General features: G+C 35.4%; 1 protein-coding gene across 1 annotated transcript; it reads right to left on the reverse strand.

The window, feature by feature from the left end:
- Positions 1-24,647: 24,647 nt before the first annotated feature.
- On the reverse strand, positions 24,648-84,971 carry LOC136033421 (zinc finger protein 264-like). Its single transcript, XM_065714176.1, has 11 exons — positions 84,707-84,971; positions 64,021-64,221; positions 61,122-61,452; positions 59,551-59,742; positions 58,416-58,664; positions 55,799-55,959; positions 49,909-50,093; positions 42,990-43,208; positions 38,879-39,080; positions 30,246-30,476; positions 24,648-26,932 (listed from the first exon to the last, which is right to left on the reverse strand). Exons 1-11 carry the CDS (start codon positions 84,854-84,856, stop codon positions 26,801-26,803), a joined length of 2,253 nt encoding a protein of 750 aa, XP_065570248.1. The 5' UTR covers positions 84,857-84,971; the 3' UTR covers positions 24,648-26,800.
- Between the last annotated feature and the right edge of the window lie 25,705 nt (positions 84,972-110,676).

Below are 110,676 nucleotides of genomic sequence, written 5' to 3' on the forward strand. Positions count from 1 at the left end.
ATGGGATGTTACGTAATGTCGGTACACACATTGGTGTTACCCAATACTTTAAGAGCTTTTCTTTTTCTTCAGGATTTTTTTTCTTTCAAGTCGTTTTTCCTTCTTCCAAGGTATTCTTATTCTTTCAAGGCGTTTTTTCTTCAAGATTTCTTTTTTGTTCGAGGCTTTTTTTCTTTATGAGATTTCGTTTTTCTTCAAGACGTTTAAAAACATCCCAAGACATTTTAAAAATATTTCTCTTCAAGACGTTTTGAGAAAATTTAAGACGTTTTTACGACATTTTTCATTTTTTCAAGACGTTTCAAGAAATCCCAAGGTAATTTAAAACACAATTTTTCTTAAAGGCGTTTCAATATTTCTTTAGTTCTTACGTAATAAGGGAATGTTTACTTATGTTGAAGATGATGCATTCACACGTGACTTGTTACTTCAAGCACCTGTGGGGGACCCCCGCTTGTAACTGAGGAGTACACACACGTGAGTGTTAGGTAAAAACGATGTACATGGGATGTTACATAATACTTTAAGAGATTTCATTTTCTTTCAGTGTATTTTTTCAGGGGAACCTTTACATTGGAAAAATTTTATGTCCACATTCAGATTCGAAAGGGCTATTTCCATCTAATGGAACTGCACTCTAGACAAATTGACTATGACAACCTTTCCAATATTTTGATTCAGGAAATAGATTCTGCGAAATAACCAACTCTACACGCAGACAATTCATATGTCCCGCTTACTAGTATGATTGAGCAATTGACTATGTATTCCAGTAAGGCTACAATAACTGACATACAGGGGGAAAATTGATTACTAGAAACTGTTTATTTTTGATGTGCACCTGCTTGTTAAGTAATGCTATAAAAGGTATTATGAGATAATATTACTAATAGGGTTGAAATAAAAGCGAGAGTACCATTATGGTTAGAATATGCTACAACCTAATACATGACCAAAACTTTTTCCCTTTCCTCTTTACCAAACAGAATTCAACACTTACACTAAGGGCATCCTTGAATAAGCATACCTATTTGCATAGGCTAAAAGATGCTTAAATTGTATTAAATAAAATATATTGAAATTTGATCCTGGATCAATAAATGATACAAGATTTTGGGCATAAAAATTTTAATAATTAAGGCAAATTTACAGAGCATTATTAAAACACAGAAAAGGCAGTTAAAATTCAACAAACGAAAAAAAAACGTGAAAAAGCCTGATATAGGATAAAATATAAGCAAAAAAGTGCGAATTAAAGAAAGACGAGAGGTCCTAGCAACAAATTCCAGAGGATGATTGTTATTAGAGGTATTAACAACCCTAATAAGAGCTATTTCCTAGAACCTTTAATGAAAATGCTGTGATTCTTTCAACGAAGACTATGCATATTAACACCACCGTGACAATATGTGACTAGCCCACCTTAAAATGCAATTATAGATGGGAGGGGGAGGCTTCTTATTAAAAGTAAATTTAAGCAATATCATGAGGTATTTTTTAGATGTTCTAATGAAATAACCTCATTTCTTTGACTGAGACTTAGACTTCATTCCCCCTCAGTCGAAAAGTTGGTTTGACACCTCTCAGCTTAACTATAAGTTCTAGAAAGTGTTAGTCCAAGCAATTCATGCCCCACGGTAATGTTTTGTTGGTCCATGGTATCCCTATGATACAGGTTATCCTCCCTAAGGCACTTTTACCAAACATTTTCATGATAAAGTCATGCATTAAGCCCAATGATTCATGTTTTCGCAAGACAACCCTCCGTGATCCACCATCTCAATGGCTTCCACTTTGTCTCACTATGACTGACCATCTGGCCCCTCTTACACCCCCTCATAATTCCTAAGACATTTTCCAGACATTTTATTGTTAAAAATCATGCATTAAATCCAATGGTTCATGTTTTTGCAATCCATCCCCAAACATGATACCCTCATGGAATTTTATGCCACTGTGGCAAACAAAAAATGGCACACAACACAATCTGACACACATTATCACTCATGTTTCATCTTCCAGGCATTTTCCTACAAAAATTTTTGTTTCCACTAGAAGTGATCGTTTATACTTAATTAAAGATCCCTAATAGCGTTTCTTATGATGACTACTAGTAATTGAGGTATCCATGACAATAATTGGCTAGCAGATCCTAGCAAGACATTTCGAGAGAAGGGAGGCTTGTTAATAGGATTAGGTCTTAGCAATATTAAGAGGTATTTCTGAGAGGTTCTAATGAAAATACCCCGATTCATTGACTGAACGTTATACATCATTTCAGAGACATTTTTACTGGATATTTTTGTGAAAAAATTACGCATTAAACCAAATGGTTCCTGTTTTCGCAAACCAGCCCTCTGTGATACACGATCCCAATTCCCACTAACATGTCACACTCCATGTGGCACCCACGGAAACCCCTCTTATTATTCTTATGACATTTTCCATGTATTTTCTCGTAAAAAATAATACATTAAATCAAATGGTTCATGTTTTCGCAAGCAATCACTTCGTGAAACACCAAGTCATTTTTCACCACCACGCCCCAATAGTGCTGCCCCCTTTAGCACCCTTTAACAATTCCTTATCATTCTGAAGACACTTTCCAGAAACTTTCCCTTCGAAAATAAAATTTAAATCCACTGGTTCATGCTTTTGCAAGCCACATCTCTGTGAAACACTGTCTTAATTCATGCCACTGTGCCAAACTATGACTAACCCTTCATGTACCTTCTAGCACCCCTCATTATTCCTAACGCAAATTCCAGATGTTTTCTTGTTAAATATCACATATTGAATTCAATGGTTAATCTTAATTGCGTTTCTTCTTATGACTCCTATCAATTGAAGTCAGCGTGACACAATGTACCAGCCCCGATGGCACCCTCTGGGGGGCAAATTATCACATATAAAGGATTTTCAACCTTTTTCTCTCAAAAGTTAATTTATAAACTAAAAATTACAATTTTTTTGGAACAGCGGAAACTTGCCATTTCATTACTAGATTGTGACGTTCCATTCAATTCTCAGTCTGTGACACTAAATGGCTGACAAGGTAGAATTTAAAAGCAATTTCTTGAATAAGCCTTTTCCATACTATCACAACATATAGAAACTCAGTCCAAACTATAGGCATCAACACAAAGCTGGAAAAATCCAAGTAAACTCATAGAAAGCATGTCCAAACTGTAGAAAGCGATGGCAATCTTTAAACTCAAGACCAATACATAGAAATCATAACCAATGCATAGAAAATCCACATGAATTCATAAAAGTCAGAGTCAGCTGTAGTACTCCAGACCAATCCATTAGTACTGGAAGTACCGATTCTGTAGTACTTCAGACCAAAACATCAAGACCAATGCAAAGCAATCAAGACCAATCAATATTCAATGCCTGAACACGCAAAAATTCAGAACAATCCTTAGAAATCAAAACCAATACACAGAAATCAAGACCAAACTGTAGAAATCATAACTAGTGCATAAAAACCCATATCAAACCGCTCAAACCAAAAGCGGGCTCTACAATTAGTGTTGACCTCTAAAATCAAAACCAGTCCGAAGAAACAAAAACATTATCTGAAAATCAAGATCAATGCACACAAATCATGGTCGGACCCTAGAAATCTAGATGAATTCATAAAACCAAGACAAAACCGAAGAAATCAAGATCAACCACTTTAAATCAAGACAAAACCAAAGAAATCAAGTGATCAATATTCAGAAATACAGAGCTAGTCCATAGCAATCCTGACAGAATCATAGGAATCCAGACGAACTCACAAAAATAAGAAGATCAACATGTGCAAATTTGTAACGATCCTCAAAAATCAATAACAATACATAAATCAAGGCCAAACTCTAAAACCCAAGACTGAGTTCAAGAAATCGAGACTAACACATGGAAATCAAAATCAGATCAGAGAAATCAAGACAAAATCCTAGAAATCATCACCAACCTCTAAAAATCATAGCCAATACGTAGAAATCCCGACGAATTCATGCGCATCCAGACAGACGGGAAGAAATCAAGAGGTCAATATGTACAAATCTAGAGCAACCCCATGGAAATCATAGGAACTTGTTGCGTGCTGAGATTTGCTCATGGAATTTGTTTTGTGATGATTTTTGTTCGTGAAACTTGAATATTGATTTTTCTCTTCGTGAAACTTTTAAATTCATTTTTTCCTCGTGAAACTGATTTAGTTCATGGAGCTATTTGCGTACTGATTTTTGGTTGTGTAATAAGTTGCGTTCTGATTTTTGTTCGTGAAACTTGTTGCATGCTGATTTTGCTCTTCGTAAAAATTGTATAATGATTTTCTCCTTGTGAAAATGATTTTGTTCTATGAGCTTGTTATGAGCTGATCTCTGTTCATAGAACCTGCTGCGTCCTGATTTTTGTTTGTGAAACTTTTTGCACGTAGATTTTTCTCTTCGTGAAACTTGTAAATGATGTTTCTCCTCTTAAAACAGATTTTGTTCGTGAAACTCGCTGAGTGCTTATTTTTTCGCTCGTGGAACTGGCTGTGACCTGATTTTTTTGTGAGACTTGTTGCACATTGATTTTTATCTTCTTGAAACTTGTACATGGATTTTTATCCTGATGAAACTGATTTTCTCCTCGTGATGACGCTTTATTTAACCTAACTTCACCTAACCTACAATTTATAGGTTATGTGTAGGTTCTGCCACACTTTGTAGAGCTCGCCGAAACTAGCCTACAACGCGTTTAGTGAATAAAATCAATTTCACGAGAAAAATCAATATTCAAGTTTCACGAAGAGAAAAATCAACATATAGCACGTTCCACGAGCAAAATCATCATGCAAAACGTTCCAAAAAATAAAATTAGTTCCACAAGGAGAAAAAAATCAATGTACAACGTTCATGAAAAGAGAAATCAACATGAAACAAGTTTCACGAACAAAAAATCAGCACGCAGTATGTTCCAAAACAAAGAAATCGGTACGCAACAAGTTCCAGGAACTAAATCAGTTTCACGACAAGAAAATCAATAAAAAATTTTCGAGAAGAGAAAAATCAACATGCAACAAATTTAACAAGCAAAAATTAGCACGTGACATGTTCCACGAACAAAAAAACAAGCAAGCAATATGTTCCAGGAACAAAATCAGTTTCACAGGAAGGAAATCCCTCGTACAAGTTTCACGAAGGAAAAATCAAGATAAAATAAGTTTCAAGAACAAAAATAAGAATGCGACAAGACCCATGATGAAAATCGGTTTCACGATGAGAAAATCAATGTGCAAGTCTCATGAAAAGAAACATCAACATGCAACAAGCTTCACGAACAAAAATCCGTAAAAACAAGTTGCACGAACAACAATCAGCAGCATGCAAGTTCAATGAAGAAAATCAGTTTCACGAGGATAGAAATTGATGTACAAGTTTAACGAAGAGTAAAAGCAATTGGTAACAAGTTTTGGGAACAAAAATCAGCAAAAAAATTTCTACGAACAAAATTCAGCATGCAACAAGTCCCAGAAGCAAAATTGGTTTTACGAGGAGATAAATCAATGCATAAGTTTTACGAAGATAAAAAAAATCAATATACAAGAAGTTTCACGAACATAAATCCGCATGCAACAAGTTCCATGAACAAAATCAATTTCACGAGGATATAATCAATGTAGAAATTACACGAAAAGTAATATCAAATGCAACAAGTTTCGCAAAAAAATCAACACGCAAACAAGTTCCATGAACAGAATCAGCACACAACAAGCTCCAAGAACAAAAATCAGGACACAACAAGTTCCATGAATAAAATCAGTTTCACAAGGATAAAAATCAATGTTTAAGTTTCAAAAAGAAAAAAACAACATCCAGCCAGTTTCACGAACAAAAATCAGCACGCAACTATTTTCTTGAGCCAAATCATTACCCAACAAATTTCAAGAGCAAAAATAGTTTCATGACAAGAAAAATTAATGTATTAATTTCAAAAAGAGAAAAAATAAACAAGCAACATGTTCCAGAGACAAAAATCAGCAAGAGGCAGGTTTCCTGAATAATAATCAGCACGCTTGAAGTTCCATGAAAAAAAAAGTCAGTTTCACAAGCAGAGGAAATCACCGCACAAGTTTCTTAAATAGAAAAATGAACATGTTACAAGTCTTACGAAGAAAAATCACAACACAACACGTTTCACGAAGAAAAATCAGCACGCAACAAGTTGTATGGATAAAATCAGTTTCACAGGGAGAAAAAATCAATATTCAAGTTTCACGAAGAGAAAAACCAACATGCAAGAAGTTTCATCAACTAAAATCACCATGCAGCAAGTTTCAGGAAAAAAAAACACCACGCAACGAGATCCATGAACAAAATCAGTTTCACGAGAAGAAACATCAATTTACAAGTTTCACCAGCAAAATCATCAACATAAAACAAGTTTCCAGACCAAAAATCAGCGCGCAGCAAGCTCAACGAACAAATATTCCACGCAACAAGTTTTTTGAACAAGATCAGTTTTACAAGGAGAATAAAATCAATGGAAAACTTTTCACGAATCTAACAAGTTACAAGAGGAAAAAAATCAGCATGCAATAGGTTCCACAAAGAAAAAAAATCAGTACGCAACAAGTTCCAGTAACAAAATCAGTTTCATGACAAGGAAAATCAATGTACAAGTTTCAAGAAGAGAAAAATCAACATGCAACAAGTTTCACAAGCAAAAATTAGCATGCAACAATTTCCACGAGCAAAAATCAGCACGCTATAAGTTTCACGATCATAATCAGTTTCACGAGGAGAAAATTGCATATACAAGTTTCACAAAGAGAAAAATCAAGATGCAACAAGTTTCAAGAACAAAACTCAGGATGCGACAAAACATATGAACGAAATCAGTTTCACGATGAGAAAATCAATATACAAGTATCATGAAAAGAAACATGAACATGCAACAACTTTCACTAAAAAATCCGAACGAAAAAAGTTCCACAAACAACAATCAGCATGCAACAAGTTCAATGAAAAAATCAGTTTCACGAGGACGATTTCAGGACAGTTCATGGATGGACGATTTTCACGAAGAGTAAAAGCAACATGCAACAAGTGTTGCAAATAAAAATAAGCGCAAAAAAAGTTCAACGAACTAAAATCAGCGCGCAACAAGTTCCATGAATAAAATTGGTTTCATGAGGAGAAAAATATAAGTATAAGTTTCACAAAGAAAAAAAAAGACATCCAAGAAGTTTCACGAACACAAATCTGCATGCAACAAGTGCCATGAACAAAATCAACTTCCCTAGGATTAAAATCAATGTAGAAATGTCACAAAAAGTTTAATCAAATGCAACAAGTTTTGGAAAAAAAAATGAGTGCGAAGCAAGTTCCAGGAGCAAAAATCAGTACGCAACAAGTTCCATGAACAAAATCGGTTTCACGAGGTGAAAAATCAATGTATGTAGGTTTCACGAATAAAACAAAAATCTACATTCAAGAAGTTTCACGAACAAATATCAGCAGGCAACAAGTATCATGAACGAAATCAATACGCAACGAATTCCATGAACAAAAACAGTTTCATGAGGAGAAAAATCAATGTACTAGTCTCAAGAAAAGAAAAAACAAACAAGCAATATGTTTCACGAACAAAATTAAGCTCGAGACAGGTTTCACCAGCAAAAATCAGCATGCAACAAGTTCCATAGACAGAATCAGTTTTACAAGGAGAATATATACGATTTTCAGGAAGAGAAAATTCAACAAGCAACAAATTCAACGAATAAAACCAGCACACAACAGGTTACACGAACAAAAATTAGCACGCAATATGTTCCAGGAACAAAATCAGTTTCACGAGAAGGAAATTCCATGCACAAGTTTCAAGAACAAAAACAAATCAAGATACAATGAGTTTCAAGAACAAAAAACAGGATGCGACAAGACCCTTGAACAAAATAAGTTTCACGATGAGAAAATCAATGTCCAAGTCTAATGAAAAGAAACATCAACATGCAACAAGTTTCACGAGCAAAAATTAACACAAAACAAGTTCCACGAACAACGATCAGAATGCAACAAGTTCAACGAAGAAAATCAGATTCATAAGGATAAAAAATCGAGGTACAAGTTTAACGAGGAATAAAAGCAACTTGCAAAAAGTTTCGGGAACAAAAATCAGCACAAAAAAAGTTCCACGAACAAAGTTCAGCACGCAACAAGTTCCATAAACAAAATGGTTTCACGAGGAGAAAAATCAATTTCAAAAAAGTGTGTTTTGTTAAAAATTGGTGAAAAGTTTTCATAGAGTTAGTTGTTGTGGTTTTGAAATTATGAATACAAGTGCAAATGATGAAAATCCTGTTCCAGGCGATTCCAGCGCAGCTCATTCAGTGAGCCAAAAAGAAGGTCGAATTTTTAAAAAAAATAGTTTTTAAGCAAAATGTCAGCTAACAAGACAAAGAAGACTAAGAATACAGAATGAAACAGACAACAGATGGAAGGACACAGGAAACAGAAAACAGAAACCCGACAAAAAATTTTTTACTCATATTCTCACAAAAAAAATTTAGCAGTGACAAAATACAAAATTGGGAAAAGTGGATATTTACAAAGGAGAAAAAAGGATAATTACAAAGGAGATAGTGAAAAAAGTGATGGAAGATGAGTTATTAGTGAAGATAGACACTGAAAAAACTCCTTTTCAGAACCCACTAGGAAGAAAACAAAATTAAAACCTTCACAACAAAAACTTTTAAATTTTTGCATGCTGGCAAGAACTATATCAGTTAGTTTACCAGGACTGTTTGGGTCGTACTGAAAATCGCCACAAAGTCCGTAGCACCTATTATGTTCAATATGTGTTCAAGCACCTTGCAGTATATGGCTTAGATACCTTATTGTATGTTATAAGCTAAAATTCAGAAATAAAAGACATGCTTAGCGAGTCAGAAGATATGGATTGCAATATAATAACTGTGTTACAGAGCAACACTACTGCTTTTACCACTGTTTCCTTTTTTTCTGGTCATCAACAGTCCGTAGCTTCAAAAAGGTAAGGAAAGCAAACTCTGCCCCAAACTACAACGGTAAGAAATAGTTATGAATATGGAAGAATGACTGAAGGAATTTATAGGCTCAGTTTAATACAATCCAGCCACAAAATGATAATACGCCCCAACACAGAGCACTGGAACAACAGCACATAAAGTTACCCCAATAAATCATTCGGTTTATAGTTCCCATTTTTGTCGTTTTATCGACAAGCCCAGAAAACCGTCTAGAATTTTTAGCTTTTCCCTCAAATTTTTTCCCCAAAATAAACTTGTAAAGGTGTGAAATGATCTCTTTTTGAGTTTGCCACTTTAAATAAATGGCTCCTATTTTTTCCAGGTGATCCTTCAAAGTAGCATCATCAGTTTCAATCCAAAATCCTTTTAAGGATATGAAGTTGCCGTCTCACTTTTGAATAGTTTTGCTAATTTATAGAGCTTTAAAGTTTTTGTATCCACAAAACGCTGATCTTTTTCTAACAAGGATTAGCTATAGATACTACCTACTTCAAAATTCCTCACTTTAACTTTGCTTTGCCCTTCCAACGTCATTTAATTTGATAAACTAGATGCTTGTTTTGCTAATTTTCCATAACACAGGCTTTTCTTTACTTGTCTATTAAACGAAAAACACTCAAGAATTACATCGTTTAACATCTGACTGAAACCAATTTGCATCTCTACGATCGCTTACTTTTATTGAGAAAAACTACGAAGTATTTAAATTTTAATTCAATAATCAATATACGGAGGTGGTTAGGGGTTAGGTATTTAACATAATTCGTTCTACTTTCCGTAATCATTTGTCGTAGTTTCCTTAATTTGTTTCTACATCATTGTATTATCATTATCTTTTTGTATATTCCATTAGAATTAACCTTACTTCACTTTCTGGGTGTGTTTTGTTTAATAGAAAAGCACTGGTTTTTCTTTCGAACAACAATGCAGAAAAAGAAAGACAAACTTGGGCGGGTTAGTAGCTCCAGAGAATCATGAGACCCATCATAGTAAATCCCATCGTATTGTTTTTTTAATGACTTTAATAAACAAGGATGGATTAATTAAAAAAAAAAGATCTGATCAAAGTAAAGAACGAAGTTGAAGCTTAAAACGAGCAACGGTTTTATAGCTAACCTACTTAATAATTTTTTCTCCAAATTATTGGGGGGGGGGGTATGTTGCAAACTAATTTCTCTTTATTTCAATAAAGCGTCCAAATACGAAAAATCCTTTCTTTATTCTCAAGCAGATAAACTGCAACTAACAAAATTAATCAAATTAAAGTAGTCAAATAGAAATAAGGTAATCACAAATGAACAAACAATCAAAATACTTGTTGAAACATAAATGGTCGACAATAAACCTCACTCACATACAAATTGTCGACTTATTTGTTGTTTTTATGCTCTCAAGAGGAAACAATTTTACCTATGTACCTGGTAATATAAAAACGTCTCAGGAGAAGATTTAAAAAACCCAGACTTTGAACTTGAATCCAATCTCTAACAATTTAAAGCTGCTACGAATATGAAATAAACCTTATGCCAGAGTCACATCATAGTCATATTTGTCTCAAAAAGCAAAAATTTTTTATGACAGGGTTTTTTCCTTGATTTTACTGCCACTCTTGTATTTCAGAAGCGGGCAATTAAAATTGCACGAATTTGGTTTTAAAAGTTTGCGTCAGCACTAATTTGTTTCCAAGAGTTCCCTACTAATATTTCATCTTCTCAACATTGTCAGATTTCTATTACATGAAAATTGAGCAATGTTCAACACGAGATACTTCGAACATAATTTTGATTTTATCAAAAAATGACTGTAACGTGGCTTGGGCATTAAGGAAACAGAACTTGCAATCAGGGATGATCTAGACATAGAAGAAAATGAAAATATTTTTTATATTGATTGTACCTCTCTTAGTTCTAATTTTTGTTCTTTCTCATTCTTGTGAAGCTGGTGCTCAACTATGCCTATTTGGAGGTTATTTGGGAAAGAGATTATTTTTGTGTTCCTTTTATGTGGCTCAAATGTATTTTCAAAGTTGATAAAGTATGTAAACAAGATTTATTATTTTAAATATTGTATGATGTTTTGTTAATGGTAATATATATGCGATTTCAAGTTTAACTGTTTTTTTTTTTCACAATTCAATTGTTAGGTGAAGAACAAAGCGAAGAACTTCGAAGATTTCAACCTTCAATTGCATAGTCTTTTTTCAATGAAAATGTTTTATGGATTCGTTCGCAGATGACAGTGTCACATATCGTAAGTAAATGCAAGCAAAATTTCATATGGAATGAGTTTTTTTTTAATAAAAGAACCAATGATAATATTAAAAAACATTACGCCAAGGACATATCTAAATGAACTTAGAACTATCCTCAATACCAAGGATGTATTATTATTCTACGCGATTTATTATTTTAAAAACTGTATTATGTTTTGTTAATGGCAATATATATGATCTCAAGTTTAAATTTTTTTTTCACAATTCAATTGTTAGGTAACAATATCTGTCATTACGACAGAAACATAATTGTTGGGTAACACACATTGTTAGCTACCAATTCACAGCAATCCAATATTTGAGTGGGTCATTCAAAAACAAATGCTTGGAAACAAGACTTAGAAGTATGGGCTAGCATACAGGAAGCAACTTTGCCTCTCAAATGGCATTTTCAAGTGCAATCGCAAGCTGCACAAAATGCTAAATATTCTATTGTTTATACAGCATTTGAGATAATTATTTTAGCAAAGGATTGTTTGTGGTTTTGTGAAGCCCCTAAGGCACCAAGAAGATTGGTGGATCCGTTGGTTGAGTGGGAATACCCGAACAAATTTGTTTCCAACTTGCTCCAAATGTTTTGTAAAATATAGTGGTTCTTAATTTGTTATTGAAATTGTAAATCTAGCAACTAGCCCATCTGTTTTGGTGCATTAACTGGTTTCTGAATATTATATTTTAAAATTCTCTAACAATTTTAGGTAGCAATTTGTTTTTGGACAGCGGAAACAGGGTTGTTTCAAAAATTTCAAAAACTCTTAGCGAACAGTTTTTTAATAGTTAATTTTCAAACCTATTCTTGCACGCTGAACTCGCCAAACCTCTAAAAGTTCATTCATTTTGCTAACACTTTCATCTAGAATGCTTAAGTTATTAGCTTATTTTAAGTCATGTAGAGTTTTACTTCTCAATTTGATTTGCTTTTCTCCCATTACTATTCCTACCCTCCTTAAGATAAAGTCCATCAAAATGATCAATATAAATGGGAAAAGAACGCAGCCCTATTTGACTACTGAATCAATACGAAACTCTGCAAAAACTCTTAGCTAACAGTTTTTGTTTGGACAACAGAAAAAGTTCTTAAGCTGAGTGCAAAAAGGGGTTGATTAAAAAAAAAGAAAAAATTTATCAAAGCTGAAAAACTGAAAACAAGCAAAAGAACAGTCTATTTTTGGTTACTTCCTTGTAGAGTATTTGATAATTACTTGCATTTGGATTTTTACCTTTTTTATATTCCCTAGCTGTTTCTTTCTTTCATTTCACTTGGTAAATTTCACATTCATTTTATTCATTCATACATGATAAATTTTTGATTCATTTGACATGATAAATTTTCATGCAGTAGTAGGTAATCGTGCCCCAACTTGAAAAAATATCCGCTGACTTTTTCAGATGTCTCAGTCATTGGATTGTCAGAAATTTGTCTGACGAATTTCTGGGGGAGGGTTTTCATGTTATTGGTGGAAAAGTTTCCCGGCAAGAAATGGGGCTAAGTACCTTTTTTGGTTTAACTGTCTTGAGAGTAAGGAATCCTGAGTGAATGCTTTTTATGTGCTGACGTCGATTATGGAAACAAGTGAAAGTTCATTACTATTATTGGTCCTTCAGATAAATCTATTTCGCATATGAAAAATCAGGTCAGACAGCAGATTCAAATAGTTATTGAACTTTCAACCATAGAAGATGCTGGAACTTCATACATATCAATTGATTCAGTGTGAAAAGTTCCGCAAAAAGCCAGTCTTAATTCATAATCGAGAAAAGGACAATGTTGCCACTACTAGCAATTTATCAATATTTCTAGTGATTTTCTTACATTGTCTAACCAAACAAATTGCAAAATTTTCACATTAAATCATTAGACTATTGAAGAAAATCGCTAAATCAACAAGAAATAACCAAAATCTAACGTTTTTTTCACCGGGTCGCAGGATATGCGCTGTTTTGGGACTAAACAGCCGAATTAAGGTAGCTTTAGCGAGTCAAAGTTTTTTTCGTTAATGCTATTCTTATTAAATGGGAAAATTGCCAATGACTAAACGTCTTTGTGCTAAAACAATGGAAAACAAAGTTTGTATGAACTACAGAATGATAATGTAAGCCTAAACAGCTTGATTTTCTATTTCTTTTCAATTTAAAGTCATTTGCATCAGTATTACAGAAGCTTTTGCTATTCTGACTAGTAGCACTAAAAAAACAAAACAAAAAAAACTGTAGATTCCGAATGACGTTTCTGGCCCTTGTATATAACAGCGATTTTGACGTAAATGATTTCAAATTTTTTTTTTAAAATAAAATTTTAAAAGAAAAGCAGAGCCCTGGTGGTTTCGGCTATTTCACGTTTCACATGATTACTTATTTTAATTTCTGTTCATTTTGATTTCATTTAGTCATGGCTAGTAATGTCTGTTCATTTTAAGTTTAAACGGGAATTTATTTCTCTTCGCTTTAGGTTTTAATGTGGTTTGGGTCCATATGGCTCTTTTTTTTTCTCTGAAAAATTCTTATAAAGATAATATTTCTTCAATGATTCGTCGTTTTTATCTGAAAGTTTGGTGGTTTAATATCAGGAATGTTTGTAGGGTTGTTACAGTTTTCCTGCTTAGGAACAGCGGTGTTAATCCAACAACAAAAATACAGAGGATAGGGCATGATATGACTTTAAAAATTTAGAAGGACTATTGACCCCACTAATTACGAATCCAAATTTTGGGTTGCAATTTACATTTTGATTAAAACTTAAATTTTGATTAAACGATCAACAGTGTAATGCATTTTTAAATTCTTTATATAGGCCTACCGAATATTCCAGAGCTTTTCTGCTAAAGCCCATGTGTAAACAATGGCTAATTTACATATTTAGGGCAATCGGAGGCATACTTATTAGATCTTTCAACATTTCTGAGCACAATGAACAACTTTTAACTTGAATTCCCTATCATTGATCTTTTTCCTTCCCTGTCATTGATCTTACAAAGAGGAGGGTCGTATACCTTCCAATTTAGAATCAAATTTTTTATTTCTATAGATTTTACGGCTTCATTACAGCTAATGTTATGATGGTAGTTGTGGTAAATATCTCATCTTCCACTTTTGAGGTATTTATTATACCTTATTTTGAATACCTTAGGAGAAGGATTCATCCGGGATTGCCTCTGCTTTGAGGCCATTTCATGTGACAACAGAGAGTCGGACGAAACTCGTCTTCAAGTATTCCTGACGGTGTGTTCCCCGGACAAGGTAGTCTTGCAGAGCAGTACTTTGACGAGTTTGTGGTATAGGCTTGATTTTGTTTGGAACGAGGCTCAATGTCTCCTCAGATGGAGGGAAAAGCAGGTATTTGTAGAACACCAATATTGACCCCACTTGAAAACAATCCTGGATGGACTGTGGTGGTTTGGCATGAAAGTTACTAGAAATTGCTGCAGGAACTGCTCAATTTTTGGCACATTGGGGAAAAGCAATGTGTCTAATTGAGTACTAGCAAAGAGAGGAACGCGTATTTCATGATTGATCAGAAACATGACGTGAAGTGTCAAAATTGAGTCGTCAGGGAGGAGGCTTTTGTATCTTAAGATGCCTCTTAGCTTCCGGTAGCAGCTGGATCAAACTCTGCTGAGATGATCATCCCACGTGAGATCCAATAACAAATGACCTCAAAGAAGGCGTAGAATAACCGCTCTTGTTATTGCCTCTCCTTTGAAAATTTAAAAAGGGTGATCCTCCAAATTCTGCGTTTTCGAAAACAAGCAACTCATCTGCCCAAAGATCATTTTTTTTATCTGTCCGAAGGTCCTTATAGGGGTTACTGGGATCTTTGCCTATCGCAGTGAGATCTTTATCGTCGTATCATCAGCAAGTGGATTTTCAGCCACTGACAATGGTGGGTGTTAGTCTCTTTGGATGATCGTCCCTGAAATTTGTTCTTGAAAAATTCTGAGCGATCTTACAAATTTACGTTGGTTTTCGTCTTTGGCGGGCTATACACAGTACCAATAATAAAAATTTTTTTTGTACGTTTACCCTTCAAAAAGAACTTAAATAGTCCCTTCCAAGTTTCTAAAATCACCTTTACATGAGAAGTGAAAAAAATCCTAGTTGCTACTCAGCCTGTTAGGGAGAGAATCATGTCCTGGGACTTCGTATACTAGGTCGGTTTTGACCCCAGAATTTAGGGCTGAGTGTTTAAAACCACCACTGAGATAGGAATATTACATACAATTTTCTCCAGTGGTTCTAAGCCAGTTCGCTATATCAGGATTTGTACTCCGTAACATCACTGTCCTGATGACACCAAAGCGGTTGTTTTTCGGCCAGAATGGCAAAATTCGGTACACTACTAGAAAAAGGCGCTAGATTTTTCATTCTTCTGAATGAAAATCAACGAGCTCCAGCTCAATGTGGTCACCACAAAAAAAACTCATACTTAAATTTTCTTCCAGCATGACAATATGCTCGAGTTTTCTTCTTCAAGCAATATCACATTTAGATGGTAGCTCTAAGGCCCCAAGTCATGTTGAATTTAACTTTCATTAAACTCGCTCCCTTGTTTGAGTGTATTTCATGTACGTACACAAGGGGAAGAGTCTTGCCCCTCCCCCTAACAAAAAATCCTTAATCTTTCCAGTTATCCGGACATTTATTTGTATCGTCTTTCCTTTGATAAGACTTGAAAATCTGTCTTTCATGAATGAACTGTTTCACATCTCACATCAGCAAGCTCGAGTCTTTGCTTTATAAAAAGGCGGACATCTGAGTGATCCAGCTAATTACCGAATGAGTCTTTAGCTGCTCTTAAATTTTCCACATTCGACGCTTGATTCTCCTTTGACTCCTGCCAATATATTTTTTGATGCACGAAAGCTTTGATTCATTGGCCCAAGAAATTCTACTCTTCTAATTATCTAAACTATATAAAACGAATGGTCGGTCTGCCCTCTATGCATTACTAAGCTGTTCATCCGATCACTGAGAAACTTTAACAAGTTATATTATGATCGTTTTAGGTCTAAAACTCCCCCACCCCGCAAGACCCTTCTACTACAAAATTTCGGGGGGGGGGTCAAACCCCGCACCTTCCCCCTGGATATGGCATTGATTTAGCCTCTCTTTTAATTTTTTTTACATCCCTTACGACTATGGTACATACGAAAAACTTCAATAAAATATAATTGTTCACTTTTATTACGAAATAAATTGTGTAAAAACATCTTCGAAAGTCAGTTAGTAATATATTTCGTAACTATGAGTTAAAATACTGAAAAAATATAAAACCATCAACCAGAAAAAACAAATTCAGTACATAACACAAAACTTCTCAAAATTTAAAAAACACTTTGTCACCTGTTTTATCACTACCTTTGGCACCTCCATTAAGGACTACTTCCATCAACTGACCTGCACCAACACTCTATTATAATCAATTGGGCATACACACCAATTAGTCATTAGCAACCAGTTGGACATATTGCAGCAATCGGGCATTTACAAGAACTATTACAACCTATTGGGCATTAACAACTGAAGAAAAATTAATCGTCTGGTTTATAGATTTTTTAAAGCAATTTGTTTTTGAATTTTTATATCTAAAGAACTAAAAAAAAAGAGAAAATCGAAAGACATATTTCCAATTAAGTAGTGAACCAATTGTCACCAATTTGTCTTTTCACTGGCACCAACTTATCTACCACAAGCGTGTAAGCACTATGTGCTGCGAAGCGCTGGGGTAGCACTGGGGGTAGCTGCGAAGCGCTACCCCCAGTCCTAGCATGCTGCATTTTTCCGAAAAAATGCAAGTACACGTGCGAGAGAACGTAGTCAAAAATAAAGTGAATAGCTAATTATTGAACATGGACTGCATTGAAAAACTAACATTTGCGATTTTCACATACAGTGTGATGAGAATGAAATGTCAAAACTATGAAATGTCAAAAATGTAAAAACTATGTCTAATAATTTGTTCATTGGAATGACAACTCTGACAAGCCATTTTCTACTACTATTACTAATATAACAGGATCAAAGGCACCTGAGGCCGATTTCCTTGTTTATATTTCCTGCTTTTTTCTATTTCTTAATGGTTTTGTCAAAACATGAATATTTTTCGAAGTTTATATAATTAAAGCAATGTGTGCTTGGTTAAATTCTTCATTTATTTTTAGATTAAAGAAATGACGTGTCGTCAACTCGAAAATTTCCGACAGTCACTAAAAACTCCTGAGTCAGAATTGTATGTTTTACTACTACTATTTACATCACAGGATCAAAGCCAACTGAGGCCAAAACTGCACAAAATGCTACTTTTATCTCGCTTTGTTCAGTTTCACTATTACTCATTCCCATCAAGTTTTGGTTCTTTTAAATCTTTTCTTGTGTCCAGCCCATTCGAGGATGTTTTGCCGTTTGTTTGGCTCCAAATGAGCTGTGAAAAAGCTAAATTGTTGGCAATCCTATTTACCTCCTCCAGAGTAATTGCGAGTTACTTGATAAATTGGGTATTTAAAAAAAAGGAAAATGAAAAAATAAGAATACAAAATTGATATTTGATTAATTTGAAAGCACGGAAGGGGCACGGACATGAGCAACGATGACTATGGAAAGGTAAAAAAAGAACAAATTAATTTATATAGTTAGTAATTACTAATCATTTCAGTAGATGACAGATAGATTAAAGGAGGGAGAAAGAGAGAGGAAAAGAGAAGAGGCACTCCCAGGTATTTGTAAACGTTACATCTTCTCTAAACAGGCAAAAAGAAAGAAAATGGGAGAATGAAATAAAGTAGACATTAAACGTAGCATCTTCTAGAAAACAGGGATGGCGAAAATAAAGAAAATGGGAAAATGAAATAAATTAGACAATAAACGTCGCATCGTCCAAAAAAAAAGGATGGCAAAAATAAATGAATGGGAGAATGAAACAAAGTAGACTATAAACGTTACATTTTATAGAAAACAGGAATGGTAAAAGAAAGAACATGGGAGAATGAAATAAAGTAGATTAGAAACGTTGCATCTTCTAGAAAACAGGCATGGCAAATAGAAAGAACACGGGAGAATGAAATAAAGTAGACTATTAACGTTGCATCTTCTAGAAAACAAGAATCACGAAAAGAAAGAAAATTGGAGAACGAAATAAATTAGACCAAAAACGTCGCATCGTCTAAAAAAAGGATGGTAAAAATAAATGAATGGGAGAATGAAACAAAGTAGACTACAAACGTTGTATCTTATAGAAAACAGGAATGGCAAAAAGAAAGAACATGGGAGAATGAAATAAAGTAGATTAGATAGATAGTAGAATAGAAAGTACAAACGTTGCATCTTCTAGAAAGCAGGAATGGCAAAAAGAAAGAAAATGGGAGAATGAAATAAAGTAGACTATAAACGTTGCATCTTCTGGAAAACAGGATTGGAAAAAACAAAAGAACATATGAGAATGGAATAAATGGACAATAAACGTTTCATCTTCTAGAAAACAGGAATGACGAAAAGAAAGAAAATGAGAGGATGAAATAGAGTAGACAATAAACGTTGCATAGTCGAAATATATATATATATAAAGATGGCAAAAGAAAGAAAACGGGAAAAATGAAATAAAGTAGACAATAAACATTGCATCTTCTAGAAAACAGGAATGGCAAAAAGAAAGAACATATACTAATGAAATAAAATAGAGTAGACAATAAACGTTGCATTTTCTAGAAAAAAGGAAAAACAAAAAGAAAGAAAATGAGAGAATAAAATAGAGTAGAAAATAAACGTTACATAGTCTAAAAAATGATGGCAAAAGAAAGAAAATGGGAGAATGAAACAACGTAGACAATAAACGTTGCATTTTCTAGAAAACAGGAATGGCAAAACGAAAGAACATAGGAGAATGAAATAAAGAAGACAATAAACGTTGCATCTTCTAGAAAACAGGAAGGACAAAAAGAAAGAAAATGAAAGAGTGAAATAGAGTAGACAATAAATGTTGCATAGTCTAAAAAAAGATGGCAAATGAAAGAAAACGGGAGAATAAAATAAAGTAGACAATAAACGTTGCATCTTCTAGAAAACAGGAATGGCAAAAAGATTGAACGCGGAGGAATGAAATAAAGTAGACAATAAACGTCGCATCGTCTAAAAAAAGGATGGCAAAAAGAAAGAAAACAGGAGAATGAAACAAGTTAGACTACACAAGAAATAAGATTTAAGAATTAATGAGAGCTCAAGCACAGAAATGAATAGCTACTGCTCTCGCCAAGAGAGATGCAAGTCAGCACATATTGGGGTACTTCCAATTAAAATGCAGGACAAAAGTAAATAAAAAGAGGTGGCTTGATGTAAATTTTGCATATCTTACCCCCCCCCCCCCCCAAGATCCTGGTAGAAAATGCAGACAATTCAATTTTGATTAAAGCAAACTTGTTCAAATTATTTGTTGTAGTTTTTTGCTTCTCAATAAGTGTGTATTCATGTCTGAATAGCCAAAAAATCAGTTGCTTTGGTTCTTTAAAAATAAAAAATAAGAATAGTTTCTTTAGTCAAAGATGTCGAACTAAATAAGTGGTGACGATGTTTAAAGTTTAGCATTATTTTTATACGTCCCTTATAATCTTCATGTGACAGAATTGCACTTTTTAATGTGGGAAAGTTTAAAATATATGGGAAGTAAAACCGACACTTAATGTCCAATTTTACAAAAACTTGACTTGATCTGTTAGGTTTTCTCGCCTCAGTCAGTCAAAGATCTTTTTGTAAGGTTTAAGGTATATCTAGAAAACCGGAAAAAAATTATTTGTTTGTTCTGAGGGGCAAAATTGTACCACAACTCAAAAACTACAAGGAAGGACAAATCCTAGAAATATAAAAGGCAAGAAATGGAAGGGCAACGGTTAGAGTGACGTCGCATGGGAAAGACACGACCAAAAAATTCAAAATTACAGTTCACTAGAAAGCCCCCACCCAAATTTGTAGACCGAAAATACAAACTAAAACACATTCAATAGTAGGTTTGTCCAGATCTCTGACGAAATACCCCTCTGAGTTGTGGAGTAACAAAATAAAGACACATACACAAAAAATGAATAAGTAAAAACGAAGGTTATAAAAATATAAAAACTAACAAAATATATACACAGATTATGAATAAATGAAATACAACAATACGAACTGGTAGTATAGTAAATTTTAATTAAGAACAACGAAAATCAATAAAGAAACTGTTATGACTGAGCAAATAAAGCAAAGAAAATAATTCAGTAATTGAGCGAAATTAACCAAGTTATACAAGACACAATCTAACCTTAATATTGGTTTTAAATACAAATAGTAACTGATAAGCAACACATGTATTGAGGCAAATCATCCTTTTCGGTTAGCCATCTAGGGCTGAAAAAAAAAACAGGCCATCCCCGGATCGGATGGGACGAAGTCGTAAGGAAAAAATTGGTATTTCTTCGTAGTGTGTAAAGGAGGGGGCGTGTGTGCTTTAAATGAGCTGGGATGGAGGAGGGGCTTGCGTAGCTGCATTGGCTTCTGGCATCTGGGTGCTGCAGTAAGTTGTTCGTAGAAGTAGCATTAACACAAATATATTAAACTGAACCCTCTGCAGGAGAGAGGAATAAGAAATGATTACAAAAAGGATACGTCGAAACCAGACCCCCATCCCCCCGGCATTTTTCCCGTTGCTTCGCAGACGGATCTTACGTTGCACATATTTTGTTTTAGAGCCACCTCTCCACACCAATAAATTTACCTGTCAGCGTACGCATGATACATCCAAATAGAAAATTATGTGAACACACAGTTTTGTCAGGCCTGAAAAAGATAAGGGTTCCAGACCCCACCTCTCCCTTTCCTTCCCACAATTATGCACTTACGTCTGTTTTGGGTTTTCGACACTCCATCCACCCAAAGAAAGTCAAATATGTGACAGAATAAAACACAAAGGCAAGGCGAGCTTTGAAAGAAGGTGCATAAACCGCTGGATAAACGTTCCAGATAACTACACAATTCCCCCCCCCCACAACTTCAAACAACCGTTACACCCAACCTTCTCTCAGGTCTTAAGTAAGGATAAATTTAGCGTCTAATGTCTTTAGCTTCATAAGCATCTCAGTCACTGAACGGCTCATTTTGTGGTTTTACAATTTAATGCAGGAACCAACCCACAGACGAATCCGGCTAAAGGCCGTGATTCGGCTATGGTTTGTGCCGTTTGGTCCACATGATGATTGAATCAGAATAAGGTTTGATCTATCAAGACAGCTTTACCGTAATTCAAGCTAGAATAAACAATAATTTATCCGCCTAACCATTCGCACTGAGAGAGAATTATACCTTACACAAGAAAAATGTTTTTGAGCTAGGCGGGAAAAGAGGCAACTAACTTCTAAAAAAAGATGAGAAGATAAAAATATCATCAAAATAAGAAAAAGACTAAAGTAAACGTCATTAGGGAATATTCTGGTGAATATACAAAACTAGCATAGTCAAGTGGTTTGACACTTTAAGAACCCAAACTAAAAAGTAGATAAATGAGAAAAAATAAAGTGCTTTAACACACACACACACGCACACGCACACACACACACACCACACACACCACACACACCACACACACACACACAAAAAAGAAGAAGCAAGATTAACACCCGGTACGCTAGCATATCATTCAACCTAAATCATAAAATATTATTTTTTCAAGGGTGCGAAGAAATAGAATTCTTGGTGAGAAAACAACAAAAAACGAGATGTGTTTTTATTCTTTCATTGCCAAGACAAAAGGAAAAACAATCCCACGTCTTTCTTATTACCTTAAGCTTGTTGTATAAATAACAAGACACAAATAAGGGTCAACTCCCTACAACAGAACTCATAAGGGGGAGGGGGTCAACTTCCCTGCTCCAGATAATCGTAAGACAATAGGGAACTGAACAAAAGTTAACATTCAGATTTTAAGATGGATGATAATAATAATGATAAAAACTTAAATATAACCACAAACTCCAGAAGTCACAGGCTCATTAACGTTATGGACAAAAAGGGTATAATAATGAAACTAAAAATTATGTTCCGGTACTTGGCCTAGATCTTTTTTCCCCCTTAAGAACGAAAAAACTCATAGCAGCATGAAACCAACTAAACTTACAATCAAGGTCATATCCAGCAGGGAGTTTGACCCCCCCACCCCCGAAACGTTTGTCTTAAATGAGCTCTTTTGAGATTTTTATTATTTTTGATATTTTAGATTCTTTAGATCTTTTATGCGTTCTTTTTTAGTTTTTCTGTTTACAGGCATCTTTAAGACAACTTTTATAAAATTAAATCTTCTTTCATATGGAACATGCAGTTTTAATAACCTGGTATATATATCTTACCTTGATTAAAAATTTTGCACCATACAAGAAAAATGACGAGTGCAATCCACAAGGGTGGATTTAGTGGTGGACCTAGTATTTTTTTTCGGGGAGGGGGGCTTCAAAAACATTAAAGAAACGCATGATAATTTGTTTAAATGCATTTTTGCTTGTTTTTACGAGTCTGACAAAATGTCCAAGGGAGGGGGAAGGGTTCAAACCTTGAATTCCCCTCCCTGGGTAAAGCTTTGGCCATTCAACGTCACTAAGATTTTATTACATTTAAAAGTTCAATTGGAAACAGTAACAATCCTGTTATTATGGAATTTATTGTTACGGCCATTAAAGCCACAAACATTTTCCTAAGAATTTTTATTTTCACAAAGAAAATGTATATCGTCATTTATTTATTTAAATTTTATTTATTTGTACCTTTGCCATACGAAAAACAGTTTTAACACTTAAAAAAGCAATCAAACGTTTTTTTCCTTTAATATTCTGCTAGCGTTACGACGAAATTGAAAAACAAACAAACAAAAAACACATGAGCATCTTTAACTTTCAAAAACGAGAAGAATGGCAAAAGTATAGACCTTGGACGGCAAACTAAATATAATTCTTATTAAAACTAGGGTATTATTTACATATGGTGAATGGGGGAAAGAAATTTGAGGAACTATAGTCTACGAGGGACATATATTTAAGACTCTAAAATTCCTTAGGTATGTTCTAAAATGAAACAATTTCTTCAGCTTGGCATAAAAACCGGGTTCTTCAAGAGTCGTAGCCTCTTACCCCCAACCCCCATCGAAGTCCCCTATCCTCAACGATGTATCGTTAAAAGAAAACAGGGAAAACTTCTATGCCACCTTTCTTACGACGATTTTCCCAGACAGGAAGAACTAAACTGAAGGCACATAGCAGAAATAAAGTACTACTAAGAAAGTAAATCATTAGAGGAAATAAGGTACATAAAGAGGAATAATAAGAGGAAATAAGGAAATAATAAGAGAAAATAAAGTATATATTTAGAGGATTCAAATTCAGCAAATTGAAACCAATGAGTATTTTCTAATAAGACTGAATCATATGCAAAATTTCCTGTTTCACCCCTAGCTTCCATTAATTTCCGAGTATTTTTGATCAAAAAACTAATTAAGTATCTATTTGAACAATTTAAAAGTGTTTCTCAGTTTCGATTTAATTCTTCTTAAGATAAGTACATATCTATAATCAATTGACAAAAATTTAAGAAGAGACTGTTAAAATAAAACTTTGTGGTCCATTTATATTATCTCTAATTATCTCTAGACACTACTCGGGCTGCTTTTGAGAAATCTTGTATCAAGGATACAAGATTTATACAGGCAAAAAAAGAGGCGAGAAGAAATCTTCAAATACATAACGATAAAAAAAGTAGAATTTCAATATAATATTACAATAAAAGAAAAATTTGATAAGCAAGTTGTAGTATCAGATACACTGTACAATATTTAAACATCCAAATTATAATTATTAACAACTATTTGACGATTTACGTTTTTTCAGTCTGTCTCAGCAGATTATGCATTAACATAAATAGGGGCCAATAATATAGTAAAGAAAGTCAGGATTGAATACAGCAAATTTAAGCAAGTTGCTATATATGCAACACGGTGTTGACTGTTAAAATTCAACATTTTTCTTTGGACGATGAGTGGTAGAGTTAAACAAACAGAAAAGATAAAAGAAAAGAAAAAATAAAAGAAGAAAGATAAAAGAAAAGAAAAGAGAAAAAATAAAGCATAAGAAGATACAGCATGGAATTATAATCCTTGCCGGCGATACTAATCTCCGTTTCATGGCTCTTCAGCCAGAAAGTGCAATGGGGGGGGGGGCAGACCTCCTTTGCTTTCACATATCCTCCCTCTGAACCTTTGCCAGATTTCTCCAAGTATTAGCTTTGGTATTGACAAACTTATTGATTTGGGTGTGAAATTTTTATTTATTGTTTTCAAAAGACAATACCAAGAAAGAGAGCAGGCCAAATATCCTAATATAATTCAAGCGAAAAAAAAAAACAAGTTTATAGATTTATAGTTATGGTTAGTTAGATAATTTTAGAACGGAGTCTCAATCCAAGCATAAACAGTACGAGCAATGAGAATTACATTGGTCTAAAAAAATATGAGCAATGCCATCTTTTTCTACCACAAGAGATTTTGGCCAATTTTTTATCAGAGGTTCAAGCGAAATTTTCGGAACGGTATCTTTCTAAAGAAAATGGTCAGAGAGGAGCTTGAATAGAAACCGAAAAGGGAGCTAATCAATCTAGGAGTAAGATAATATGTAGTATTTAAAGAGTCTGCAAAAGAATCAAAAGAACAATAAGTTAATACTTGGGGTTGATGATTAACTTCCAAAATACAAGCCGAGGAAAGTCTTGATTATATTCAAACACATGGAAGTACAGGTTAGGTAGAAAAAAAGCTAGCAGTCCAATACCTTTATGAACAATTTATACCTTCTCGTGAAATACTAGCATATATCCCGAGAGCGATGAAAAAAAACTGAGTACTATTCAAAAGAGGAAGAAGAAAATTGGGGAAAAGTTGATTCGGAGTAAGTCAGAGAAGAAAGAGGCAGTGGGTTGATGGTACAAAATGACTCAGAACTCCTTGGAGGGTTCCATCGGCTCTGGAAAATAGGTTGGCTCTACCGCGACAAAGCCGTCGCATATGACCGGATCTCAGGGAAGACTTCTCTAGGCGAAATTTTGGATGCTGGGCGAGGTAGAGCAGCGTCTAGTTTCCGTCAAAAGTAAGTAAGTCATTACATCCTCTAAAGAAATGGAGGATGAATCCATAAAAATGACGAGCAAACAACGCACTGAAAATAATTATGAGCGATGGGAGATTGAAGTTGAAAAAAGAATCGAAACTAATTACATGCCCCTTTATGAAGAAGAAAATACTGAAAGTGCAAAATTTTTAAGAGCCTCATTCCAAGACATGAGGTTCCAGTCAAAAATACCTGTGACTGGTCTTAAAACAAGGACTAGTATACATCAGAACATAGAAACACAACAAAGTGTAGAGTGATGTCTGCTGGGCATGCATGCGATGAAACTCCACGAAGACTATGGGTTTCAGAGAAGTGTTGCTATCAAGTACATATCACGGTGTTTTTATTTTCGGAAGAGTAATTATTACATAAGTAACTTTGAAACGCATCAAAATATGTTTATATGTATTATTTTACGTTTTTATAAGTCAGACAATAATTGGGGAGGATGTTAAAACCCATATCCCCCCCCCCCTAGAAAGGGACATGGTTACAAATAATCTCAATATTTGTGATTAGACTCTTATAATTCGATGCAAGAAAGCACTGTTCAATGGAAAGGAAAAGGGAATGCATTGCTCACTATGCTTGAAACTTCAATTTGAAGGAAATTACGAGGAAGGTTCTTTTTTGACAAAATTCTTCCAAAACAAAAACCCACAAAATCAACTGAAAAATGGGATGGGTTTGGGGGCTAAATTTATGTCTAAAACTTGTTTGTATTAGCTTACAAGCATGCTAAAAAGAATGAATAAGTGCTTATTTCAAAAAAAAATTATATTGTTTGACAAAAACTCAAAACTAAAAAAACGTCTGTTTGATACATCTGTCTTTAGATGAAGTTAAATCGCTAAGCCCCTTGAGCGAAAATCCCCCCTCCCTTCCCATGAATGTTGAAAATAGACTGAGCCTCCTATTCCCAAAGATTGTCTGAGAATGATAAATGATAAGGGCTGGACATTGATCTCTAGCTATAAACACTTGTGGACAGATTTCACTGTGAATAGAATCATTACGATTTACACAGTACAAGTAAAAGCATAGAAATGCCTAATACTTCTAATCATCGGCATTTGAGAAGTAAGATCTGAAGCAAATCATAATCAATTAATAAAAATTAGAACTTCATATTGTACTTCACGATCCTCTAGCCTACTTACAATTGAAATATACTTCGCAACAATCTAATCTTCTAGCAGTTACAATTCACAAAGGGGGTGTAATCATCGAACAGAAATTAGAACTCCTTGCTGTTCTCGACAAAGACAGAAACAATATTGATTGTATCATTTAGACTTTAGGATCACTTACAAAACAAAATCACTGTTCTAGATCGTAAGTCCAGGGGGAATGAGAAACCTGATTTGTTCTAAGGCTCAAATCACTTGCTGCAGGCGATTCAGTAAACTCAGATCCTGGCGAGAGCTCAATCCTTCCGTCTGTACTAAAATTCTGTGAACAAGACAAACGTATAAATACCATATTACTGTAGGTGCAAATATTTAAGCACTACTACTACTAGTACTACTAATAAGTCACCGCAAAACCAAGCCACCTGAGGCTAACACCGCTAGGCACGTTTTTTTTTCATCTCGATCTATTCAAAGCCTCCGTCTTTACAGCCTCCCAGAAAGTTTCCATTTCTCTTAGATCTTTCTTTATGACATGCTCCGAGCCCAACTGCGGACAACCTGCTTTCTATTTAACCCTAGATGGTCGGGCAATCTTTTGCAATGTGTCACCTTTCATCCACAGAACGTGGCCTAGCCATCTAAACCTTTATCTCATTATAGCCTTAGAAAGCAGGATCGAACCGCACTTTTCATACAGCCCAGAGTTTGAAATACGGTTTGTCAGCCGAGAACCCAGAACATTTAATCACACATTGATTTAATTATTCAATTCAATACTACATGCCTATTGGCAAACGGAAACAACTAAAAGAACTTCAGGTCGCAGTGGATGCTAAACAACTAGTCATATGTACAATAATTAAGCTACAAGGGTAGCTTAATTATAATTAGAGAAAGAAAAACAGGTTCTTTTCTTTGCCTATATGAGTTTGATCAACACTAAAGAGAGCATTTCCAAAGAAGTGACTGTACAACCTATTACTATAAATATATGCCTAACACACATACCCCCCCCCCAAAAAAAAGAAATATATTATTAAGCATATTTACTTCCCATACTGGAAAAATGGATGCGGCGGCTCCCTTGCTTATCGGGTTGTTCATTAACTCTTTTTTTCAGGGGATTATGAGGTCAAGTGGGGGAGCTGCGAACATACTTTTTTACTGCTAAGTTATTATAGCTGTTCCAGATGAGATGTATTATGCACCACCCCTGCTGCGCGGTAGCCCTTTAAATATTAACCATGTCACCCTTTTCAATGGTAACTTATAAACTATAATAGTTTCTCTAATAAATTTTATTTCTCTTACTTTTTTTTACTTTCTTGTGCCAAGCAAAATTTTTCTATTTCTTACTTTCTTTCATAAAAATAAAGTAAAAAGAGGTAACAAATGACTAAAAAGAAAAAAAAGGCGAAAAGGGAAGTAATTTTCTCCAAAAACAAGGAAAAAAAGAGGCAAAGATGACAACTGTAGTAGCAGTAAGCGTGAAAAGAAACTTTAAATTTCGATTTTTCGTACTAATAAAACTGCAAGGCTGATAGAATTGATGAAAAAATCCAAAATCCAGAAAAAAATATATTCATATGAAATTCATAGCTTAACCTATACTAAAAATATATTTTAGTAAGAAAGTAGAATCGATATAGCGTAGTAAATATCGTCTCTTGGGGAGCCCCGAGAGTAAAAATTTTGCTTCTCAACTAAGATTCTGGCCAGACCCAAATTCTTCAAGCGGAAAACGGCCGATTACAATCCATTACGAACTCATTTTAGGCCAACTTTTAGATTAGAAATTGCTCAAACACTCCACTGAGCTAACTCGCGCTGACTTATTTATGTTTTGACACAATAAAACTAAATATTTTCAACGCCTAGATATGCTTACTGTAAAAGTTTAGTTCCGTCAGATATTAATGATATTAAAAATCTTATTTGTGAATTACTAGCTTATGGTCCACACATCTGAACACATTGAACATCTGACTCTTAAAACAGTAGGAGTGGGAACTAGCACTAACGTCGACAAAAGAGGACTATCAACACCATCTAACGTTTAGCAAAACTTGGCATTTTCCAAGCTTTGTAATTGCATTTCTGTCAGAAACTGAAATCAGACTCTGATTATTAGCATAATTTTACGAACTAAACTAGCGCAATGGTGATAATAGTTTTTTTTTAATGATACTTGCGAACGTTTTCACTCTCATTAAGTTACTCATACTCTTAGCTGGGAATGTTTGGGAATTTGTGAATTTGGGAATGGGAATTTGTTTTTCAAGCCACAGCTTAAACTGTCAAAACAATAAGAAACATTCTTTGGTTTTCAACTTGTACAACAACAAAATGAAGACAACAAAAAATATTACAGCATTGAGATGCAATACAACTTAATACAAAGTCGACAGCAGAGACGATCGAACAGTTTTTTTGGGGGTCTATAAATCAAATAATGAATTTTCTGGGACCAAAATACTCTTTTTTTCCTCTCTTAAAACTATACTACTTTCTCTAATAAATTTTAATTTTATTACTTTCTTTACTTTCTTAGGCCAAGCACAATTTTTCCCTTTCTTTCGTAAAAATAAAGTAAAAAGAGGTAACAAATGACTAAGAAGAAAAAAACTTAAGAATAAAGGGTGAAAAAGGAAACAAAATCTCTTCAACTCTTTGTCTTTCCCATTAAAACATAATTCCTTTTGAAGGATTTGTCTTTGATTGAGGGGGGAGGGGTCAACTGTACGAAATAATTGATCTTTAATAATTGAAAAAGCCCTTAGTTTGCATTTCAATTGCCCCTATTAAATCAAATTTTAATTTAGGATCTATATGAGGAAGTGTCCACCCCCCCCCATGCACCCTCAAAACAAAAACAAGCAGAATAAACAACAGAAACTGACGGGATTAGGCAAAGACAAAAAAGAATAAAAAAAAATGACAATTATATTTTCGGAAAAACAAATTTTCCAATTATTGCATGTAGTCCTCTATCTTTTCTTGAATTTTGACAAATAATGCCCTCATTTATTCACTCGGGGCACTTTCTTTGTCAGCACACGAAACTGTCGAAACTGGAGCACTTTAGCCTCTGAAAAACGAACTATAGTTATTGGTCTGAAATATCTTCAAGGTTATTCGTTTTACGTTTAACATACCCGTCAACCATTTTTTTGCATATGCTTCGTCAGCGAAATCTCTCTAAAAAAAAGAACGATAAAGAAGAAAGAAGAAACGACAAAACTTGGTAGTGACATCTACAAAACCCCTTTTGTAGTTGCACTAGACACATTATCTGCATAACCATCTTTAAAAATTGTAAAGATGAAAAGGTTTATTAATATTAACAGACCAAATTCGATGTTTTCTTTATTTACTAGAAGATGAAATTATTTATACTTAATTGCACAAAAACTGAAAATGAAAGCATGAACATTTCATACAACAAAAAAGGGTTAAGGACAATAACGGCGGAAAAGTATTCGCTATTAAGAACCCCGTTTTTAAACAAAAAATCGTCCATCGCAATAAACTAGTAGCTTAAGACTCTAAGAGCCCAAAAATAAGTTGGTGTTTAGAAAAGAAAAAATGTTGTCATTTCGGTGAGTAGACCTACAATTTAAATACTTATCTACCTCTAGTCTTTTTTGGATTACTATATCCGGAGCCTTGTGTTGATAGGTCGCTTCTGGAGACGACTTCCTAATTCCTCCTCCTCCTCCAAAATGGGACATAGATGGAGGTATTTCTTCACCACGTTTACGGTGCACTTTCAGATGGGTATAGAAATTAGACTGCGCTCGAATTTCTTTAGGGCATATTGGACACTTGTAGGGCTTTTCACCAGTATGAAGTGTCTCGTGTCCCTGCAATGAAAAAAGGGAGTTAAAAAAAAACAACAAAAGAAATAAAAAAATCTAAGTTGCTTAATTTCTGACATACAGGATAACAAAATAAACATTAAATACATATAGATTTTAAATATAGATAAAATTAGATGACAAATTTAGCATTCATAGAATTTGTCGTTGTTATAAAAACACTAACTTTCTAGGAGGCATATTGAATACCTTTTAGACTTGTCGACAGTGTGCTATAAAAAAAAGGAAAGAAAAGAAGAGGAAAAAGAGAAAAACACACAAAAAAAGTAAAACAAGAGAAAAAAGAGAAAAAGGGAAAAAAGGAAAAAAAGAGAAAAATATACAAAAAAACCCTCTATCTTTGAAACTGCATGACGGGCCTGAGTTATGTACAAATTATACCGACGATGCGCGCTGTTTAACATTCTGATAAAAACTTAGCCTAGTTTAAATCTCTAAAAATTTCATTGAAAATTATGACAAAAAAAGAAGATATTTGTGGAACAAATATTATAATTTAGCATTTGTAGCATCTGTTCTTGTTATAAAAATACCTAAATCTCTAGGAGGTATATTGGACACTTGTTGGTTTCCAGACAGCATCTCGTTTTCCTAAAACTATTAAAAAAAAAAAAAAATCTAAGTTGCCTAATTTCTGACATACAGGATGACAAAATAAACATTAAATGCACATAGATTTTAAATATTTAGTATTTCAAATTAGTCGCTGTTTTAAAAGCCTAACTTTCTAGGAGGCATATTGAATACCTATTAGACTTGTCGACAGTTTGCTGTAAAAAAAAAAAGAAAAGAAGAGAAAAGAACCCAAAAAAGAGAAAAAAGAAAAAGTAAAAACAGGAAAAAAGAAAACAAGAGGAAAAAAAGAAAATAAGAGAAAAAAAGAGAAAAATAAGTTATGCACAAATTATACCGACGATGCGCACTGTCTAACATTCTGATAAATACTTAGCCTAGTTTAAATCTCTAAAAATTTCAATGAAAATTATGACAAAAAAAGAAGATATTTGTGGAACAAATATTATAATTTAGCATTTGTAGCATCTGTTCTTGTTATAAAAATACCTAAATTTCTAGGAGGTATATTGGACACTTGTTGGTTTCTAGACAGCATCTCGTTTTCCTACAATAAAACAAACACTATACCTTTTCATGTATGATGAATAGAAAATTGTGTACAAATTATATGTATGATGAACACTGTTAATGTTAAATTAAAACCTGGTCAATTCCATTTTTCGTTTCTTGGAATTTTCAACACTACCTATGTTCTATTAATCTGTTAAAGTGGAATTAATTGCATCTATAAAACGGGAGTTTGATTCTATAAAATGGAACCCAAAAGCTAAATTTGTAATTCCTTTTCCTGACAAATTTAGATATTTTGGGTGATGTTACATATGAATGATTAATCTCCTCAAGCTATGTAATCAATTGATTCTTTAATATATCTCATCAAACATTTCAGGGCAACTAGCTTTAAATGAGGAGCGACACGGGCTAATAGCTACGAAAACTCTAAAATAAGAGTTTAAGATTGCCTTTTTATGCTGTTTCCAAATATATGAAATATATAAAGTTTGGTTTCACCCGTCGAAAGCTACGAACCTGAGAGAATTTGCCCGATATTCGAGAAAGGAGGGAAACACTCCCAAAAAGGCAAGTGATCTTGATGAAAATCGCACCAATGAACTCAACGTAGCAGAAGATCCTTATGCAGAAGTTCAAGCTGATATCTACAAAAATGTGGAATTCCACATATCTTCCCAGAAGAAGTACCATGGATAGATAAGATAACACCGGCTGGATACGTATTTACTTATATTTTTCCAGGGGAGGATCGTATCGTACCAATGGCACTAGAAGATCGGGAGAGGGCTCTCTCAAACAAAAATTATAAGTTCTAGTGTTTTTCAGCAGCCAAAACGATTGTGCCCTGTAAGGTGCGGTTTTCTGCCATTAGTGGCACCAAAATACGATTTAGTCCCAAAGAAAACCATGTTGCTATCGACTTAAATTTTGAGATATACGATCGATTCAAAAGTATCGACAAACTATAAAGTAAGCTTAGCAGTACTATAAATCAAGCTTAACAGCTGCAAAGGAAGTAAGAAACGAAACACTGGTATGACTTGTGCTTTGGGCACATTAAAGTAAACAAAGCATGAGAGTTGCCACCTCGTTATATTATAAACTCGTAGATGTTGAAGATCTCAGACCTGAATTTACGACATTCCTTAGTGAATCATTGTTTGCGAAGGAGCATGTATGTTCTAACTTAATGGACTGGGATGAGTAAATGCGATTCGTGGACTCAACTCCTGGGTGCACCTTGAATTCAGCAACATCAATAGACAAGGGGATGCCTTTCACAATTCTAAGATGATATCTATTCAAAGTTGTAGTGCCAGCACCACCAGCAAGCAACTTCAGATTCACAGGAATCAGAAGCTACAATCTTAGCAAAGTTCACGTATAGTTTTTTCCGAAATACTAGCAACTGATTTATGACTATTACGCATCTATGATTTATGACTATCGACGCAAGGTCGATAAGGACCTTGTCGCTTTCGGCATCTTTAATGTTCTGTACTTATTTGGAAACGATGACAGTAGAGTGGGTGTTGGCTGCTTTCGAGGTCTTAGCTAAGTTATGTGATAGGGATGGGAATTGAGTTGAATAAGCCTCAAACTGGTTGTTAGTCGAAAATGCAGCGCATTAACCATCAAATATAGAGCTGAATAATTTTTAAAAGATTCGTTAATATGATATTGCATCTAATTTGGTGTTCCTCCAACTGGCACCTTTGCTGGTAGGTGGCCGAAAGCGTCGGTTCAAAAAAACTAGGGAGGGGAAAATACATTTCATAATCTATGGTGGAGGCATTTCTTTATGAGAACACCAAAATACATTTTTCAAAGAAAATGTAACCAAAGAAAATTGTAGAAAATTTACAATTATAATATAACGCAACATTTAGTTTTAGAAAACAGTTAAAAATTCATTCAAAGAAACTTTGAAATATAAAATACTATAGAAATTCAAGAATTTTTTTAGGCAACCCTTTTCTGGAGAATGAGGATCACTAGGTCCGGCACTTATGGAGGTAAAAAAGGAGCGATGGTAATATCGTAAACGTCTTTGAACCATTTATAAAATTTAATAATTGTTTAAGTTCGACTAGTGTACAAGCTAGAATGTTTGTTGTTTTTTTTTCAGTATACTGTAGCACCAGTCTGAAGGTAGTTCTATTATGGTAAAAAGCGATGCAGTACAGGTAGTACAATCTCTAGAATCCACCCTGCGCAAGTTATGCACCATATAAATAAGAAACTGGTTTATATATTAAAGGGTTACCATATAGAAAAATAAGAGGTTGATTCCCGGCGAGAATAATTTAAGTGCTGCACGCCGAAATAGAACGTCGATCCTGATCCTGACTCCAATGTAAACATTTTAAGCTAATGGAAATTTAAGCTATTCTGTGACACCAAAAAGTGAAGAAGATAAAAAATAGTCATATTTTAAAGAAAATTGCTAACAGTAAGCAGCTCCTGTAATGAGAAATATTCGCTCCAATTCCAGCGACTCCAATTACACCTATTTTAAAATAGCTGTAACCTATAAATAGGCAACCTTATCTATCTTAAAATTAGCTGCCTTAAATTGTTAAATATCAACCTTAAAATCTACTTTAGACATGTGAAAAAATCTTAAAATCTACCTTAAGTTGAAAAATAGTATGCTTTAAAAAAGACTACCTTAAAATTTTGACCTGAAGAATGATACATCCTAAAACCATTGTGTAACCTAATCTATAAAAAATAATCATATTTTAACTAAGCTTGCTAACAGTGAGCAACCCTTGTAATGAGAAATATACGCTTGCCTTCAGGCAACTCCAACCATTACGAAAAACACATTGCCATATAGCAGATTAGGTAGCAGCCTCTTTGAAATTGCAGCGAAATGGTGCAGTTTTTAACACTGTACTGCCTTTACTATGGGTCATTTTCAAACAAATCATGAGAAGAATCGGAATGAAGGTTTCAGTTTAACAACAACGTTACTATTCGCTTTCTGATCGGTTGCTACAGAGTCTGCCTTGCAGTTGACAACGAAGAGAGAACTTCACTCACCACTTTACTTGCTACTGGAGATGCCGTTCTGGCACCTGGCAGAGAGAAAACTTTACAGCTGAAGGAAGTAACCAACCTGACATCGATTTCCTTCGTCTATATCCGCAAAAAAAAGAACAAACAACAAAAAAACGTACGGGCCTTCATCGAAAGACCTCAAACTCCCTAATCTAAGCACCGATCAGCATGCCATAACATATACCACTAGACTAGCCATTCTACGGTTTGAAGTGTACACATTTTTTTTTAACATAATGTAAAAAAAAATATAATCTGGAGCATACCAAAGAAAATATAGCGGGGAATGTCCCAAAATCACATTTAAAGGCGATGGTTATAGCCCAAAACTAAAAATAAAGTTATTGGCTTTGAACGAGGTTTTCAGGGTTCTTACTATGCATTCAGACCTGCTAACGACGCCTATCAGCTTTTAAACTATTTTAGATTCAATTTCACAAAACAAAACACTTAACAGTCAAATTTCAGAGAAAAAAAATATCCCGAAAATTCACTTCTTTTTTTTAAACGTGATTTTATACCTTACATTACGGGCTGAATTGCAAACAATTTAGGCATGAAAGACTTTACGAGCTCAAATGTGCGTAGCCCAAACTTCCAAGGCAACCCAAAATCAAGCCAAGTCCAAAAACATATTTCCTATCGAAAAAATAATAACCATAGGAGAATCTTTTCCTTCTAAACTGGAAAAAAAATATGAGCTTTCAATTTCAGATCGAATAAGCCTATCCTGGTGTTCCGACGACCATTCTTCCTATTTTACATAGTCACACTTCCACCTAAAACTTATATCCAACATTTTCGAATTTTTGAAATAATCACCGAAAAACCGTTTGTAGGGTTGCCCTCCAAGGGAGAATCAGCAAGATAAAATTTATTCAATAAACTTCCAATCCTCCTGATTTACATTACTCTTCTGACAAACACTCCTCCTTTGAGAATGGCTTAAAAAATTGTTTTTAGCAAATACCTCAGAAGTGTAAAAATGTTAGATACGATCTTTAGGCGTAGAGCGACACAATAGAGAGGCATAAGAGAAAAAAAATACAAGGAGGATCAAAGGCTGTTATTAGTGTATGCAAACACGTTGACAATAATAGGGTCTACAACTATTCATGTAATACATATATTCTCAATTTTAGTAGATAAAAATAGAAAAATTACAATGGACATTGTTAACGATTATTAAGGTATATTATATTAACACAGTTTGACAATGTTAGTTTCTTTTTTAGAGAATGGTTGTTGAAAATCTGAGGTAAATAAATAAAAGAACAAGTTGTTCCAACTTAAAGTAAGGAGCAACATTAACACTTAAAGCGAACAAAATTATTCTGTATATAAGGGGGTTCGCCCATTCCTTAACTCATGCAATTTGGACTGGAGTTTTCTTAAAAGTCTAATTTAGTTTAAGTTTTTTTAAGGTTTTAAGTTAAGTTTCTCATTTCTTTAATTTTTTTAAGCTTTTTTAAGTTAGAATTCCCATTTCTTTTATTTTTTTTAAGCTTTTTTAAGTTAGAATTCCCATTTCTTTAAGTGTGTAAGTCAATTTTCTCATTTCTTTAAGTTTTTAAGTTAAGTTTCTCATTTCTTCAACTTTTTTTTAAAAAGTCTCATTAGAATCAACAGCCCTTGTGTTTAAGTAGCATTTCCTAAAAAATCAGGACAAAAAGCCAAACTTTAAATTTTAGCGTAAATCTCTCCAGTAAAAAGGGTGTCAATCCATTTTCTCAATTCCTTATAAAAAAAAAAACAACTAGGGCTAAGTAGCCCAGAAATTATTCTGAATTGTTTAGGACACTAACACACTAAAAAGACTCTTTGATTGAAATACTGACAATGATTTTGGTAAAAGGATTTTCCGGAAATGAAGGGCTTTTATATAGACTCTCGAGGACCCTTTTCACTTTTAAGGGCTTTACAGAACCTAGTGGGATCCTGGGTTAAATATGAAGACAAAACATTTATATGTCAATGAGCTTATTGCTCCATGTTTAGTTTTCAACAAAAAAGCCTACTAAAAGAGTGAAACCCCTTTGGAATCCCCTGGACCAGTGGTTTCTAATCGATTTGTGTCATGACCAACATAGGCATTTCTAATATCTGATACCCCTCTCTGTGATATTTAAATTTTGTTGTTGAAAATGTTTCGTACACAAATCTAAAGGAAGCTTAAAACGCTATCATCTTTTTTTCCTGTCATCCTCTGGACACATTTTATTGAGAAAAAATATTGTCTGATGAAATGTATAACATCAAATGATGTATCTTTTTTGCTCTTTAAACACATAATAATGTGGCGCCATTAACATGAAAATGTTTTTTTTTTCTCATCAAAATAAAGGGTCTAAAGTATTACCATACCCCACAAATTGGACATGCGCTCCGCGTTGGGAACCATGGCCATAGACCATGTTTATTTTTTTTTAAACTTTGCCGTTTCAGCCACGTGGTTGGTGCGCTAGATTTGATATCCTTTGTCCGACAGGCGAAGGTTCACATCCCAGTATATCCAATCATTGTGTTGCGAAAGTAACGCTTTGGTTTTGTCCTTTTTTTTCTCTTTTTTTTAATTCCGTCGATCTCGGCTGGAAACTGGTAAGGGTCTAACCTGTGCAGTTTTGACGAAAAATGTGGACTTCAGGCCGGATTGATGAATATGACATTACATTTTGGAAAGCTCCACAGAACTCTTGCCTGGGGCCAAAAAGGATGGTTTTTGCTTGTCCACGAGCCAGAGCCTATGGTGTGCGAAGTGAAGTGGAGTTATATAGCCTATGTCAGAGAGGAGTATCTGAAGTTGTGCAGCCAAGCTTTAGTTTCATCAAACCATGTTTCTGCTTTCGAGTGGAAAGCTTCGTCTTAGCAGGCAAGCAGGAGGGCACCACTTTCAAATTGGAGATGGACTAAAATCTATAACTGTTAAATATATGCGGCAGTTACCCATCCCCACAGCCAATATATTTTCTTCAAGTGATAAAGAGAAAAAACTTACAGAAGCAAAAAAGCGACATTTTCCCACGGGTCCGAAAGTGCTGCCGTGATTTCGGCAGGGTTTATCATTTGTTTTTTTTCGGACTTGGGATTGAGGTAGAGAAATATTATCAGATATACCTCGTAAACTTCAAAAGTTCTGTCATTGCTAAAGAAATCGGAGCTTATTTTTTGCTCCTTTCTAAGTGGTGACGTTAAAAAGTTGGCCTACGGCAAAAAAAAAAAAAAAAAATCAACTTTTGAACTAAGACAGACAGAATTTTTTTTCGACGGCAATCGATAGCTCTTGATAAGCTGATCAAAGTATATGTCATCCATTCTTCGGTACAAAATTCCTTTATGAGATATACTAGTTTGAAAGTTTCAAAGGGTTGACAGCTTCAATAGTAGGGTAAACACTGAAACCAAACATAGGCCGATACCCATTGTGAGACAAGTAGAGGACTTGTAAGCAACAGTCGGCTGTTAGACCGTAATAATCTTCGGCAATAAGGGGTTTTGCATCTTTGGCTAGTTGATGCACCTATTATTTGTTTCAGGTGTATTTGATGGTAAGACCAACTTGGTTCGAGCGGTAAGACATGCAGGGGACTTGTAAGAAATAATCGTCTGTTAGGCTACAATCATCTTCAGTGAAGAGGGGTTTGTAACTTTTGCTAGTTGGTGTAGCCTACCCATACTCTTTATAATAATACCAACTAGATTATATAAGATATTGTTCCAAGTTTTCATCCGTCACGATGTCTACCATTGAAAAGGATAAAGTTTAGCTGGCTGCAAAGTCAATTTAGTCCATTTTTTCGATATTCTTTTGTTATTGTTGTTTTTTCAACACTGAGTAATAGCCTTTGATCATGTGATTACTGATCGAATTCTTCTTTGAACATAACGTTTTAAAAGCTTCGATAAGCTGACAACTTCAGCGTTTAACCGATAGCAAAGAAACAAAACCAAAGTGTTGTTCTCGCAACACTTTATTCGGCGAAGCCGGAGAAAGGTTGCCGCAACACTTCACATTGCTCAGGCAACGTAGGTCTTGTTTGGTTTGGGACAGGGGTCTGTGGCATGAATCTGTAAGCTCAGCTTAAAAGAAGTCCCAGCGACCCAAAATAATGGGTAATTACCCAGGTAACGGGTACCTAGAGAAATCTAGGAAGGTATGATACATTTTATAGGAAGGTATGGTACATTTTTCACCATTTTTAATACTCAACTAAAAGAAGAAGGAAGAAGCCTACCTTGAGGGCCACCCTTGTTTTGAATCTCTTTTGGCATTCAGATACAGGACAAACAAACCGCTTGTCTTTTTCATGCTCCAGCGAGCGATGACTCTTCAGTTCTGCTTTTGTAGAGAACACTCTTGAACAGTCAGGGCACTCACTGGCAGTGTCTTCTTTGTGCAACAGCATATGAGTATTTAAGGTCTGCTTCGATTTTAGTCTAGAAATAAAAAAAAAAGATTTGGAAAAACGAGGTCTCTCTTTATAGGCCTATGGACGTATATTATATTGCATTATTAGAAACTTAAAAATCACATAAAATCATAAATATATTACATTACTATACATTATTATTATTATATATATATTTTATTATTTATTTTACTATTATTTTATTACTATTATATAGATTATTATTAATATACAATAGAAACATTATATTACGATCACAATACCTTTTGATACATTATTAAAATTGAAGTAAAACAAAAATCAAATTGCATAAAAAAACCTCTCTACATTTGCAGACTATTACTTTGTAATTTTTATCTTCTCGTGCTGGCATATAAAGTAAAAATTTCTGGTACAAGTAAAGAGAGAAGTTGGAACTCAAAACGAGCCAAAACTTCACTGCGTGTATCTGCAAGGTATATCCATTTATCACTTTACTGACAGCACAAAGCAGCATATAATTTTAGTAGAATAGAAAAGTGAAATACTTTAGGAGTTGCAAATAAAAGGATTTAGCGTGTTATTGCATGATTTAAATATGTTGAACCAGAGACACGTTGTAGAATACTATTTCGTAAACAAAGCTAAAGTGTCTGGCTACTGTTTAAATTGTAGATTAACCTCAGAAATCCACGTCATAGTTTGAAAGCTTAAGTACAACAGGGAGAAATATAAGGATTGGAGGAGTTTAGAATATGGTTTATGAATTTTTGATTTTTAAATATTACCTATTTGCTTTTTCACAATAAAAAAATACATTATTATTTATAAACAATATAGCTGGTAAAGAAAAATAACTTTGTCGAAGTTGGATGATTATAAAAGAAAGGCTAACTTTAATTTTTGCGAAAATTATGCCTTGAATATTATCTTTACTTAATACGTCTTTCAACTTTTCTACGAAATACGCTAAAGAATACAAGGAGAAAAAGGGGTGACAATTAAGAGTGCAATAAAAGAAGAATAAAAGGTGACAATTAAGAATGTTACCATCATGTAAGACCCCCAAAGCCTTAAATGTCGATTATGTTTTATTCAAGAGCGTATTTTCTTTTGAGCAGTTTGTTTTCATTTCTCATAAAAAAAACAACAGAAAAAATCGCAATACTAGTAAATTTTTAACGAAAAAATAGAGTAGCGATAAATTCTGATAGTTTAATTAATCTTACTGGACTACTTTTCAAAACAGTCAGTGAATTCAAATTATTTCAAATCATAGAATAATTCGCTAGCTGAAAGACCATCCTACCAGCTGTTCAGGGCTTTTTGTAAATATAATGGCTATCGCCGCAAATTGCCTTGAAAACCTTACCCTTGCAACAGAAAAATTATGCATCATTAAATAACGGTTTTGAACAGTAGCTCTCCCCCCCCCGAAAAAAAATATTTAGACTTCTTTGTCGTTTAAGGTATCTTCTGAATAGTGACCCAATCGTACTAAGAATATCGGCCCCCATCCTGGAAAAAGTTTTGATAAACAAAAATCCAATTAAACTGAAAACACAGTAGAGTACAACCTTTAACAAAGAGTAATTTAAACTAATAAAGATCCCCTATAATAATATATTGTTATAGTTCTTTCGGTAAAGAACTATAACAACTGTTCATCGACTAAAATCAAGCCTTCAGCCTAATCTGGCGATATGGTTTCTGGCATATCTTTGGTTACTAGAGAATTCCCTTTGATATTACCGGTATTAAAAGCAGTTTGTACGAGAAACCGAGAAGTAAGGGGCACACCAGTGAAGGACTTGCTGAAGATTTTTCAACCTCTACATGAGTTTTCTAACAATGCCCCTTTTCATCCATTTTGTTTTCGTCTATTCCTAAATAGTGTACTGGAACTTGTCCCTAATAATACAGAAATAGTCCTAGGAGGATACCTCTTTGACCTAATTGTATTTGCTGATGGCCTTAATCGTCTGAATGAAAAAAATAGGGGAGCTCCAAGCCAGTGCAAGCACTGCACTCTATTTGTAAAACTAAATACCTCCTCTTAAAACTGGAGATGCGACTCTTCCCTACCTTAGTGAAATAAGAGCCTGAAGAGTTTTAACGCAACCAGAAGTTATTGGTCTTATTTGCGGAGCAACACATGCAACGATTTATCACGGGTAGTAAATAAGACCCTGAAGAGTTTTATAGCAACCAGGTCTTATAGGTCGCATTTAAGAAGCAACACATGCAACGACTTATCGCGAGCAATAAATAAGACCCTGAAGAGTTTTACAGTAACCAGGAGTTAAAGCATTTGGGGAGCAACACATGCAACGATTTATCGCGGGTAGTAAATAAGACCCCGAAGAATTTTACAGTAACCAGGAGTTAAAAGTCGCATTTGGGGAGAAACAAACGTAACGATTTATCGCGGGTAATAAATGCTTTTTATCCCGTATCAAGTTTGAACATGCATTACGATTATTCTTCTTAGCACTTGTAAGATCACCATGTAATTAAAGAACTTCTGAAGCAAGATCTGGGCCCAAGGTAATCCTTGGCGGCAACCACCTAAGGCCAAACGAAAGGCAGTTTGTCCACGGATGGAGCGGGGGGAAGTCGTAAGGAAACATTTAAGAGAAATGGGATAGCTGTGTTGGCCTCAGGTGGCTTGCTGCTATAGTAATTTATTATTAGTAGTAGTATATTTTTTATGTCCTAAATTTGTTTTATGTTCGATTTTTCATATTTTGGGTTTCATTTTTTATAAATGAACAGAAAGAAACAACCAAACTGAATTTATTTTTTTACGCTTCATAACCAGATTTCCATTATTTTTTCTTCACAATGACCTAATAATTGGGAGACTTCAAATAATTTCGTTTAATTCATTTTCTTCTTGTGACAGGAGTAAAAATTCCAAATGCATTGCTATAGTAACTTGATGAATGACTAAAATAAATGTATCTTTTTTGACCAGAAATTTCATGCTGAGTTGGTTGAAAAAGTTGGCGGGTTGGTTTGGGGAAAGTAGGTAATTGGTGAGTTTTTTCTTCACAATAAACTAACAATTGGGAGACCTCAAATAATTTTCTTCATTTTCTTCTTGTGACAGGAGTAAAAATTCCAAATGCAATGCTATAGTAACTTGGTGAATGACTAAGATAAATGTATCTTTTTTGACCAGAAATTTCGTGCTGAGTTGGTTGGAAAAGTTGGCAGGTTTGGTTTGGGGGAAGTAGGGAATTGGTGATTGGCAAAATTTGTTTTTCACCGCCATATTGCTTTAGTATTACAAAAAAATAAGGATAGAACTTTTAAACCAGTGAATGAACTAAATTAATAAAACCAGAATATTTCCGCAAATCACCTGTGAACCTTTACCAACAAGAAAAAGAAGTAAAACCAGCATTATACCACAAATCTCAAACTTAGAATATAAAGCCAAAGAAATAACTAATAAATACATGAAAACAAAAAAAATGAAGAAATAGTGAAAGAACAGATTAAACCAAAAGGAGTTGAAAAAATTACTAAGAGTTCATTTGTTTTACCTCTTTATACAGTTTTGTCGCTTTGAATTATTTTTTTTTAGTTCTGGCTGTTTAGTTTTCTCTTGGTAATGATTTCCGGTATGAATCCAAGCATTCAAATTTTTTCATGGTTTATTTTATTCCCTGTCTTGGTTGAAGTTTAATTATTTAGTTGTTTATTTTTATATATTTTCTTTTGTTATAGGTGGAAAAACGAAAAGAAGCACTATTCACTCAGTAGGAAATAACATATGTTTGCATTTCAGTTCAGAATTTTTTCTCGATTAATTCGTTTTTCTACTGGCATGACCTCTAAATGAAAGTCAAAACCGTATTTTATCAAATTTTGATATCTAGATTTGACCCCTTATTGAACGACTCAGACAATATTCAAAACTCATAGGGTATTATACAAAAAGACATCAAACCTCTTTCCGCAGACATTACAGGCGAATTTGCCATCTTCGGAACCACTATTAGAGCGTTTACTAGACCTCACAAGAGACGGCGATAAGCTAGATGTAAGAGGTTCCATTGTTGGCATTATGTAACGTCTGCCACATGTCTCACAGACAACCCGTCGTTGATTACCTTCTCCACACGAGACGCTATAGAGGTTGCCAGCCACTTTGTTACAAATATCACAGCTATAAAAAAACATATTGGTATGAATTTAGAAATAATTCAGCAATAGTTTAGAAAAAAAACTACTTTCAGAATAAATTAGAGATAACATTGAATAAATTAGCACAGAAATTGAGCAGTTAAACAATATGACTAAGCAATTTTGATACACTGGCGGCAGGACACTTTAGTTTGCAGATCTTAAGTTTACAAGAATTAATAGACACTTTAGTCACAGATACACTTCCCACTCTTTTTTTTTTGCTTCTTTCTGAACTGCGATAGCGTAACCGTATCTATATTACGCTTCAGTTTTCCAAAATACAATGGTCCCAAAAAGGGACTTTTGGGGAGTTAGAGGACTTTCTGCATGAAAAAGGACTTGGAAGGGATTTCAGCCGAAAAAGGACTTTTAGGGACTAATTCTGAGCTCTGACGTTAGTACGACTACTAACAACTCACATCAGCACCAAGCCACCTCTAGGCCAACACAGCTACGCACTCTCCTCCTCCATCCCAATCCCTTCAAAGTTTCCCTGTCTACACCCTCCCCAGAAAATCCAAAATTTCACTTAAATCGTTCCTAACAGACTTCTCCGACCCGTTTTGCAGAAGACCTGCCTTCTCTTGGCCCTAGATGTTTGACTGCAGAAGGATACAATTTGTCGTCCTTCATCCACAGAATGTGTCGTAGCCATCTCAAAATTTATCTCATAAAAGCCCTAGAAAGCGGGATGGAACCCCATTTTTCGACTGCTTCAAAAATTGTTTGTCGAACAGGTACCCAAAAACAATCCGTAGATAATTTCTCTAGAAAACATGTAATAAATCCTCCCCAATCTTGCTATTCAGTTCACAGACTTATCTTCTATTCGTCTGAGCTTTTTTCAACTGCAAAATAAACCCTGGGCGTTGGCTACCCATATTTTCAACATCTTCAATACATCCATCCTCTTTACTAATGGTATTACCTAGGTAAGTGAAACTATTCGCTTGATCGATCTTCTTGTTGTCTAACACAACCTCTTCATCTTCACTTATTCCAAGTCTAAGGGATTAAATCTCATTAATATTAATTTTCAAGCCAATTCCTTGCTTCTTATGCACTCAAAACATCCAAAATATCCTCAACTTTGCTAGTATTTTCAGCTGGGCAGGGGTTTGATGACTCAAGACACTCATGAATTACTAATCAACGCATCCTCTACCCTTTCTAAAACCACACTGTTCTTCTTTAAAACTTCATCTGCAACACGTCTAAGTCTAAGAAGTACCGTGATACCAAGTAATTCGCTTCTTCCAGAAACCAACCCAATTCCTCAATAATTACCGCACTCACTCTTTTCACGTTCCTTATAGAGGAATTAAACTAAAGTTTTCCTAATACTGTCAGCACCACGGGTAGTTATTTTTAAATCCTTTTCTTACTCTCTCTAATTCTCCCAAAAAAGTAAATTATTCTTTACTTCCAAAGCGTCACAAAATTTTCATTTTTTCCTATTTAGTTTCTGCAACTTTATGACGGTTTAGAACATTTTTGATTCCAAGCATTATCATTTTCCTCATTTTTTGAGGGAAATAAAGAAAATAAATAAATTCTCTAAAGGTTCAGCCCATTTTTCTTTTGCTCTTTCTTTATTGCGGCCCAATTTCCTATCTTTAACTGGTGCGAGTCAAAATCGACTATTCCCTTTTTTTTCAAGATTCCAATTTTACTAATATTTTATTATTATACCGTCTGGCTGTATCTTCTAGATCTCCAGCGATCCTATCCATGGCCTCCACTTGACACCTTCTTAATTCATATTTTAATGCTTTCCCAGATTTCTTTACGTCTCTTTTATTTTCAAATGATCTATCACTAACATACTTTTCGTATGAGCCCCTCTCTACTAAACTTAAATAATTTTCACTAATATTCCGAGCTGCGTTGCCAATTTTCTCCCTAAGACACCATCTGCTGAAAACTATAAGACAGCTATATTCGTAGACTTATTCTATTATAAAGTTTTTAAGTTAAAATCCAACTGTTCCTGAAAAGTTTCTCTCAAATTCTCATCATGGAGTCAACAAACGTCATGACTTCCCGGAGGGTAGTTACCCTTCCAATATTTCAGCATTAGATTAACCCTAGAAAACACTAGATGGTGATCTTTACTTTTCACATTAATAACAGCGTTCCTCAGTATATTGTACCGGTCCTTCCAGTCTTCAATTTACAATAAAACAATCAATAAGGTCTTGCCATCATGTTCGTACCATGTTAACTTATGGGCCATTATATAACTAAATTCTGTATTTATAACAACTAGATTGTTATACCTACAAAATTGCTACAGTCTATAAGCGTGTCTATTTTCACTTGCAACAACAAGCTTACTCAGGCTAGGATACCATCTATCTCTATTGCTATCCACCTGGGCATTCAAATTCCTTATTAAAAATACGATATTTCTAGCTGAGAGCCTGTCCATTTGTACTTGAAATGGTAAGTAAAATTCATCCTAGTCACTACAATCACCATCACTCGGCTCTAACAGGGTATATGACTGATACGTTACCCTTTTAGTTATAAAATGAGCAACAAACATCCTATTATTCATACCTTCCCTACATAAGCAAAATTTGGCAGCTCCTTCATTCATCATTCACCCTGTCTGTGCACCGCATCCTCCATGCATGAGTAACTAAAGTCTATATCACCTAATTTCATGCTTCCTAATTCTGGATTCAGATTTTCTAAAATTCCTAACAAGTCCAATTAAAGACGTATAAATTCTTAAGTGAAAATGATAACACGATAGTGAGTTTTTAACGCTGTAAAATTCCAAGTTGCAAATTTCATTTTGTTTAAATCATTGAGATTATGATGGTATCGGGAAAGCAATGGTTCTGTAACCAGTGCGCTACATGGACTGATACATCTCTGAAGTCGGCACAAAGCACACAAGCCGGCTTAGAACCACCTGGAACCTAGAATGAATGGAGGCTTTGTGCAATAATCGACCCATCTTGGTCACAGTATGGTTTTCCGCAAGTTTTTCTTTCAACAAGAGTCAAATCCTGCACAAGCAAGCTCGAGCCTATTACCTCCGATTCACTATATATTTATAATCTTACACATTCTAGTACTATGGAGAGGCAGCTCACAATATATAACTTCATTAGGGAGTATTTTTAAGTCCCTCTCCTTCCCAAAACAAAGATAGAAGAATTATCAAGAAATCCAGGGCAATCCCAGATTCAATCATAATCCAGTGCAAATTCTCTGTCGTTTACTAAGCTATAAATTCCTCGAGGGTCGCCACTCCTCAAGGTCATCCTGCAGCGGAATTTGCAACATGATCCGGTATGGAAAACTCGTGAAAATTCCATCTTGACTCCATAATGAAGCCATACGAGCAGGATTTCCCTTTCGGAGACAGGGACGGAGGAAGGAACTTATGACCAAACGAAGACCCCCACCCACCTCATAACACCGGAACAGCTCCAACCTATAATACCCAGCCCATCCTCGTCAGAGTTGAATTTATCATTCATCAAGGATTTGTAAAATTTCAGAAACGAGTGGAAACCCAATCCTAAAAGAGATCCGATTTTGATGAAAAAAAATTTCCTTTCTGATTTTATGTATCCTAGAACCCCCAACAAATATCAATGAGCCCTTATGAACTTCTAGCAGAATATTTAAGTCCCCTACTACAAAAAAGTGAAAATTTGTTCTTTTCCAGTCACGGTTGCGTGTTTATTTTTTTTTTCGTTCGTTTTTTTTCTTTGTAAGTCGGTTCATAAGTTGATAGATATTCTTCTCCCTAATATTGGTCAGAAGGAACCTTGAAAATTGGTATTAACGACCCAAAAATGGACTTGTTTCAAACTTTTACTTAGTGAAAAAAAGAAAGAAGAAAATCTTGAACTTAACTTAGTAGAAATGTCCCGAAGTTCCATGAGTCGATTTTCTTTGAAAAAACATATTTCAAAAATAGTTCTTTGCCTGGATGTCGGGATTGATTAATAATAGATTTTAGTATGTATTTTGTTGTGGTGTTCTCGCGCTGGGGTGGCCTCCTCTGTTATCTCCTATCTTGTATGTTTTTTTTGGGGGGGGGGGGGGATTATTAGTATGACGAGACGTTGTGTTTTTTTTCTATGCATTTCTACTGCCCCAGCCTTACGAGCTCTGTTGGGGCATAATATAGTTTTTGTATATTTTTTAATTTGATTTAATAAATATTGATTGATTGATTGAAAATCGGCATGGTTAATCATATTATGGTTCTGTTACGTTATTTTATACGAGCAATATGGTTTCGTAACTCGTATGTTAGTAATACAAGCGCATAACATGCTTGATCCTTACTTAAGCAATTTCACATAGTTAAATTTATAGATTAGCAGTCGAATTAATTGATGAGTGTCGGTACTAACAGGCCAATCATTAACCTCAAAGCCATTTATGATATATTTCAGAGCATTCCTACTAGATATTAATTTTTTTTTCGGATTGCTCACACGAGAATGCGTGTTTTATAAAAAAAAAAAAAAATTATGCCTGAAGGCCAAAGATTATATCGTATTGTAGATACAGATCTTAGGTTTAACTATACGGTAAGGAAACACGTTTCATACAGATATTTTTTCAAGTTAGGGAGAGAAATTCAGAAATTTGAAGCACCAAGGACATCAAAAAGGAAACATTTCTAACCCCGCCCCCCTGGGATCCATCATTGGTCTATTCATGTCTGAAAACCAGAATTTTGAAACCCCTGAAAACTTTCTGGTTGACACAAAACGCCAAACCAAACAATTGCACTGCCCAATGAACTACTGTATTATATAGTCGAGAAATTCCTAGATCAATAACGACGTTATTGTTTTCCATTGCATTGTGTGAAGGGTTTAGAGATTTGAGAATGGAGATTTAGGGAAGAGTCTTTGGCGGAAATTTGAGGGGGAATTGGTGCTTTATTAGCATTAGGAATCTGGCGCGGTTAATTAGAGTGGGCATAACCCATCGTGAGGGTGTTGTGATGGCTTTGTTTGTCTGTATTAGTTTTTTTCTTGTTTTAATCGGTTTTGTTCAAGAGTTCACATTGAATTTTACAAAAGTACAATTGAAAGTTTCAATTGTATTTGTATATTGTTCATAAAATTCCCTCTAAAAATAGGAATTTCAATTCCTATTTGGCAAAGGACTGTTTGATAATTTTAATCATTCCTTAATTTTTTTTTTTACTCAGTTTACTGTTTATTAGTGACAGTGTTTGTCTTCTGCTACAGTAATCAGGAAAGTTTTAGAGCTCTATAACGGTATATTTTCTTTTTTGATTTTTTTTTTTGTCAGCTGATTTTTCCCTCAAGTTCTTTTCAGTTTTGCACCGCATTGTAGAATACCTGGTAGCTCCATAACAGTCACTGATTGTTCCATTATTGGATTCAAAATTTTCTTGCATAGCCTGATATAAATCTGTGCAGTTGCTTTTCAGTTGGTGAATATTTTTCCAGTTCCTTGTGATAGAAATAATAATATAGCTAGACATGAGAATAAGTTTTTCAGTTGCTGGTGATAGTGAGAGGTGGGAGTATCTTTTTCAGTTGCTGGTAATAGTGAAGATATTATAAGACAATCGAGTAAACCTGTTATTTCGCGTTTAAAATATTTTATATTCTTAATTTAAAGGTGGGCAGGCATATTATAAAGCTGAGAACGGACGCATTTTATACCGGCCTTTGAATTAGGAAATTTATCCAAATTAAGCATGATATCCACCATACTCCCTCCCACTTTTATTTTAGGGCCTACCTTTCTACCTAAGTTATGCTTTCACTACTTTCACCAGCATTTGCTATGCCAAAATACCAAAGATAAAAATTAAGTAGTGTTGGATTAACTTTAAGAAGAGACTTCTTATCTAATTATGTGACATTTGAAATAGTCTCAAAAGGGAGACTACACCTGAAAACTCGTCTGTTGGTTCTTTTATGAAGAAGTTACAAATATATTTTTTTGGATGAAAAAGGTGCATAGGGCCGATCAGCATCTAAGCTTGTTAAATACCTGGTACCCTCAAAAAAGAAAAAAGTTTTTATCCTGGTTTATTCAACCAAGGTTTATTAGCTCAATAAGTCGGCGGCGGCTCTTGCTGTCTCACTATAGTTGTCTATTCTATTATCTATTCTATTCTATTATCTATTATTATTCTATTATCTATTATTATTATCTATTATTCTATTATCAATTATCTATTATCTATTCTATTCTATTCTATTATCTATTGTCTATTCTATTATCTCATTATTTGTCTCACTATAGTTGAAACCAAACATTTCAAACACAAATAGTGGCATTATGTTTAGAATCAAACTGAACCTGATTGATATTACTGGATTCGTCTATGAAATTTCACATTTAATAGCACTAATAATCCAGGTATGCCAGCGCGCACCAAACTTTTTTCTTGATGCTAGAAATATCATTTTTTTTAAAGCTATCTTAGCAATATTTGACAAGGAATTTAGCAGCCACTTGTGAATCAATCACTGTAAATTGAACATCGTCTCAAATGTGGTGGCATTATCAATGTTGCTCTAAAACGAATTTCAGCCGAAGTCAAAAGCAGACACGCTCGCATCAAAGAGTGTGATTACATGTGACATAAAATTATTGACACTACTTAAAATAAGATTCAAAGCTTACAAAAATAGAATAATAAATTGAAGTACCGTTTTATAGGTATATGACTGGCCCAATGGCGGGAATACTGATGCGAGTTCAAAAGAACAGTATCACAGAGATCACACTCGTATTGCGGTTCTACGTTGTGAATCATAACGTAGTGGTCCTCAAGGTGTTTCATCAAACCTTCAATGCTCGCAGAGCACCTTGTGCAGCGCCATAAACGAACAGTCTAAAAAAAATTCCTTAAGAGGAAATTGGCAGACAGGTAGTATTTTCAATTCACCATACAAGAGAAAAGGTATGTAGGAATGAGCACTTTATAAGGATATTACCGAATGCCTAAAAGAAAACTAATGATTTAACAAATCCACCAGCAATTAAAAACACGATCTACTTTTTTAAGCACAAATGCACTATGAAGTGCAAGCAACATTAGATTACCTTACAAATTTAATTATTTTGTTGCTCTGTAGAGTAAAAAAAAATATATATAAAAATATACTTATCCCATTTTCCCTATTTCTCTTAATGGCCAAAAAAGACGACAAGCGAGCAACGTCTGAAACTCGGAAGTTCAGCAGAAAATCTTTTTGATTTTCTTTTTGAAGTGCATGATGTGGAAGTATTAACTTCCACATCATGTACTTTCATCAAAACATGTTTTTGCCAGATTATCTTCTCAAATAAAATTTTGAGAAAAGATTAATTTTCTGTTGATTTTGATTACCTGTATAACTTGTAATAGCTCTAGCATTCATAATTACAAAAAAATTTGAATTAGTAGCTATCTCTGAACAATATTCCACCATAAATCTTTACATAACTAAACGATGATTCATGGATGCACCCTTAAGGGCAACCAAGTAAAGAATGAACCCTAACCCATAGAAATAAAAAAGCAGAAACTTATTAAAAAAAAAAGATGTCAAGTGAGGAGGAATCGGCATTTTAAGTTCATTTTGTAATATGAATTATTATTTCAATTAATCTTAAAGATAAAAGTTCGTTACGAAAAAAAATTTATAGAAATTTCAATAGATAGTCTGAAATCCCTTAACATGTTGTCAGGGCAAACTGCAAACTGCACAATAGCCAAAAACAACATTCAGGAGAACTAGTCCTCCATCTTGAGCAATACGAAAATTCAAAGTTCCTTTTTCTTTCTGCTACCGCTAGTGAGACACGAAAATATCATAGAGACGTCTAAAGGCTCATTTGAAAAGAAATTTCTATATCTACGTAATTGTTTAGGTTAATAATCAAGAGATAATTAAATATACCGTAACTACAATGCGCATGATGGCCGTTCAAGTTTGACAAACGCTAAGTCTGAGTTTGGCGAAAAGTCTAGAACCTTACTCGAAGCATCATGTGCAGCGTCATACAAAAATGGTCAGAAAGAATTTTTTGGGTGAATTGGTAAAACAGTTTAGAACAGAAGGAATAAAAAAGGAAACATTATAAGCTAAAAATAAAAACAGGTACCAACAGGGTTAAAATCTTGATTCGCAAGTGGCGGTTTATGTCTACAATAGTCAAGATGAAATATGAAACAAAATGCCTTCATACTGGCTTACACTTTAATAATCTAGGAGAGATGGGGGGGGGGGGGCAAGAGTCCCCTTTCTAAACCCCCTCCCAATTAATCCCTGACTCAAAGGTTTCGTCTAAAAACCGAATAGGTGGTACAAATGGGGAACAAGACCTTATTACTATTCAGGGGGCAAAGAGAAGGACAATCAACAGTTTTGAAGTTTTTCGCAATTCTTCAATAGCTAGTTGGCGCCCACCTTTCCTTGAAGGAGAAGGGAGGGGGCGAGTTCAAAATTTGAAATAGCCCACACTGTAAAACAGTTTTGTATTTTGAAACGTAAAATATTTTTTCTTTTTCTTTTTGTAAAGACTTAAAATATTTAAACAAAATTAGTTAATTTTTGGACATATTGACATATTTATAATGTTATTTCCCAAAATGTCTGAGAAAAACCATACTTCTTTTTTAATGTTACCCTCTGTAGAATGAAAGACAGCATCTGTTTTTTAAATGATCAATCAGACTTTTTTTTAAGTTCTTTTTAAGTCCTTAAGAATTTTTTTTTTTTAGTCCTTTTTCTTGTAATTATTGATCATTGATTCCGCAGTACGAACCAAGTTATTACTCAAAGTCGTTAAGTTAAACGCTGGTTTGACTAGTAGAGTCTTAGAGAAAGAAAATATACTATTTTAGCGAAGATTTGATGCTTTAATAGTGAAGGTTAGGTAACCATCCCTTTTTTTTAGAAGAATCTCGTTTTCTTAGCCCATTTTGAAAATAGATTCTGGGTCCCTACGGGACCTACGGGATTCTGGGTCTATGAACTTGATATGACTTAGCTTTTTTGCTGTTTAATTTTATGTTTCAACGCTGACAGTAGGTTTTATCAAATTCTCTCTTTTGTGTAAATCCCTTTATTTTTGCTTGATTAAATCTTAAACTTGAAATATTAGATTGAGTATTCAAATATTAAATGAATATTAGGTTGATTTCAACATTACATTAGATGAAACCTTAGATTACTAGGTGGATTTGACCTAACATTAAACAAAGTGTTGTGTAAGGAGTAATTATTTACCTATTACATCCCAAAGACCGTCTGATCCCAATACACCAGCCTACGTTCCTTTTCAGTTTAGGTCTGCTTCTAACTAACTCCCATCTTCCCACCGCAACTTCAATAGTTGCGTCCTATATTTTCCCTTAAGCCACAGATGGATTACCCAAAAAGCATCTCATAACCCTCATAATTTCAGTTTCAAACGACAATTTTCTGAATGGTTTTTTGGACGCGTCGAAAGAAACTCATCTTTTTGGCTTGTCTTCTTTAAGTTAAATAGGTTAAACTTAATAGAGGTTAGTCATCTTGTTTTTTTTTCTCTAAGGGATAAACTTTTCGGGCTGTTTCATGTCAAAGGTACCGTTTTTTTCTCTTTCCAGTAGCATTTTTTACATCTGAAAACTCATTACTTGAACCGTGGTTTCAAGAATATTTCATAGTTAACTCATGAACTTGAACGTGAATATTTCATAGTTCACTCATGAACTTGAACGTGAATATTTCATAGTTAACTCATGAACTTGAACGTGAATATTTCACAGTTAACTCATGAACTTGAACGTAAATATTTCATAGTTCATAATTGAACGATTGCTCCTTCACCTAGGTCGAAAATTCAGGCTCTACCAGCTCTTTGGATTTCTATCTCGGTTCTAACAACACATAAGCGCCCGATAATTGTCACGTTGACAACGGCGTATCAGTTTCCGATCATTTTCCCATTACCTGCCCATTCGAACTCACTCATGTTGAAAATAGGTCTCCAAGTAAGAGAAAGTGATATTCTAAGTCTGAATGGAACAAAACTGACTTAACTTCATCCTCAAGTGTTTTTGACAAAAATTAAAATACCATTCCAGCTCCTTCAGCAGAATGCAGATATATTAGCTAGTGAAAAACAGATTCGATGAAACATATACTATTCTGAGCTTACCCATGCCATACAATGCGCAGAAGCTGCTGCTGGGCCTAAACGTAAAGTATGAGGTGCATCTAATGCACCTCATACTTTAGCGTAATTTCCGTAATACTTTAGCGTAATACTTTACGCTAATTACTTTATTTTTATTATCACAATTTAGCGTAATACTTTAGCGTAATTTTACTAAGATCCTTAGTAAACATAGGTAGATGTTACAGATATATATAGTGACAGGCTTTTAAGAAACTCCAATGAGATATGGCGGTTCATTGGCAAAATGAATACCGAATGTGAGTCAAATGACTATACCTCACCCTCTGAACATCAAAGGGTCCAATATTACATAAGCGAGTTCTCACCCCCTGATGCTACTTTACAAGATGAATTTTCCTCAGCACTAGATACAGCCTAGGGTGATTTTGAACCTCATCTAGGGTTCATGATAAACCTAAGAAAAATTAGTCAATGTATTGTGAAACTTAAAAAGAAATATTCACGTGGAATTGACCAGTTGTGTGGCATGTATGTAGTACATGGATATTTGAATCTCTTACAAAATCTGGGATTACTGTTCCAGATAATATTCAATAGTGGGTTAATTCCTCATTTTTGAGCTGGTGTTGTGACACCTGTGCCTAAGAAAGGAAAAAATAAAAATAAGCGTAGTTCGTACCGACCTATAATTGTTTCATCAGTATTATGTAAATTATTACAGCTGTTAGTTATTGATGGGATTACCCGAGTTTGCTCTATGCCAGACAACCAGTTTGGCTCTAAAAAAGCTACAGCCGTGAACATATGCACCAAGTTATTGCAAATGCTTTGTTAGACGTGGAAGAAAATAAGGATATTGTTATTATGGCTGTCCACGATGTTCCACGGGCGTTCGATTCGGGGATACATACTCACTTACCGCTTAATGCCAGTCAACGTGGACTTGATAGCTCAATCATACGCGTCTAAAAACATATGCATAGTAAACTTGATGTTTTTGTCAAAGTGCCTACTCAAAAAGATTTTGTTGATTCAAAATCCACAAGCGTTTGGAAAGGTATCAGGCAGGGCGGGGTATCATCGCCTCTATTTTATAATAACAGTATGCTAGAAGAAATTTCAGACATCGTTTATTTTTCGAAGCCTTGATTTGTCATATTTAAATTATGCTGACGACGTCCTGAACCTCAGTCGAAGCATTTCTGGTAATGAGGCAAATGTTGAGATTTTATATTCCGAATATAGGTCACCAAACATAATTTGCCTTGGATTGCCCGTTGCAAGTGACTTAAAGCATACTCTAGCACTTTTATTAGAATTTCTAGGTGCGAAGCTTCGCAAGGCATACGGCCTGCTTGTTCTTTTCAAAGAATGCTATAAAAGGAGAGTGCTTTCTAAAATTTAAAGCGCGTTTTATGGGCCCCATTTGTTAGCTTTGACATCTTTTTGGAATGTTTTAGTACATCAGATAAAGCAGCTTGTCGGTCATTTTTTTTTTGTTATGTTAAATTCCTACTGGGTGTACCACTGTGGGCTAAAAATTGGCGTATAGCCAAATTGGCGTATGGTTTCTGTATATGGAGTTGTCGATCCGTTTGCTGTTATCGCGAAGCGCAGGTTACACTTTGAACAGAATTTGGATACTTTGAATAGCTTATTTAGTGCCTTTTTATAAAAGTTTTGCCTATTGAAGTTGTTTTTGGTTTCCTTCTTTTTTTTCCTCTTGTATGCTCCATTTTTACACCATTGTGTGTTTATTGGGTTGATAAAGTTTCATTCATAATAACATACTCATGTATAATAGCACTCATGAACTTCATTTGTAGTACATGAGCATCACACATAACTCACGAGCATGTGTGAAATTCCTTTATATACTTTCTAACGGAATTTTCCTAAAACTCAATTTGTAGTTTTTCGTTTCATTTGGTGTGCAAAAAAAAAAAAAAAAAAAAAAAAAAAAATTTGGTTCCATATGATTCTACAGATTATATAATTTTCGTCTTAATGAAGAATCGAACCACTATTTAATGAGTGTTGTGTTCTAACCGTCGATTTACTTTAAGTAAGATGTTGTTTGTCAGATTAGTTAAAAACAATTTAAACGTGAGTTTTTTTTTTAATGAAATGGTAAAGGAAATTATTACCATGTGAGTTCTAAACTTAAAAAATTATGGAATGTATACTAGTGTAAATATTAACTTTATGCTTTAGAATGATCCTTAATTAAATTATTGCAATTAATAAACTAAATTTAATTACTATCTAGTAAACTTTCAAATCAGAGCAATGAATGTGGTTGACGTACAAAAATAGAAAGTGGAAAGAGTGAAAAGACAAATGAACGAAAAGACAAAAAAAGACAATGAAATGAAAATAAAAAGACAAAAGAAAGACAAAGTACAAGGGAGAAAAGGGGATTACTTGTTTCGTGGCTTTGACAATGAAAGCAAGAATTCCTTGTTTATCCCCCCTTTCGAAGAGCGATGACAGTTCAGTTAGTTCCTTTTGGCTGAGTATCCGTGGATTCTGCATCTGCTCCACTGTCACGGGAATACTAACGCGTGGTTGATCAGGCTCCTGATCTACAAGACAAGTCAGAATAAAAAAAATAAATCAAAAGAAAGCCTAATGAACATAATTAAATTAATGAAAAATGAAAACAACTAAAAAATAGCAGACCCGGTCATTCCCAAATAGTGAGCGGTTCCAGACTTGAATCTGTTTTCCATATCGCTTAATATTGTATAAGAGTCGATTTTAAAAACTTTTAGCACAAAATAAGTTTTTCAAAGAAAAACAAAGAGCTATATCAAACCGAAGATGAGCAGAAATAAAGTCAAATAATTGTCCAAGCGTAAAATTACCATAAATAAATAAATGAAACCCAAAACGAACAGAAATTACAAAAATAACCAGTCAAACTCAAGACGAGCGAAACTAAGAGAATTAGGGCTGATGCCCCCTGTGCCTTCTATAAACCCGAACATCATTTGAACTTTAACAAAAACAGTCCATATTTTAAGCTATATGTTTTATTTATCACAATATGAAAAAAAAAAAAAAATAACCTTCATAACCAAGATTACTGAAAAAAAGAAAAAATATACGAATGCACATTCACAGTTTAAAGTACAAACTGATATTTATTTTTTAAAGTCTTAAAACATTTAACATTTCACATATAATGCAAATTATATTCTGATCTTTAGAAAGTACGGTGCGTCAACCCTATTCCTTTTAGTTTCTGCTTGTTTTGAGTTTGACCCGGTCATAAGTACTAGTATAAGTAGTAGCATGCATATTTTGCCATTACGTTAGTTCGACATTATCTCCTCATACCCCGAAAGTTTCAACATAATGCTCGAAGCCGTTCCTCCATATTGCTTACGCACCCTTTTGACAAATTGTATATATTTGGTGTGTGCTGACTTAGTTCCACTTCCCTCTGAACATTTCTGAAACTTTCTCCTTAATAACCTTAGCCTTAGTACTAGTCACAATAGAAGTAGACGATATAGAATAAATGGTAGTAGTAGGAATAGTAATGTGCATATTTTCTTTTCGTCAACTGATCATCCTCCTCTTCCTTCCCTGAAAATTCCATGTTAAAACCCCATCGTTTTAACTGAGATACACCCTCTTACAACCCGTATGTACATAGCGTGTTTTGATTTAGTTCCACACTCTCCTCAACATTCTGTGAAGGCTTTACCTGAATGCCCTTGCCTTTTTTGAACACCAAAGGTCAAACATGCTCCCCTTTCCCAATAAAAGAATATTTTATGTAAGTAATGGGCTAATTGTGTAACTTACAGCCCCCAAGGGCTAGGAGGGATTGTAATCCCCTGAATCATAGTTATGACCTTCCCACTATGCTGAACAAGAAGCCAGCCTCAAAATATTTATTAGACATTTTTTTTTTGGGGGGGGGGGTGAATTTACACATGAGGTGGGCTTCTTACCCTTAAAATCTCATTGAACTCAAATGCCACATCGCTCTTTACTTTGGCGGCGCTATTGCTCTGCCCATGATACGCTTTAGCGTAAATTCAAAACACAAATCTAAATGTTATCTATTATAGGCTACCTCCGCACTGAAACGGAAAATTTGTAAGTATGAACATATAATGAGTCGGAGGCAATCGGCTTTAGACAGCTTGTAAAGGGCTTCCAATCTTGCTAATAGAAGAACCTCCCAAAGTGTTGAAAATCATGTTGTGGCCAAGAAGCCCATTATTGCACAAAGTCCTGGCTCAATTGGGGTTCCCAAGGACTTCTTGCTGTTCGGTTCTAAACGGGCTCTAATTTGTGTAGATTTGAGAAGAAGTACTAGTCTCTGACCTGCACTGATGAGACCTATGGCTTCTCTGGAGGTCATAACAATTTCAATAATTTGATTAAATCATTGTTTTGATTAATTAAATTAATTCCTACCGAAACCCCCCACTATCCCATCCCCTATTTATCTGAAGGCTAATGGATATTTAGACAATTTCGGCCTTGAAATGAGTACTGTTAGCCATCTGACCCCCCCCCCGTACACAATGACCCACCATTGCTCCTTCGTGATAGCTGATGTAGAATTATACGCTGTTCTCCTTTGCTTTTATTTGTCTTAATTTTCCTTCAATTTATCAATTTTATATTTGGGGAAAATTTTCCCTGGGAGAAATTATCAGGAGTGGGGGAGGGGAATTTTCCAGGGCGGACTGGCGGAACCCCGAATAGGTAATTGTATAAAATTCTTCAGTTTACTGTTTGTGATTATCCCTGTTTTTTTCTTCACCGCGATCTTGTTTTATAACGGTTAGCCAACTGTGGTTTCAAAAACAATTATAGCCAGAAATGTTGAAGGTACAGAGAGAGGATACAAAGAAAGAGAGGAAACAGAAGAGAGAGGCGGAAAGCGGAGGAGGACAGATGAAGAAAGAAAGATTCTAATAACTTTGGCACTTGGAAATCTATATACAGCAATTCTTCTAAATTCAAAAAAAGACACCGTTATGTTTAACGCTAAAAGACAATACAGGGACTATACCTTGAGTTTCAGGAGGATTCCCAGTCGTTGCTAGGACTGGCACGTAGCGTGCATCTTGTTCAGAATGTCCTACTGAATTGCCTGTGGATCCCCAGTCTTCTGCACTGCCCTCTTCACTATTAGAAAAGGAGCCAGGACATTCAGTATCACAAAGCATGGCAGGTTCCACAGCATTGTTTCTGGTTGAATTGAATTGTTTCTGGTCCAGCTCTTGTAAAATTTGACCAGAGGACACACCTATATGCTGACCTTTAAAATGAATAAACGAAATTGAATTGAATCATTAAGTAAAACTTTTGGACTAGGTTACTACGCCTGCAGCATTGTGAAGTACGCCTAACGAACATTCTAAAGTCCAGATTCTGATTTATTAAAAGAAACAGGTATTTTTATCACATTTCTGTGATAAATTTCTGTGATTTCTGTGATACATTTCTCATTTCCATGTGTCTAATTGATGCAAGACAGTATTATTGGCTTTAAATAAGCCTTCGCAATATATAGATATCAAAGATCAAACTAAAGACGGCGGATTACAAGTGAAATGAGAACAAACAAGAAATTCTTATTGTTTATTACTCGATATTCTAACTGCCTTTTTTATTGCAAGGTTGCGTCTACAATTTACTAAAATGCGGTTAAGCCCTCATTTGACCAACATTGGAGTATTCCTATCACAATACACAAACTTTGTAATTTCCTTACCAAATTTTATAAGCTTTTTTAACATATATAACGACTGAAACAAAAACGGATAAACAAACGAAAAAAACACAGTAGGCAGCATAGCTTTACCTTGTAAAAGGTCAAGTGAAAATATTGTTTTCCTTATAACCCGTATCAGAAAAATTTAACATTACAAAAGAAAATGTTAGAAAAATAATCAATTCATTTACTGGTGCCACAACAAACTCATCACTGATTTAACCCCCTTAAATATGACGTGGTGATAACACCTTAAAATTACTTTGAATTACCTTTAGGAATTGAACCTAAACATGTTATATACGGGGAAACTACCATTTCAATTTCGTCAAGAATAGTAAATTACCGTGGACTAGAGTAGCTTGAACTCTGTGGTGGCATTCCAATTTTTTCAAAATTTACAATTTTTGAAAAATCAAAAAAGACTTACTCATCAAGGCTTGGGTGAGATGACCTTTGGGTAGCAAATTTCTGTTGCTCAAGAGATTAACGAGCTCTTCTGCTGTCATGTTAGTTTTACTAGTCACAACTGATATTTTGCCTTCTGAATCTGGAGAATTTAACTGACTGTTCTCTGCTTTGTGCCTCCACTGATGAACTTGTTCCTCTTCATAATGGCTCCCTCATTAAAGAAAATGGTTACATGAGTATTGTGCCTTGAGAAATCAACTAATGCAAACTAAGGTATCCCGACTAACTTATTACAGTAAGCATAAGTACTGCTTATATATATCGTTAGATTGTTATTTTATCACTAAATACAAACTAATAGCAACTTTCAGCATTGTTTATGAACGTCAATTACTTATATGACGAACTGAAACAATAATGTCAAAATGAAGAACAAAAAATTGACTATTTGTGAATTAGGCTTAACAACAAATGTCCAAGCAGAGGACAAGGCAAATATTAATTTCTTGTTAAACAAGGAAGACTTAAAAACACAAACACACACAGAGACACACACACAAACACATACATACTCATACTAAACTACAGCCGTATTTCCCAAGACAAGGAACTTTGTTCGGTCAAAAAGCTTACCCTCCTTCTATTTGTAGGTGATATAATTTATATACATGGCGTACAAGTAACAGTTTAATAACAGTTCAGTCAAAAAATTACCTTCCTTCCATTTGCAGGTGACATAATTTTTATGCATTGCGAACAAAAAAACAGTTCAATAGAGACATATCCTTATTAGACAGTGTAAACAATAAAAAAAAAAACTATGGATATTTCGGTAAAATGCACAATGACCATCCTCAGCAGATAAACTAAATAGGAGTTTATCTACTGAGGATGGCCACTGTGTATGTGACTGAAATATTCAGATGCTTTGTTATTATTTGCGCTGTCTAATAAAAACGATTTTTCCCTATTGAACTGTTATTTGCATGTCATGAAAAGGTAGTGAGGTCTTTGAAAATATCTATATATTACATTGTTAGTTAACTTTGTTCAATATCAATAGCTCTTAGCCTGAGTCACACACTACCGTCAAAGGTGGACAGGCTTTCCAAAAAAAAGGCACTTGTACGATATACCCCCGACCGCTCAAGTTGTTCATTCATTGACGCATTAAAGAACTGATTCTTTCGTTAGTTAATTTTAGCTTTGCTTGAGGTAAGACAAAGAGAAGCAACTGAATAGATAGAAAATATATAATTTGGGCTACAATTTGCATATTAGGGGGGATGGTTAAAGTGTTTGGACAGTGCGAAGTTAGAAAAGTCCTTAAAATATACTATGCAGTTTAATTGTACCTAGCACATGAGACATGTAGACCCGCTCTACCTCACCTCTACCCCACCCCTGAAGTCCAAATATAGAGCCCATATTCCTTTCTAAAGTATTATATCTTTATCAAACTTAGGTATATTTCATTGGGAATGAGCGCCAGAGAAACATATTAGAAGAATATTAGGCGGGGGTATATCATACAAGTACCAAAAAAAAAGAATCCCAATTGATCAAACAGAGGGAGAAAATATAAAATACCTGTAAGATTTATCGGACCAAGAGGGCTAGCGTTGTCAATAGTTTCATCTTCAGTGAATGACTCGTTGATTGAGCTGTACGAGTAGAAGTTGGAGTAACTATTATTAGAGGGTTGAGCATCTAGTCTAGATTTCCTTCCATGCTCAATAACGTCTTCCATTGGCCGATTTTCTTCGAGACTTGTTACTTCAGCAGCTTTCAATAGACCATTGATGCCAGTGTAGCAATCTGAACTAGGACTGGGTTCTTGATCGAGAAAATCTTTCCGGTGACTGCTAAGTGAACTCTTCTTTATCGGCACTATGCTCACCATTGTATCCCATCGTTCAGTCTGATAATTAAATTCTGCATTAGTTTTCAAGCTACAAAACAATACAGTGAAATCACAATAGTCCATAGTGTCGCAGGTGAGAGCATCACACTAGGGGCCCACGTGAAAAATTGTAGCGTGCCTCTTATTACCTTTAACTCCTCCCCAAGCCTTCCCCAGTCGCTAAGGATGGAGTATGCGTACACCTATGACAGAGAATGCTAAACTTAAATGCGTGCAGCATTTGTTGTTAACAGTAATGTTCACATTTGTTTGATTTTAATATTAAAATTAGGCAAACAAAAGTTTCCTACACAGCTCTTTTAAATCATCCGGCGGAATTCAAATAATAGTTATCGATTATTAATAATTAATTCATAATATTAATTAATAATTCATAAAGTAACGATCAACAAATGAAGTAAATCAAAATAAGAAAAGATAACGAGGAAGATGGTGAAGACAGTGAATACAACCAAAGCCAATACTTCGGCTATATAATCAACAACCTTCATCAGCGCAATATAATAAAAAAACTAACTTACTATAGTCAAAAACCCAATTTTCAGCTAAAAATATTTTAATGAAGGAATCTACAGAATACATTTAGGATTAATTTTAGAAAATTTTTGACTACACACCAAACACCAAAGATATAATAATTGTGCTTATCAAGACACCTCAAATTTTTCAGTTACCCTGAGGGTTAAGATTCGTTTACTACTACTAACAACAGCCCACCACCTTTTTTTCAAACCACCTGAGGCCAAAAAGACCATGCACGATCCTCTTACACCTTAATCTATTCAAAGCTCCTTTGAACCTCCTTCAATGGCTTTCCAAAGTCAATTTGAATCAAAAGCAATTTAAAATTGGAATAGTAAGGAAAGATAAGACGACTTACGACGAGAAGAAAAGAAAAAAGCTTAAAAACAAAGTTAAGTTAAAACAAAAAGTTACATGCTAAAAAGTTAGCTTAAAAACAATACTGCTCATAATGTCTATAGGTAAAACGTTATAAAAGAGTTTATTATGTCTCAAGAATACTTACCAGCCTACAAGTCGAAATGCCACAAAAAAGTAATCTATTTTTGGCACCACATCTCGATTTACAATGGCCTTGTCAGGATGAACTTATGCTTATAAAAAAAGCTTTAATGCTTAAGAGCTTTTAAAAATCTTTAAAGGTCGATTCAGTTCCTGGCTAATACTGTGCAAAAAAAAAAGAAGAAGAAGAAAAGAAAGAAGAAAAAAAGAGAGACATACGCTTCAAGATTTTTTTTTTTATAAACAAGTTATCATTTATGAAGCAAAGTTATTTTTTCATCCATTTAGGGCTTATTTAAATGCTGTGTTTGAGTTTTCGCTTGCTATAGGGACAGGGAGGAAGAGCATACAGACAGGGAAGGAGGAAGGGGGAACGGAGGAGCGACCAAGGCGAGCTGCCACAGATCCCCTGGCTGGGGTGATGCCATGGCTGGGACTTCTATGGCTTTTATTTACTTATGTTTGAGTCGGGAGAGGGGGAGCCGTAATTAATTTTGCCCCATGAACCCTAGGAACGATCTTACATTCAACAGAGGGATTACAAACCACTGGTCAGGAGTGCAGTGTTTTTTTTAGGCATATTACCCTTAACCACGAAAATATAATCAAGAGCTTTAAAACATCTCTTTACCATCTTACAATCTAGCAGTACGATGGCGGAAAATGAGACAAAGCACTGCTAGCTTACTCATGCAAAAAGCCCTTTTCCTAATTTTTTAAGATGTGTGGCTTGGAACCTCCAGTAAATGGTTTTCAACCATGATGATTCTTTCCACGATCCCTAGGAACGACCTTGCATACTAGAGGGAGATTATAAGCCACTGGTCAAGAGTGCTGTGTTTTTTCGAGTCCTATTACACTTAACCACGTAGACATAACCAAGAGCTTTAAAAACAGCCATTAAACATCACTTTACCAACTTACAGTCTTGCAGTAAATGACGAAAAATGAGACAAGGCACTTCTCGCTTTCTCATGCAGAAAGACCTTTTCCTAATTTTTCAAGATATGTGGCTTGAAATCTCCAGTAAATGGTTTTCAACCATAATAAATCTTATTTGTTTACATCAAGTGCCATTTTTGAGTTTCAGGCTCTTTGTCAAAATTCCCTACAATGTGCTTCTGCAACAAACATTCAGTGTTAAGCTGCTCTATAACATTTTTCACTCCTGAATCCACTTCAAATAAACAAATTCTCATTGGACGGTTGTTTTTCTTAACGTATCTTTAAACTCTTGGTTAATAAGGGCTGAGGTTTGCTACGCAACCATAAAGTGGTTGCTATGCAACCAACTACACATTATTAATTCAAAAAAGCTTAGCATCACACCTTATCACAAAAAGAAACAAAATCACTTTTTATTAAAATTCGTGGTTAAAAAGAAAAAACTGGATAAAAACACATTGCCAAGTTTAATTGATACTGATACTAATCAGATGGTGGTAATGATGTTACACACTTATGAAACGCCATTCCTGCATTCTGAAAAAAAAAAAAAAACCTATAAGTACAGCTAAATAATTAATAGGGTGATATACAAACCTGAGAAGTGCCATTCCATTCTTCTTTTAATCTATCTGCAGTCCAGTCTATCTGACTCCTATCTATGAGTTGGGCCTGTACAAGCCTTGCTTGAAGCTCCTCAAAAAGTGCATGACAGCTTTGAAAAAATTGTGACCACTGGTCAATCCTTAATTCGCATGCTTTACATATTCTCTTTGGTAGTGGATCATCTAATTTAATCTGGAAAAAATATATCTGATTGAAAGGAAAATTAAAGCTTCCAACCCAAGATATCACTAATAAGATATAAAATCAACACGAATAAATGTAAATGAAAAACACTCCAAATAACACCATATTAATGCGTTGAAGATGAGCACCAGCATTAAGGCTCAACATTAGAGGGTTTAACAGGTGCTCAATTTTTGAAAGAAATTAAATCAAAGTCGGATTTAATGCACTGCTTAACCCCAACCATGGAAAAGATGCTCCCTCAACTTCTACTAAAGTTGAAAGCTAGTTGGCCACTATAAATAGGAAACTGACAGGAAATGAGCGTATTAAGGTGAAAATTTCAAGATATACTGACGGGTATATTGAGCAAAATCAAAACAAACTATGTGCATTCTGGTTGTCAAAGGGACTATCAGCAATATCTCAGGACAAAAACCACTTTACTTATTAAGTTGAGACTTTCAAGGCTCGTTAAGAGGGATTTTGAACTAACTAAAAGGACTATGTACATACTGCGACTACGACTACCGCTAATAATGCTACTACTAAGGCAAAGGGCATGACATGCTCAGGGAAATGCTGCACCAAGTCCCAACGTATCATGTGCATGGTGGTTGTCTACAGGGCTTATCAGCTATATCTCAAGTGCAGCTGAGGGTATCAAATCGAAACTTTGAGGGGAATATTAAACAAAATTTAAACAGACTAGGCTATGTGCGTGCTGGTTGTCAAAAGGGTGCATCAGCAATATCTCAGGATTGGCTGACTATAAAAAGTTGAATTTAAAGTTCATGTCCAGGAGGACAATTTGAGAACAAATTGCCCTCCCCTTGCTCTTTTTAGTTTTCTTCTGCTAAACACAGAATTTTGAAATGACTATTTTCTTCAAAACAGTCAAAAACTATTCCTCTGGTTAAGACTAAGCTGGTTAGTCAAGGACATGTTTAAGAGGATGCTGAAAATACCCCGATAATAGTTAAGGGCTGTTAAATTGAAATTTACAAGGGAGGTTGAGGGGAATGTTGAACTGAAGGGCACTATGGGCATCCTGGTTGTTAAAACAGCACATCTTCAATATTTCAGGAAAGGCAAAGATTATTAAAAAATTATTTTCAGGAAATATCGTTCGTGATGTTAGACTAAATCAAAAGACGCTGTTTGCATCTAGGACCCAGGTTATGAAAAGGTGATGTCTGCAATGTCTAAGGGGCAGTCAAATTTATTAAGGTGAAACTTTCAGAGACTGATAAGTAGGAGGACGGTCTTAGTCAATAGACATTATATGCATTTCAATTGTTAAAAGGGCGTATTTCTACTATCTTAGGACAGCTAATGGTACTTGATTGAAACTTTCAAGGAATATTGAGCGTGCAGATGAGGTCTTCACTGAACTAAATATACTACGTACATCCAAGTCGTTATATAGTGTGTGCAATATCTCAGAAACAAGAACGAATATATAATACATAGGGCCTAGTTTACTCTTTACATAGCACCGCCTATGGAATACATTTTAATCAAAATGATTGTCCATGATTGGACGCTGTCCAAAAACATAGGTACATTGTGATTGATGTTAAAATTAAAGTTCGCCATCCAGTAGTATACAGATTTGATTTGAGACTGAAATTTAGGAAAGGTAACAACCTCCCAGGGCATTATGCTCAAGGTAGATGGCAGCATGAGATTTTGCGAGAAATTTTCTAGGGCAGTTGAGTATTAAACTACATACCATAGTAAAAAAATGACATTGTAGAAGACAGATTGAAAAGTTTTTGGAAAACAATTTGTAAAGTAGCAGATGGTGGGTAATGGGGGGAGGGTAGAATCACAGCTAGTAACATTAGTAAAAATGTTTTAAGTCTAGCTTAAAAGGACGGGGCTTGTACAAGGAGTATTTAAGAGTTAGACCATACGAAAATAAGAGGAATGCAAAGAAAGTTGAGAAGGTATTAATAATGAAATTAAGGAGATGTGAAGTGGCGTCCATGGATAAAATTGCATATATTTGAGATGCCAAATCCTTATACAAAAGCACAATAAAACTATAGGAAAAGATATAGAAAAGAATGAACAAGTTCGCAACACTTGGGATGCGAAAGAAGATTTATTTCGTGAGGGAGAATTAGTGACAGTACTAATAAAAAATTCCGTTCAAAAACTAGGGTAGCTAAGTAGCAATGCTACTTGACAGTCTTGAAATTCGTTGGCAGATTTTGTCTGAAAATAATATTTTTATAAATAAAAATAATTTTTTCTCTGAAGCAAAAATGTCAAAACACAAATTGTGCTCCCCTTTGCAAAATATGGGGTAGCATAGGAGCAATGCTACTTGACAGTTATCATGGCTTTGTAAAATTTGTTAGCAGGTTTTGTCTGAAAATACCAATGTTTTGATAGTTTTAGAATATCGAACCAATAGTTTTAGAATATTAAAAAAGGCTTATTCAAACTGAATTTTGTCTGAAAATACTAGTTTTTCATTTCCCCTCAAATTTTTGAACATTTCCCCAAAATTATGTCTTTTCGAAAATAATTGGTTCCCCCATAGTCCCCTTTTATTCAGTTGCCACCCCTAGTAATTTATCACTAGTCACAAGCCACCCTTAGTGACTACCCCTTAACTTGACATAATTTTTTAACTACTTTCAAAATCCTTTTGTCGCAAATTTTGTTGTCGAAAGAAAATCGAAACAAACACATTTTTGATGTGTTTTTCTAGGTTTTTCTATATAAACACCTCTATCAATCAGTCTGTCATTAAAATGCATTACTAGATGGACGCTAACTTACGAATCGACATGAAAAACTTAAAAGAGGAGTTTTTTAGTTTTTCTTTTTGTTACTTCAAGAAAACTTCAGGAATTCAATCTGAAGTGACGTCATGTTATTTTAAGTGACGTCATGATAGTAAGTGTGCAAGCACCGCGACTAGTTTGTTGGTATAGTAGTAAAGTTTGAACATAATGCATGACGTCACTTACTGCATATAAGATTGATCAGAATTGTTTTTTTGTCATATAGTTTTGAACATTCAACAAAGAAAGTTACAATGTTTTTAAGTGAATCTCTTTGCCACCCACAGGGTGGCCGTACTTCAATTCATCAAAATACTGGTTTTCCAGTGCACAAGGACATTTACGAGGATATGAATGACTATAATTTAGTTGGGTTCAGTTTTGGAAAGCCAAAAGTAAAAATAGTGAAGAAAAAAATGACGAGTGAAAATGAGGTGGGGACAGAGGTCTACGAAAATGAGTGCGAAAGATTCATGCTTATTTTCAGAGCATTTACAGCTGAGTTGATGGATGGTACTATAGAGAGAAAAGAAAAGGCTGCTCTTCGGGCAAAAGAAATGGAGAAGCTGCTAGACCCTTGTATTAAGCACCTCAAAGCTGAAACCAGAATAATGCAACGTCGACGAGAGTACAAAAAGGCAATGGAGAAGTATGGAGAATTCGTGAAAATCTTCACAGATGGCTCAGCATTAGGAGAAGGAGTCGCTGGATGTGCAATAGCTATTCCTGAACTAGGACAAATCAAAATTCAAAAAATCCAATACGAGAAAGCAATTCAAGCAGAGTTACAAGGCCTCTTGGAAGCTCTTTTACTGATCTTAGACTCGACCTGGAAGTTGGGCGATTCTGTTGTCATTTGTACAGACGCGCTGTCTGGCTTAGAATCCCTAATGAGTGTCAAGGCTCATAAAAGAGAATCATTAATTCGACGCATTCAAGATACAGCCTTTAGAGCTTCAAAAAAGTTAAAAGTTCTAAGGTTTATGTGGGTACCAGCCCACATGGGAATAGCAGACAACGAACAGGCTGATCTAGGTGCAAGGCACGCGGCAAACATCATGAACAGCAAGCCAGATATCATATGTTATGATTCAAGAGTAGAGAAGGATTTCTTGCGTGACAATTTAGCAAAGAAAGCTAAATTTCTTCCAAAAAAAGAGAAGCCTGAGAAAAATAAAAAAAAGCTGTTGGAACCTCATCAGAAAATGTGTTTTAATAGGGCTCCAAAGGATACTCAGTTACTCGTAAGCTACTAAAACCCATTCCTATTAGAAAAAGATGTCCAAGAACATATGCTTACAAAATACATGTCATCAATATAATATTCCTGAGTAGATAATTCTCATCTATTCTTGTGACTTTCAGTGCTTTATGGATAAATTTTGTTTCTCTTATACAAATAAATTCTAATTATCAACATTTTTAATTGTTGAATTGGGAATGTCTTAGCTTAAGATATCACTGATTTAGGTTGCAATTAGAGGTTTACGACTCTGCAAATTATGTTAGTTACAATTAGCTTTGTAAAATTATATTAAGGAAGCCTTACTTTATCCTTGAATGTTGTTGTAGGCCATGATTGGGTGTTTAAGATACTCTAAATTACGACTTAAAAGTTTTACAACTACTTTTGCTGGATGGATTTGTGGATCGCTTTGGGGGGGGGGGAGGGGCAGTGGCTGATATATCCTAATACCATGCAAATCTGCGTTACGCCGGCAAATAGCAAATATTTAGGGAAATCAGTGGCGCGCCACCGATTTTTCTTATTAGTAAGGCGCACTTTGTGTCAAACCTTTGTGCTTCAAACCTGTTCAAAACACCCCGGTAACGTATCGTTCAAATTTGAACAAACAGATGATTTTGTAAAACCCTTTAGAACTTCAAGGGGGTGCATTACATAATTAGAAACTCAAATTCGAGAAAAATGTGAAAATCTGCTAACTCAAATACTGAACTGAAGACTCTATGGGATCAAGCGTATTTTTAAGACTTTTAATCTCTTACTTTCCGATAAACGGTAGTATTCGCTTTCCTCTTTGTCTGTAGTTTCTTGATAACTTTTGTCTTACTCTATGAAATCCAGTAATTACAGTATCATGCCATTCAACCGAATGTGGGTCACAATAATGAAGCAGTTTTTGTTCTTTTTGTAGAGCAGGACACAGAAAAGATATGGACTCAGTTCGTCTAGGGGAAGATGAAAAAAACTACAAAAAACAACATCTTGCAAAAGTCCAGCCTCATAGCATTTATATCAGAATTAGTTTGGGGGCATTAACTATGACAAGATTTGGACACTGGAAGCCGCAATGAATGGAAATGCAAGAGGAAACAACCCTCTATCTCTATCCTAACGGGCAAGGTACTTGGAACGGAGGGGACAGCACCCAATTTTTTTTATATTCTGTTAAACTTGGACCAAAGTTCAAAATTATACCGAATTACAGAAAAAAAGGGGCAGTTACAATATAATCACAGATAATCCAAAATTTAAATCCGAGTTTGATACCAATTCAAGATTCGACGAAAAGGTCCAAAATTCAAAAATGCAATATATAAATTGTTTAAAAGAAAATCATATTGATGCGTTCAGTTATTAAATATAGTAGAAGACGAATCAAAATCTAAAACTGTTCCTAGAATTTGAAAAAAGTGAATAAAATATGGCTGAATTTCGCAAGAGATTTTAATCTTATTCTTCTCTTCTTTCCAACATCCAACATAATTCTTTCTGCTGGATGTGGTAAAATACGAAACTCTGTAACTTTACGTTTTAATAGTTTCGCGAAATGGGCCAAATTAAAACTAAGAAAGTGAAAACTCTTTCTGGCCTAAAAAAAAGTTATTCACTTATACAATTTAATACCTTTGCATTGGTTTAACTTATTTTATTTTCCATCTTTTGTCATCTAAGTTGAACAGTGTGCAATAAAATAAAATAAGGAAAATATGGCCTTGATTGCAAAAGCTCAAGATAATACTTTCGACGCAAGGATTCTTATAATTTTTCTTTACTTAGAATTGATGATCCGAGCTAATCTTTTTTCTGTGTTTTAAAACATTAATTACGATTGGAGATATCCCCCCAAGTTTTCAGACTTTTTCACTATCAAACAGTTCGTGGTAACGATTCCAATCTTCCTTAAGCAAAAATGTAGATTTTCGTTTTTTGCCAGAAGAAAGATCATGGACGCGTGTTTATTTATTATTATTATGTTTTCCCAGGGGTAATAGAATCGAGCAGTTTTGGGATATAAAAAAAGTCTCATTCGAACTGAATTTTGTCTGAAAACGCCAGTGTTTCTATTATTCCCAAATTTTTGGGCATTTCCCCCAGAATCTGTCGTTTCAAAAAAAAATTGGTTCCCCAAAAATCCCCTTTTTTTCAGAGTTGCCACACTAGTGATTTATCACTAGTCACAGGCCACCACTAGTGGCTACCACTTAACGTGACATAATTTTTTCACTACTTTCCAAATTTTTGTCTCAATTATTTACTACATATCAAAACCAGACATAAATCACTAAATTTCTGACCTTTGTTCTAATGTTACTAAAAGCATAATGTTTATAAGACTATACAATTTCATCAACGATCCTCTTGTGACTTGTGGTAAAGAATTTCATTTGAACATGTTTATGTTCAGTGTAATTCTGACCACTGAGCATCAATGCAAAGAGGATTATTTTAGATAGCTGTACTGTGAGTTTAAACTTTGTTTTCTTTTGCTATTCTGTTTAATTTTCGAAGGTCTGAAAATACAAGAGGGTTATACAGAAAAATTATTCTAAAATGAACAAGAGCTAAGAGCTCATATGGCACTAAGTGCCATATGAGCTCTTAGCTCTTGTTCTTGCTGTGACAAGCTCTTGTTCTTGTTGTGACGAGGCCAGAAGAGCCAAGAGCTCACATAGTATGAGCTCTAATAAAATTCCAAGAATCAATAGATTGATTTAAAAGGAAAATCGGAGGCATAATGCTGGTCGGGATTAAAGTAAGAGCTCTGAGTAACGATGTCCTTCTAAATATAAAAATTCATTAAGATCCAATCAACCACTCGTAGGTTATAAATACCTAATTTTTCCCCCTCTCCCTTTAGCCCCCCAGATGGATGAATCAGAGAAAACGACTTTATCAAGTCAATTTGTGCAGCTCCCTGACACGCCTATTAATTTTAATCGTCCTAGCACGTCCAGAAGCACCAAACTCACCAAAGCACTGAACCCCACCCCCCAACTCCCCCAAAGATAACGAATCCAGTACTGTTACGTCAATCACGTATCTAAGATATTTGCTTATTCTATCCACCAAGCTTCATCCCAATTCCTCTACTCTAAGCGTTTTCCGAGATTTCCGATTCCCCCCTCCACCTCTCCCCAATGTCAACAGATCTGGTCGGGATTTGTATTAAGAGCTCTGAGACATGAATTCCTTGTAAATATGAAATTTCATTAAGGTCCGGTCACCCGTTCTTAAGTTAAAAATACCTCCATTTTTCTAATTTTTTCAAATTAACACCCCCCAGCTCCTTCAAAGAGAACGGATCCGCTCCAATTGTGTCAATCACGTATCTAGAACCTGTGCTTATTCTTCCCATCAAGTTTCATCCCGATCTCTCCACTCAAAGTGTTTTCCGAGATTTCTCTTTCCCCCCTACAACCCCTAATGCCCCATCCAATTCGAGTCAAAAATGGAGCATCTGAGACATAAAATTCTTCTATATATCAAGTTTCATTAAGATCCGATCACCTATTCATAAGATAAAAATATCCCAATTTTCACGTTTTCCAAGAATTACTGTTTCCCCCTCCCAACTCCCCCCAATGTCACAGGATCTGGTAGGAATTTAAAATAAGAGCTCTAAACCACAAGATCCTTCTAAATATCAAATTTCTGATCACCCGTTCGTAAGGTGCAAATACCTCATTTTTCCGAATTACCCCCCCCTCCCCAACTCCACCAAAGAGAGCGGATTCAGTCCGGTTATGTCAGTCACGTATCTTAGACTTGTTTTTATTCTTCCCACCCATTTTCACCCTGATCTCTCCACTTTAACTATATTCTGAGATTTCTAGTCCCCCCTCAACTGCCCCCCAATGACGCTGGATCCGGTTGAGATTTAAAATAAGAGATCTGAGTTACGAGGTCCTTCTAAATACGTAAGTTTCATGAAGATCCGATCACTCCTTCGTAAATTAAAAATACGTTGTTTTTTCTAATTTTCAGAATTAACCCTTCCCCCCCCCAATTCCCCGACATAGAGCGGATCCGTTCCGATTATGTCAATTACGTATCTAAGACTTCTGCTAATTATTCTCACCAAATTTCGTACCGATCCCTCCACTCTAAGCATTTTCCAAGATTTTAGGTTCTCCCCCAATGTCACCAGATCCGATCTGGGGGTTTAAAATAAGAGCTTTGAGACATGATATCCTTCTAAATATCAAATTTCATAGAGATCCAATCACCCATTTGTAAGTTAAAAACACCTCATTTTTTCTAGGTTTTCAGAATTACCCCCCCCCCCAATACCCCAAAGAGAGCGGATCCGTTTCACTTATGTCATTCACGTATCTAGGACTTACCCGATCCGGTCGAAATTAAAAATAAGAGCTCTGAGACACAATATCCTTCCAAACATAAAATTTCATCAAGATCTGATCAACCGTTGGTAAGTTAAAAATACTTCATTTTTTCTATTTTTCCAAATTAACCGGCCCCCCACTCCCCCCCAGATGGTCGAATCGGAAAACGACTATTTATAATTTAATCTGGCCCGTTCCTTGATACGCCTGTCAAATTTCATCGTCCTATCTTACCTGGAAGAGCCTATAGTAGCAAAACCAGGACAGACAGACTGACAGAATTTGTGATTGCTATATGTCACTTGGTTAATACCAAGTGCCATAAAAAGGGAAAGCATGGTACCTATGCAGAAGGAGGGGATTTCATGATAAATTTGGAGATATTTTCATTTTGACCCTATAAGTTAGATGAACATACCGCTCAAGACCCTTTTCTACTGCTCTTTCAAAATTTAGCCATTTCTTTACTCAGAAATTAAATACACCCTTTAAGATGATACCCTTTTCTCTTATTTTCTGCAATTTAGTTTGAATCTTATTTTTTTATCCTAGATTTTGGGCATAATATATTAATCTTGAATACATGTATTATACTGCCATCACTCAAGTTTATGCTGTTCTAAAACTTGAGAACAAACTAGTTTAATCTGTCTGAACTAAGAAACAATTGGTGATTAGTATCGGTCAGATTACCCTCATCCCTACACCTAATGTGCAAATATATAGCCCAAATTTGTTTCTAAATTATTATATATTATATATATTTATTTATGATGCGTCTTTTCTAACAAGATGTATGTATCTCTTCTCTTCTGCAAGAAGAGATGTATCTCTTCTCATGCTGCTGCTTTATATTTTTATTTATTTATATATATTACATTTATGAAGACTCTTGACAAATACAAAGGTGTGACAATCAGTCCAACACTATCATTAACAGACTTTGATTACACCAATGATGTAGATATCTTGGCTGAGTCTGTAACAGAAGCACAGCTCAAGATAGAAGACATTAATGCTAGATCCCTTGCTACCAGATTAAAGATCAGCCAATTGAAAACAAAATCAATGCGCACCTCTGGGCTAGCTGAAACTCTGATCACATTAAATGGCATCCCAATCAAGGAAGTCCAGAATTTCAAATATCTAGGCTCCTTAATAAATCCTAAGGGCAAAGCTCTAAATGAAATACAAAGCCACACCTCCGCAACCTGGGCAGCATTCATTCACCTTCAAAAGTGTCTCTGGCAGCGAAATGAAATCTCCCTTCAAACAAAGCTCCACATATAAAACGCGTTGGTTCTCTCTGTACTTCAATATGACTGCAAAACGCCTCAGAGCTGGGGAAGCTAATGACCTGAATGTCTTCATCATAACTGTCTGTGCTGTATTCTTGGCCCATGTCTCTCTGACCGCGTCTTTAATAATGTCATCAGAAGACAATGTGGTGACATACCACTTGTTTCTGATTGTTGTCAAAGCAAGACGTCTACAGTGGTTAAAACCAGAGGTACCTGTGTGGAATTTAACATTTGGGATATTACCTCAAAGGAAGGAAATTACCTCAAGGAAATTTCCAGACATGGTTATTCACGGTTAGAGCCGACCTTGAGCCACTGGGAGATTTCAAGAAGCACAGGCATCACAGGAATAGACAATGGATTCAGTTAATCAAGCTAGTCGCACTTGAAAGAGAATGATGGAGGGACGCTTGTTGGCGAATTCTGGAAGCCACAGTGGGCCTGGACAAGGCTCAAACATGACCCAAGTACAAAGAAGGAAATATATTTTCATCCTGTTCTAGTAGTTTTCATTAGAATTAACCTAATTTCACTTCTTGAGTGTTGGTGGCATAATATAAGCACCAATGAAATTAATTAAACTTTTTGCCAGGAATCTTCACTGTTTAAAATTGTTTTTGAATTTTGCTTCAGTTGGTATGTAAAAATTAAGTACTTTTCTATTTCCTTGAGAATTTTATTTTGTATATAACCATTTGCCGATAACTTAATCTTCAAACGGTTTTCCCTCCTCCTCCTCCCCTCACCATTGCTATTCTGGTGCCCTTCCCCCTGCAACATTTTTGGCACGCATCCATGCTTGACTGAGTAATTTTTTTATGAGGGGATGTATCTCTTCTCCCGAGAATTATGTATCTCTTCTCATGTAGCAACTTTTTAAAACTTGTCCAAACTAAAAGTTCTTTGAGTTTCAATGTTGCTATGCGAAAATTTGCTATTAAGTTGGTGTTATCCTTCATTCTTGTGGAGAAGTTTTTACTTACTCCACTTCTCTTCAACTGAGAGTGAATATTGGTTGAAATCTTGCACAAATAGCCAAATTATCTCAAAACTGTTTATTTGTCAATTGAAAGAATCTTAAAAGAGCATGAGCTATCAGGGTGTAAATACAGTTAAAGCAGGTAATGGGATGGCTGGAAGTTGGCGAATTAGTAGCCTAAAACAGCCACACTACAATGTAGCAGCAATTCTGTTTGTTTTGGGGATTAGATTAGGGGAAAACTAATATCACAAGTTCATAATGCATGTGACTACCAGGCTGCCATTCAATATTGTTCTCCCAGAAAACCAAATGGTGTTTTTTATAGTTGTAGTTTAGTGATCAATGAGTATCAAGCATGCAGTTGGGTATGCATTATTTTCATAATACCAATAGCATCAGAGTGTACAACTCCATCCATAAAATAACAGCAGTAAGCTATATAAAGTATATCTCATATTTTGAATGCTTTGCTCCACTAGGAGTATTATGGTAAATATGGTACAGTTATACTACAGTAAATATTACGGTAAATATGGTACAGTAATTGTGATAAAATAGTACATATAAAATAATGAAGCATATTTATGGCTAGTATATGGTTTTCCACTGAATTAGATTACATTGTTAATTTTGATTCAGAAAACTATTGATATCTCTAACTGCAAGCAATTCTAAGTTACATTTGTTGCTTTTCTGCAAATTTACATATAAAAATAATTTTTGTTCAAAGCAAATCTGTCAAAACACAAGTTGTGCTGTTAAAGTGTTGTCAGCTTTTGGAATTCTGGTACTGGCAGCTTTGGAACTTTTTGTAAACTACTATTGAAATTTTGAATGAGATTTTAGAAAAAGGGGGAGCACCTAACTTTTGGAAAAACTTTAATAAAGCCTGTCTAAAAGATAGGTGTTAATAGTGAGTATGGAAATTATACAAGCATTAGCTTGGTTTCTACAGGAAGCAAAATTGCTTAGTATAATAATATTTCCTAGACTTAGAGATGATCTAGATTATGTTTTAAAAGAAGAATAATGTGATTTTGGGAAGGGGGGAGGGTCTATTGACCAAATCTTCACTCTTAGATTAATTATCAAGAAGTAAGGAGCCAAGTTTATGTACTATGAGCAAGCATTTGACTCGGCTGAAAGAATATCTTAAGCAAAGTTTCTATTCTTGTACAGCATATCAGATACATAAATAAAATAAGCAGTGTTATATACAAGAACAACATTGCTATGGCTGAATTAGGAAATGAGGTTAGTAAATGGCTTTGCAATGAACCTAGAATTAAGCAGGGTTGCATTCTACCCCATTTTCAAATGGGAAAATAAAACGCTCCCAGGCATAGATTATGCTGATGATCTGAGTATCCTAGATGACATGTTAGCAGAACAAATATTTTTTTTGGAGGTTCTTACAGTTCAGGATACATGAATAGGTTTGTTAAGAAGATTAAGTTGCTACAACTGGGAATAAGTGAAGGTGAAGAGGTGATGATGGGTAACAAGAAAATTGATCAAGTGGATAGCCTGGCTTACCTATTATTAGCAAATATAGTCAATGCAGCAGAGACTTTAAAAGTAGAATAGCCACCCCAAGGTTTTTTTTTCTTCATTGAAATTTTTTTTTAAGAATAGGAAGATAAGCCTGAAAATTAAGTTTAGATGATTCAAAACTACATTAATGGCAGCAGTCAAGTACAGTAGTGAAACATGGTTGCCCTAAAAGATGGCAGAGGATTTGTTAGATGCACCCCAGAGGAGTTGTCTACTAATGCTTTGTGTACCTATCTGACTATATTTCAACAGTAAGTGTTAGGAAAAACTTGGATCTACCATCATTTCTAGGGCTATAATGAGAGAAAGGTTGAGATGGCTAGGAAGCATTCTTTAGTTGAAGAATAGCAGGTTACCAAAGATTGTCCAATTTAGCAAACAACCAAAAAAATACAGGTTGTCCCGAAATGGGGTGGGAAGAGATTGTAAGGAAGGATTTAAAAGAAATTAGAACTTCTCAAGAGGATGAAAAGAGAGGCTTCGAATTTGTTGAGATGAAATAGGAGTGAGGATAGCTCTGTTGCCCTCAGGCAGATTGGTGCAGCAGTGAATTGTTAATAGTAGTGGTAGTACTAGGTTTGAAAATGTAGATAACAATGGAAAAAAAACATAAAAATTATATTAACACACTTCATATTACAAGTAAGAATTTCATTAGCATTATGTCAGATGCTGTATTGCCAGAATTCCAATTATTATTATTTGTTCATTAAAAAAAAAAAAAGAGTAAGCTTTGGGCTTGTCTTGTTACAAAATGACAATAAACAAGAATATGACTGCTGAATATTGATAAGCACCACATTAACAAATAAAAACCAATAGGGTGAACACATTACAAAAATAAGCAAAGACACAAAATATACAAAGAGACTAATTCACAAAACTCATTTTAGGGTCACTGAGCAAAATAAATCACACAAATGCCACAAATATTATGGCTTTTTATACTGTCATTCATAAAAAGAGGTTCCAACCAAAGCTGTAACACTATTTCTTGAGACAACATGGTCAAGTAACATGTTTCTTGATTTAATGGACTAATAAAAAAAAAAAAATAAATAAATAATAAAAAAAACCTGTCCAACCTTTCTTAAAAACTTTTTCTGATACAATTTTAATGAGTTCTGTGATGTGGAAGAATAATGGCTAAACTGAAAGAAATCACAAAAAAATTAATTATCAGTGCCTTTAATAATTTGAAACCTATTAACCAGGTCTAATCTATCCCTCCTGAGTCACAGAGATGGTAGGCGCCAACAATTTTATATTGTAATTTTAACAGTATCAATTGGGAATCAAATGGTACTATTATTTGTGTTAATAGTGTTTCCTTCACAAGAACCACTCTCTTAATGTTACCACAATTTTTAGAGAAATAAAAATAAGCTAGAACAAAAGTGAAGGTCAATATACCTAGTAGTCACACAGCTAATTACAACCTTTATATTTTTCTTGTTTAAGCATGTGATCAGCCTGAATGGACCAAGTAATCATATACAACCATAACAATTTGGAATGAAGTGGTAGTCAATAGGAGAGTCTATCAAAAACACTCACTGTAAACTTGAACCTAAAATTGAGAAATGCCATCCAATCTTGGGCATGGAATCTATCAACAAATGAACTGACATCATTTGTATACAATCCTAATAAGGGCTTCTGCCATATTTGCCCTCACTCACTTGGACTATCTGTCTTGGCTTTTTATATAATTAGCCATTGATTGATAACTGCAATTACTAGATTTTAATTCAAAGTCAAAGGACTCTGTTGAGGCATTTGGCCTTGACCTCAACTTCTTGATTAACAAGAGCAAAGAGCTCATATGACACTTGTGACGAGGCCAGAAGAGCTAAGAGCCAAGAGCTCATATGGTATGAGCTCTAACAAAATTCTAAAAATCAATAGATTGATTTAAAAGGAAAATCAGAGGCTTAATGCCGGTCGGGATTTAAAATAAGAGCTCTGAGTCATGATGTCCTTCTAAATATCAAAATTCATTAAGATCAGATCACCCAATCGTAAGTTATAAGTGCCTCATTTTGTCTAATTTTTTCCTCTCCCTTTAGCCCCCGGATGGTCGAATCTGTGAAAACGACTTTATGAAGTCAATTTGTTCAGCTCCCTGACACACCTACCAATTTTCATTGTCCTAGCACATCCAGAAGCAACCAAACTCGCCAAAGCACTGAACCCCTCCCCCAACTCCCCCAAAGAGAGCGAATTCAGTACGGTTACGTCAATCACGTATCTACAATATTTGCTTATTCTATCCACCAAGCTTCATCCCAATTCCTCTACTCTAAGCGTTTTCCAAGATTTCCGATTTCTCCCTCAAACTCCCCCCAATGTCAACAGATCTGGTCGGGTTTGAAATGAGAGCTCTGAGAAATGAATTCGTTCTAAATATCAAATTTCATTAAGATCTGGTCATCCATTCTTAAGTTAAAAATACCTCAATTTTTCTAATTTTTCCAAATTAACACCCCCCAGCACCTCTAAAGAGAACGGATCTGTTCAAATTATGTCAATCACGTATCTAGAACTTGTGCTTATTCTTCCCATCAAGTTTCATCCCAATCTCTCCACTCTAAGCGTTTTCCAAGATGTCTGTTTTGCTCCTCCAACCCCCTATGTCCCCAGACCCAATTCGAGTCAAAAATGGAGTATCTGAGACATAAGATCCTTCTATATATAAAGTTTCATTAAGATCCGATCACCTATTTATAAGATAAAAATACCCCAATATTCACGTTTTCCAAGAATTCCGGTTTCCCCCTCCAACTCCCCCAATGTCAAAGGATCTGGTCAGAATTTAAAACAAGAGCTTTAAAGCACAAGATCCTTCTAAATATTAAATTTCATTAAGATCTGATCACCCATTTGTAAGTTACAAAGACCTCATTTTTCCAAATTACCCCTCTCCCCCCAACTCCGCCAAAGAGAGCGGATCCGGTTATGTCAGTCACGTATCTTAGACTTGTTTTTATTCTTCCCATCCAGTTTCATCCTGATCTCTCTGCTTTAAATATTTTCTAAGATTTCCAGTCTCCCCCCAATGATGCTAAATTTGGTTGAGTTACAAGATCCTTCTAAATAAGAAGTTTCATGAAGATCCAATCACTCCTTTGTAAGTTAAAAATACGTCATTTTTTCTATTTTTTCAGAATTAACCCCCCCCCCCCCAATTCCCCCAAATAGAACGGATCCGTTTCAATTAAAATTACGTCATTTTTTCTATTTTTTTCAGAATTACCCCCCCCCCAATTCCCCCAAATAGAACGGATCCGTTTCAATTATGTCTATCATGTATCTAAGACTTATGCTTATTTTTCCCGCCAAGTTTCATCCTGATCCCTCCACTCTAAGCGTTTTCCATAATTTTAGGTTCCCTACCCCAAACTCCCCCCAATGTCACCAGATCCGTTCGAGATTTAAAAGAAGAGCTTTGAGACACAATATCCTTCTAAATATCAAATTTCAACGAGATCTGATCACATATTCAAAAGTTAAAAATACCTCATTTTTTTTTTTTTCAGAAACCCCCCCCCCCCCCCAAGTACCCCAAATTGAGCGGATCCATTCCGGTTATGTCAATCATGTATCTAGGACTTGTGCTTATTTTTCCTGCCAAGTTTCATCCCAATCCCTCCACTCTAAGTGTTTTCCAAGATTTTAGGTTTCCCCCTCCAAACTCCCCCCAATGTCACCAGATCCGGTCGGGATTAAAAATAAGAGCTCTGAGACATAATATCCTTCCAAACATCAAATTTCATTAAGATCTGATGAACTGTTCATAAGTTAAAAATACTTCAGTTTTTCTATTTTTTTTCTGAATGAACTGGCTACCACTCCCCCCCCCAGAACGGTCAAATCGGGAAAACGACCATTTCTAATTTAATCTGGTCCGGTACCTGATACTCCTGCCAAATTTCATCGTCCTAGCTTACCTGGAAGTTCCTAAAGTAGCAAAACCAGGACCAACAGACAGACCAAAAGAATTTGTGATTGCTATATGTCACCTTGTTAATACCAAGTGCCATAAAAATTGAGTAGTTGTGGGCATCAAGCCATAGCTAATTGAAGAAAAAGCCAAGACAGATAGTCCTATTGAGTGAGAGGCAAATCAGGCATAAGCCCATATTAGGATTGTATAAAAATGACATCAGTTCATTTTTTGATAGATAAGTCTATCTATCATCCATCCTTGCATCACTTCTAGGGCATGGCTAAGGTAGATAGATAGTCATAGAACTAAGAGATGAAATAATGCATTGAGTTTGGGTTGATGTGTGATGGACAATGTCCATTGGACTTGTATGCAAAATCTGAGACTGACTTTGCTTGGACTCACAGACAAACAAGTGAGACCTAAGCCTAATAGGCTTGGCTGCTTATAATCTAAAGGTGGAATAACATGTCACAGGATTGACACATGACCAACAAGTCCTCTGGACTTACAGGCAAATGGTGAAGCCTATAGTTTTCCAAGTGTTTGGTTAAATGGCACAGGTAACTAGTGGATGTAAGTATGACTCTCTTATTGGACAAATATTTTTTTGTTAGCTTTTAGAAAGGCGTGCCTGCCTAGATTCTCATGCAATTTGACCAAGAATTTGAAATTGATATAGAAATGAGTGGTAAACAAGGCACACCTGCCTGTGGTATTCAAGATATTTAGATCAAAGACAAACATTCTGGATGCCATCCAATCAATGGCAAGTGCAATGGATCTTCATAATTTTATATGAACAGGCTAGGATTTAAGGATTACTTTTGTTGTTTTTTATATTAAAAGAATTAGATGACCTAGATTGTAGTCAAGCAATATATACTAGCATAGTCTTAGCCATAAATCTACTACATTGTATGAAACATTGGGAGCCTAGTGTTGGTGCTTATAGAAGAGTTAGGTCTAGGGAAAGGTGCAGAACAGCAGTTCTCCAGAAGAAAAGATCTTAATAAAATATAAGTAGCACCATCAGATTCCTTACTTTATACCCCTTTTTAATATGTTGGTTGATACCCTGACTGCTTGATGCATATATACCCATGATATCTTTCTTTAGGATTGTTTCCATTGCTTGATCCACTAAATAGTGGGTATCTGCTATATAGACTTGATGACATCCAGTTTAGCCTCAATCCTTGACACAATATTGAAAAAAACCCATCTTAATCTAATCAAGATATTTGTCCCATATTAGGTGTCCCAAGTACAATGGGTATTATACTATTAAGTATATTCAATAACATTGTATTTCCTATCCAACACTATTTCTAGATAAATTGACTAATTGAATGTAGGTGCCTAAGAGGCACTGCTAATCAAAATATTTGTAGGGGGACAATGGATTTTACTTATTTGGTGGTCATTTTTACCGACTGATTTTGGTGATGTTATTAAAATTGTTTCACTTTTTTACAAGAAGAAATTAGTCTTTTTTCATTGATTTTATAACATGTTTTTCATTTACTATTTTAAATTATTTCGTAAGTGTTGACTATAGATTATACATTTATGTTTTGACCAGTAAACAAATATTTGGCTTATCTGCTGCCCATTTTAAAAATAAATTGAATTGATATGTATTTTCATCAGCACATTTACCTAATAGTAACATAAAATATTTATATCAGCAAAACAGCCAATAATTTTTTTTAAACCAACTGCATTTCCATTTATAAATCAAATGAAAATATAAAAAAAACAGGTAGAGGCTAATATTTTAAATAGATGGGGAAAACTATATATATATATATATATATATATATATATATATATATATATATATATATATATATATATATATATATATATATATATATATATATATATATATATAATATATATATAATATATATATATATATAATATAACTAGATATATATATATATATATATATATATATATATATATATATATATATATATATATATATACATATATCTAGTTATATTTCTTTTAACCCAAGGAATATATAATTTTTCTACATTTCATATTGCTGAACTTCATTAGCAGATCAAAAAGAAACTTTGTCCTTGTTGTCACATTACTATGATACAGCCTAACAGAAAGACAACATAGTTATCCTGATTTAGCTTAATTTCCTTGCTATGATCAGAGATACAGTTGTAATATTAGGTATTATCAAGATTTGTTTGTTTCTTTTATGGATATGTTCTATTTCATTCAGTTTTTCCTTTTCTGGCTAATAAAGATTTCCAGATATGAAGTTTACTTATTATATATATATATATATATATATATATATATATATATATGAAGTTTACAATATTAGGACTTTACTTATTATTGTATGCTTTTTTCACCATCTTAGTTAAATATTATACCCCTTTTTCTATACTTTAATTGGATTTCTTAGCAAAACAGTCATATTATTTTACCAACTGCCTGAAAACAAAGGGAAGGGTTAGGGACCCTCCTCTCCCCTATGTGATGCTCTTGGGCATCTAGCCTAAAGCTACAACCCATATACAACTTCAAAAGAGACAACTAAAAATTAAATTCTTAGATCAACTTTATAATATGAAAAAATTTCAATAAATCCTATATTTAGGGTTCCTTTGAGATAATATCCCAAATGTTAAATTCCAGTATAGAAACTATTTAACACAATAAAAGTAGAACTATTAGATTCCTTATTTTATACTTTTTAAAATATGTAATATTGTCATTTCTAACAATGTACCCCTCTCTTCAATTCTCCTAGATATGGCCCTAGGATATATAAAATAAAAACAATGAAATTCTTCCTTCCCTTTATAACATACAGCATGTTTTCATGATCAAATTATCATGTTTTGTTCTATTATTATTTCCCATTTCAAATTATTTTTAAACATAATTCTTTCCAACAATCTTATTAGCCTACTAAAACTGAATTTCATCAAGACTAGCTACCAGCTACATAACACATTAAGAAATGAACAACAATCAAGACTCTGGCTAAGCTTACAGAGTCATGCCAATGACCCTCGTCCCAAACTGAAGAATTGGGTACACTGGGATTCGAACCCACGTCCTCTCAGACAAGGGATCCCAAATCCAGCGCACCAACCCACTCGGCCAGGTCAGCACTTCCTGGCTGAAGGGCCAAAAAACGGAGATCAGCACCGCCAGTATGGACTGTAAAGTCTAATTGCCCTGCTGCCCACATGAATCATGGACTTATATGCTTTGCTCTATAGGTAATATTAAGCCTATTTACACATTTTTAGTATTGCTGGAGGTGAATAGAAGAAACCTAAAAAATGGGTGCACTTCTCAAATAATGACAAAGAAACAATACACAATCATCAGAATCTTGCTATATACAGTAATACCCACTTTAGAGCACTTGGCACAAAAGTAAATATTTACCAACAAAAAGAATGAAAAACATATATATTTTATCAGGGCTATAGACCTAAATTTAGCCACCAAGAATTAGACACTGTCAGCATAATGACTATTATGTTGAAAATGAGCATAAAACTAGGAATTAAATTTAAACCTACCATTTTTTGTACATTGATTTTGGCTATAGCCATTGACCTTGTATGGGGTCATCAGGGGTGGGGGTGGATTGTCACAAGCACAACTTTGACCATAGAAAAAAGCATAAAATTAGCAATCTAAAAATGCCTCTCTTTTTATTCTATTATGTCCTCTTATGGTGAGCCCCTTTATAACAATTTAACCAATATTATTATGAACATAGACTATTAGATTACCTCAAATTGTTGAAAATGAGCATAAAACCAGGAATTAAATTTAAAACTACCATTTTTTTTGTACATTTATTTTGGCTATAGCCATTGGCCTTACATGGGATCATCAGGGGTGGGGGCAGATTGTCACAAGCACAACTTTGACCATAGAAAAAAACATAAAATTAGCAATCTAAGAATGCCTCTCTTTTTATTCTACTATATCCTCTTATGGTGAGCCCCTTTATTACAATTTAACCAATATTATTATGAACATAAACTATTAGATTACCTCAAATTGTTGAAAATTAGCCTAAAACTAGGAATTAAATTTAAACCTACCATTTTTTTGTACATTGATTTTGGCTATAGCCATTGGCCTTACATGGGGCCATCAGGGGTGGATTGTCACAAGCACAACTTTGACCACAGAAAAAAAGTAAAAAATTAGCAATCTAAAAATGCCCCTCTTTTTATTCAACTATGTCCTCTTATGGTGAGCCCCTTTATTACAATTTAACCAATATTATTATGAACATAAACTATTGGATTACCTCAAATTCCAGAAACCTCTCTATCTTTTGTGTTACAGGGTGAGTTTGCACCCTCCCATCAGAAACAAGAACAAAGAGTTCCTGGAAGTCCTCAGCTAAACCCTCACAATGACATAGCCTACATATCAATATATTGCTGGTCGAGCCCATTTCATTTGCTAGGCTTCATATTTAAAGTCTGGCAGCATTTATGTTAAGGGAAGCCATTCTTGGCTTTCACCCTCTTGTGATTTAATTTAATTTCAGTCTTTGTTATTTTGGTGATGAAAATGACCAACAGCGACATTCGTCCGTAAATTCCGCATTACGCACTGCACTACGGTATGCACTACTAGCAAGGGCAAATTATGCCTTGGTCTAGAGAAGACATGGGGAGACGTCAGCCCCATTCATCTTAATTTCTGTTCATTTTGAGTTTGACTCGCTTCTTTATTTTTAATATCTGTTCATTTTGGTTTCATTGATTTAATGATGGCTATTTTTGGTAGTTTCATGCTTGGGGAATTATTTGACTTTGTTTCGTCTCATTTTTGGTTTAACGGAGCTCTTTACTTAAAAAAAAAAAAAATTATTTTCCCAGTTTAACAGGAAAAAGGTCAATCTCGATAGTTCACACCACTAAAGCCAATCCATTTTTTTTTCTTGATGCGACATAAAAATACATATACAAACAGGCCAGCATGCCAAAAATAAAACTATAAAACGAATCAATGAATATATCTAAATAGGACACCATAGGGTTTAACAAGAAAGATAAAGAAAATTATAAAAAAATATCAAAAGGGCACAACCTCAGAAAATTTCTTATTAGTTGAATTTAGAAGGGCAAATTCGTGACTTGCAGAATATAGGACCCAAAGTTACAACTCATAAAGCTGTGGCAGAACAGTTATCCAGACGAAATCCTTTGTTTGAAAATTTAAGTTAGGTTTCAGTGTCTGAGGGACTACTATAAAAAAAAGAAATCCCCAAACGAGTGATTCAGAAAACACTGAAAAACAAACAAACAAGCTGTATACATTAGCTAATGTAAAAATACGGGTAAAGTAGACTGTAGACTCCTCAATGTCTCCCATTTTTTCAGAAAACGTCTAATGTAAATATATCCTATTCTCACCGTTCATAATTTTGTCAGTTGAAAAGGGTTAAATTCTCTAGCATAAAATAAATGATTAACGATTTTTTGAAAGATGAATATGAAAGAAGATAAGAATAGGTAAAGGAAAGTTGGGAGCAAATTAGTCTTGGTACAAACTTTCAGGAGGGACCACGGGGGGCTGGGGGGGGGGCCTTCCCCCCATATTTTTTGGGTGCCCTCGTGCACATTCCGTTCATTTTTTAATTCTTTCTTTAAGCATACTTGTCAATATTCGTAGGTGATTTACCCAATTAACCACAAAAAGCAAAGCTTTCATATAAATGTAAAGAGCTAAGTTGAAACTTAAAACAAACAAAAATTATTTATCTTCAGCCAGTTCAGATTATATCTGCCAAATTTGCATAGAAATCTTTGATTGCTGCAAAGATTTTTCTACGAACATGAACGAAAACGAAACCCTTTGGAAAATAAAACACGTTTGTTCTAAGACGTTTCATAAACATTGTTGGACAGTAAGTCTGTAAGTTGTATGCAGGGCTTCCACTTCTCATGTTTTCCCATGAGATCTCATGTTTTCGGAAGATTTCTCATGGGAAAAAATTTGTCTCATTTTCTCATGTTTTTCTTATGTCTTTAGAGGTTTTCTCAGGTTTTCTCACACTTTCAGACATATTCAGTTTTTTTTTCTCATGTTTACCTTCATTCGATATAAACCCCAGATTTCTGTTGATTTGAGCTCTGTCCAACTTGAAGTTTATGATCTTTCGCAATTTTTTGGCAAACTGTAAAATATATGTTTATTGCCTGTAAAAGGGAAATTTCAATCCCGTGAACCTTAATTAATGACTTAGCCGGCAGCTTGTCCCATGACTCACCACTGTTGTGTTCAAAAAACGGTTGATTTGATTTGATTCTCAGTTCATAACTGCATCTGATCCGACCAGATCAGGTTCACTGGATAATTTGTGTAGAATAAGGACTTGGTTTACCTTATGTGAAAGGTTTTTTTAGGGTAAGTACCAAGTTTACTGGAACTGGACAAATATACATGTCTGCACATGTACAACCCAATAAGTAGGACTACTCAAATCAGACTGGAAAAGATGGTACACTTGCAAAACATGTCAATTCACAGTATCATATGAATCAACAGTGTAGAGCTGCAGCATTTTTAGCTTCGTTCAAGCAAGACCGTCAAGATATCAGGTATACCTTGGACTCTGAAAGAATAAAACAAATACACCAAAACCGTGAACTATTTACGAACATTGTGGAAACAATTGAACTTTGTGGGGCACAGAATATACCCCTCCGTGACCACCGGGACAATGGAAAACTCAACAATCAGGGCCCTAATGTAGTCGCAGCAGAAAATTATGGTAATTTCCATCACCTACTTCGGTATCGTGTTCAGGGGGGCGATTCGCTGCTTCAAAGGCTTGTAGAAACTGCACCTGGAAATACAAAATACACTAGTAAGCAGATCCAAAATGAACTAATTGGGACGATTGGAGAACTTATAAAGTTCGAAACAGTCAGAAAAGTGAATACAGCAAGAGTTTGGTGTCTCATTGCTGACGAATCCACCGACAGATAGACAAGGGAACTCATGGTAGTAGCGTATCGTTATGTTTACAAATCAGAAAAGGGTTACGTGATCCGAGAAGATCCTGTTACCATATTCGACGCTTTTCAAACCTTATCGGGGGTCTCTGATGATGAAGAGACCAACACCACCCAAAATTTTGAAGAAAGGCTGGACGGCAAAAGCTTCGGCAGGCTACTTTTGAGTGAAATCATCAAATCTGGCTTAGATATGACAAAGTGCGTCGGCCAAGGTTATGACAAAGCCGCTAGCATGTCAAGCTTGGTAAATCGGGCTGCTGGCGAAATAAAGCGGAGTTACCAACTTACGGATTATTTTCATTGTGTAAGCCATGCCACTAATCTTTCATGCTCAAAGACAGTTTCTGTCCCAATTCTACGGAATGCACAAGATGTCGTACGAGAAACTATCTCTCATTTTAGCTCGAGTGGCAAACGAACAAGGCTTCTGAAGAAACACCTAATGTCAGACAACTGCAGAGCAGAGACCGTGATTCGTCTTTGTACCACAAGATTTGTAGAGAGAGGCATGAGGCAATAAGTCGGTTCTGGGATTTCTTGTCGTCTTTTATTTCCGCTCTGAATGAGATGGAAGGCTGGCTTAACCGAGAGGCCAGTAGTAAAGCACATCTAGTACGTTCTTGCATTGAGAAACCAGACATGTTAATCGGACTGGTCTACTTGAAATTGTTTTCATCTCTAATGAAACCATTGGCAGAGTAACTTCAACAAAAGGACAGCGATCTTGTAAGAGCTTTAGAACTCATAAGCAGCGTCAAGACAACATTAGAGGAAATGCGAGCCCATGCAGAAACTGAGTTCCACTGTCTCTATACGGAAGTCGAGAACATGGCAAAAAGCATTGATGTTGCCATGAAAGTCGTCCAACCACGCTTAGCCTCGCACTCTGTGTACCAAACGGGAGTACCGAATCTGGATCGAGAAAGCCACTACAGGATGGTGGCATTCATCCCAGCCATTGATGCCATTCTCCTTGATTTCTCGTTAAGATACAGCTCCCATTTTGCTCATGCGGCTAAACTTTCATCACTAATTCCAACAATTGTCCATTGCAAGAATTGGGACGATCTGAAGGAAGGATACGAGAAGTACAAGGACCTTTTAAGTGAAATATGTACTGATTTGAAAATGGAATTCCAAATCCGGAAGAGCCACTGGTCGAACGTAGCAACAGAGAAGCCAAAAACGGCTATTTCGGCTCTCAACTGCTGTCAGGAGCAAGTTTTCCCGAACATCTTTGCATTGCTCACAATCCTTGCGACGCTTCCAGTTTCAACATGCGAGGCAGAAAGAATTTTCTCCAAGGTCGGCACAACGTGTTCTGCACTCAGAAGCACAACGTCAGAAGAAAGATTAGAGGCGCTGTTGTTTATGCAAGTATACAGGAACAAACTGCCGAAAACAGAAGATGTAATAAATTTGTTTTCGATCAGAAAAGCTCGGAGACTGAAGTATGGCCTATTCTTTCTTTTTTTTACAATTTTTTCACACCTTGAATTTGATAAAAGAAAGGAGAATAACCCAGCTACAACTCTTCTCATCCCACTATACGAACCAAATCTACATAAACGAAACGTACCGACTAACTGAAAAATCTGTCAAGAAGAGAACCGGTTCCGAAAAAAAGGAATGCTCCTACAACTAGTAGTGATATTTAGATTAGTAAGGCGATTGAGCTGATCTAGAAAAGCATAAACGGGACGGTATGACATAGATTAGTACAGCTAAGTTTATCTAGATTAGTAGAGGGAGATCTATTACTTTAATTTTTATGTGTGGGAGAAGAGGAGGGGATGAGTTAGAGAATAAGAGTAAAAAAACATATAGTAAAAAAAATATTAATGAAAGAGCACACACACATAAACCTACGAACACATACAGAAACACACGCACAAAAACAAACTCACACACATACAAACGCAAAAAATAAAAAAATAGACAAAAAATTGGTTTTATTGTTAGAAGTGTGGGGGGGGGAAGGGGACGGCGCTGGAAAACCTTCACGTTGGTGCCCCTGTTACTACTAATCTAACTCCAGCATTTCATTAGAATTTATTTTCTTATAAATTCTAAGTATTTTTAAATCCTATGTATTTTAAATCCTACAAATCATACAATGTAAGGCTATTAAAGGCTAGTATTATGGGCTAGTAAGAGCTAATACCCCTTAGTCTCAGGACCCCACCCTTATGAGATACTGATTTTTTTTGTAGTTTGCAATACAAACGAGGAGTAAAAAATACTTTCAGGGATGGGTAATTTGATCTTCCTTCTAGTTTACATTTCAGATAAAGAAGGGGGAGATGTACAAGCTCAAGATATTAGATTAATATCATTTCATCTGAATTCTCCTGCTAAAAAAAAAATATTAAATGGCTACTACACTGCCAGCTGTAAGATGAATGGAACATGAAATCGAATGAATTAACAAGCAATCTATAGGCGTATGATTATAAGAGAAAGATATATCCAGTAGAAAATGGAACTATTTTACATTACAATATTAATACTTTGTGATAATATACATGACATTATTTCAATATGAAATATGTATTCACATTAAAATATTATATTTTTCTCATTCATTATTAGACTTGTGTGGTTTTCAAAGAAATTAGGAACTTTAAATATATTTGTGTATGAAACCCTGCCATGTTATGGGTAGGATTTATAATCCAGTCTAGTCTAGACCTAATAACAATATTTGTTGATCCTAAGCTGTCAGCATGCTGCTTATCAGATGGCAAAACAGTTTTTATAATTCACTTTTTTTGTTAGTTATATAGTATGGGTTTCATCCAACAAAAACTTTTAAAGGGTGGCCCTGGCTGGTGTATAAAGTTTTTGCTTAATTCTATCTGATTAAGAATAGCAAGACAGACGTCCCAAAAGGTGTGTTTAGGTACATGTTATTGTGTTACCTCTCAGCGGTATATTGGCATACACTCTTTGTCATTTCCCAATAAAATGGTTGCGTTTACCGCTACTAAGGGAATCCTTGTTAGTTTCTTTTCCTCCGCTGACTAATATGCTTAAGTCAAGCGGGTCGTCTCGCCTGAGCTGAGGCCGGGGGGATTTCATAAACTGACAGGGTCATTTGTTTTTCAAACCAATCACCAAAGTCACTTGGTCACCACAAACCCAGTAATGCCAGCATGCCTCTTGGAGTCAACAGTTCAACATCAAATAAACCAATTTCCTACTACTAAAGTCATAGTAGTCCATTCCTGTGCCAAAAGGCTGTCAGTCAAAGTGTTTTAGCCAAGAAGAATTGGATTTTCATCCTCATTGGGCCCTTATATACTCGGTACACCCATAATGTGTAACACCTCCTCTAAGTTCCACCAAAAAGGAGCTCAGTTACCATTACCCAGTTGGGTGACAAGTAAAAGGGTGATCCACAAGAGGCATAGCCCTGGGCCTTGTCTTACTTGATGAGATCACTTGCACTCCTTGTACTATTGATTCCCTTAACCAATAGCCCACAACAAAGAGGCAAATGAGACCAGTAAGCGAGACCAAATACCTCTCACCAAATCCTCTCAACATAAACAGTTGACACAAAACTTGACGAGATCGCTTGCATTCTCTATAGGCGTTGACATCAACGGCCCTATAGAAGCAAGGAGCCACGCTGTGACGGTACCCAAATACCGTATGTTAAAAACATCCGTCTCTCAGCCAGACGTAGTCCAAGCTCAAAGGCTGGACATGCAATTTGCGTTCAAAATATAGACTTTCCATGTGTCCTGCAGTTCGCATGGAATCAGGCGTCCAGCTGCGTTCGTCTTCGTAATGTGAGCCAAGTGATCCATCCTCCAGGGTCATTCTAATGAATGTTTCAAATTCTCCCTCAAACAAGGCCAATGCAATTGCACCCTTGCACACCTCAAGCCATGCTCTATTGGGGCAAGCTCACCTTCACTCCCTTTAGTCTCGCGGAGTGGTATCCATGATCCTTGAATCACAGAGCCACTCTAGTCCCCAATATGACTATTTTTCACTACGAATTCACACGTAGAAAATATACATCGAGATGTCAAGAGCATGTTGGCATATTGCTTGCAAAATCGATGCTACATTAGTGCAGTCGCAGTGCAAGACTTTGGCTCACCCGAGGACTTCCGCGCCTCTCTTTTGACCAAGCCAATCCCTTCGTCTTGCACCACTTGGCCCTCAGAAAGGGTAAAGAGTGCTTCCCGGGCCCCACCAAAATGTTGCTGGGGCAACAACTACCACAGTGTTAGTAAGCGAATGTCCATTATTTTTCAGATGGCATGACTTTGGCCCTCGTACCCAACTCAAGATGTGTCACAAGCTTTGCAGGCTCTCGTTTCCTCAAAAGAGCCCCCGTTTGCAAAAGCAAGGTCCAAATCTAGTTGTGCTGCCAAAAATCCCACTACCATCCTAGAATAATGGCCACAGATACCAAGATCTCGAGACAATGACCCAGTATATCATCTCGAGATCCCCCACACAAACATAGGCAGCAACACTCACCTCAGTGTTGGGTTTGTCTCAACAGGGACGTCAAAGTAATTCCATTGACTTGGCTACCTTCACAAGCTTTGCATGCTCCCACTCCTCTGAGAGCCCCCACTACAGAGCTAGTTCAAGTCCTCAAAGTCAGTCAATGGTCTGACCGATTCTCCATTAAATCAACAAACCAAACTTTTTAGGCAAATCCACCACAATGGACTGCTGTCAAAGCCCACCATTCCTCAATACTCCGTTGAGCACTCCATTGTTCAACGAATGGCCCCCATGAATGATGCTGCACAAGGGTACCACCCCCTCACAATAGGCAAAATCTACTTGTGCACCTCAAACATCAAACATGGGGACGTGTATCAATAACAACAATTCGGAAAAAACTACTGACCACACATGGCCAAGAAGTCTCCTTCTCGTTTATCAAATGCTAATGATCCTTCCGCAGGTTCACCTACGGAAACCTTGTTACGGCTTTTACTTCCTCTAAAGGATCAACTTTGAACAACTTTCAACCACACCACGAGCGGCCCGGAGGCTGCCCTGGCGAGTCGTCCGAAGTTCTCACTAAATCATTCAATCGGTAGTAGCGACGGACGGTGTGAACAAAGGGCAGGGACGTAATCGACGTAAGCTAATGACTTGCACCTAGTAGGGATTCCTGGTTCATGGGGATCCTTGCAGTCCCCAATCCTAACCACGGAAGAAGTTCAGCGGTTACCCGGTCATCTCGGACAGGGAGGACGCGCTGATTCTTCCAGTGTAGCGCGCGTGCAGCCCAGGACATCTAACGGCATCACAGACCTGTTATTGCTCACTCTCATATGGCTAGACGCCACTTGTCCCTCTAAGAAGAGCGATCCACCACTAGGATCCATCATCTATTTAGCAGGCTAGAGTCTCGTTCGTTATTGGAATTAACCAGACAAATCGCTCCACCAACTAAGAACGGCCATGCACCACCACCCACTGAATCAAAAAAGAGCCCTCAATCTGTCAATCCTTCCAGTGTCCGGGCCTGGTGAGGTTTCCCGTGTTGAGTCAAATTAAGCCTAGGCTCCACTCCTGGTGGTGCACTTCCGTCAATTCCTTTAAGTTTCAGCTTTGCAACCATACTTCCCCCGGAATCCAAACACTTTGTTTTCCCGGAAGCTGCCCGCGGAGTCATTCAAGTAACGTCCGCGGATCGCTGGTTGGCATCGTTTATGGTTAGAACTAAGGCGGTATCTGATCGCCTTCGAACCTTTAACTTTCGTTCTTGATTAATGAAAACATTCTTGGCAAATGCTTTTGCAGTTGTTCGTCTTGCGACGGTCCAAGAATTTCACCTCTAGCGTCGCAGTACGACAATCCAACCTGACTATTCATAGATGGGGTTAATGGGGAATCCTGGAGGACTGGCTCATTTTATTAGTCTTATAAGTTTGCAAGCTCTCCAGGCTTGATTAGGGGCTAAAATTGAGAAACGGGCATAAATTCAAGAATATCATCCTATCAGGTAGTGCCCTTTTAGTTCCAGTTCCTGGGTAGAACATTTACTATTTTGTTTTAATTCTATCTTTTTATGGCGCACAACAAAGGCCTTCAATTTTCTTTTTTTTTATTAACCTCGTAATATTTATTAAGTGGAAGCCAACTGAGCCTAACAATTGCATCTTCTTAACTTTTAATATAAATAAAGACAGCAGTTTTATTTCCCTTACTCTCTTGTCTTTTAGTTAAGTATTAAAGCGAAGCAAATGCTGAGATATGGGCTTCTTAAGTTGAATAAGCGCCACAGACTGTAATTCATAATTTTAATAAAACTTTTCAAATAGACTTTGTTCTCATGGCAATTCTACTGTCATTACAGGTAAGTTATTTTTAGCTATGGGGCTGTTATGGATTTTGAAAGTCTTAATGACAAAACGAAGATTCAGTTCAATAATGCTTAACCTTCGTATCGTCAATAAGTACTGATTGTTTATCATTTTATCGATTCATCTCTTTAGCTATTTACATGGCAATATACTTGAATTACTATTTAGTATTATTTTAAGTAGATGTAACGAAAAATCTCTCTCCATAGTATGTCAGTAGTACAGTAATGTTGATACTTTATTAGTAGATAATTATCTAATTCCGTGGTTAGTACCAAGGATTTGCCGTAAATAGTTTCTACTGCAAGGAAAATATAAATGACAGTCATCTTCAAGCTGTCAATTTTAGACATCTGTGTATTTTATGGCCCAACAATTCCTGCATTTGCTGAATTCACACAGCTCTGATATACTCCTCATATACAAGATATAGGTTTAAACAGCTTCTTATCCTGGTGATCATTATGATATTTTTGAGAAGCGTATTTCTAGACTAACCTATTCAGGCCATATCCTGTAATAGCAGAGTGGATTGATGCTCTACTTGGCAATACGGTGTCCAGGGATCGATTTCAGCTGTCGTATGGCTGGATGACAAGCTTGCTACCAGTTTCTTTGAAAAAGATTGAGCAACCAAAACGTCTATTTTAAGCCCTATGTGTCATCAGTGACTCAGGAGGGTTCTCTCCTATTCAGCACTCTTTTGCCGAGACTAGGGCTATCTCAACTGTTCCTAAATAGCTCCTTAAAAAAGGAAATGTCTGTTTTTCCCTTTTTATAGACTTTAGCTGGAGATTGCAATATGGTGGCAGCCAATTTGTATACCAAGTCAATTTTTGGAGAAGATACTCTTGCAAACGTCAACATGAGAAGCCGTTAGGTGAGAACAATTGTTCTATTGTGTGACAGATTCGAATATGTGCAAAAACTCAGGTATTGTTCTTCTTGGCCTTCCTTTTTATTCTCTTTTTTTCCTGTCGTCTATCAGTTTATTTATAAGTCCTGCTATAAATATTGGTACTAGTCTAGATATTAAATGTAGTTGATAAAAGTACGACTGTGTCAAAAGTAATCAAATAACGTGATCAAAAGTCAAAAAATAATCAAAAAGTCGAATAACTAAATCAAAAAGTCAAATAACTAATCAAGAAGTCAAAAAGTAATCAAATAACGTAATCAAAAGTCAAAAAGTAATCAAAAGTCAAATAACTATGCCTCCAAGGTTGATAAAACCCCCACAGCCTGGGGGACAAGGGTTGCAAATTATACGAGTTGCCAATTGTTTATAATATAAGCTGTTCGTGGAAGGGGGGATCGTATAAACTTTGGAAGAGGTTCATTAGATGGGAAATCGAAGGTTCTAGCTCCCTTTTTAAGTTGCAAAAGTAATCGGAGGGCAACCAGCCCCCCTCTTCCCCAACATCGTTTTCTCCCTGGTGCATCCGATCAAAACTTTAAAATGGCCACTTTGTTCAAAATACTTCAAAGGCCAAACAAGTATGCATCCATAATCGACCCCCCAGCTCTCGGGGCAAGGACTATAAATTATGTTAGTTGCCGATTGATAAGATATAAGTTTTTTATGGAATGCGTCGTTAAATATACTTTGGAGGGGACTAATTCGATTGGAAATCGATAACACCGCTGCCCTTTTAAAAATGAAAAGTGATCGGAGGACAACCAGCCACCACAACCCCCCTCCCTCCCCATCACCAAGCCCTTTTTCTCCAAATGTATCCGAACAAAACTTTCATATAGCCATTTTGTTCAAAATAGTCCAGCAGTTAAATGATCATAGCTCAGGAGTTGGCAAAGCTCCCTCAGCCCCGGGGCAACGGCTGTAAACTATGCAAGTTATCCACTGTTAACATAAATGTTTTTATGGAAGGGGTGATAATATAAACTTCGAAGGAGGCTCGTTCAACTGAAAATTGAAAGTTATGATACCCTTTGTAAGAGTCAAAAGTGATCGGAGAGTAACAAGTCCTTCCGCCTCCCACGCCGTCTCTTCCCCATTTGCTTCCGATCAAAGTTTTGATATAGCCATTTCTGTAAAAAAATAGTCCAAAGGTCAAATAACTGTGCCTCTAGTGTTGACAAACCCCTCACAGCCTGGAGGCAAGGGCTTGGATTTATGCAAGTGTCCCATTATTAACATATAAGGTTTTTATGGAAGAGGTGGTCGTATAAACTTTGGAAGAAGCACATTTGATTGTAAATTTAAAGTTTTTGCTCTCTTTTTAAGAGTCAAAAGTGATTGGAGGGCAACCAGCCATGCATCTGGTGTTGACAACCTCCTCCTTCCCAGCCTCCGGGACAAAGGCTGTAAGTTACGCTAGTTGCCTGTTTCTAACATATAAGATTTTTATGGAAAGGATGTTCATACAGAATTTGTAGGGGGTCATTCGATTGGGAATTGAAAATTCCAGTGCTCCTGTTAATAGTCGAGTGATGGGAGGACAACCACAACCCACAAGAACTTTTTTCCCAAATGTACCCGATAAAAGTTTTGAAATAGCCAATTGGTTTAGAAAAGTCCAGGAGGTCAAATAACTATCCCTCTAGGGTTGATCCCACTTCCTTGCTCTTTTAATGTGACCTCTCTCCTCGACAAAGGTCGAAATTTCGTAATTTCTTTTTTCTTCTAATTAGTCAAAAGGTATTCTAACTAGCTATGCCTCTAGGGATGTCATGTCCTCTTTAGCCTCGGATCAAGGAGTGTAAGTTATGCAGTTTATCCTTTGCTTACAGGAATGATTTATCATTAGGAAAAGGAAATCTGTCGTATCAAAAACGCAGATCGTAAGTACCGCATATGGTATTAAGTTCAAACTATAAGGACACGATTAGGTAGAAGTTTTAGTATGGTTGGAGGGCTGTCAGAACCCCTCCCATGTCCTTTTTATCTGCCCTGTCTCCAAAAAACATTCGATCAAAATTTTAAAATAGTTAGCTTGACCAGAATGCTCTAAATGTTAACTATGCCTATGGGGATGTCATAACCCTCCAGGGTTTTGGAGAGGAATTTCAGAAACAATCATATTTTGCCATGTGCATGCTAACTGTCAAAAAAGCTTATCAGTAAAATTTCAGGAACGACTGAGGGTACTTGCATTTGATTTGAAAATGGTATCGTGGCAAACCAAAAAGTACACCCTTTGAATCGCCATTGTCAAAACCTTATCCAGGAAAATTACAGCCCCATTCCTTATTAAGATTGAAAATCACTGTTTTGCAATAGTAGCAGTGATACGTCCTCTTTTTTCTCCTGCTTTATGTTCTTGGTCAATATTGGGGTACTGGGACATCGTAGAATGTTGTTCAAGGGCTCATTTACAAGCTAATTCTTATTTCTTGTCGTTTTTTGTAAATTTGACTCGATAAAGCCGTTATAAAGTGCCATATGGTACAACAAAATAGAAATTTGGATGATGTTTCGAGAATTTAAAGACTAGGCAGGACATGGCTATCATAGAGAGCAAATTATGAGGCCATTTATAAATTATGCTTTATATTCACTTTTTATATGTTTGACTTTTATTCGATTTTATTATTTTCCAGGGGGAAATTATTAGCTCTGCCAGTGTTCAAGACTTGATGGCTACAAAAACGACAGTTTTTTAAGGTTTTCTTTATTGTTTAGATTTTTTAAGGTTTTTTTTTGGGGGGGGGGACAGAATAGGTTATGAGGAGCCATCTAGACCGCCTCTACTAGAACGAATGAGCCTTAAAATTGATATATATGTAAACACATGTTTTCTCACCTATTATGAAAAGTTCCAGCAGTTTTATTTTTTCTTTTTTTGAAATTTAATAATAGTGGAAAATTTTTGCTGTCGTATTTTTATGCTCATCAAACAAAAATGTAATTATGTGAGGCATTGGATATCACCATTTCGATGACTTGTTATCGCTCGTAATAATCAAAGTTTGTGGGGCGTTTCGAGCTTAATTCAGCCTAAAGCTTCGACTCATGTTTTGTAGCTAGAAATATAAATTCAGTCGTAACGAAAGGCTTGAATGCTGAACTAAAACCTAGTGTTCAGATTTTTTCCATAATGAATTGTATTATTATATCCCTAAATATTGTGCTTGTCCTAGCGAAATATTTTGAAGCGATTGACTGTAAAATCAAAGTGTATGAAGTTCTGATCAGTGTGGCTTCAACAAGTGAAGTTTCACCGCTGTATCAAATTATGTCTTGATGAAATGAAGTCAAGAGGAAGCCAGGCTGATTGAGTTCCGTTTTTCAAGTTATTTTTTTTATAGATTTTGTGCCAGTTACTTGACTGAATCTCAATTTGCTTCTTCATAAGTACATTTTCTATAAAAATGAAAAATAATAAAAACTTCTACCACAGAATCATGTAAATTTGCCTAATTTCAGAGTGTAATACATTTAAAGACAGATCCTTCTTGTGAAATACAGTAGCAAATACAATAACAAGGAAAAAATTCTGCGGATGATTTTAACAAAATGAATGGTAATATTATAACAGAAATTAGAAATTTGTCTTCTTTGCTAGTTTTGTTCATTTTTTGTAAAGTTATTCGATTTGGTAACCGGACCATTCTACTGTCTATAGAACATTACCTCTAGGGAGGCATGGGCATTTTTAAGCTGATTATTGACTTATTTCTCTCTTTTTCTTAGGGAATGGCTTTAATTCTTGGTGATAAAGTGAATGCTATCCAAAGAGTTGTGCCAAAGAAGTGAATTTGTTTCTTTTCAATTGGTTTGAATTATTTTTTGTTTTGCTTAGTGATGAATATTAAATGGCTTATTGGTGTTTTGGAAATGTATTCTAAAATAAAATATATTCATAGTTAATCCCAAACTAGGTTGTGTCTACTTTCATCTGTCATATCTTCATCTCAAGGAAGTATTGCCATTTCATATTCTCTGGGCTCTATTTTAACAATAGCCATAATTCAGGGTTTTTCTGTGTGGAAATCGGCTGATGTCGACCATAGAGTAAAACAAAAAAATAATAATAAATGTCAGAGTCTCGAAAATGTTGCGTTCAGATTCTGTCGTTATTTTGGAGTTTCGGTAAATTTTGAATAGAGCCTGAAATAGAACAAATGGAAAAATAGACAAAACTTATCTTTGTCTCTATTTTATCAACGACATCGTTAGTTCTGACAAATTATAATTTATCGTAGCATTTATAGTTAGAAATGGTTAGTATAATTATATCATAGCGAGAATGCCTCTAACGGCAAACTTGTAGGTATAATTGATGGAAGGAAAACCAAGAACATAATGGGCAGGAAGAAAGGTTCAAGAAGGTCATAAGAATATCAATAGGAAAATGTCTTCGGCGTGATTGTTAAGCACTGTCACTATAAAATGGTGGTACTGCAAAATGTAAAGCTTAAGTTTTGGACTTGCCATATATGCCAATAGGTTAAGTTACGGTAAACTTTAGAACAGAAAAACTTTTGATGAAGTTTTTGGGGCTTTGGGAAAACAAGAAAAGGAGTTTATTCTATCTTGCCGTTTTTTGAGAAAAGTGAATATGATGGTGTTACTTTTCATTTTTATTTTTATAATTCCATATATTAAAAATTGGTCTTATCATCTCATTGATAATAACACATGGGCCCCTATAAGTTAGATCGGGGAAATTATTGTTGGCGACTGGATGAATTTATGATATGTTGGCCGTTAACTTGCCTTTTTTATGTGTGATTTTTCAAAGAATTAGCATGGGTTGTGTCCATGTATTGGAGAAAAGCCTTTCTAGTTGTGGGCTTACTTACAGAGGGAGTTGAAAAAAGGATCGTTGACAATAAAAAGCTATATCTTCGATTTAAAATCTTTAAAAGTACACTTGACAATTTATTGCACTGGATTCATCTAGTCAATTTTAAGGAGTATCTGAAAATTAGCTAAAAAAAGATATATAACAAACAGATTTCGATTCTGGAAAAAAAATTGTTTGAGACCAAGAAAACTAGATAGGTCATAAAGAGAAGATTAGAAACTTCCTAGATTCAAATGATACAATAAAAATAGCACACCTAAGCTTTTCTTGTGGCTAATGGGATTGATATGTAAAATGAGGAAAGGTATCATCTGTATTCTTGAATGAATAAAAGAAGCTTAGTGGCTAACCAAAAATAATTTAATAGAATTGGTCTTTTGCAACCCGTGGACTATGCTTCGATAATTTCTTTTGAGGGGTGGACTACTACAACTTTTAATTGATGGCAAAGAACCGAGACCAAAATGTTTCACCTGCGATGCTTTTGTCAGTGAGCCCGACCAAGGTTGATACAACACTACGTTGACTAAGCAATGTAAAACTAGTTTTTGACCAAGTTTGACTGAGATCCAGGAACTTCTTTTGCTAGATTAATAGTGGTTTTGTTGATCCAGTCTGTAGTAATATTTTGCCTACAGAGTTTCGGATGAACGAAAAGAGGTATTATTGCTCATGTGGGTGGAAATTCTGCATGACTTGATTAACATTGACATGACATTACGGCCTCTACAGTATCTGATGTTTAAATACATTATATACTTATGTTTAAATACATTGAAACATTGTATAGGAATAGGAAAGGATAAATAAAACAGAGGATAAATACAACAGAGGACTTGGAGAATTTTAAGCAATACATTCACTGTACAAGCAGCTACATGCTTTTGAAATATTCGTAGAAAGCTACCCGTGTTGTAGAAAGATTGGAAAGAATTTTCCAAAAATGGGAGGAAGAAGGTGTTCATGTAGGGGAAATTTTATTTTATAAGATAAAGGCTCTATTATAAGTCGGTTGAAAAGTATAAAAAAAAGTCATTTCCCTCGAATTCTCCGTTCCAGTTCATCCAGACGGCAATAGTTCTAACTGCATTTCAGTCGAAAGTCCTAACAAAAAAAAGTTAAAATTTAGATACTTTTATAGTATATTATTGTCTTTAACTGTAAGTGGATTTAGATTTATTGTATAACTTATTATCTAGGAATTTGTTTAAATATGGAACCCTTTCATCTTTTTATTTCAAGTATATTTCAAAAATCCTATGGGCATATTGATTGAACCCTTCAGAGAAAAATTTACAGAGATTTTCATTACTTATGGTGTTAGCAATGTGCAAGAGATTTTTCTGACTTTACTCTTTTTGAGCAAAACTTACTCTTTTGGGCCCAAATCTTTACTCGTTCGATACGTTGGCGGTAGCAATCGCTGGTGATTGCGGTTGTGGTTAGCGGTCGAGAAACGTCAGCGATGGCAGAATTTTGTAATTTCAAATATAGATGGTGCGACATCTTCATCGCAAAATTTAAATTATTAGAACGTGAAGTAAGATGCTGCTAAGATAAATATGGTGAATATAAAAAAAAGTAAAGAAAGGAATTAGTGATAAAAGTAGCCGAAGGAAAAAACGAAAAACCTATTTTAAATGTTAAAGCAAAAGTTTCCACAAACCCTTTTGAAGTAAAAATCAATAGGAAGAAGTTTGACATCCTTGGGAGAAAATTAAAAGAAGAGAATGGTCTTCTGGAGTTGCTTGGCAAAAAGCTGTCGAGAAGGTAATTATCTTCTTATGATCTGTTTTTTTGTGGGAGGTATATGTCCCAGAGAAATAGGAAAAAAAGGGGCAGCTCAGGACTGCACCTTGTGGAAGACCTTTAGCTATTGTAGTTTTGGGTGAGGAGGCTGAACCTACACAAACAATGAAGCCTCAATTTTCTATGACAGATTTAATAAGGGACACAAGTTTGGAGGGTAATCCCAGACTTGCTAGTTTAGCTAAAAGAGTCTGGTGGTTAACATTGTCTTATGCCCCTTCAACGTCTAGGAATGCAGCAATTAGGACATTATTTTTGGATAGGGGTTCATTTATTGCATTTGTTAACAATGTAAAAGCATCTGTTGAGGATTGGTGTTTCCTGAAGCCAGTTTGCGTATGAGGTATCATCAGGGGCATCACTAGCCTTCCACCTTTGGGAGGGGGGTACCTGAGATGTGCCAACAAATCTTAGGCAAGTGCAGACAAAAAAAAATTTCTCCAGATATCAATACCCTTTGTTGAAATTTAAACTTGAAAAAAACCATGTCATATATTATATTTCAAAACAATTAAAAAAGATAAGACACATGATCAAACTTGTGCAAATGAATCAGCTAAATTTTAAGCCAGCACTGCTTCACAACTTTCCACTTTCCACATGGTCAAGTCTTTTGTCTCCCATTATTGACCTCAATCTATTCTTCACAATCTTCATTTTACTGAATATTTGCTCACCTTTGGCCAATGTTACTGGAATTGTTTTTGCAAATATGAATGCTCTGTACACTAAGGGCAATCCTCTTCTACTCTTCTTTGCTAGAGAGAATAGCTGGGCAAACTCAACTGCTCTTCCAGAAACTCTGTTGTTTTCATGCTTGCAAATTTCTGCAAAAATTTCCTTATTAGACTGGAAAACTCAGAGGACCAGATTCTGTATCTTGCTTATTTCAATTAGTACCCATACCAGTAGGTACAAAAATGCTAAGGGTGGATCCCATGGTAGTTGACCATGCTAAAAACGAATATTGTAGGGTGCATGTTCACCATTGGGGGGTTTCTGAGATATAGGCCAAAAACACCAAATTTGGCCTATAATGGGGTTTGACAATTCTAATTTTTTTTCTACAGATAAGATTGGTCAAATCCAGCGTACTCTTACATCAATAGAAAGAAGAGACCTGGGGCTACTTAAATATGATTTTTGTTTATAAAAAAAAAATAAAAAAAATTAGTTCACTTTTTACTGCAGCTTTAAAACAAAATCAGATTTTTTTCAACAAATTTCTAATAGAAAAGCTAAAAATTAGAAATTTTTTCAAAATAAAGTATTTTTTTATATTTAAAAAGAAAGCCTCTTTAATTTCAAACACATTGAGCTAAGGAAAAAAGTTTAAGTTATTGTATCTGGGGGGCCTGCAACTTTTTTAACAAGTGTACCCAATAATAGGAATTTTGTTTAGTAACTTGCTGCCTAGTGGGAAGTTGATTGATAAGCTAAGCAGAAGAAATTGATGAGCAGAAGATGAAAAATAAAAGTGAGTCAGGTAGGCCAAGATAAAAACAAAAACAGTTACTTCAGGTTGATTCAGCATGTGATTCTGATGCAAATACTGATTTGCTGATGGATAATAATAATAAAGAATATGACACAAATTTGGAAGATTAAAAAAAAATGACAGAAATCAAATTTTTAAAAGCACTTTTAAACAAATAAGAGAATTAATGAAAGTAATTTAGAAAATTAAATATCACAAGAAACTAGGTGGTACTGACTCTTTTAGATTTATAAGGACTGATCAAAAGGCATGTTACATTGATCAATCAGATTTAGTATTGGAACTTCTAGCTCTAGTGAAAACCTGTGGGACTGCTTTCTGAATGGAACATCTGTGATTTGAAATTGATTTGTCAATATTTAATCTAGAATAGTTGATACTTGCTGGAGAACAAGTAGTAAATGTGTTCCTTTTTGTTTTTGTACTTATTTATGAAAGTAGTCAAAATTACAACACAAAGTGGCCAAAGGTACATGATCTATGCTGTACCTCTGACCAGTTGATGTATATTTTTTTACCTCTGTTTACTCTAAAAAATAATGCAATACATGTTCTAGAGATAAAATGTGTGTTTTAAGAAAAAAGTTGGTCATGAATGTAATGTATCATTTCATAATGAAATGATGCTTTTTCAAAAAAATGGCCAAAGCTGCAACACTTTCTACACCCCACCTCCCCCCTGATGGTCTCAGATATGGCCAAGATGATTTCATTGTTGTGTTTAACCTAATGACAATGTCATTCATCTTTATTAAATAGGTTTCTGCATTACAGTATTGTCTCTAATGAAATTTAGCCTAAATTTCTGTGAGTAAGACCAGTACAGCTATGAGTATAAATGGCATATCATTTGAAAAAAAATTCAGAAGTAGATAATAATAAAAAGAAACATGATAATTTGATTGAAAGAAACATGTTGTATATTACAAATTAGCCTAAGAATTTCATTGTTCTCTCAGGTGGGTTCAAGGAGAGATTCAAAGTGTCTCTGGTCAAGCGTGGCTTCAGTCCAACTTTAACAGAACACTGTGACTACAAGGAATGCTTGTCCTCCAGCCACAAAGAGGCTGACGAACGCCTTATGACACATGGCAAGCATATTAGCCATTATGCCTGCAGTATCGTTGTGCATGCCAACAACACAGATATGGCAGTAGCTTGTGTTCATTTTTTTGAAGAGCTTTAAGCTGAAGGACTGAGCAAACTTTTCTTGAAGTTCCCAACTTACATTATCCCAGTACACGAGCTGGCAGATGGAGTCCACTTGTCCAAAGATGAACAGATTATGTTACCGTTTGTGCCCTGTCTGTCAGGGTATGACACAACAAACTTTTTCTTTGGCATTGGGAAAGCTTCTTTTTTAAACACTGCAGCATCTCCAACTTTTGCCTCAAAAATGGTGTCTGTGATGGAGCAGATCAAAGATGCAGAAGGGAAACTTGCAGTCAACACGTTTAGAGAAGATTACGACCTATCAAAATCCCTGGTCGTTGGAATTTATGGTAAACAGGCAGGATTCAATTCACTGGCTAGTGTATTTGGTGCCAGAAACAAGATGTGAGAAGAATGTCACATTCTGACAACACCTTCAAGCCATGCATACAAAGAGCCATATTTGCTACATGGATAATCTTGTCGTCAGTACAGTCTCAGCCAAGCATTCCAGACCCACTCCTCTATGGATGGAAGATGGCTGAAGGTGGAGTAGATGTGGTTGTCTCAAGCTATAAAGAATATTTCTTTGAGATATTTGTCGATTTTTACAGCACTTATTTTGAAACTGCAGTAAATAGAGAAAAAAATAGTGCTTTTTTTCAATTTAAAAATCATATTCTTGTGGATCTAGATCTCTTCTTTTGATTGATATAACACTACGCCGGATTCTTCAACCCTATAACTTGCAAAATAGTCCTGAATCATCACACTTAGTTATTGGCTAAATTTGACGTTTTTGGCCTATATCTCAGAAACGCCTCAATGACGAACATGTGCCCCACGATATTCATTTTCAGCATAGTCGACTACCCTAGGATCTGTCCTCAGCATTTTTTTACCTTCTGGCATGGGTGGGTAATAGGTTCATGAGGCAATCAAAGACAGGAAGTACCAGCTGCTTTGTTGTTGCAACATCCGCAACATCTCACTTGTTCTCTTGCTATTGGCGTATCTTCTAGGAAGCCGCCCCTGACTATGGTATCATCTATGTTCCGCCTACCACCAAGAGTAGAATTATTCGTCAGTCATGGGACAATCATTGTCCTCTTCTCTGCAAATTAATTGCTTGGCCATACTGACAGATGCTGTTACTTGATCAGTAAGTTTGTTCTTGTTGCTCATGGATTGTTTGATGACAGTCATCGTGGCTTTCATCAAGTTGCATGCACTGACGATATCCAGCTCTACTGCTTGAAGTTCGCGAATCAGGATGTTTGTTCAAGAAAGTAATATCCTCATGAACATCAGATATGCTATGAATTTGAATCTAGTAATGGCACTAAGAAGCCTGCTGGACTCTGACTTGGTGTCTGAATTTGCTTTTTCTCTCAGCAGTCCAACAACTTATGGCAGAACACTCTGGAGCGCTTCAAGCGACTCTGATCTCGCAGACCACCTTGTTTCTGACATTCCCTTTAGATGAAGCTTGCCTTCAACTTCTTGTACAGCCTTGCTGTACAGATTGAAGCGGATCCCCCAGTGAAAAAATTATAGGCTTGCTGTAAGACACCAAAGATGTTGCAGGTCAAGGAGCTTGATTCACAGCAATGCTCCAATATAATATTCCCTCTGTGGGTGAGACACTTGAGATACAGAACATTTCATCTGAGCTTCTTGGAAATGTGAGCCTGTGCTCCCTCAAAATAGCCACTCATATTGCTGGTAAAATCATAGCATTGAAGTGCCAGTTTGTCTTCATTGACACCACGCTTCCTCATAACTTACAGAATTTTTTCGGAAAGATTGACTCCTTTCTTCAACTCAGAATCAACAATGGTGGGTAAGTGCTCTTTAGCGGCTCTTTCGACATCAACACATCCGACACCTACAGCAAAATGTTCCTTGTGGCTGACAGTCGGTGTTCTGTCTGCAAGCACTCCAAAGAAGTTAGCTTCATTAACTTCTGCTACGTTTTTCTGAACCAGCTCTGTTCCAACAATGGTAATCAATTTATTTTGACTACATCCCGACAGATAGCTGGTGACATTTGGCTTGTTGTGCTTACTCATCCATTGATTCATTTCAGTTTTATGCCTCCAATGTAGGCTGGCTAGCTCAATGTAATTGCCCCCCATCATGATCTTTGCCAAGAAATGCAAGACATTGTTTACCTAGCGTGGTGGTGATGTCGAGCAACATGCGTATGATGCAATGACCTCTCTCCTTTTCTTTTTCTCCTTTTCTCTTTGTCAACTAAGTTGGGCAAATACTTGTTTCTTGCTGCAAAAGAAATGAGATCACCAACAGAAGCTTTACGGTCATTTGATTGGAAACGAGTGACAAGTATTCCAGGGTTGACACTCTTGCTATGCATCTTATGCCAGTTTCTACTTCTGGCAACGAAAGCTCCATCTTTGTTCCTGTATTCGCCTCCAGGTCCAGTTAGGAACAAGGAACTCGCGAAGCAGTAGTTTCGACTGTATTAGTTCTAATCCAGTCACAAAGGGTATAGCCGTATAGGGATCCCCCTATCTTGACGTTTTAAAGCAGACATGCCAATATCATTTGCATCTACTCTTTTTTCAGCCTTCACTCCATTGTGTATTATTCAGTCATCAAATTCTCATGTTCATGTGGATAGTTTGAATCACCTTTATATTTCCCATTAACACTTGCATTTTTTAGCAAAATATCTTTTCACGATCATGGACCGAAGCCCCGAGACGTCCGGAATCTGGGAATTAACGAGATCATATTTATCAGACGTTTCTTCCAAACGCTGTAGACGGTTTTATATTACGTTATTTCATACATTAAAAACAAGAAAGAAATAACCGCCAAACAGTTCAGACCGATATCAATGAGCACTTTGTGTGAATAGAAGGCATATTTAAACAGAAACAGACATGTTCAATTGGCAGCTGCTTATCGTCCAAAATAAGTAATGTATAAAATCTATGTCTTTTCCTTGCACATCTGAAAATTGCGCTAAAGAACAACGTTAAAAGCACCAGACCATAATTCCTCTATGCATCTTATGTGAAATGCTTCATCCACGTTAAGCAGAAGCTGTCACTTGAAACTAGGCTAAGAAAACTGCTACACGATGTAACATAAATTTTGGTGTGCTTCTGTGTGGGCGAGTCTCTAGCATTGCCTGTTTCTGCAGTAAGTTCCTGTTCCAGCTTCCCGAGTTAATTCTATAAAAGGGCTCAAAAAAAGATTAGTATAGCTTGAACATATCCCATATCCAGTTTCTTGTACCAAAAAATGATTCAATATAAGGACGGTCAATATTTGGAACAGAACAATCGCTGCCTCATACACAGGACTATCTTTTGTAACCAAACAACTGGCAACTGCTCAGCTAAATGAATTGCTAATTATTTCTTATTTGTAAGTTCAAAGTAAATGTCTACTAATTTTGTCTGTTTCGCCCTTTCTGGGAATTCCAGTTCTACATACAATTATAATTCTTTCTCCCTACCTGAAAATCTCCACACTCCTTCATTTTAGTATTTAATTAGCCTTAATTACGTACAGTTGAAACTGTCTCGGAAGGCGATAATTAGATCTTTAGGGAATAACATATTTTTCAGCTCTGTTTGATGCTAAAATTTACCCACAATTAATTAATTAGATAAATTTGTGACAGCTAGTTTATGCGTTTAGTGTCCAAACTATTACGTGTATAATTATACTTACAGCAAGGACGTGAGGAGGCTGAGACTCTGAAGCACTAAAACAAGAGGCACCTCTTCTAATGACTGATTCAATGCTTTTTGCTGCGCTATATTGACTCAAGCTTGCATCTTGCTGTTCAAGATCACTTTCGCCAACCACGGATTCTACTGGGGTTTTCTGCGAGCCACCTGGCCGAAGCCATTTCAGAATGTCAAACAGGGTCGTCTATTGCACTTTCTTTGGCTTAATCTTCACCTCAGTTCTGTTTTTCAGTTCTTCGCAATGATGCTTACGCAAGTGGGTAGCTTGATAATCTGAGTTGAATTCAAAATATCTCTCATCTTTCTTTCTTTCCTTGCACACTTCACAAACAAGCTTCTTCCTAGTTCTGGTCTTTTTCCTTGTTCTTCCAACATATTCCCTTATCAAAGCACGACACAATATAATACACCGAACTTTCGTATCTTATGGTTCTAGATCCAATGTCGCACTAATTCAAAATCACACTTACCTTGACGTTTTGTCAAGGTAAAGTGTTTAATTAAAAGCTAAAGCTTTTAATTGTTTTAAAAAGCAGAATTGTGGCAAAGAGTCAAACTTTAGCGTAAAGAGCGAGGAATTGCGGAGGGGACAACCCATTTCATATATGGAGTAATTTCTGTTCGTTTTAAGTTTTAATGTCGCTCCTTACTTTCAGTTAAAAAAACTAGTTTTTTTTTATGTAATTTCTGAACGTTTTTGAATTAATGCATGTTTGATTTTCGCTCTCCACACATAAATTATTAAAATGAAATTTGCATATTAATTCCTTTTTTGGCTAAATGGCTTCCTCTTAGTTTTGATCAGACAATTTTGAGAAATAAGGGATGGGGAAGGAGGCCTAGTTGCCATACAATTTTTCGGTTACATAAAGAGGCAACTATAAATTTTAATTTTTAACGAATTTTTTTTATTAGTAAAAAATATACGTAACTTAAGAATTAACTTACGTAAGAAACTTTTATATTCTTTAATTTTTATTATGTATATGAGGGGGTTTGTACCCTCGTTATTACCTCGTTCTTTACACTAAATCGTAAGTTTTGTCCCAATTCTTTAAGAATGACCCCTGAATCAGAAAGGCCGTAGAATAAATAGTTGAAATTACTAAAAATACTATAGCATAAAGAGCGAGGTATTTATCTCCTCCTAAATACCTCGCTCTTTATGCTAAAGTATATTTAGAACCCCTCATGTGCTGAATAATCACTGTTCATTTCAAGTTCCAATGCTACTCCTTACTTTCAATTGAAAAAACTTTTTCATGTTTATTTTTTCATTGTTTTTTTTTGTAGTAATGCTAGAAAATCCTGCGCCCTTTTCATTGAGTTTTTCTTCCCCCATGACATATTCCTCCAAGGAAAGACACTCCCACATCGCTCCCCCCTCAACCTAGCCTCCCAAACCATAAGAATCCCCCTGAAAACGTCTGTACACTTCCCAATAACCATTACTATATGTAAACACTGGTCAAAGTTGTAACTTGCAGCCCCTCCCCCAGGGACTGTGGGGGAGTAAATCATTCCCAAAGACATAGTTATTATGGTTTTTGACTATGCGGAACAAAATGGCTATCTCAAAATTTTGATCTTTTGACTTTGGAGAAAAAGTGGCCGTGGGAGGGGGCCTAGATTCCCTCCAATTATTTAATAACTTAAAAAGGGCACTAAAACTTTTCATTTCCGTTAAAATGAGCCCTCTTGCGACATTCTAGGACCACTTGGTCGATACGATGACCCCTGGGAAAAAAAACAAACAAACAAATAAACACGCACCCGTGATTTGTCTTCTGGCAAAAAATAAAAAAATTCCACATTTTTGTAGATAGGAGCTTGCAAACTTTGCTATAGGGTTCTCTGATACGCCGAATGCGATGGTGTGATTTTTGCTAAGATTATGTGACTTTTAGGGGGTGTTTTCCCCTATTTTCTAAAATAAGGCAAATTTTTTCAGGCTCGTAACTTTTGATGACAAAGACTAAATTTGATGAAACTTATATATTTAAAATCAGCATGAAAATCTTATTCTTTTGATGTATGTTTTAGCATCAAAATTCCGTTTTTTAGATTTTCGTTTACTATTGAGCCGGGTCGCTCCTTACTACAGTTCTTTACCACGAACTGTTTGATAGCATTTTTTGTATTTCGAGTCAACATCGAGAATTTGCTTAGGGTTGTATGTAAATCGGAAAATATTCTTTTTCGAATTTAGAATAAGAACGAATGTACTTAATGTATTATTTACCGCGAGATCTTCACCTGCATCGGTTACATCCCCGATGCTGTATTTCTGACATTCCGAATTGCTGCAATTTCTGGTCAGCTGCTTTTTTTACGTTTAAAACAGAGATGGCTATCGGGATTCGCCCGACTTCAATTATGTGTTTGTTGACACTTATAGTGTGGCTCTATGTATGTTTTATTATATGCTTCCCCGATGAAAGTTGACAGAATTAGCTTCATTTTGTGTTTGCTAGTGGCGGTCTGTGCCGACACACTCGTAAACCTCGAGGGTTGTCCGACGAAAATTGACAAACTTTTGTTAGACTTTTGTTTTGTTTGTTGCCACTCTGTGCCAACGGACTAGTAAACTTTTGAGCGTTGTCCGACGAAAGTTGACAAACTTTTGTTTCTTATATGCTGGAAAGAATTTGCTTTAATCTGTGTTTGTTGGCGCTCTGTGCCGACAGACAAGTAAACTTTCGAGCACTGCCCGACGAAAGATTACAGAATTAGCTTTTTTGTTGTGTTTGTTGGGGCTCTGTGCGAAGGACTACTAAACTTTCGAGTGTCACCCGATGAAAGCTTACAGAATTAGCTTTTCGTGTGTTTGTTGGCGCTCTGTGCCGGAGAAATAGGAAACTTTCTAGCGTTGCCCTACAAATGCTTATAGAATTGGCTTTTTTACGTGTTTGTTGGCGCTTCTTAACGACGGACGAG

This window comes from Artemia franciscana, chromosome 1 (genome assembly GCF_032884065.1).
Source record: "Artemia franciscana chromosome 1, ASM3288406v1, whole genome shotgun sequence".
Classification (NCBI taxonomy): domain Eukaryota; kingdom Metazoa; phylum Arthropoda; class Branchiopoda; order Anostraca; family Artemiidae; genus Artemia; species Artemia franciscana.

What these genes read in the sequence shown, in the direction of transcription:
- LOC136033421 (XM_065714176.1), bottom strand. Translation starts at nt 84,856, where the DNA reads ATGGGCTCGACCAGCAATATATTGATATGTAGGCTATGTCATTGTGAG. An exon ending in TCTCACCCAAGCCTTGATGA is followed by an intron (nt 58,665 to 59,550) that starts GTAAGTCTTTTT and finishes TTCATTTTAAAG; the next exon opens with GTCAGCATATAGGTGTGTCC. An exon ending in AGTCATATACCTATAAAACG is followed by an intron (nt 43,209 to 49,908) that starts GTACTTCAATTT and finishes GTTTTTTTATAG; the next exon opens with CTGTGATATTTGTAACAAAG.